The 144179-nt window shown below is 39.9% G+C and overlaps 2 protein-coding genes, 2 non-coding genes and 1 pseudogene across 5 annotated transcripts; 3 read left to right on the top strand and 2 right to left on the bottom strand.

The window, feature by feature from the left end:
* The first annotated feature begins 7140 nt into the window (after window positions 1-7140).
* Window positions 7141-10084, top strand: LOC126029832 (serine/threonine-protein phosphatase PP1-gamma catalytic subunit-like; annotated as a pseudogene).
* Window positions 10085-20244: 10160 nt separating this feature from the next.
* Window positions 20245-44796, bottom strand: FAM89A (family with sequence similarity 89 member A). Its single transcript, XM_049789679.1, has 2 exons — window positions 44509-44796; window positions 20245-20505 (listed from the first exon to the last, which is right to left on the bottom strand). The coding sequence occupies exons 1-2, from the start codon at window positions 44794-44796 to the stop codon at window positions 20245-20247; spliced, it is 549 nt and encodes a 182-aa protein (XP_049645636.1).
* LOC126031622 (U6 spliceosomal RNA) lies at window positions 38067-38173 on the top strand. The gene has a single exon (XR_007503455.1). It is a non-coding gene; the product is annotated as a U6 spliceosomal RNA (small nuclear RNA).
* A 17994-nt stretch (window positions 44797-62790) lies between the features above and the next one.
* LOC126031928 (small nucleolar RNA SNORA51) lies at window positions 62791-62922 on the bottom strand. The gene has a single exon (XR_007503734.1). It is a non-coding gene; the product is annotated as a small nucleolar RNA SNORA51 (small nucleolar RNA).
* Window positions 62923-89668: 26746 nt separating this feature from the next.
* On the top strand, window positions 89669-135081 carry TRIM67 (tripartite motif containing 67). Of its 2 annotated transcripts, none has more exons than XM_049789634.1 (10): window positions 89669-90919; window positions 118390-118485; window positions 120008-120130; window positions 121103-121213; window positions 122895-123048; window positions 125290-125435; window positions 127841-127979; window positions 130333-130636; window positions 133705-133867; window positions 134834-135081. In XM_049789634.1, the coding sequence occupies exons 1-10, from the start codon at window positions 89873-89875 to the stop codon at window positions 134897-134899; spliced, it is 2349 nt and encodes a 782-aa protein (XP_049645591.1). In that variant the 5' UTR covers window positions 89669-89872; the 3' UTR covers window positions 134900-135081. The 2 variants fall into 2 exon arrangements, with proteins under 2 accessions (XP_049645591.1, XP_049645590.1); XM_049789633.1 differs by having other exon boundaries at window positions 122895-123054.
* The last annotated feature ends 9098 nt before the right edge of the window (window positions 135082-144179 follow it).

Here is a 144179-nt window from a genome sequence, read left to right as displayed (position 1 = left end):
GGATTAACATCACTAAAATAGCAATACTTCCCAAGAATTGCACAAAACCAATGCAAAGATACCCATGACTTTTTTTGTTTTGTTTTGTTTTTCGGGCCACACCCATTTGATGGTCAGGGGTTACTCCTGGCTAAAGGCTCAGAAATTGCCCCTGGCTTGGGGGGACCATATGGGACGCCGGGGATCAAACCGTGGTCCTTCCTTGCAAGCCTTACCTCTAGCGCCACCTTCCCGGCCCCCCATGATATTTTTTTTCAAGAAATGGATCAAATACTACTGAAATTCATAAGGAACAATAAACTTCTCTGAGTAGCTAATGCAATCGTAGGGGGGAAAAAAGACTGGAGGCAGCAGTTTCTGCAACCTCAAACTATACAGAAGTAGTCATTAAAACAGCATATATTGTTAGAAAGACAGACCCTCAGATAAATGGAACAAACTTGGATAGTCTGACTCAGCAATTAAGTGATTAATCAGAGCAATTAATCTTTGATAAAGAGGCAAGAAATACAAAGTGGAGCAAAAAGCCTCTTCAATAAGTGGTGTTGGAAAAATTGGTAAACTACATGGAAAAAGGCAAATTCAAATCTCTTTTAAATGCAGTGCACAAAAGTCAAATCAGAATGGATTAAAGACCTTAATATCAGCCTATAACCATAAGATACATAGTGAAAAATGTAGGCAGAACATTCCATGACATTGGAGCTAAAAGTATCTCCAAGGATGAAACACTATTGAACAAGCAAATTGATGCAAAGATAAACAGGGCATTAAACTAAGTCTCTCCTGGGCCCGGAGAGATAGCACAGTGGCGTTTGCCTTGCAAGCAGCCGATCCAGGACCAAAGGTGGTTGGTTCAAATCCTGGTGTCCCATATGGTCCCCCGTGCCTGCCAGGAGCTATTTCTGAGCAGACAGCCAGGAGTAACCTCTGAGCATCACCGGGTGTGGCCCAAAAAACAAAAACAAAAACAAAAAAACAACTAAGACTCTTCTGCATCTCAAAGGAAATGGTGACTAGGACACAATATCTGTCCATGGAACGGGAGAAACTATTCACTCAATACACATCTGATAACAGGTTAAAATCTAAGATATATAAAGCACTGGTAAAGCTTAAGAATATATATATATTGGGGCCGGAGAGATAGCATGGAGGTAAGGCGTTTGCCTTTCATGCAGGAGGTCATCGGTTCGAATCCCGGCGCCCCATATGGTCCCCTGTGCCTGCCAGGAGCAATTTCTGAGCCTGGAGCCAGGAATAACCCCTGAGCACTGCCAGGTGTGACCCAAAAACCAAAAAAAAAAAAAAAAAGAATATATATATATATATATATATATATATATATATATATATATTCCTTAAAAATCCTCATTCAAAAAAGGGAAGAAGAGATGAACAGAACAGAAATTTTCTCAAAGAAATACAAATGACCAAAACTTTCTTGAAGAAATACAGAGGCCTAGAGGTCTATGAAATAATGCTCCACACCACTAATCATAAGGATGATGCAAATCAAAACAACTATGAGATATCACCTCATACCACAGAGACTGGCACACATCAAAAAGAACAAGAACAACAAAAAAAAAAGAACAGGGCAGCCATGGATGTGGAGAGAAAGGGACTCTCATTCACTGCTGGTGGGAATGTCAACTGGTCCTGCCTTTTTGGATATTCTGCAAAAAACTAGAAATTGAACTTTCATATGAGCAGCAATACCACTCCTAGGAATATACCTTAGAAACTCAAAACAATGCATAAAGGCACCCTGCACTCATATTGTTCACTGCAGCAAAATTTACAACAGCCAGAATCTGGAAACAATCCAAAGATCCTAGAAAAGGTATGTGGATAAAGAAACATTGATGTACTACACAATGCAATACCATGCAGTATTAGGAAAAATGCAATAATGAAATTTGTTTATATATGGATGGATGTGGAGAGTATAGTCCTGAGAGAAATAAGTCAAAGGGAGAGGGATAGCCATAGAATGACTGCACCATTTGTGAGATATAAAAATATATAGTATTGCATGTCTGGGGAACATTCTCTGAGTACTCAAGTCTATTCCACTGATCTGAGGGTCTGTCTTTATTCCAATACCATGCTGTTTTGATAACTATTGCTTTGTAATACAGTTTAAAGTTGGGGAAAGTAATGCCTCCCATACTCTTTTTTCCAATAATTTCTTTGGCTATTCGAGGGTGTTTATTATTCCAAATGAATTTTAAAAGTGCCTGATCCACTTCTTTGAAGAATGTCATGAGTATCTTTAGAGGGATCACATTAAATCTGTTCAATGCTTTGGGGAGTATTGCCATTTTGATGATGTTAATCCTTCCAATCCATGAGCAGGGTATGTGTTTCCATTTCCATGTGTCCTCTCTTATTTCTTGGAGCAGAGTTTTATAGTTTTCTTTGTATAGGTCCTTCACATCTTCAGTCAAGTTGACTCCAATATATTTGAGTTTGTGTGGCACAAATGTGAATGGGGTTGTTTTCTTAATGTCCATTTCTTCCCTATTATTATTCGTGTATAGAAAGGCCATTGATTATTGTGTGTTAATTTTGTAGCCTGCCACCTTGCTATATGAGTCTATTGTTTCTAGAAGCTTTTTGGTAGAGTCTTTAGGGATTTCTAAGTAGAGTGTCATGTCACCTGCAAACACCGAGAGCTTGACTTCTTCCTTTCCTACCTGGATTCCTTTGATATCTTTTTCTTGCCTTATCGCTATAGCAAGGACTTTCAGTGCTATGTTGAATAGGAGTGGTGAGAAAGGACAACCTTTTCTTGTGCCAGAATTAAGAGGGAAGGCTTTTAGTTTTTCTCCATTGAGGATAATATTTGCCACTGGCTTATGGTAGATGGCCTTAACTATATTAAGAAAGGTTCCTTTCATTCCCATCTTGCTGAGGGTTTTGATCAAGAATGAGTGTTGGACCTTATCAAATGCTTTCTCTGTGTCTATTGATATGATCATGTGATTTTTATTTTTCTTGTAAATGTTGTGTATTATGTTGATAGATTTATGGATGTTAAACAATCCTTGCATTCCTGGAATGAAACCTACTTGATCATAATGAATGATCTTCTTGATGAGGCATTGAATCCTATTTGCCAGGATTTTGTTGAGGATCTTTGCATCTGTGTTTATCAGGGATATTGATCTGTAATTTTCCTTTTTCATAGCATCTCTGTCTGGTTTAGGTATCAAGGTGATGTTAGCTTCATAAAAGCTATTTGGAAGTGTTCCCGTTTTTTCAATTTCATGAAAGAATCTTGCCAGGATTGGCAGTAGTTCCTCTTGAAAGGTTTGAAAGAATTCATTAGTGAATCTATAGACTTGGGTACTCAGAGAATGTTCCCCAATCATACAATCACCTAATCTTTGATAAAGGAGCAAGAAGTCCTAAATGGAGCAAAGAAAGCCTCTTCAACAAGTGGTGTTGGCACAACTGGCTAGCCACTTGCAAAAAAGCGAACTTAGACCCCCAGCTAACATCATGTACAAAGGTAAAATCCAAATGAATTAAAGACCTCAATATCAGACCTGAAACCATAAGGTATACAGAACAACATGTAGGTAAAACACTCCATGACATTGAGACTAAAGGCATCTTCAAGGAGGAAACTGCATTCTCTAAGCAAGTGAAAGCAGAGATTAACAGATGGGAATATATTAAGCTGAGAGGCTTCTGCACCTCAAAGGAAATAGTGCCCAGGATACAAGAGCCACTCACTGAGTGGGAGAAACTATTCACCCAATACCCATCAGATAAGGGGATAATATCCAAAATATACAGGGCACTGACAGAACTCTACAAGAAAAAAACATCTAATTCCATCAAAAAATGGGGAGAAGAAATGGACAGACACTTTGATAAAGAAGAAATACAAATGGCTGAAAGGCATATGAAAAAATGCTCTGCATCAATAATCATCAGGGAAATGCAAATGAAAACAACTATGAGGTACCACCTTTCACTACAGAGATTGGCACACATCACAAAGAATGAGAACAAGTAGTGTTGGCGGGGATGCGGAGAGAAAAGAACTCTTATCCACTGCTGGTGGAAATGCCGACTAGTTCAACCTTTCTGGAGAGCAATATAGAGATCCTCCAAAAACTGGAAATTGAGTTCCCATATGATCTAGTTATACCACTCCTAGGAGACCCTAGGAACACAAAAATACAATACAAAAACCCCTTCCTTACACTTATATTTATTGCAGCACTATTTACCATAGCAAGACACTGGAAACAACCAAGATGTCCTTCAACAGATGAATGGCTAAAGAAACTGTGGTACATATACACAATGGAATATTATGCAGCCATCAGGAGAGATAAACTCATGAAATTTTTCTATACATGGATGTACCTGGAATCTATTATGCTGAGTGAAATAAGGCAGAGAGAGAGAGAGAGAGAGAGAGAGAGAGAGAGAGAGAGAGAGAGAGAGAGAGAGAGAGAGAGAGAGAGAGAGAGAGAGATTCAGAATGGTCTCATCTATGGGTTGGTTTTTTTTTTTTTTTTTTTTTTTGGTTTTTGGGTCACACCCAGCATTGCTCAGGGGTTACTCCTGGCTGTCTGCTCAGAAATAGCTCCTGGCAGGCACGTGGGACCATATGGGACACCGGGATTCAAACCAACCACCTTAGGTCCTGGATCGGCTGCTTGCAAGGCAAACGCCACTGTGCTATCTCTCCGGGCCCTCATCTATGGGTTTTAAGAAAAATGAAAGACATTTCTCAACAATTTTCAGAGACAAAAGAGAGGAGGGCTGGAAGTTACAGCCCACCTCATGAACCTCACCAAAAAGAGTGATGACTTTAGTTAGAGAAATAACTACATTGCAAACTATCCTAACAATGAGAATGTATTAGGGAAATAGAAAGCCTGTCTAGAGTACAGGTGGGGGTGGGGAGGGGAGGAGGGATATTTGGGACATTGGGGATGGGAATGGTACATTGGTGATGGGGGGGGTGTCATCTTATATGACTGAAACCCAACCACAATCATGTTTGTAACCAAGGTGTTTAAGTAAAAAACATTAATATATATAGTATTGGGATAATTCCAGGGCTCGCTTGTTGGCTGGTTTTCCAGGAATGGACAGCTGCTGCCTGCAGCTTGCTTTCAGCCTCTTGCAGCTCATGGTATTTGCTGTGTTGTTATTCATGACAATCCTGGAATGGACAGGTCAGCAGCAAGGTGTGGGGCACAAGAAACCAGATGAACTCACAGGAGAAATTGTTTTCAGCCAGAGGGTGTATAAGAAACCTCTTGGATCTTACTGGTCCAGCCAATGTCTCACACTCAGCTGCTTTCCCTGCCATTTTTATTAGCCAGAATTTAACATAAATCACCTGAAGATCAGGGTTGATATAATTAAGGGTACATGTACTAATTAACTCAGAAAAAGTAAAAGGAAAAATAAAGTGACTTTACAGGTTCATAAAACAATTCCCAATTCTATTTGTTAAAAAGACTCATGGATGTGAAAAATATTGGATAGTTATGGGGAGAAATATCATAAAGTGGTCAACTGATAAAGTAATCTGTTGATGAAGATCAATTAGGAAGATGATCTCAGGCAACTGCTGATTGAAATCCACTGTCAAAGATCCACTCAAAGAAGCTGCTTAATGTGGTCAGCTTGGTTGCAAGCAGTGACTCTCTTATCTCTTGTAGAATCTGAAAAGATACAGGAGGGGAATGCTCTGAGATTAAAAAAAAAAAAAAAGGAAGGTGTTAGAGAGATAGAGAAAAGGTTTAGCTTACCACAGGACATCCACACATCCATACATCCAAAATTAATCAGTGTCTTCAAGAGGCTGAAGCTGATTGGGCCTCTCAAAAAGCATCTTTCACAGAAGGACACTGAACACTGGTCACAGACACTGGGCGATAGTGTCTGGGACACTATCCTGAGTCTTCAGCTGGCTCCCTTCACTGCCTGGTTCTGTCCCGCCTGAGGGAGCTTAGCTGGGCGAGGCCAAAGACCTGAGGGAGTTTAGCTGGGCGAGGCCAAAGATTAAATTGGCAGAACCTACGTCAATTGAGAGAAAAGCATCTTCCTGTCACTGGCATTCCCCATAATGTACATTTCTTGTAATATAACTGGCCTGTTTACATTAATAGCTACTGCATCCTTCTGTCCTTTCACAACATCAAACTCCACAATCTCCCCATCTCCAACACTGCGCAAACTTCCTAGGGTTGTTTCTCTTAATAGCTGTCTGGTGAACACAGATATCCTGTTTAGTGTCATTTCTGCTAATGAATCTATAACCATTTTGAACATTGAACCATTTAATGGTACGTAAGACTTTGATTGCCAGCACTGGCTTATCTCTCCAAATTGCTCATCCCGCTGGATCCTGTACTGAACCTGGAAAAGTCTTTTGAGTGAGAATTCTTTACTGTTGTATTCTGCATATATATATATATATATCAGACATCATTGATGCAATTTCTCTTATACCTCTGGGTCCAGAACCTGCCTTGGGATGTTTTGAGTAAGAACTTTTCACTAGGGGCTGGAGCAGTGGTGCAAGTGGTAAGACATCTGCCTTGCCTGCACTAGCCTAGGACTGACCACGGTTTGATCCCCAGCATCCCATATGATCCAGTAGGCCAGGAGTGATTTCTGAGCGCATAGCCAGGAGTAACCCCCTGAGCGTCACTGGGTGTGGCCCTAAACCCAAAAATAAATAAAATAAATAAATAAATAGAACTCTTCACTAGTGTAAAAGCACTCTTCTTGGGGAATGTTAAAAAAATGTTGGTAAAAAAAAAAAAATGTTGGTAAATTCCCCAAAGCTGCATGAGGCAACTCAGAAGGGATATTCTGTAAGCTAACACTCCAGTAGAGGGTCTAGCTGTCATTCAGTGCAGCAAGAGGGGGCTGACAAAGTGTTATCAGTTTCATTATTCAGTAATTCAAGACATTTATTACCTCATTCACTGTTCTGATTTTCAAATCCCTGTTTGGGTACCAAATGGTGTTCTAATTCTGGGGCTCACTGGTTGGCTGTTTTTCCGGGAGTTGAATGCTGGCTCCTGCAGCTTGCTTACAGTTTGCAGTTCAACGTTTTTTAGTGTTCATGTTTGTACCAACCCTGGAAGGATGGGTCAACAGCAAGTAATGGTGCACAAGAAACTAGATGGAGTCTTGTGGTTCCTTCTGGGAGAGAAGGAGGAAGCGGGTGCAGGGCAGTTTGGGGTGGGAGGGTGTCTCGCAGCAGCTGCTGCCACCGCTGCCACCAACACCAACCACTTCAGTGCTCAGTGGTGTGGGAAGGAGGCGTTGAGTCCTGGGCACGAGCCAACGGTGGTGGTGCCAATGCTGGAGAGTCGTTGGCTAGAAGGTAATGGGGATATCAATAAACTCAGCATCGACAGCATCATCCAAGAGCTGCTGGAAGTGAGAGGGGCCAAGCCTGGTAAGAAAGTCGAGCTTCAGGAGAGTGAAATCAGAGGACTGAGCTTGAAGTCCTGAGAGATCTTCCTCAACCGGCCCATCCTGCTAGAGCTTGAAGCGCCACTCAAGATTTGTGGTGATATCCATGGGCAATAAATACCATGATTTGCTTCGACTTTTTGAGTATGGTGGTTTCCCTCCAGAGAGCAACTACTTGTTTCTTGGGGACTACGTGGACTGGAGGAAGCTGTCTCTGGAGACCATCTGCCTCTTACTGGCTTACAAAACCAAGTACGCCAAGAATTTCTTCCTTCTCCGAGGAAACCATGAATGTGCCAGAATCAATAGGATTTATGGATATTATGATGAAAGTAAAAGAAGATTCAACGTTAAACTCTGAAAAACTTTCACAGACTGCTTTAACTTTACTGATAGCAGCTATCATGAACGAGAAAATATTTGCTGTCATGGAGGTTTATCGCCTCATCAATATCAGATCTTCAATATATGGAGCAGATAAGGCAAATCAGGCGACCAACTGATGTACCAGATGAAGAACTTCTTTGTGATGTTTTGTGGTCTGATCCTGATAAAGATGTCTTGGGCTGGGGTGAACATGACAGAGCAGTGTCCTTCACATTTGAGACAGAAGTGCTCCCAAAATTTCTCCATAAGCATGATTTGGATCTTATATCTAGAGCCCATCAGGTGATTGAAGATGGATATGAATTTTTTTTCAAAAAGGCATTCTGTTTTCTGCGCCCAATTATTGTGGAGAGTTTGACAATGCTGGCGCCATGATGAGTGTAGATGAGACACTCGTGCTCATTTCAGATATTAAAGCCTTCAGAGAAGAAGCCGCCAAATGCTACAAGACCAGTAACACCTCTAAGGGGTATGATCACAAAGCAAGCCAAAAAATAGATGCTATTTGAGACTGCCTAGTTGGGACTTGTTACAAAGAGTGTATGACCCCCGGGGCCGGGTAGGTGGCGCTGGAGGTAGGGTGTCTGCCTTGCAAGCGCTAGCCAAGGAAGGATCGCGGTTCGATCCCCCGGCGCCCCATATGGTCACCCCAAGCCAGGGGCGATTTCTGAGCACATAGCCAGGAGTAAACCCTGAGCGTCAAATGGGTGTGGCCCAAAAACCAAAAAAAAAAAAGAGTGTATGACCTTTATTTTTAAGACTGTAATGTGTATTGGTCAGTTTTCTCAAATAGTGTTCCTGGACCGTGGCTCCCTCCCACCTCCCCCGCTTCCCATTTTTGTCTTTTGCCATTTGCTGGTTGTAACAGCAAATGAAAGATTACAATCCTACAAAGTGTTTTGTTCTGGGTTTTTGTTTTCTGTTTAATTTTCTATTTCTTTTGCAAACAATTTTAATCATGTTCTTAAATTGTATGACCCTGGACAGTTTATCCTTCCTAAGGGTAGTTGTACAGTTGATCTTTTTTAATTCAGGAAAAGAAAATAATGTAAATGCTTGTTTCTTTCTTAGGGTGCTTCGTCTGTACACATCATTGTCATATAATGCATATCTGTTGATAGAAACCACTGTGGACAGTTTTTTAAATTTTGTTTCAAAGGGATTGCTTTATTCCTCTCATTGACTTGTTATGCAAAAACTAGATTTTATAGCTACCAATATTAGGAGTAACTTTTTTTTTTTTTTTTTTTTTTGGTTTTTGGTTTTTGGGCCACACCCGGCGGTGCTCAGGGGTTACTCCTGGCTGTCTGCTCAGAAATAGCTCCTGGCAGGCACAGGGGACCATAGGGGACGCCGGGATTTGAACCAACCACCTTTGGTCCTGTACTGGTTGCTTGCAAGGCAAACACCGCTGTGCTATCTCTCCAGGCCCAGGAGTAACTTTTCTTTTTTAAAAGCAGTTTATTAGGGACCAGTGCGGTGGCGCTAGGCTAGAGGGAAGGTGTCTGCCTTGCCAGCACTAGTGTAGGACGGACTGCGGTTTGATCCCCTGGCGTCCCATATGGTCCCCCAAGCCAGGAGCGATTCCTGAGCGCATAGCCAGGAGTAACCCCTGAGCTAAAAAAAAAAACAAAACAAAAAAAAATTAAAAGCAGTTTATTAATTTATTGATTGATTGGTTTTTGGGCCACACCTGGCGATGCTCAGGGGTTACTTCTGGCTCTGTGCTCAGAAATTACTCCTGGCAAGCTTGGGGAACCATATAGAATGCCAGGAATTGAACCGGGTCCATCCTGAGTCAGCTGCATGCAAGGCAATCTTACCGCTGTGCTCTCTCCAGCCTCAAGAGTAACTTTTCAACTTTGCCAGCATCACTGATATGTATTTTAATTTTAATTTAATTTAATTTTAATTTCCCCTACAATATACTTAAAAATGACAAAGCCATTATTTTAAGTGTTTGTGACTCTTTCCTAAAGCCAAAGTTTCTGTTGGAAAATATTGAAAACAGCCTGAAGTAGCAGGTGGCCTGTTATACACAGCTGTCACCTTGGGAATTCAGAAACAGCAATTAGTAAAGTAGTGCTAGTTAAGCAATTAAAGATCACAGTTAATAACATTTTGTAAAATTACCATATAGTTTATTCACTAAGTAATCGTTTTTACAGTTACATCAGGCCTGAAAGCTTCACATTATAGAAACAATTCTGTGCTATATGAGTGACCAATTATACTTTCTTTGGCCTATAGTCTTTATGAAGTTAAGGCTTATATCTCAAAACAAAGAAACTTACCATCTACCTGTTTATTCAGAACTCATAGTATCTCTAACTTTTTTTTAAACTAAGATCTGTTAAAAAGAAATCTTTTTCAACAGATGATCATGTACAAAACCATGTGATGGAAATGAATATCAGACTTATTAAATGATGAACTTGGTAACGCTCTCGTGTCTGTTTATCAGCTCAATACACACAGGAAATTGTTAGTGGCATATTGTATAGATTTTAATGAATAAATTGCTCTGAAAACAAACATACAAGAAAAGAAACCAGATGTAGTCACAGGAGAAAGTGTATTTCAGACAGGGGATGTTGAGCAGCTTCTTGGACCTTACTGAGCCAGCCAAATGTCTCACTCTCTGCTGCTATCCCTGCCACTTTTATTAGCCAGATTTTAACATAAATCACCTGAGGGCCAGGGTTGACTTAATTAAGAGTACTTGGACTAATTATACCAGAAACAGTGAAAGGAAAAGGTAAAATGATTTTATAGGTGTATGACAACAGATAGTATTGTATTAATTATCAGCGAAATAGAGACAAGAGCTAGAAGGACCAGTCCCTGGTAGAAAGCTTGCCGTAAATAGCAGGAGAGTTCAGTTAGGGTAGAGAAAGAACCACTACACTACAGCAATGATTGTTGGACATGATTATTCTGGACAAGAACTTTATATCCTTATAGAAGTTGTAACATGCATGATATTTTTTCTCCTATTTTCTTCTTCCTCCTCTTCCTCCTCCTCCTCCTCCTTCTTCTTTTTGGTTTTTGAGTCACACCCGGCAGTGCTCAGGGGTCACTCCTGGCTCAATGCTCAGAAATTGCTCCTGGAAGGCTCGGGGGACCATATGGGGTGCCGGGATTCGAACCGCTGACCTTCTGCTTGCAAGAAGGTCGCCTTACCTCCGTGCTATCTCTCCGGCCCCTGCATTTATATTTCTTTAGTAAAAATATTGCACGCCACAGTGTCTAAAATAGAAAATAAAAAGGAAGACAGAAAGAAGAAAACTGCCACAGAGGCAGGCAGGAGAATTGGGGGGGGGGGGGAGCAGAGCTATTGGAAAATTGGGAATTGGTGGCAGTAACTGTGCCACCATGGGGCCGGAAAGATAGCATGGAGGTAAGCATTTGCCTTACAAGCAGAAGGACGGTGGTTTGAATCCCAGCATCTCATATGGTCCCCTGAACCTGCAAGGAACAATTTCTGAGCGTAGAGCCAGGAGTAGCCCCCTGAGTGCTGCCAAGTGTGACCCAAAAACCAAAAAAAAAAAAAGTGCCACCACATTGTTGGACATTGTATGACAGAACAACTTTATAAATGTGTGTCTCATGGTGAGTCAATGAGGAATGCATTAATAATATCAAAATGTTTAAGATACTTTTAAATTCTATATTTTTTTTTTTTTTTTTTTTTTTTTTTTGGTTTTTGGGCCACACCCGGTGACGCTCAGGGGTTACTCCTGGCTATGCGCTCAGAAGTCGCTCCTGGCTTGGGGGACCATATGGGACGCCGGGGGATCGAACCGCGGTCCGTCTCCTAGGCTAGCGAAGGTAAGGCAGGCACCTTACCTCGAGCGCCACCGCCCGGCCCCAAATTCTATATTTTTATTGTAAGAATTTATTCGAGACAAAATTAATTAACATATTGAGGTGAACTGTCATAAAAATATAGTAACATAACATGTAACATAATATAATATAATAATACATGTAAGTCAAATAACATTTCTGATTAAAACACAATTTTTTGATCATAGTGGCTTACATATCTTTCACAGTAGTATTTTTGGTGCATATTAACATTGAATCAGGGGAATACCCATCACCAAATATGTCCTCCCCCCATCTTAGTTCCCTTTCTGCAACCCATATCCCCCACCATCACCCCCCCCCCCGGGCTGCTAGAGTAGATGGTCCCCTCTTTGTCTAGCTTACTATTAGTGATCATATATCTGTTTGGTCCTGTTACCCTCCTTGTTTTCTCCTTTATTTAAGATGTGAAGCTAGATAAATCGAGTTATGTGGTTTTGTTTGAAGGAAAGAAAAGTAATAGATTAGGGTACAAAATAAGAAAAGAAAAAAAAAGAAGTCAAATACGCTGAAAATGGGTGAGATCCTTCTAGAGGCTTTCAACCTCTGTTTGAGAGAGGATGTGAAAAAGGTAATTGAAACACCACAACAATACAGAAAGAAATATCAAATTAAATATCCAGTGAGCACTACAGCAATAAAGACAAGCACCACTAAAATAGTTCTGAAATCAAATCATGCTGGAGTGCAAAAAGAAATAGAAAGATAAAATAAAATAAAATAATATTGGAGACATCAACTTCAATCTCTACACCAAAATAAAGACGTCAAAAAAATCGATCAATCGATAAATATGTGGAAAAATTATTATTTTGTGCTTTTTTTTCCCCTTTTCTTTTCCCCCCTGCATAGGCATATACTTTCATCATAAATATAGACCTATATAACACAACCTCTTATCCTGTTTCTCACCAAATGTAATCTCCGGTATCACTTTCTCCCTTTTTCTTTGTTTTCTTTTCTTTTTTATTCTTGTTAGTATCTTTTGTTTGTTTTGTATTGTTTTGTTGTACTTTTTGTTATTTGATTTGATTTGTTTTTGCTTCTTTTGGGTCACTCCTGGCAGCACTCAGAGGGTGCTCCTGGCTCTATGCTTGGAGAATGCCCCGGGTGGACACGGGGGATCATGGGGGATGCCGGGATCTGAGCCACTGTCCTTTTACGGGAAGGACAGACACCTTGTCTGCATGCTATCTTTCCCGGCCCCACTTTATTCCTTTAATTACATCTTTTTTTTTTTATAATTACATCTTTTACTTAATCTTTTTTTAAAGAAACTTTTATTTCTTTAGATATGTGTGAGCATATATATTCTTAGTTTTTGTCAGGTGTCTGTTTTCTTTTATCTCCACCCCCAAATCTACCAGCAATATAATGTAGCACCACTTTCTCCTGCAAAGACATATTAAACAAAGGGGAAATTGTACGTGTAAAATAAGCTCTTATCTACTTGGGATAAGAACTCATACTTGTTTACAACACAGGGACATCTCCCACCCTGAACATATGTCATGTGGAAACAACTTAGGCTCCAGGGAACTAGACACCGACCGTCCAGCTTTGACTCCTGGATTCCAGACATAGAAACGACAGAGTTCTCCACAATAGCTCCAGGAGCCAAACCCCCTCCAGGGCATTCACAATGCTGCTCTGATGCCACCATGTGCCAGTTCTAAATTGATAACCTAACAATGAGGAAATGGGAACAAATTGATCTAAGAGCAGGTTGTCCTTCCTCATCAGCTAACGATAAGACAAAATCAGAAAACATGTCACCCTTTGATCTGTGCAAAAGCCAAGATCACTATATACAGATGACTAGTTATTACAACCAGGACTGGATAGTACGCATCCAGGGACCAACAACAGCAACAAAAAGCTCTAGCCTAGCTTTTGGTCTACAATTTGTTCAACAAACAAGATCTCCAATTCCAGAGGTCTGACTGAGACAACCGCAACTAAACGGGTCTTCTGGAAACATAACGAAAGACCTTATCTGAAAGACCTTATCTGAGGTTCCATCCTAGGAGCAACATAATGACCAAGACCACCAACTACAGAAGATGGATTAAAACGACACTGAAGAAGCACAACTGCTAGAACCACAAAGAAAGACTTCATCATAAGCTCCATTACTTGAGCTGCACAATCACCAAGATCTCTAGATACAGAGGTCTGATGTTTCCATCCAAGATGAAGCAGAAGGCTTCCATATACCACAAAAGCACCGAGGGGAGAGTAAATGATCATGCAAGGAGTCTAGAGTTAATCCCATGACAATATACTTCAGAGGTGGAGAAACCCTGTATCTCCTAGGCCAAGGGAATTCCCTCTACAATATCCCCAATAGTTAAATTCTATATTTTCTATTTCATAAATTTTAAAATGCTTCAGCATAGAATTATTCATAATATTTTTAACTTTGTATACCACAGAATTGTATTTTTGAAAATACATTACTGTATGTTATCAACTTACTAAATATTAAAATAATAACCTCCTTTAGGTTACCTATAAATGTCAGCAAGGAGTAAAATTGGAATTCCATTAAAGACTTAAGAGGAACCATATAAGTTAGGAATTCTGGGTTCACTGTACTTATTTAGAAAACTAAAAGTGCTTTACTTCATTATATGTGTTGTCTTAATTTTTCATTTTTATTAGCAAAAGTTGGTCTTTATTAGCTAAAGTGTGCCCACTAGGCACTCTGCCACTGAATAGGTAAATATTTTCATTCCAATATTAAATGTAATAATTTATGCTAGGAAGCATTATAGGATACCAGTTTATTTTTAATAATCCGTGGGGAAGCAGAGAGATAGCATGGAGGTAGGGCATTTGCCTTGCATGCAGGACAGTGGTTTGAATCCTGGCATTCCATGTGGTCCCCGAGCCTGCCAGGAGCGATTTCTGAGCATAGAGCCAGGAGTAACCCCTGAGCGCTGCCAGGTGTGAACTAAAAACAAAATAAATAAAAATAAAAATACGTGGGGAATTATTGTTGTTTGTTTGAGTTTTGTGTCACATCGATGGTATTCAGGTATTACTCCTAAATCTGCAGTCAGTAGTTACTCCTGGCAGTGCTCAGGGACTATATGATGCTCAGGATCAAACTTGGATTGGTAACATGCAAATCAAGTGCTCACATGTGATTTCTTTAAGGATTCTTAAATAATATATATTATGGTAAATCTTAATATTCATTGCCAACCTGTACTTATAGCAAGTCACTGTGGGTCAAATTTGGATTAACATGGGGCCGGAGAGATAGCATGGAGGTAAGGCATTTGCCTTTCATGCAGGAGGTCATCGGTTCGAATCCCGGCGCCCCATATGGTCCCCTGTGCCTGCCAGGAGCAATTTCTGAGCCTGGAGCCAGAAATAACCCCTGAGCACTGCCGGGTGTGACCCAAAAAAAAAATTTGGATTAACATAAATATTTCAACTGAAGTAAAAAAAAAAAAACCCTCAACCTAGTGGTTATACAATTCTGCCACTTTATAGGAGTAAGGAATGTGTTGGTTCTTTCCAGTGTGAGAGATCCTTTGCTTACCTTGACCCTTGACTCATTTTACTTTTACCTTTAATGGACTACCCTGTAATAAGAACATGGGAACCCCCATATTCCATTATCACTTTTTCAGCAATCAGAAGCAGCATGATTCTGAACTAGACAATTCTCTGAGCCTGAGCCAATCTTACAAAGTTTCATTCCCTCCCATTCTGAAAAGGTCTCCACCCACTGTCTGGGAACTGGTATAAATTAAAGTCTCTAATGCTGCAAGGAAATTGCACAGTCAAGGCAAAGCATTGAGTTTTGGTGCTGAGCCAAGAGAAAGTAGTTTTCTGTGAAAGAATTACTGGGGGCATTCTGTTCAGATGCAGGGCCTGACTCAGGAGATTCAGGTAATGTATACAATTTCACATCTCTGTTTCTTTCTGGTGTTGCCTGCTCCATGAACCATGCTTTTTTTTTTTTTTTTTTTTTTTTTTGTTTTTGTTTTTGGTTTTTGGGCCACACCCAGCGGTGCTCAGGGGTTACTCCTGGATGTCTGCTCAGAAATAGCTCCTGGCAGGCACAAGAGACCATATGGGACACCAGGATTCGAACCAACCACCTTAGGTCCTGGATCGGCTGCTTGTAAGGCAAACACCGCTGTGCTATCTCTCCGGGCCTGAACCATGCATTTTTGTTACTGTTTTTATTTTATTCACCGTGGCTGAAAAATACTGTTAGTGATAGGGTTTGATGCATATAAATTTCCTCCACTAGAAGCTTCTTCCCTCCATCTATGACTTAGTATCTCAAAGCCCAATCCCTATTCCATTCCTTAGCTGGGACAGAGCTCTATCCTGTAGAACAGTTCTCAGATTTCATTGCATTTATTCATTTGCTGTTCTTTTACAATGCTTTTTCACATCTCACATGAGATCATTATATTTTTGTCCCTGTCCTTCTGACTTCACTCAGCAGGATATGCTACATCTGCCCATGTAGTAGCAAATTACATAAGTTCATCATTTTATAGCTATCTTATGTAAATATATCTCAGTTTATTTGATGTTAGTGGACACTTGGTTTGTGATCAGATTTTGTCTATTATCAATAGTGCTGCAGTAATTAAAGCAGCACAAATGTTTCTTTTAAATAGCATTTTTGCACCTTATGTAATATTGCTGGGTCAGGTGGAAGCTTAATTCTTTGTTTTTAGAGGTGTCCATATTGTTTTCCAAAATACTTGAATCAGGCAACACTTCATCAGAAGCAGATGGGGTTGTCTTTTTTAAAAAAAAATTTTGTTGTTGTTGTGCTGCCAGCCCTAATGGTGCTCAGACTTCCTTTTGGCAGGACTGGGAGGGTGAACAAAGAACATGAAGATTAAACCTGAGTTTGCCACCTGCAAATATTTTACCCACTGTACTATTTCTCAACCTTGTTTATTTCTTCTAATGTATGCTAGTCTTAACTGTTTAAGACAAGTTATTGGTTTGATTTTTGAGTTGGACAAAGCCATACTCAGGGCTTACTCCTGACTCTGTCCTCAGGGATCACTCTTGGCAATGCTTAGGGGCTATATGAAGAGCCCGAGATTGAACCCAGATCTCCATCCACTGTACTATTGATGACTCCTCTTTATTGCTTGGATATAATTTTGTTGATTTAAGTTATGTGCATGATGTGACATAAGGGTCTGAGTTTTATTTTAATGTGTAGCTGACAAGTTTTCAAAGCACCATTTATGAAGAGGCTTTCCTTGCTCCACTTCATGGCAAACATTAGCTGACCATATCCCTAAGTATTTCTTAACTTTTAATTCTATTGCATTGGTCTGAGTCTGTCCTTATTTCTAACACCACACCATATTTCTAATTGTATAATTTAAGTGTACAATCTTTCCCTCTAGGGTTACTTGGGTAATTGGGGGGGGTCCTATTACTCCATATAAATTTCAGGAACATTGATCTGTCTTTAGAAAACTATTGGGGCCAGAGAGGTGGTGCTAGAGATAAGGTGTCTGCCTTGCAAGCGCTAGCCAAGGAAGGACCGCGGTTCAATCCCTCAGCGTCCCATATGGTTCCCCCAAGCCAGGGGCAATTTCTGAGCACTTAGCCAGGAGTAACCCCTGAGCATCAAACGGGTATGGCCCCCCCAAAAAGAAAGAAAGAAAGAAAGAAAGAAGGAAGGAAGGAAGGAAGGAAGGAAGGAAGGAAGGAAGGAAGGAAGGAAGGAAGGAAGGAAGGAAGGAAGGAAGGAAGGAAGGAAGGAAATTATATGAGGCCAATGAGATAGTACAGTGGGAAAGGCACTTGTATTTAATATGGCCAATTTGGGCTCAATCTGCAAATTGAACCCTGAGCACCACAAGGAATGATTCTCAAGCACAGAGCCAGGAGTAAGTTCTAAGAATTATAGGTATGGGCCTTCCCCTAACACTGACATTTTTCTGGGAATTGCATTGGATATGTATAGTGCTTTGGGCAGGACTGTTGTTTTTGATAATATTAGTCCTTCCAATTCATAAACAGGGAATATGTTTAGATTCTGTGTTTTATTTTTAGCAGTGATTTATAGTTTTCTTCATATGTCTTTCACCTCTTTTGTTAACACAATATTTGAGGTATAATGGAAAATTTACAATTTCAAACTGTATACTGTACAACTTGTAAATTGTATAATTTCAAAAATTTCTTAATTTCCTTTTTTTTTTTGGATTTTGGGCCACACCCATTGATGTTCAGAGGTTATTCCTGGTTCTGTGGTTAGATCCCCGAGTGTCCCATGTGATCCCCCAGGCCAGGAGCAATTTCTGAGTGCCTAGCCAGGAGTAACCCCTAAGTGACATCGGGTATAGCCCAAAAATAATAATAATAAAACAAACAAACAAAAACCAACCAGGCTCAGGAGACCATATGAGATGCCGGGAATCAAACCTGGATCTATCCTGGGTTAGCTGTGTGCAAGGCAAACACCCTACCACTGTGTTATCACACTCTGGCCGTCCGATTTACAATTTTTTTTTTTTTTTGGTTTTTGGGCACACCCGTTTGACGCTCAGGGGTTACAACTCCTGGCTATGTGCTCAGAAATCGCCCCTGACTTGGGGGGACCATATGGAACGCGCTTGGGGGGACCATATGGAACGCTGGGGGATCAAACCGCGGTCCATCCTACTCTAGCGCTTGCAAGGCAGATACCTTACCTCTAGCACCACCTTCCCGGCCCCCCGATTTACAATTTTTTAATTAAAAATTTTAAATCAAAATCTTTTCTTTAGTTACATATATAAATGCAGGGTTTTCTGCATATTTATTTATAGACTGTCAGGTTATAAATTTATTGTTTATAGGTGACTTTTTTTCTTGATAAGTCTTAGGATTTTAAGTATAGTATCATTTTATCTGCAAATAATGAGTTTGATATCTTTTTTTCAATATGGGTGCTCTTAATATTTTTCTTGCCTAATTGCTATGGCAATTAGATTTTTAGTATTCTACTGAATAGCAGTGGTGAGAATAGGCAACCTTGTCTTGTGCCTGAACCAAGGGCAGACTTTCAGTTTTTCATTATTGAGTATGTCAGCTGTGGGCTAATGTTAAATGGTCTTAACTATATTGAGAGATCCTTCTATACCTGCTTTATTTAAAGTTGTTGGCTTTAAAATCACAAACAGATGTAATGTTGCTAAATATTATTTTGAGTACATCATAAACTTGAGGCAAACACTGGAAAGTCGAGGGTGCAAATCATTTACAATCAGGCAGAGGTAATTAGTTAACTCAGCCAGCACAAAATTCCCTCAATATTCTTCAGAGATCTTCTTTTTATTTTAAATATAATTTTTATTTTGATTGTAGTGGTTTACATATTGTTGACAATAATATTATAGGTACATATTTACATAAAATCAGGGGGGTTCCCATCACCGATTTGTCCTCCCTACACCTCCGTGTTCGTCCTATCTCCCATATCCTCCTCCCTCACCCCCAGGGCTGCGAGAATATGTGGTCCCCTCTGTACCTAGCTTACTACTTAGTAGTCTTGGTCTTGGTGCCTCCCTTATTTCCCCCTCTAACTGAGAGGAAGGACTATATAGTTCAAGTTATGTGGTTTTATTTGAAGAAGATAAAAGTAATAAACTGGGGTAAAAGTCTAATATGCCGAAAATGGGCGGAATCCTTCTAGAGGCTCTCATCGTCGGTTTGAGAGATGAAGGAGAAAAAGAAGGTGAAACACCCCAACAGTACAAAAAGAAGTGTCAAATATCCAGTGAGCACTCCAGTGATAACGATAGGCACCACAAAAAAAAAGCCATGGTGTTGAGGTAAAAAACATGGCAGAGCACCTAAAGAAAGAAAAGAAGAAAAAATAATATAAATATAAATGGGGACAACAACTTCAATATCCACACCAAAACAAAGAAATCGACAAAAAGTAGATAGGTAAATAAAAATAAAAATAATAATAAATGAAGAAAAAATATATAAAAGATAAAAAATGTTTTGTGCTTTTTGCCTTTTTTTTTCCCTCCTGCACTGGCACAGTAAATATTGGGGTCATTCGAAAAGGAATTCACTTGGCCTAAGCGCTATGGGGTTTCTCCACCCTTGGGGTATATTGTCATGGGATTAACTATAGACTCCTTTCAGGTGCTTTCGTGGTATTTGGAAAACTTCTGCTCCGTCCTAGGTGATGAAATAAGACCTTAGTATCTAGAGACAGAGATCTTTTTTATACTTTCTGCTGAATCTTTAGTATGAGTGCCAAGTACAAGACTGTCATTGCTGAAGAATGTCAAGGTCATTGCTATGAACCTCTGGGTCACGTAAGTAGAAACCCAAGCCATCAGAGATTACTACCATATGTCAGCCGAGCACTCCCTTTTACAAGTTCAACCAGCTAAACTGGGGACACATGCCTAAGGATGCCCCACATAATAAGGAAACACTACTCTTGTAAGAGGAGAAGCAAACAAATGCCAACAGTATGTGAAATTGTTTGAGTCCTAAGACTCTCTATATAGACTCTAGTATCCAGTCACTGTTGGAAAGTGAAGTAACAGGCAGTGGCATGTCCCTCGAAGAGCCTCGCTCCCTCTCATCATGGAGTCCCTTTTGCTCTTGGAAATATTCTTCCTCCTCACTGAAGCTATTCTCCAGAGCATATGAACAGTCTGGGCTGGATGTTGCATGGCACACCCCTTTATATTCCTGAATGGATTCATAGAGGCTATATAGCTGGCAGAGCAAGGACATGTCCAGCTGTCGAAGGCCAACCTGAAGGGAGAGGTAAAAACAAAAAGTCAGCACTTGAATTTTTAGTTTAACATTCAGCCAGAAATCTGCTTGTGCTAGCACATTCTTTCCATACTGAGAACAAGACAGAATCACTTGGAAGCTTAGGACTTACTTTACAGTTTAGAGAAGACCTTCATTGCGTAATTACACCTGAGATGTTGCTCAGCTTGTTAGGAACCTGCAGAGCAGAGAGCCCCAACTGTGGAATTTAGTCTGGTATGCCGGCACACCCTGGGAGGTCACAGCATTGCACATTCTGTAGCTCTGACTGGCTTCATTTTGGATGCAAAATGCAACTCTGGAATTACCTACTGCTTCAGAATCAAATGCGAAGAAAATCCACATGTGCCTTTACTGCCACTACAATCATTCTCAACTACTCGAGTCCAAAGAGGCCTTTGTTAGTGAGAGCAGTTCACCTCTAGGTACCATATACTTAGTCTTGGTTTATCCATCCTCTGATTAGCATCATGTTCTCAAAATAAGTGGTGATCAATGCCATAGAGTCATAAAATTCTTGAGAGACACAATTAGCAGTAAAAACTTCATGCCTTCAAAATTTCATCTATACTCTTCTCACCCTGTACAATTCTGTCATTATGGCTTGCTATTGTGTTCTTTAGTTCCTTCATATCCATTTGTATTGGTTTATGTTGCCATTAATGTTGATTTTAGGTCCTCATTAACCATCCTCAAGCATTTTGATAGGCTTTTGGACTTGACTAGGACTTGATCTCTGTGACGGCAGCTGAGTTCCTTAGTTTCCTCTTTGTTTATTGAATAGAAAGTTGAAAAAGAAGAGACAAGAGGGTAGTAGAATATGTAAGGTACATAATAAACTAAGACAAGAGGAATAACATCTGAATTATAATAATAGCAGAAGCTGAGGAAAAAAAAAGAAAAAAGAAAAGAATGATGGGAGAAATAATAGCCGAGAAACTCCCGACTGTCTGGAAGGAGACTGCTGTGCAAATTCAAAATACAAAAGAGTATCCCCCCAAAAAATAGACTAAAAAAGTCTATTTTGATCCTGGCACCATCCATTCCCCACCCCTCAATTTATGAGGCAGAACAAGATGATTCAAATTATGTGGTTCTGTTTGAAAAAATAAAAAAGAAAATGAAAAGAATAAACAAAACAAAACAAACAAAAGTCTATTTTAATTGTAAGTCACATAGTAATAAAATCTAAAAGATTTATTGTTTAATTAAATTACTGTGATATACAGAGTTAAAAAGTTGTTGATACTCGGTCATACAATGTTCCAAAGTCCTCTCACCAGTATTCATTTCCAACAACCAATTTTCCCAGTTACTTACGGTCATCCCACACCCACATCCACCTCCAGCCTGCCTCTATAGCAGACACTTTTAGAGACTGTGATTTAGGATAGTGTTACTGAAGGGTAGTCATGTATATCACTTTACTTTCTTTCAATTCCCAGTTTTTACTCAGAGTGATCATGCCTGCTATTAATGTCATTTTCTTAATTGCATTTTCCACCTATCATTTCTATTATATTTGGGTAGTATTCTCATATTATGTATTTTTCTTTTTTTTAATACCACAGATGACCGATCACTATATCAGTGTCTCTTCCTGACTCATTTCACTCTGTAGGATATTCTCCATGTTTACCCATGTATACACAAATATCATTATTTCATTGTACCTTTAATAGCTGCATAGTATTCCACGTGTAGATGTACAAACACTATGTTACTTTATCCACTCATTTCTTCCTGATTCTGGCTATTATGAATGGTGTTAAAATAAAGATCAGAGTGCATATGCCTTTTTTGAATTATTTTTGGGCCCCAAGGAAGCAATTATTTTTGAGTCCCAGAAGCAGTATTGCTGGATCATATGAAAGCTCAACCTCTAGTATTTTGAGGAATGTCCATATTGTTTATGAAAATCGCTAGACCAGCCTACGTTCCCACCATTAGTGAATGAGAGTCCCTTTCTCCCCACATTTATGCTAGCACTGGTTGTTCTTGTTCTTCTTGCTGTGTTCCAGTCTCTGTGGTTTGAGATGATATCTCATTGTTTTGATTTGCATGTCCCTGATGATTAAAGATGTGGAACATCTTTTCATGTGCTTTTTTGGCCACCTGTATTTCTTTTTGAGAAAATGTCCATTTCTTCTCCTCATTTCTTGATAGGGCTGGATTTTTTAAAGCTCTATTACTGCCCTATATAAAATTTAACATTTAAAATAATATTTTATATTTAACTGTTAATTATTAAAATATTAATTTAATGTTTGAATGTAATATTTAATGTTTTAAATATTAACCTCTTCCCATTTTTATGGGAAGGCGGTTTTCTTTGATGTGCAGAAGCATCTTAATTAAATGTAGTTCCATTTGTTTATATTTTTGTTTGTTTTTTGTTTTGGGGGTCACATCCAGCAGCGCTCAGAGGTTCCTCCTAGCTCGATGCTCAGAAATCACTCCTGGCAGGCTCAGGGGACCATATGGGATGCTAGGATTCAAACCATCGACCTTCTGCATGAAAGGCAAACGCCTTACCTCCATGCTATCTCTCCTGCTCCCGCTTGTTTATATTTGCTTCCACTTGCTGGTCAGTGTTATTTCATCCTTAAAGATACCTGTAGCTTCATGTCATGGAGAATTTTTGCTACAATTTCCTCTATGTACCTCATGGTTTCAGATCTGATATAAAGGTCTTGTTTAAATTTTATATGACCTTTGCACATGGTATTAGAAATCTTTCATTTCATTTTCTTCCATGTAGCTGACCAAATTTTCCAGCACCATTTACTGAATAGGTTTTTCCTTGCTCCACTTCATATTTGCTTTTTTGTCAAAGTAATTTATATTATGCCTTGTACGTGGCTAACCTAGGATGGACCTTGGTTCGATCACCCAGCATCCCATGTGGTCTCCCAAGCCAGGAGCAATTTCTGAGCACACAGCCAGTAGTAACCCCTAAGCATCACTTGGTGTGGCAAAAAAAAAAAAAAAAAAAAAAAAAAAAAAAAAAAACAGAGGCAGTTCTGACTTTTGCAAGGCAGAAACCACAAAGGAAAAGCCATGGCCGCCAAGATCATCCTTTCCTGAGTGGCTTGATTTAGTAATCCTTCACTGCTATCCTGCTTCTTTAGATCTATCTGTCTCGGGATAGAAATATGGTGTGTGGGGATTTCACAGTGTGTGAATTTTATTTTACAACTGGCACTTGAACAGCAACTCCAGACCTAGGGACCCGAGAGTGGTGAGTGCCTTGACTCTCTGGTAGATAATCACCACCAAGGCCTCCTTCAGCTGGACAGAGTGTGCAGTACCCTTCTCTGGAATACCAGTGCACATGGCCCCTGTTCTGAACGTGGCAGAGATACTTTCAGGCAGGACAGAAGCAGTACAAAAGGGAGAGCTGAAGACTCTAAGCAGCATCCCAGAGGCTGAGGCCCATCACATTTCTTCTACCAAAGATGTTTTGTGCAAGGACCTGAACCCCCAATCTGCAGCAGCTACTGAGGTCACTGATGGGGTAGAACCCAAAAAGAAAGCTCCATTTAAGGGGAAACAACATCAGGGAGATGAGCATCTGATTTTGGCTCAGGAACTGAAGGCCTTCCCATCGCAGATGACCTCAAAACCCTACTACAGAAAATGAAGATGGGGAGAAGATGGAGGAACCAAGCCCAGTCGAAGACCAACTGAGGAGAAGCTGCTTTCAGAACCTCCCATAACTTTCTTCTAGGTTAATTTATAGAACCTATTTGCATTGGTAATTATATTGCTGATTTAACTATGTATTCTCCTATATAGACTTCATAGCTATTGTATTGATCTACGCCCCCACTGCAAACAGAAAACTGTATCCAACCTTAGTGGTTTAATATTAGTTTACAAAGTTTCAGGGAAATATATAATAATAGTACTCAGCTATCCTAGTTTATGCTTCTCAATTGCTGCAATGCTTAATTGTGATTATGTAGCAACTTATTCTCAGTTCCATCTGCAAAACTGTTCTAATGTCTTTATCCACAGAAATCAATGGAAAATGAACTTGAACTTGGATATATATATTTGGTTTTAGGGTCACACCTGGCAGTGCTCAGGGGTTACTCCTGGCTGTCTGCTCAGAAATAGCTCCTGGCAGGCACGGGGGGACCATATGGGACACTGGGATTCGAACCAACCACCTTTGGTCCTGGATCGGCTGCTTGCAAGGCAAACGCTGCTGTGCTCTCTCTCCAGGCCCTGGATACTACATTCTTATTAAAGTGCTCATTATAAGAATATTTAGCAAACTTATTTTAAAACTGTATATATCTAGAGAAATGCTCTGTGATTTTGTTTAGAGAAGTTTATGAAAAGAAACTTGGATGTTCCAGACTTGTAATACAGTGGTTGGTTTAAGAATGTCTAAGAATTTTTAAGTTGTGTATGTACAGTTTGGTTCTAATGTTTACATTTACAGAAATCTATGAAAAATTTGTTATATATATAAAACAAAGATTGGGAAAAGCTGATTGTTTTAAGAATGTGTATGCATAGGCTGACCTTTGATGCTTTTACAATCAACTTTTACTGTACCTATTTAAAATACCAACCACTTTTATAAGTTCTGATCTGGGGTTCCTACCTCTGGTAGAGAAAAGTACAAAAAATTTTTTATAGCTTTTCTCATTTTTTTTGGTTTTGTTTTAAACAGAAAGGGTGGAATCTAAGATGGCGCCCAGCTATTAACCCAAAACAAAAGTGTTCCTCCATCATCCTCTTTCCTATAAACCTTCAGAGCAAATATTTCCTTACTGAGCTTCAGTTTAAGTGATCTATATTGAGGTTTATTAATATTGTCTGCTATCAATGTCTAAGTCTACTAGCAGTTGTTTTAATTATTTCGCTGGTAACTTCATTAGGGCATATATGTTTAGAAGTGTGAGTTCTTTGTGCTGTACATGTCCCCTGATCACTAAAAAGTGACCATTACTATCTCATAATCTTTTGGGGCCTGAAGTCTATGTTGTCTAATAGTAGTATGGCCACCTTGACCTCTCTAAAGAAACTATTTGCTTGAATAACTGTCTTCCAACCTTTGACATTGAGTTTGTATTTGCTCTGACTGTTCAAATGTGTTTCTTGTAGGCAATGGTATTTTGGATTCAGTTTTCTTTTTTTTTTTTTTTGTTTGTTTTTGTTTTTTTTTTGTTTTTGGGCCACACCCTTTGACGCTCAGGGGTTACTCCTGGCTATGCACTCAGAAGTTGCTCCTGGCTTCTTGGGGGACCATATGGGACACCGGGGGTTCGAACCGCGGTCCGTCCTAGGCTAGCGCAGGCAAGGCAGGCACCTTACCTCCAGCGCCACCGCCCGGCCCCAGGATTCAGTTTTCTAATCTATTCTGTCACTTTGTGTCTCTTAATTGGTGTATTTATTCTGTCACTGAGAGAGATTATACCCATAGAACTTTGTACCATTTTTTCTATAAAAGTTTGGTATGACTGTGGGGCTTTCTTTGTCTTAAAGTAGCCCCTTCAGTTTTAGTTCTTGTAAAGGTAGTTTTGAGTCTAAAAAGTTCCTGAGCTGTTTTTTATCTGTTAAATTGTGTATCATTCCTTCAAATCTGTATGAGAGTCTAGCAGGGTAAGTATTCTTGATGAGATTTTCCACTTCATTGAGTTTTATCACTATATCTTACCACTGTCCTTCAGGCCTGGACAACTTCCTTTGGTAATTCTGCTAAAAATCTGAAGGATGCTGTTTTGTAGGCAATTTATCTTGCTGATTTCAGTATTCTATCTTTACCTATGTTTTTTGTCAATGTTTTTAGGATGTGCCTAGGAGTGGTTTTATTTGGGTATCTTTTAGTTGGTAATCTTTGGGCATCCAGTATGTGGATAAATGTATTCACCAGCACTGGGAACTTCCCACAATAATTGTTTTCTGTTGCTTCTTCCTGGCAAGATCTCTGGAACTGGAACTTTAATAATTCTTTGTTGTTTTTCTTGAATCCAAAATCATCTTTCCATTCACTTATTTTTCGGTTCTTTTCCATTTTGTTGTTGTCTAAAGGTTTTCTGCACTTCATCTTTGAGCACATTGATTTGGTCCTCAGAAACTATTCCTCTGTTGGTGAGGTTTTCCAATGAGTTTTTCATTTCACCTACCATGTATTTCAGCTTTGACAATTCTATTTTTATTTTTCTCATTACTGCTCTTATATCCTTCTGGTTTCATTGGCAGTATGTTCCATTGTTTCTTTGAGCTCACTGAACATGGCCAAAGGCCAGCCTCTCTCTGGCTCAGCCAAGCATCAAATTTAGGTTCCCTGCATGCAAAGCATTCACTTCAGCCCCCTAAGCAATTTCTCTGTCCCCTGGGTATGAATATTATTAAAGTAACTGGGGGCACCCATAAACCATGTATTAAATGTGTTCTGGCAAATCTCAGCACTGACCATTCTCCTGGTTCTTCTAGACTCTCTATTTCAAATACACAATGATAAAAGGAAGAGTGAAAGTGAAGAAGTCCAAGTGAAAGAGTTCTCTCACTTTATAAATGCTGGAAATGATGAAACTGAATGAAAATAGCATATTAAAAGCTGAGACAGGTTGGACGTGTGGTCTCTTGACCCAGCTAGTCAATATGTGAATGCAAATGTGAATGTGGGGGGTTGGGATTTGAGGCACATTCTGGAATTACTCCTGATAGGACACAGGAGACAATATGGGATGCCAGGGATCAAGCCCAGGTCGGCCACATGCCAGGCAAGCACCCAGTCTGCTGTGTTGTTGCTCTAGCCCAACAAAAGAAAAGGTTGCATTTTTTGTTTGTTTGTTTGTTTGTTTGTTTTTGGACCACACTCGGTGATGCTCAGGGGTTACTCCTGGCGATCATAAATTGCTCCTGGCTTGGGGTACCATATTAAATGCCGGGGGATCGAACTGTGGTCTGTCCTAGGCTAGTGCGGGCAAGGCAGATGCCTTATGGCTTGTGCCACTGCTCTGGCCCCAGAAGAAAAGTTCTTGATAAAAATTAGAAATGCAGGGGCCATGGGGCCGGGAAGGTGGTGCTAGAGGTAAGGTGTCTGCCTTGCAAGCGCTAGCATAGGATGGACAGCGGTTCGATCCCCCAGCGTCCCATATGGTCCCCCCAAGCCAGGGGCGATTTCTGAGCGCATAGCCAGGAGTAACCCCTGAGCATCAAACGGGTGTGGCCCAAAAACCAAAAAAAAAAAAAAAAAAAAAGAAATGCAGGGGCCAGAGAGATAGCATGGAGGTAGTCTGTTTGCCTTGCATGTGGAGGGACGGTGGTTCGAATCCTGGCATCCCATATGGTCCCCTGAGCCTGCCAGGAGCGATTTCTGTGTGTAGAGCCAGGAGTAACCCTGAGCACTACAGGATGTGACCCAAAAATCAAAAAAAAAAACAAACAAACAAACAAAAAAAAAAACTAGAAATGCTATTGCAGTCAGCTGTTAGGCAATGAGCTAGAAAGTGCAATTCTCAGTAAACACATGAACAAATGTTAAGAAAGCAAAACATTCTCTATGTGTTTTAGGGATATACTTTTATTCCTCTTTAAAAAATATGTCACCATATCACAAGCAGCACCAACGTACAATTACTCCATCACCTTAGTCCACTGGTGTTCCTCTATCAATCTCTCTTTTGTTACCTTAGGGAAGCTAAAGCTTTTCAACCTAAATTAACAGATTTTCATCATACACAAAAGATCTACTGAAAGAAGAAGCCATCATGGCTAGAAAGAAGTTAATGTTATCTCAAAGGACAAGCCGACTGTTTTTATAAAGACTGATCCAATATGTAACTTAAAGTAAAAATCCAAAGAAAGCTGAATTTCTTTTTAATGGTTAATTCAATCTGTGATTTAAAGTAAATGTTTATTCCAAAAATCCTAAGGCTATTAAGCCTTATGCACTAAACCTGGCTTGCTCTTCAAGCTCATGTTCTTTCTCATACATATATCTCACTTGCTTATTTGTATTTCTTGCTTGTTTATTTATTTTTGGGGCCACACCCGGCAGTGCTCAGGGGTTACTCCTGGCTATCTTCTCAGAAATAGCTCCTGGCGACACGGGGGACCATATTGGATGCCGGGATTCGAACCAACCACCTTGGGTCCTGGATCGGCTGCTTGCAAGGCAAATGCCACTGTGCTATCTTCCATGTTCTCTCATGAGCACGTTAGTCCTCCTCTTTCCCTCCTGATTTTTTTGTTTTGTTTTGTTTTTGGGTCACATCCGGTGGTACTCAGGGGGTTACTCCTGGCTCTGTGCTCAGAAGTCGCTCCTGGCTGGCATGGGGGACCATATGGGATGATGCTGGGATTCTAACTACCATCGTCCTGGATCGGCTGCATGCAGGGAAAATGCCTTATGGCTGTGCTATCTCTCCAATCCTCTTCCCCTCTTTTTACCTCTTTCTATGCAAGCTTCATTCAATAAAAATTACCTTGCTCCACTTAAAAAAAATCATGCTAAATCTGATCATAATCCTGATAACTGTTTATTCTTAGTGGATCTTCTACCTGAGATTCTGAGTCTGCATTCATTTATGGCACCACTACAAAATGGTGTGCCTCAGCAACAATATTAAAAAGAGGATGGGAAAGAGAGAAAAATAAGCTGTTAATCTGCTCTACCTATGTATTATAAGAAAAACAACAGAGTGGCATGTCAGAGCTTCTGTTTACAACATAGTTTAATGAACATATAAAGCCTACTATTGCGACCTACTATCCAGAAAAAGATTCTTTTCAAAATATCGTTGCTCATAGAGACAAATAAATGCACCTAGTCACCCTAGAGTGCTGAGACACACAAGGAGATTAATGGTGTTTTTATGCCCAGTAAGAAAATACCTATTCTGCAAACCATGAATAAAAGACATACATTTTTTGTTTGTTTGTTTTGGGGTCACATCCGGCAGTATTTAGGAGTTACTCTTGGCTCTGCACTCAGAAATTGCTCCTTGCAGGCTCAGGGGACCATATGGGATGCCGGGAATAAAACCACCATCCGTCTGGGTTGGCAGAGTGCAAGGAAAATGCCCTACTGCTGTGCTATCACTCCAGCTCCAAAAGATGTAATTTTTTACTTTCAAATCTTAAATACATTTTTGAACTGTGAAGATATTTCAAAGGGCTGGAGTACATGCTTGCATATGGGAATTCTGCTATCAATCAATCCCACCACCAGGCAGTCTCCAAGCACCACAGGAAAACACCCCAGAGTACCAGATCAATGAGACTAGCCCTGAATGCCTCTAGGTGAGACCTGAGAACAAACAAAAAGTATAGAATACATTTCTAGTGTATTACAGTACTTTCAGTAGTGATTCAGTTGATATAATTACAGTTATGTCAGAAATGCAAGAGAACTGGAATTAGAAGTAAAATCTAAGGAGTTGCTAATAACGGATGATCAAAGCAAGTAGTTTCTTGCCATAGAATCTATTCCTGGTGAAAACACTATTGAAATGACAAAGAATTTAGAATTTCCCAGGATTTAAGAGATTTTTTTTTAAGGATTTAAGAGATTTTCCAAACTTGAAAGGTCTACAATGAACAAAATGTAAGTTTAAAAAAAAAGTCACAAGCTATAATAAAGTCTCTGATAAAAGGAAGGACCCATAGAGAGGAAATATATTATTTTAAGAAACTGTCATCATACCTTCAGCAACCATCACTGAGGCCAAGACCCTCAATCAATAAAATGTTGATTAACTGTATGTTCAAATAATTGTTAGCATGTTTTAGCAATAAAATATCTTTAAGTGAATATATATGTACATGTTTAGACAACACTATTTGGCAATATTTGTATATGCACTGGGGAAGTTTATAAATCAAGTAAGGGCTTTATTAAAATACCACTTTGTTCTACTTGTCTGAACAAAATCTGAATTATCTCTGAAGTGTGCCATACTGGGAAGTACAAAAGTTCATATTACAAAATAGCCTATTTAGTAGCATCTCGCTTTGTACATAGATGTACCCACATGCAAGTTCTTGACTACAAGAGGAAATGTCTGTCTGCAGAATTTATTTCTAGAAAGTAGAAATGGTTACTTTTAACTTTTTGTACCATTTAATTTTTCTCAGCGGGAAACATGTAATTTAGGATGACACTGACAGTAGTTCTGCAGGCTTGTTACATATTTTGAAGAACTAAAGAATCAAAAGTCTCCAAATACTGCATAATTCAAATGGCTAACGAGTTTATTTCTACAAATTAATTACAGAGAAGGTCATGTCTTCTTCATGTCTTCTCTGTTTACAAATAGAAAATTTCATTACATCTTTTTCTGAGATGTAGGTATTGATTCTGTGAAAAGGGAAAACTCAGCATTGATAGATAAAGGACCTTGACTAAGGAGTTAGTGGCACAACATGGAGTTGCAACCAGCTTAGGAGGACTCCAGTGTCAGTATTCTGACCATAAACCTGGTCACTGCACAGACAACACCAGAAGGAAGATACCACAAAATGTTGGCTTTGCTCCAGCAAGCCTGATTTTTGTTTTTAGCTTACTAGAACTTTCTAGATTTTTCTGCCATATTAACTTACAAACTAACATATTTTTAAAAGGAATTCTTTAAAAGACTAATGAATGAGTATTCATATACAAATGGATTTTAAATTTTGTTTCAGACAAGACTTGATCAATGCCCCAAATCTAATCAGGGTGTCTAGCATGCTTCCACAGAACTGAAAGGTAATTTAAAGCCAACTGTGACCTAATGAATCTTAACCTGATTTCAGAATAAAGAATCTGTTGATAGAAGAACACTGACCGCATACTGTTTAAAAAGGAAAAACAAAGAAAAGGACTTCATCAATGTTAATCAAGAGGGAAATGTATCAACTCTGTTATCCAAGCTTAACAGAAATGCTCCTGAAGGACCCTTCCAAGTTCCTCTGTAGGCTGAAATTCTACACTCACAAAGCAGGCTTCTGAGCCATCACATGGTCTCCCAGGAAACAGTCTCTTCTCCTGGGCAGACAGGTATTTGGTCAGCTTAATCTCCCTCCTATAACACTGTCTCACTAAACTGAGGCCTGCACTCTGAAGAGCCACAGTGATAAAGTCATAAAGAATTAAGCCCTAGATTAACCCAAGAATCAAAGATTCCTTCATGTCTATGTATTAACTCTCTCATGAATTCATATCAGAAAGAAGCCACCCTGATACAGCCCATTCAGCAACTTAACATTCTTAAATATTCTTGTTAATTGCTGACCTCCCCTAGTACTAGTTAAGCCCATTTCCTCCAGTTTTGTCCCTGGCATAGTTAAGAAAAGCAATTGATAACTGTCTTTAAGAAATGTTTTGCTGAGGGCAGGAGGACTGGCTCATGGTAGGAAGTTTGCCACACAAAGAGGGAGAATGCAGTGAGGGCAGAGAAGGGACCATTATGACAATGAAAGGAGAGGAGAGAGAAGAATGCCATAGGGCAAGCTGGGATGTTGGGGGGGCATATGGGGACATTGGTCAAGGTAAATGTGCACTAGTTAAAAGATAGGTGTTGGATAAATAACTGGAACTTAATCATGAACACAATGTATCTGTATCTCACAGTGATTCAATTAAAAAGTTTATTAAAGAAAATAAATGTCTTTCGCAGATAGCACAGAAAGGAGATAATATAGCTAGGTATGCACCATAGCATCACATGATTTACCAGAATCTCTAAGGGTGGCCCTGAGCATCACTAAGGTGCTTTGGGTAATCCTCAGTACCAGAGGGCTGAGAAGAACTACATCCTCCATTCTTTGCATCAAACTACTGGCTAGTTAATTGGTTAAGACCTGCCAATGGGGCCACTCACGTATCCTAAACACCTCTTGGAAAAACCCCAAGATAAACGTTTTTGTACATTTATTTCCACCTTTTTCTTGATTATAAAACAAATTCTAATACATTCAACAGTTTATAATTATATGAATTAATCTTCTCTAATTCCAAGTTCTAAAATGACAATCTTCAAATATTCTAGTCTTTAGGACCTCTTCATGCACCTAAAAATTACTAAAGTTCCTAGAGAGTTCATGTGTATTTTATACACATTAATACTAAAAATTGAATTAAAATTTTAATATTAATAAATTAAAAATAGGGGCCGAAGAGATAGTATGGAGGTAGAGCGTCTGCAGAAGGATGGTGGTTCGAATCCCGGCATCCCAAATGGTCCCCTAAGCCTGCCAGTTATGATTTCTGAGCATAGAGCTAGGAAGAACCCCTGAGTGCTGCCCAGTGTGCCAAATTAAATATATACTTAACTTTTGACTTGGGCCTTCCTGATTCCTGCCTACTGGTCCAATCTCAGGCTTCAAACAGATCAAGGAACATGATTGAGATTCTGCACTAGGTCGTCAAGTTCAAATTTCCTGGTTGCCCAAAGGTCCACATCTCCAAGAAGAGGGCTTTCCCAATTTTAATGTGGATAAGTTTGAAAACATAGTGGCTGAGAAGCAATTGGTACCAGATGGCTGGGACATTCAAATATATCCTGAATCATGGACATTTGGACAAACTGTGAGCATTTCACTCCTTAGAGCACTGGAGCTGCCCTGAAGTCCCTGCTTCCCACCTAGGACTCACAATCTTATCTGACCCAGAATAAATCATGTGTCTTAACCATTTATTATATACACTTAATACTTTGGGGTTCATTTTTGTGTCTTCCTTTGTGATAAATGAAAATTATGGTAACACAGTAATTAAAAATATGGCAGTACAGTAATTAAAAAAAAAAGGCATCTTCAACTGAATTGAGGTAAGCCCAGGCAAGAAGTGGCCAGGGGAATAAAATGTTGATGACGGGAGCAATTGTGGGATGTGGGTAGTGTCTGGACTGAAAAGCTCCATTTTGAACTGAGGTTGAATGGGCCCAAAATTTTGAGTGCTGTTGGGTGTGGCCCACACACACAAAAAGAAAATTAAGAAAATAAAAATACTAGGATGGCTATATTAATATCACATTTAAAGAGGAAACCTCAGTCTCCCTTTGCAGTTCCAAATGTACCCACTGATGCAATACATTTAATACCCAAATATTAATCGAATACATATGTCATCCCTAAGGGCCTGGCGCATATGCTTTCCAGTCCATGCAATTGTGCCCCACAAAGTAGGATAAGATAATGGGTAATGCCTAAGGCAAATGGCCAAACTAAAAATCTCAGACTAGTCAGACGGCTCTGTAGGATCCTTACATTCTTTGTAAAGGAAGAAAGAGCCTTTTTTTTTTCTTTTTGGGTCACACCCAGTGGCACTCAGGGGTTACTCTGGCTCGGTGCTCAGAAATTGCTCCTGGCTCGGAGGACCATATGGGAAACTAGGGATCAAATCAAGGTCGGTACTGGATCAGCTATGTGCAAGGCAAACGCCCTAACACTGTGCTTTTGCTCTGGCCCCAAGAAAGAGCCTTTTAAAGCCTTTACATATCTGATTATTCCTCTCTTCCAGGAGCTCACACCTTGGGCCAGGGTGAGCTGGAGGGCCTGGGGATGGGCCTGGGAACTCAGTATTGCTAAGACCTTGAGTCCTCTCGGCAGCTGCCTCCTGCCCGACAAAGGCCTAGAAGCAGCCAGGAACCTCTAGCCCTCCAGCCACCTCTTTGGCCAATGGTGGCAGCCTCTTCCAACTCAGACCCGCTAGCCCTAACAGTCGGGCTGTAACGTTACATTCGATCCTGGCCCTGCCCTGGCTAGAGGTGAAGCCCTGCCAAGGCCCATTGAGGCCCACCATGGCCCTCGAAAGCCAGGCGACATGGACGCCTGCCCCTTCTCCTCTTTGAGCTATGAAGCCGAGCAGAACCTGGACTTTGGCTAGCTGGCTGTCTCATCCAGACGAGACCTGACAATGACCAACCTACCAAGGCTAGAAGGACCCACCTGATGAGCCGAACCGGATCTTCACAGATAGAATCATTTCTGAGCCATCAGGCGATTGGCCTTTGTCCTATAAATAAATAAATCCTTGCTGGAAAGAGAAATATGGTTTCTTGACCTAAATGTCCACTATTATTTGGATTTCTTGGCTAGAACATGAAGGTCTATGTACATAATATGATAAAGCTATTCAAATTAACTCCCAACCTTTTAAAAATAAATGTGTGCTACATCTAGATCTAGGTATAAAGAGGTTGCGACTATGATAAAGTAGAAGTGATACATGTTGTAAATGCCTGTTTGCTTACAGATATAACAATGTCTTCTGGAAGTGACTTTGAAAAGGGATTCTTTTTTTTTTTTTTTTTTTTTGTTACACCTGGCGGTGCTCAGGGGTTACTCCTGGCTGTCTGCTCAGAAATAGCTCCTGGCAGGCAAGGGGGACCATATGGGACACCGGGATTAGAACCAACCACCTTTGGTCCTGAATCGGCTGCTTGCAAGGCAAACGCCGCTGTGCTATCTCTCCGGGCCCTGAAAAGGGATTCTTACCACCACTGGAAGTGAGACACAGGAGCGACTCCCGGCCATGGTTATCCACTGGCTAGAGGACATGGAGCAGAAGACCTCGAGAGAATAAGGGTCTGTTATCCTCCCCTAACTTCCTGCCTATCTCACCTGGAAAGGGAGACCCTCCACAGCTGGGAGGGGTCTGTGGTTGATGTTAAGAGTGGCCTCAGCGTAGTGGTAGGCACCCTTTTTTTCAAATGAGCCAAATCTCGCCAAAACCACGATTGAAATTTATTTTGAGAGCCACACAGGGCACGCACTGACAGAGGCTAGGAGCAGAGTTCTGACTCCTGGAGGGGCCCCCGGCACAGAAGAGCCAAATTAAAAGTGTAAAGAGCCACATGTGGCTCGTGAGCCGCAGGTTGCAGACCACTGGCAAGTAGAGAGGAGACACAGGATGGAGGCAGAGGATGCAGAGAGGCTGCTTACTTTAAAGGCCATGTGAGGAATATGCACATGGCAGTTAGGGCCTTGTAATAAAGCTAAACGTCTCCTGAAACTTCATCTGACTGCCTGTGGATCACTTCTTCACTGTCACCCTGATACCTATAGACCTGCCAGGCCATAGGGGCTGCAGGTGCTGGGCCAGGCCAAGAAAGGCCTCACCATCCATATATGCCTTTTCAACAAGTGGTGTTGGCACAACTGGTCAGTCACTTGCAAAAAAAGTGAACTTAGACCTCCATCTAACACCATGCACAGAGGTCATATTTAAATGGATTAAATACCTTGATATCAGGCAAGAAACCATAAGGTATATAGAATAACATGTAGGTAAAACACTCCATGACATTGAGACTAAAGGCATCTTCAAGGAGGAAACATCTCTCCAAACAAGTGGCAGTGGAGATAAACAGATGGGACTATATTAAGCTGAGAAGCTTCTGCACTTCAAAGGAAATAGTGACTAAGATACAAAGGCCACCCACAGAATGGTAGAAGCTATTCCCCCAATACCCATCAAATAAGGGGCTAATATACAATATATACAAGGTACTGACAGAACTTAACAGAAAAAAATCTAACCCCATCAAAAAATGGGGAGAAGAAATGAACAGATAATTTCTCAAAGAAGAACTACAAATGGCCAAAAGACACATGAAGAAATGCTCTATATCACTAAACATAAGGGAGATGCAAATAAAAACAACAATGAGGTATAGCATCTCACGCCACAGAGACTGGCACACATTACAAAGTATAAGGACAATAAGAGCTGGTGGGGATGTGGGGAGAAAGGAACTCTTATTCACTGCAGGTGGGAATACCGTCTAGGCCAGCCTTTATGAAAAGCAATATGGAGATTCCTCAAAAAACTGGACATTGACCTCCCATATTATCCAGCTATACCACTCCTACAGATATACCCTAGGGCAGTGGTCCTCAAACTATGGCCCGCGGGCCACATATTGTATTTGTATCTGTTTTGTTTCTTCATTGCAAAATAAGATATATGCAGTGTGCATAAGAATTCGTTCGTAAGTTTTGTTTTTACTATAGTCAGACCCTCCAATGATCTGAGGGACAGTGAACTGGCCCCCTGTTTAAAAGTTTGAGGACCCCTGCCCTAGGGATATAAAAACACAATACAAAAACACCTTCTGCACACCTCTATTCATTGCAGCACTATTTACAATAGCCAGAATCTGAAAACAAGCCAATGGTCTCTAAGGTTCCATATTTATATAAAGAATATACAGGAACCCTCTATATTCACAGATCACCAATTTAAGGATCCCTACTTTTAGCAGGTTAGCATGATATCATATATATCCAATTTTATTTTAGCTAATTGACTACACTTAACAAACAATTCGTACCAGTTAGTAACTTTTTTCATACCATAAACATTCATATCTATCACTATTAGCTATTATTACATTAATAGATACTACATATTATCAATGACTTATATAGTTGTATACCTTTATACTAAATATTCACATATAAATACTGTGCGACTATTTCAATAAGCTAAGAGTATATGAAATTGTAGGGACAAAATCACCTTCCTTCCAATACTTCCCTACACCCAATTCCTGAGGTGACAAAAAAGACGACATCAAGGATTTTTATCCTACACCTCAAAGTTAGTTACCCAAGATCATAAATGGTGCCATGAATGCAAAGGAAGTTGACAACTGGAACTCACTATACAACTGAAAGTTAGCTAGCTAAGTGGTTTGTTTTTTTTGAAGTCATTCTTTGTAATAATGGAGATAGAAGACCGAAACTTGAAGCTAAAATCAGAAAACTCAGAACAATTCCTATCATCTATTATCTATCTTTTTATCTCTCCATCCTTATCACCATCCAGTATTTTTCAAACTGACACAGAAAACAAATGAAAGTAGTGTCTCCTGTGTTGTTATGCTTATTTCCCTATTCTTTTATCATTATCACTTTTAAATCTTCTATGGTCTTTTGGGTAAAATATCATCTCATTTTATTTTTTTATTTTTTATTTTTTTTGGTTTTTGGGTCACACCTGGCAGCACTCAGGGGTCACTCCTGCCTCCACGCTCAGAAATTGCTCCTGGCAGGCATGGGGGAACCATATGGGATGCCGGGATTTGAACTACCTTCCTTCAGCATCTAAGGCAAACGCCCTACCGCTTCACTATCTCTCCAGCCCCATCATCTCATTTTAATCTGCTTATCTGTACATAATGTTAAGGCAACTTTTTTCTTTAACTGCATTGAACTTCAATTCTAAGAACTGTGAACAATCCAAGAATGCACCAAACAACCCCTTCTTTCAATGTTCTCTAGTCTCCAAGTATATTTTAGGAATCTTCCTCAGCTGACCTTTCAGACATCGCAGAGTTTATCCATCCCTCTGAGAAGTCAGAGGTCCTCCATTATCCAACTCCTCCAGTCTAGGAACACTTACCTCCCAAATTCCTGAATATAGGATGAACCTATAAAGCTATGCCAACCTGCAGCTTTTATGAACAATCAAATAAGTTAACAAAGTGCACATACAAGCTGAAAAGTCAAGCCAGGCAGTAAAGTTCTACATGTCTGAGGATTCCATTTTCAGCAATAAAAAATAAAAAGAAAAGAAAAGGAAGGAAGTGCTCGCTTTGGCAGCACATACACTAAAATTGGAATGATACAGAGAAGATTAGCATGGCCCCTGCGCAAGGATGGCACGCAAATTTGTGAAGCATTCCATATTTAAAAAAAAAAGAAAAGAAAAGGAAGGAAGGAAGGACAGAAGGAAGGAAGGAAGGAAGGAAGGAAGGAAGGAAGGAAGGAAGGAAGGAAGGAAGGAAGGAAGGAAGGAAGGAAGGAAGGAAGGAAGGAAGGAAGGAAGGGAGGGAGGGAATGAGGGAAGGCAAAGGGGAAGGAGGGAGGATGGCTATAAAATTGATAAGGCTCAGGGCTTTCAGTCTCCAAATTTCCTGAACACTTTTGTCCATAAAGAAAGAAGGAAAAACCTTTCTGAGCTCTACTTATCATTTGGAAACATCTTTGCACATGGGAAAAGGAGGTGAACAATCTGATCCTCAGGAGAAGGATGTTAAGCAAAAGAAATATCTGACCCAATGAGTCACAGAGTTGGCTCTCATTTATGAAATCTATAATCTATTCTGTAAGGAGTTCTGCTATAGGATGGTGAAAAACTTAGCTTTTTAAACTACAGTATTAAGTCTCTGAGGAATTTATTAAGCATTCCAGGAGAAGCAGCATTCCAACTCCTGTTTGTTGAGATTGGTATGACTGAGGGCCCTCTTCTCAGATTTCCTCATGGTACACCTTGCCCATCTGGCCTTTAATATCTATATAACACCCAGGCACAGGCCCTGGCAGGGGGTACTGGGGTAAAGGGGAGAGGAACAAGGAGGTGTGCAAAAGGCGGAAATGCATAGATACATGCTCATTTGAGATTCTCTGCATATAAAGAGGTAGCCAAAAATGCCAATAACAAGACATTTACAAACAACATTTACATTTTAGGAGTTAACACACTAGTCAAAAGGAGAAGAGGGTGGTACTGCTTCTAAGAAAAAATATAAATGTGTAGAGTTCTAAAGGCAAGTACAGAAATTGATAAAACTGTACAGTGCTGTGATAAAATCTTTCAGTCCTTTACTTCTTCAAATCTTGGAACTGAAGTATAAGTTTAACGAAAAATAACCTCAAAAGATTCACAGATGGGGCTGGAGAGATAGCACAGAGGTAGGGCATTTGCCTTGCATGCAGCTGACCCAGGACAGATGGTGGTGGTTCGAATCCTGACATCCCATCCCATATGGTCCCCTGTGTGAGCCAGGGATGATGTCTAAGCGCAGAGCCAGGAGTAACCACTTAGTGCCACTGAGTGTGACCCAAAACTAAAAGCCAAAAAAAAAAAAAAAAAAAAAAGAAAAGAAAAAGAAAAATTCACAGATCACAGTCTACCTTACCACCTATGCCAACCATCAGAAAGTTTTTTTTAATTGAGTGGATATTGGGATGGGAACACACAATACATGGCAATTATGATCTAAAATCTTTAACAGAAAGCCTGTATTTTGATAAATTCCAAGTATAGCAAACTTACACCATTCTTAATTTCTGCTTCCAATTCTTTGCACTAAGTGGCCTAAACAACTAGTGTCTTTGGTGAAACTACAATAGTTAAATCCTGAGCTAATCATTTCATGAAGCAGCAAATTTCCTCAATAGGCGTAGTTACAGGTCCAAAAAAGGCATGAGAGACATAATAAAAAAGGGTCCATCGTGGCATTCTATTCTCATTTTTCCATTCTATTCTCATTATACATTATTTCATTTTCATTATAGATTTAGAAATCTATATCTAAAATAGTGATGAAGTCTGCCTAAATTATGCCACATGATGAATAACAAAAGTTTAGCTATCAATGATCACACCTGTCAGCGCTCAGGGGTTCCTCCTGGCCCTATGCTCAGAAATCAATCCTGACAGGTTCGGGGGACCACATGGGATGCCAGGATTCGAATCACCATCTTTCTGCATGCAAGGCAAATGCTCTACCTCCATGCTATCTCTCTGGCCCCAAGTTTCCCAGTTTTTTTTTTGTTTTTTTTTTTTTTTTTTTTTTTTTTTTTTGTTTTTGGGTCACACACGGCACTGCTCAGGGGTTATTCCTGGCTCCATGCTCAGAAATTGCTCCTGGCAGGCACGGGGGACCATATGGGACGCCGGGATTCGAACTGATGACCTCCTGCATGAAAGGCAAACACCTTACTTCCATGCTATCTCTCCGGCCCCAAGTTTCCCAGTTTTAAAGAGCTTCATAGTTTAGATTCTATCCTAAAATCTACTAGAAAGAGTACCTGCAAGCAATCTGGAGTAGTGTGGGGTTAGTGGTCCATCCTCTAGGCAAAATCACAATAAATCTCACTGGTGAGAAAATAATAAAAACAAAGAAACAGTTGGGGGAAATTAATTAATTAATAATAATTAAAATTAAATTAAATAATTAAAAAAGAAACAGTGGGGCCGGATAGAGAATGCAAAGGTTAAGGTGTGTGCCTTGCACACAGTGGACCTTGGTTTAATCCCCAATATCAAGTGGTTCACTGATCACTTTTGGAGTGACTCAGGAATGACCCCTAAGCAACAGGGGTGTCCAGAAATCAAAGCAAACAAACAAAAGTTAAACATTATAAAAAAACACAGGCCATCTCCTCTCATCAATATCAATTAAGACAACTGCACTGGGAGATAAATACCAGGCATTTCATAGGTCTAATTCAAAACTGGACCTTTCCCATAAATCCTTTTAAAGACTAGAACCTTTAAGGCATTGGTTTTATGTATAATGAGGATTGAACTCCACTGGGATATCAGTTAATGCATGTCTCCAGGAAAAAAATACAGTCCAGTTCATTAGGCAAGTGGTAGTTGTTTCTGGTAAAATTTGAGAAATGTTATTGGTCTTAGACATTGAATTTATTTTCTCAGATTAAGATCTTTTTTTCACAGTGCCAAGAATCAAAGGGGCCAGAGCAACAGCACAGTGGTAGGGTGTTTGCCTTGCATGTGGCTGACCCAGGACGAACCTGGGTTCGATCCCTGGTGTCCCATATTGTCCCAAAGAAAGGAGCAATTTCTGAGCATACAGCAAGAAGTAATCCCTCAGCATCATTGGGTGTGGCCCAAAAAAAAAAAAATCAAACCCAGAGCATCACATATGCAATGTTCTACTAAGCAACATCTCCAAGCTTCTCAGATGCAAACCACTGCAGTACAGGAACAAAAGTTACATTCATACTCAGATAGGTGGGCAAAATAATAGATGGTTTGCAAAAATAAGTAAAAACATGGCAAAGAGATTCCAAAAGCTACCAGCTTACTGCTATGAATTTGAGACATATTATCCCAAAAATCTCCAGGGTCATTGCTCTTGAAAGGACTCCTACCCCAACATATGAAATTCTTTTTTCTCTAACAAACTGCCATGTGACTCATTTTGGGCTACTAAATTTTAGAAGGTACTGGACAAGGTAAACTTTTTTGGTAGAAAATTGTGGCTCACTGATGCCCTGCCCTAGAGTATTAACATAGGGGACTAAGGAGCATCGTTGAAACCATGAGTGTGGAAACTATTAGTTTCCAGGTTCAAAAATATAGGGAAAAAATGAATCAGTTTAAGCCTGGGTTCTAGACTGTCTCAGAATGCATTGATGTCTTGAGCTTTTAAATAAGATTATCCTTTTCAAGATCTAGCCCAACTTAGTTTGGCCATGTAAAATGAGAAGTGGTCTAACCTGTGGTCGGCAACCTGCGGCTCGCGAGCCACATGTGGCTCTTTACACTTTTAATTTGGCTCTTCTGTGTGCTGGGCGGCCACTCCAGGAGTCAGGACTCTGCTCCTAGCCTCTGTCAGTGCACGCCCTGTGTGGCTCAAAATAAATTTCAATCGTGGTTTTGGCGAGATTTGGCTCAGTTGAAAAAAAAGGTTGCCAACCACTTGGTAAACCATTGGTTTTCAACCTGCTTACATACTTGCAGATGTCCAGCAATCATGTTAACAAATGTGTCCAACAGTACAAGTGCCTTTACACCCTATTCATCCTTGTATTGTCTTTTATTATTTTAGGTCACACTCAGCTGTACATTCCTGGAAACTTGGGGGACCATATGAGGTGCAGGAGATTAAACCCGGATCAGCCATGTATTTACATCTCTTCACACAGATTTGACCTCAGGTTTTCTGATACAAACGATTTGAAAAATAAATTTGGAATCCCACTTCTTATCTTAAAAGCCTCCCTCTCACCCCAGCTGGGCGACAACTCAGACCTTACTTCCCTAAATTAGCAATTTTCTTAAAAGGGCATGAACACAAAGTATTTTTAAAATTGTCTCATATTTATTGAAGGGAGGAAAGCAACATCTTTAAAAGCACAAGTATTTTAAAAGCACAAGCTGAGATAAAGATAGCCTATCTTAGAAAGGCTATACCTTTACCCAGGGGTGGTGAACAAGTTCGACGCAAAGAGCCAAAATTTTAAACTGTGAGAGTCAGAGAGCCACCCAAGCAAGCAGTGACCTGCCAAAACAGACAAACTCACACAAAGGCATCTAATTTTAACAATAACATTAAACACATATTGCATTTTGCCATTTTGAGTGAGGGTAAAAATCCTGCAGTGATGGTGAGGGTGTGCTGCGTCCTCCACACTAAGAACTCACGGCAAGAAGTGACACAACATGTGACACACGGTCCCCCGCTCCCTGGCCCGTGCTGGCCCGTGCAGTTGTTTCTGAGGGATGGGAGACGGGATGCCGCAGGGGCTGCGCACTCGGAGATCTCTCCTCAGAGGTCCCTCCTCAGAAGCAGCAGAACAAAATCCAAACTTGGCAAAGAGTCACAGTATACATTCATTTTGGCCGGGAGCCGCATGCGGCTCGTGTGTTCGCCACCCCTACCTTTATCCATATCTATCCTAGCTTAGAGAGAGCTCTGGACAAGGCATAATAATAATTCCCAAGAACCTGAAAAAATACTTGCAAAAATGGCACTTTGACTCTCCTGTAAAAAGACTGCCACTATAGAAAGATTTCAAAGAAGGTTTATGAATCAAGAGCTTTGCAACTACCACAGCCAGAAGCTTTCCTGTCTGTTGTTCCAAGTGTACAACATAGTTTGGGATAAAATTATAATTTAAGTCCTATATTTATGCTGTGTCAAAATTCAGACTGTAAACATACTAGGCATAGATTCGTCTAATTAAAATGCAACTCACCAGGATTGCTGGTGGCAATTAAAGTTTTATAATAAATAAAACATAGCCTTGGAATTTAAGAGGCCTAGATAATCTACTCAGAAATCTCTATTCAGAGAAATGGAAATCACAATTTCAATGACAGCTAATGACTGGAACAACAATAGTTATTTGATTTTTAAATGTTATGGTTGCTTTCCTAGATTTACTTTAATTGAATCTTACTTTTGGGGAACATAAAATATTGGAAAAAAGGAGGCATAGTCAAAATATTTTATAAATAACAATTTAAAGAATCCTACGTTTTTGGACAAATTTTTCCATTGATAATGAATTTCCTTAAGTATTTGTAGTACTAGGAGGAAAGAGAGATTACTGGATGAAAGGAAAAACATATTAAGGGCCCGGAGAGATAGCACAGCGGTTTTTGCCTTGCAAGCAGCCGATCCAGGACCTAAGGTGGTTGGTTCGAATCCCGGTGTCCCATATGGTCCCCCGTGCCTGCCAGGAGCTATTTCTGAGCAGATAGCCAGGAGTAACCCCTGAGCACAGCCAGGTGTGGCCCAAAAACCAAAAACAAAACAAAACAAAACAAAAAAAAACACACATATTAAAAGGAGGAGGCCAGCGGCACGTTTTAGAAGGTTTAGAAAGTTAGTTCTTTTGTACTTTTTCTGACTTGGCCTAAACCTGAATTAAGCATATGCCAGAGAAAAATTACTGCCTTAATTCCCATTCTTGCTCAACTTCTGGCGTCCCTTTAACTGTGAGTCTAGGCTCACAAACACCCAGTATAGGACGGCCTAAGGTCTGAAAAAAACTAAGACCTTTGGAGCCTAGACAAAATCCATACCATTCCAGTGGGCAGGAGACAGGGGATGACGCCATAGAGAGGTTTAGCCTTAAGAGTTCTCCAGTCATCAAGGTGTCTATGGATTCAGAAGGAGATCCTTGGGGTCCACCAACTCAGCTCTCCACTCTTGGGGAGCAGAGAAAGCCTTGCCCAGAGATGAAGCCGCAAGGTCACCACCGCCCGACTTTCCGAGCCTGCTGGCTCCAGCAAAGAGTGCTTGTTCTTCGAAGCTGACTTTTAAAGAAAGGGGAGCCCTCCTGGGACGGAGTCAATCGCACAGAGAGATCAAGTACAAAAAGGAGTTGGTGCTGAACCCCCCACCCCCCCCAAAAAAGGCAAAAAGGAAAGGGTGGGTGCGGGAACTTGCAGAGCAAATCGCGCACGTAGAACTTCTCCGGGACCGGACGGGCCGGGCCAGGAATCACCCACGCTCCCATTCCCAAGATCCTAGCCCTCCTTACCATCTCCTTGCGGAGCAAGGCCACCGCGGCATCCAGGTTGGGAGGTTTGGGGGAGAGCCCCGAAGTCCGGCCGCCCCTGCCCCCTGCGCACCAACGGCTTAGCTGGTCGTGGATGCGCGACTTCTGCGCGTACAGCCGTTCCAGATGCCGCCAGCCCCCATATGTGCCGCCGCCCCCGGACGCAGAGTGCAGTAGCCCACTCAGGCTCTTGGGAAGCGGGGGCAGCCCGTCGACCCGCAGCCCCTGGACCGCACCCGCTGCGCCTGGAGCTGCCCCGGCCGCGCTCATGCTGCTGCACTTTGCAGCGCCCTACGCGGACCAACCGCTCGGTCCGGCTCCGCGCCCACGGACCCGCCTCCTGCCCGGAGGTGCAGCCCACGACCCACCCCCGAGTCTCTACGACTCCGCCCCCCACGACTCGGTCCCGCCCCTAAACCGCCCACGGCTCTCCCAGTGCTCTTGGCTACCTCACTTTGTTTTGTTTTGTTTTGTTTTGGGGCCACACCCGGTGCCGCTCAGGGGTTACTCCTGGCTGTGCGCTCAGAAAGCGCTCCTGGCTTGCGGGACCCTATAGGACGCCGGGGGTTCGAACCCAGGTCCGTCCTAGGCTAGCGCGGGCAAGGCAGATGCCTTACCTCTTGCGCCACCGCTCCAGCCCCTTGGCTGCCTCACTTTTCCCACAGCCTTTCTCTACCTCCCGCTTTGCTCCTCGCTCTCTGGCGATCAGAACCCACTTCCACCTGTATCCAGGTAGAAGACACCCATCCCAGTGATACAGTTGGAGGCCAGGACCTAACCATAGGGTTCTGGGATAATTGCTGCGGGAAACTGGGCTCTGGTCCCTGCAGTTCCCTTGGCTACTTCTTTCCCCCACCCCCAGATCCTGGGGGTTGTAACCAGTGCAGTAAATTTTCCTATTTCCTGAGGTGGTGGGGAGGAGTCCCTACTAAGAGAAAAGATTGGCTCCTTCATGGGGGTGGGAGGTGAAGAATATCAAGATTCCACTCCCAACCTAGATGACAAGGGAATCACATTTGGAGACCATCAGGTTCTGAGCTAATTGCTGCGGGGAAACTGAATTCTGGTCCCTGCAACTCCCGTGGCTATTCTTCTTCCCCCAGATCCTAGGTGGGGGCTGTGTGTAACCTAGGTCCTCACACAATGCAGGTAAAGGCTATTCTGCTGAGCTGGAATGAGGGTCTCTCCTCAACACTCCTGACCTGCGGAATCTAGACTGACTGACTGGCTGATTAGGTAAGATACCTTGGGGAGTGATAGAACAGCCAGACTAGATATGTCTCTCTTTACTATCAGGCCTGTTAACCTGCTCAGTCAGTGACTATGTCAGTCTTAACTAGGACCCGAGAAGAATGTCTAGTCTAATTTTGGAATTTCAAATCACCAATAATCTGATTGCCCATGTATAGCACAAGAGTAAAGAGTATTATGGAACTATATTGAAAGCAGAATAAAGAATTACATATCTGGGCCGGAGAGATTGCATGGAGGTAAGGTGTTTGCCTTGCATGGGGAAGGACGGTGGTTTGAATCCAGGCATCCCATATGGTCCCCCAGCGAGCCTACCAGGAGCGATTTCTGAGCATAGAGCCAGGAGTAACCCCTGAGAGCTGCGCGGTGTGACTCAAAAACAAACAAAAAGAATTACATATCTGAAATTGGCCTCACTAAGTAAACATGTCAACCCTGAGGGAGAAAAAAAGAAAGAAAGATTCTCTCTTAAAGAAAGAGGTTAGTGATATGCTGTTATGAGGACTCTGGAAACTGAGTGGTAGAAATGCACTATAGTTTGAGGGTTTCAGCCACGACCCAGAATTTCCTAGTCAATAGTGCAACTCACTTTCCACTAATTGTTTTGTCATATTTCTGGATTTCAAGCACTGATTCATTTGCCTACATAAGCAGAGAATGTTTTGGGGTGAGGTAAATATTACTTATATGAGAGTAAGGGAGAATAGGGAATGAGAAGTATCTTCTCACCCTGGCATGAATTCTTTTGATTTTTGTAGGTACATTGTTGTCTGTCCTACAGTCCTTAGTAGAAAGCTCAGAAGTTAGGGGGTTTGGTTTTACAATAGTGCAACAAAAGAATTTTATAGCATCAGACCACTAATGTCATTTTAAAGTACCTACTGCAGAGCATTAAGGTAGACAGAAAGAAAAAGTGGTTAGCAGGAAGTCCCTGGAGTCAAGATATGAAGAAGAATTTACAAACTAATTTAGGTGATATTTTTAAAAATATAGTTTGGGTAGTTATTATCATGTTGAAGTTTATGGTATCACTATACATATTTCTTTAACTATCACGACCACCACCCCCCAAATTGTCCATCTGACTGTAGCCCCTATGTCACTCTAGATTGGGTCTTCTTTTCTGCAACTCCACTACTTGAGATTTCAATTCTTTTGGGTTTTGTTTTCTCTCAATTAGATAAAAAAAAAATGAGATCATTCAGTGTTTGGTCTTCTTTCTCTGATGTGTTGACAGGATTATTGGGTTTTTTTATTATTGAACTTTGTGAGTGCTTTATAGATCTTGGACATTAGCCATTTACATTATGTAATGTGTGCAAAATACTTTCTCCCACTCAGCAGGGTTCTCTTTATTTTAGCTTGGATTTAATTAAGTAATTATGAGCTACAAAATTGTTCACAATAGAGTTCCAGGAATGCAAATGTTCCATCACAAATCCAACCAGCAAAGTGAACTTCCCTCCACCATGTCTCCAGGATTTCTTCTATTCTCCAGCCTGCTTTCACTACAGGCACATTTTTAAGTTAGATTATTCTAATTTTGGCATTACAGTTTGTTATTTGGCTCTGTGATTTAGATACATAAATAGATTTACCTCCACACAACATTGTGACCTCTTCTTCCCCCCTCAAATTCTTTCTCATTTTAATGAAATTAATTTTTAATTCAATCACCACGAGATACATAGTTAAAAAGTCCTTTTGAGGCCGGAGTGATAGTGCAGTAGTAGGGCATTTTGTCCTTTTATTTATTTATTTATTTATTTATTTATTTATTTATTTATTTTTTGATTCAAACCAGGGTCCATCCTGTGTTAGCTGCATGCAAGGCAAATGCTTTACCATTGTGCTATTGCTCCAGCTCCTAAAAAAGTTGTTCTTAATTAAGGTTCAGTCATACAATGTCCATCACACATTGCCCTTCACCGTTCACATTTCCCACTACCAATGTCCCCATTTCTATCCCACCTATTCCTTGCTTCTTTGTCTGTCTGCCCTTATGGCAGACATTTTTCTTAGCTTTCTCTCTCTCACATTTTTTTCTTTTTAGAATACCAAAATACCAAAAAACAAATACCAATAAAATATTAGTCTTTTACGTTGACCTGGATCACAGGCCTAGAAATGACACAGTTCTTCACAACAGCTACAGGAACCAAATCCCATCTGGGACATCCTTATTACTGCTCAAACACCAACATGGCCCAGCTCTAATAGAATATCCTGACAACGAGGAAATTGGGAACAACTTGACCTAAGAGCAGGTTACCCTACCTCACCAGCTAACGATAAGACAAAATCAGAAGATTTGTCACCCTTTGGTCTGTGCAAAAGCCAAGATTGCGATCTACAGATGACTAGCTGATAGAACCATGACTGGGCAGTATGTGTCCTGGGACCAAGAAAAAAACCCTAGTCTAGGGTTTGATCTATGACCTGCACAACAACCATGATCTCTAATTCCAGAGGTATGACTGAGACAGTAGCAACTGAATGGATCTTCAGGTAACATAATGAAAGACACTATTCCAGGCTCCATCCTAGGATCAGCGCAAGGATCAAGAACACCAACCACAGAAGACTGATTAAAATGACACTAAGAGAACAGAACTTCTAGAACCACAAAGAAAGACTTCACCATAAGTTCCATCCTTGACCTGTGCAGAGACTGAGATCTCTAGGTACAGAGACCTGATTTTACCACCTAGGATGGAGCAGAAGTCTCCCATACACCACAAAAGCACCAATAGGAGAGTAAATGAACTAGAAAGGAGTCTATAGTTAATTCCATGACAATATACTCCAAGGGTGGAGAAACCCTATGTCTCTTAGGCCAAGGGAATTCTTTTTCAAATGATCCCAGTGTTTACTGTGCCTATGCAGGAGGGGAAAAAAAAGAGACAAAAAAGCACAAAATAATTTTTTTAAATCTATCTAGAGTTTGTCGATTTCTTTGATTTGGTGTGGATATTGAACTGGTTGTCTCCATTTTATTTATTTATTATTTCTTTCTTCTTTTCTCCCGTTTTGTGCTCTGTCATGTTTTTTATCGCAAGACCATGGCAAGTATGTGGTGCCTATCTTTATTGGTGCAGTGCTCACTGGATATTTTATTCGATACTTCTTTTTATACTGATGTGGTATTCCACCTTTTTTTTCCCCTTTGTCTCTCAAACCGAGGATGAGAACCTCTAGAAGGACTCCACCCATTTTTGGCATATTTGGTTTTTACCCCATTTTATTACTTTTCTCTTCTTCAAACAAAACCACATAACTTTAACTATCTAGTCCCACCTCCCAGTTAGAGGGGAATATAATGGAGTTACAATGACCAAACAGTTGAAAGATCACTAGGTAGTAAGCTAGACACAGAGGGGACCACCCATTCTAGCAGCCCTGGGGGTGAGGGTGGAGGCTATGGGAGACAGGACGGGAGAGGAGGTGGAGGGAGGACAATTTGGTGGTGGGAATTCCCTGATTCAATGTTAATATGTACCTAAAATATTGCTGTGAATATGTAAGCCACTATTATTAAAATAAAAATTATAGTAAAAAAAAGAAATCATGCTTTGTAATCATGTTAATGAGGGAGTATCATAAATATCACTTTACCTCCTTTCCCCAGTTCTCCGTAATGATCATTTCAAACTATCATTTCCATGGTTGTCCCTCCTCTCCCCTATGCATTCCCCTATAATTTATGGCAAACTTCCTACCATGGCCTAGTCCTCCTCCCCCACTGCTCTATTGCCTTGTGAATTATTACCATACTGTGAAATCACCCCTCCCCCAGTGCCATAAATTAATATCACCTGATGGTCAGATCCACCCACACCTGGGAGGGGTCTGAAATTTGGAATAAAGGTGTTGCCTGGGGATGTTGTATAAATATAAAAGAGTCCTAGTGTTGGGGTGTAAGGTGCCTTTAACCCCTTGGCCAGCGGGTCTGACGGTTGCAGGATAAGAGATTTATATACAGTCAAATGAAGTTTCAGGAGATAGCCAGATTACACAGTCCTAACCACCATGTGCATTTCTCCACATAGCTTCTTAGCTAAGATTTTCATGCAGCCTCTTTCAGCTGCCCTCCCTGATTGCTCCTTTGTCTTCTTTCATTTCCCCCAGGTTTTATTCCAAACCTCAGCCTCTCCAAAGTGTGGGTGGAATAAACATGAAGTTGGAGAAGGGGGACACCCACATGGAGGAGAAGGGGAGAGAGATAAAAAAGGAGCAAGGAATCATGAAGAGGAATAGAGAAGAAACTGCTTGGAAAAAACTTATCTTAGAAGCCATGTGAGGAAATGCACATGGGCTGTGAAATAAAAGCAAAGCTGGCTGACTCCTGAAACTTTAACTGACTTCCTGTGAATTTCTACAGTTGTACTGTGCCTTCAGACTTGCTGGTAGAAGTGGTAAAAGCACCATGCAGAGAAAGGCCTCACCCCAACCTAGGACACTATAATTTATATTTATACAACAGCATACTATATTATTTTATATCCCACAAATGAGTGCTATCATGGAGTCTATCCTACATCTGAATCATTTCACTTAGTACAATACTCTCCATATACATCCAATAACATATGTAAGGAAATTTTATTACTTCACTTTTCTGTAGTGTAATATTCCATTGTGTAGATGTATCATGGTTTCTTTATCTACTCTCTGTTCCTAGGCACTTTGGTTGTTTTGGATTCTGTGAAAAGTACTGCAAAGAACAGAGGAGTGCAGGAGGGTTTTGTACAAAGTATTTTTGATCGCTAGGGTAAATTATCATGAGTGGTATTATGACATATATCAGTTATTTCTAGATGGACTAGATGTTTCAAATAAAGACTTAAATTGTCCACTATATACACAGCAATCTTGAATTAACTGCACACATTTAATACAATCTATCTTGAAAATATGAACATTCAGCATCCTCCCCTCTCCAACTCCAGCCCGTCCCAGTACACAGTGTACATGGCTCAGAGGCGCTTTGTACAAAACAGTGAGGAATAAAATGTAGGCTTAAAATAGTGGTTATAACATAAAAAATGTCCTCTAAATTTGACCAATCCTGCATGGACCCTTGTTGCATTAATTATGAATGATAAAGTCCTAAAGTGCATGGATGGATGGTGAGGCCTTTCTTGGCCTGGTCCGGCACCTGCAGCCCCTATGGACTGGCAGGCTCAGGGGACCATATGGGATGTTGGGATTCTAACCACCGACCTTCTGCATGACAGGCAAACGCTTTACCTCCATGCTATCTCTCTGGCCCCCCATTAGGGCACTCTTAATTACCAACTACAGACCCCTCCAGCTGTGGGAGGGTTTCCCTTTCCAGGTGAGATAGGCAGGAAGTTGAGGGAGGGTAAAAGATCCTTGTTCTCTCCAGGTCTTCTGCTCCATGTCCTCTAGACAGTGGGAAACCGTGGTGGCCGGGAGTGCTCTTGAGTCTCACTCCCAGTGGTGATGTTGAGACCGGCTGGCTAATGATGTCCTCAAGAAAGACTCCAACCCACTCTCTTTCATGCAAACGCAAAGGGTTTATTATCCAGCATGCTGGGGCTCAACACAAACTGAGGCAAAGAGTCCCAGACCAAGATATGAGGGCCCTTTATAAGCTTTGTTAACCATCCGCAAAAGGAGTTAGTTATTAACCGTCAACAGAAGGAGTTATTAACCATCAGAGCATCGATTGGCTTCCATTAACCGTCAAACAGAAACAGAAGGGGGGGGCAAAGGAAGGGATTGGAACAAAGTGTCTCTAGGATTTAAGGGGGGCAAAGGGAGGGAATTTTGGCTTTCTTTTCAGTGGTAACAATCCCCTTTCAAAGTCATTTTCCAGAAGACATTTTTATGTCTGTAAGCAAACAGGCAAAATTTACAACATGTATCGCTTCCACATTATCTCATACGTCGGCAACCTCTTTATACCTAGATCTAGTTGTAGCACACATTTACTTTTAAAAGGTTGGGGGTTAAGTTGAAAGCAGCTTTATCATGTTATGAACACAGACCTTCACGTTGCGGCCAAGAAATCTCCCCAAATAATGGTGTACATTTAGGTAGAGAAACCATTTTTCTCTCTCCAGGGTGCATTTATTTGTAGGACAAAGATCAACCGCCCGATGGCCCAGTAACCTTTCTATCTGCATCAGTTCGGTTCATCTCACCACTGGACTCTTCAGCCTTGGTCTGCCGTTGTCAGGACAAGATGCGATGCGTTCTGCGTTTCAGACAGGATGTGACAGGAAAATCAGCCCAGGTCCCGTTCTTGGCTCAGAGAGAGAGAGGGGGCTGGCGTCCACGATGCCTGGCTTTGGAGGGCCTTGATGGACCTTGGAGGCATTTCACCTCGGACTGGGGCAGGATTGAACGTGACTCCCCAGACCGTTAGGGCCGGCGGGTCTGAGTTGCAAGAGGCTGCCGCCATTGGCCAAAGAGGCGGTGGGACGGCTAGAGGTTCACGGCTACTTCTAGGCCTGGAGACGACCAGAGGGCAGCCGCGGAGAGGACTCAAGGTCTTCACAATACCGAGTCCCCCGACCCATCCCACAACCAAGGAGGAAGCACCTGGAAGACCAGAGAAATAATCAGACATGTAAAGGCTTTAAAAGGCTTTTTCTTCCTTTACAAAGAATGTAAGGATCTAGTCTGAGTTTTTTAGTTTAGCCATTTGCCTTAGGCATTACCCATTATCTTATCCTACTTTGTGGGGCAAAATTCCATGATCTGGGAAGATTATGCACCAGGCCCTTAGGGATGACATATGTATTCAATTAATATTTGGGTATTAAATGCATTGGTTCAATGGGTACATTTGGAATTGCAAGGGGAGACTGAGGCTTCCTCTTAAAATATATTAATATAGTCATCCTAGTATTTTTATTTTCTTTTTGTGTGTGTGGGTCACACCCAACAGCACTCAGGTTTTGAACTCAGTAGTCACTACTTAGTGGGGTTCAGGTGACCATATTGATTGCCAAAGACTGAACCCTGGTTGGCCACATGTGTGCAAGGCAAATAAATAGTCTACATGCTGTGCTATTGCTTTGGTCCTGAAAGATTATTGTCAAGAAATTTTGTGCCATCTTTTTGTAGAATTATGTTTGGTGTGTCTTGCCTTAAATTAACCCTCCAGTAATTCTTTTATGGTTGGTTTTTGAGTCTGTAAAGCTCCTGAACTGTTGTTTATCCATGAAGCTGTGTTCATTTCTTTTAAAATTGAATGGATGAAGTATTTTGGTGAGGCATTTATCTTACTGAGTTTTGTTTTTCACTACATCCCACAACTGCCTGGAGGATTGCTTGCGAGAAATCTACTGTAATTTTTTTTTTTTTTTTTTTTTTGGTTTTTGGGTCACACCCGGCAGCACTCAGGGGTTACTATTGGCTCTACGCTCAGAAATAACTCCTGGCAGGCTCGGGGACCATATAGGATGCCAGGATTCGAACCACTATCCTTCTGCAAGCAAGGCAAACGCCTTACCTCCATGCTATCTCTCCGGCCCCTACTGTAAATCTTAAAGATTCTTCTTTGTATATCAGTTCCTTTTTTTATTTTTCTCCTTTCAGTATTCTATATCTATAATGATCATCATTTTGGGTAGAATGTGCATTGGAATATATGTATTTTGGTTTATTTTGTCTGCTACTCTTCAGTGTTTAAGATGTGAGTACAAGCGCTCTTGAGCTCTGACAACTTCTCATCAGTAATGTCTGTTGTTTTTTCATGGGAGTTTTCTTCCTGGGTCTCTGGGGTCCTAATTATTATTATGTTGTTTTTGTTGAATTTATCTCAAAGTTCTTGTGTCCTCTGTTTATTTAATTTTAGGATTTTTACTAACTTCTATTTATTTTAAGAATGTCTCCCGGGGCCGGGCGGTGGCGCTAAAGGTAAGGTGCCTGCCTTGCCTGCGCTAGCCTTGGACGGACCGCGGTTCGATCCCCCGGTGTCCCATATGGTCCCCCAAGCCAGGAGCAACTTCTGAGCACATAGCCAGGAGTAACCCCTGAGCGTTACCGGGTGTGGCCCAAAAAAAACAAAAACAAAAAAAAAAAAAACAAAAAAAAAAAAAAAAAAAAAAAAGAATGTCTCCCATCATGTGCTGTTATCTGGGCATTTTATGCAGCTCATTTTTGAGCTCACTGATTCTGTCTCCAGGAACTGTTACTTATTTTTTTGGGGGGGGGCACACCCATTTGATGCTCAGGGGTTACTCCTGGCTAAGCACTCAGAAATTGCCCCTGGCTTGGGGGAGGGGGATCATATGGGATGCCGGGGGATCGTAACCGTGGTCCTTCCTTGGCTAGTGTTTGCAAGGCAGACACCTTACCTCTAACGCCACCTCGCCGGCCGCAGGAACTGTTACTTTTATAGTGAGGCCTTTTCAGTTTTTCATTTTGCCTACCTAGTTTTTTGATTCTGTCATTTCTATTTTAAGTTTTCTTATTTCTTCTCTTGTATCCTTTTGAGTCCTGTTGGTTGTCTGTTTCATTGTTTCTTTGCATTCTTTGACACCCTCAACGTTTTTCCTCTAAAGTCATTCTCAGTCTATACTAATGTTTGATACTAGTTGGTAGTCTTCAAACTACCATTTTTATTTGCTAACTTTTGTAGGGTTCTGCATTCTTTTCCACTGTGACAGTGTGGTGGTGTTTTTTGTGTGGTGTAGTATGTCTCATTGACTGGTAGAAATGCACAGACACTGAGAAAAGCAGAGTGGCCACAATCTCCTGGGTGTGAAAATGTGTCCAAATCAGAGGAAGCCACACTCATCTGAAAATGTGTTTTCTGAACCACAAAGAGAACTCCACTGCCAGTTTGTCTAACTGCTTCAGTTTTGGGGGGGGCCCTTTTCTCATTTCTATAATTAGGTCCCAAGATAATTTATGCATCCCCCTATGATACCTTGCATTCCCTTATCCTTTTGATATATTTTCCAAAGTTATGTGAAATCATTGTGTATGTGTCCTACTTAATTCACTTAACATATAGTCCAATTCTATCCAAGTTGCATCAGATCGCATGATTTCATAATTACTTGCTGCTACCCACTATTCCTCTGTGTCTATATACCATATCTTCATTATTCAAACACCTGTTGTTGGACACCTAGGTTGAATTTATATCCTAGCTATCATGCATAGTGCTGCAGTGAAGAAAGGTGCAGATTTGTCTTTTTTGAATTAATATTTTATGTTTTCATAGTAGACATCAAGGAGTGGGATTTCTGGGTCCCATAGTAGTTCTATTCTTTTTATTTTGGGAAGGGCACATCCTACCCCCCATGGTTTAGGCATAACTCTGATTCTGGTTCACAGATCACTCCTGGTGAGGCTCAGGAGACCATATCAGAAGCCAAAGATCGAACCCAGGTCAGCATTATTCCAGGCAAGCACCATACAACCACAGTATTACCACTATGGTTCTGTTCTTTTCTGAGAAATTTTCATATTGTTTTCTAGAGTTGAACCAAACATCTTTCCACAACAGTGGATGACTGTTTCCTTTCCACTACATTCTCACCAACATAGATAGTTTCCATCTATTGTTTTTTTAAATATGTGCTATACCAGTGATATACCTGATTGCTATCTTGCTTAGATTGCCCTGATAAGAGATGATGAACACTTTTTCTTGTGTCTATTGAACATCCTCTGTCTTCTTTATAGAGAAAAGGTTTTATTCATTTCCTTTACCCATTTTTGATAGGAATTTGGGGTTGTTGCTGATTTTTGTGAGTGCTTTCTTGGATATTAAATATGATGTATAGAGTGTAAATAGTTTTTAAAATGCAGTTGACTGTCTTTCAGTTATAGTCTTTATTTATTTTACTCTGCAGGAACTCCTTAATTTGATGTAGTTTATTTTTGTTGATGTTGCCTTTGCTAGTAATATAATATCATTGAAAATATCAAAAAAATTGTGACCAAATCTTGGAGTTTTCTGTGTTTAATTTATTCAGTGTATTTTATGAATAGTGGTCTGATTGCAGAGTTTCTTATCCACTTTGAATTGACTTTTGTGTAAGGTATGAGATATGGGTCCAGTTTCATGATTTTACACGTGATTATATAGTTTTACCAACACTATTTGTTAAAAAGCTTTCTTTACTAAATTCATGTACCTACCTCATTCTCAAGAATTAGTTGACCTTTGGGTACTCATTGGTCAAACAATATAACCTTATTTCAGTACCATGCTGTTTTGACTACTATAACTTTTAGTATAGGGTCAAATTAGGTAATAAGCTACCTCTTGTTTTCTTATTTCTCAGTGTATCTTCTATTTTTTGTGGTGTTTTATGATTCCATGAAAACTTTATTATTAATGATTCTGCATTCTTGTCAATGGGATTTATATGGGAAAAAGATATAATTATTTAGGTACGATGGTCATTTTGATAAATATTGATACTTATTATATATGAACATAAGATATTTTTCCATTTCCTGAGATCTTGTATATCTTTTACAAACAACTTGGCTTTATAGTATCACACCTTTTATTAAGTTGATCTCTAGGTAATTGATGATTTTGAACACTATTTTGAATAACATAGACTCTTTGATCTTGCTCTTCTAGTTCACTATTTAAGTATAAGAATATAACAGATTTTTATGTGTTTATTTTATAGCTAGAGATCAACTGGAGTGGGGCCGGAGATATAGCACAGTGGTGTTTGCCCTGCAAGCAGCCGATGCAGGACATAAAGTGGTTGGTTCGAATCCTGGTGTCCCATATGGTCCCCCGTGCCTGCCAGGAGCTATTTCTGAGCAGATAGCTAGGAGCAACCCCTGACCACAGCCGGGCATGGCCCAAAAACCAAAAAAAAAAAAAAAAAAAAAAAAAGCTGGAGTGGCCATATTAATATCAGATGACACAAACTTTGTTTTGTTTTTTTTTTTTTTGTTTTTGGGCCACACCCAGTAACGCTCAGGGGTTACTCCTGGCTATGTGCTCAGAAGTTGCTCCTGGCTTGGGGGACCATATGGGACACCGGGGGATCGAACCGTGGTCCGTCCAAGGCTAGCGCAGGCAAGGCAGGCACCTTACCTTTAGCGCCACCGCCCGGCCCCAGATGACACAAACTTTAAACTTAGAAAACTTATAAGGGACAAAGATGGACATCTTATACTAATCAAAGGATATGTACAACAGGAATAAATCACACTCATATATATATATATATATATATATATATATATATATATATATATATATATATATATATATATATATATATATATATATATGCAACCAATGAGGGACCACCAAAATATTTAATACAATTGTTGAAAAATCTAAAAAATGTCAATAGCAACACAATAATAGTGGGAGATCTCAACACTGTCCTGTCACACCTTGATAGGTCAACCAGGCTGAAACCCAAGAAGAATATACGATCTCTGAAAAGAGAAAAAGTGGACTAATAGATATATATGGCACTTCATTCCCAGAAAACTGAATACAAATTCTTCTCCAATGCACATGGGTCATTATCTAGGATAGACCACATGCTATCCCATGAAACATACCTCCATAAAATCAAGAGGATAGAAATTTTAGAGACTAACTTCTCAGATAAAAAGACACTAAAATTAGAAGTGAAGTACAAAGGGTCACAAAATTTTATCACCTAGAAATTAAACAGCTCACTACTTAACAACCAGAGGGTCAGAGGTGAAATCAAAGAGGATATCAAAACATTCCTGGAAACAAATGACACAAATTAACATAATTTATAAGATAGAGCAAAAGCAGTGCTAAGAGGAACATTTATTGCTTTGCAAGCACACATTAGAAAGGAGAAGGGCCTATATAAATTGTTTAATGATACAGCTTATAAAATTAGAAAATGATCAACAAAAGGAACCAAATAGGTAGGCAGAATGAAATAACAAAGCTTAGAGAAGAAATCAATGAAGTGGAAATTAATAATACAATCCAAAAGATCAACAAAAGAAAAAGTTGGTTCTTTTAAAAAAAATAAACAAGATTGATAGACCACTAACAAAACTCTCAATGAAACAGAGAGAAACTTAATAAACTGGATTAGAAATGAAAAGGGGAGATCAATACAGATACTGCAGAGATCCAAAGGGTAATCAGAGGCTACTTTGAGAAATTCTATGCCAGGAAACACGAGAACTTGGAAGAAATGGATCGATTCTTGGACACTTATAATCTTCTATGGTTAAAGCAGGATGATTTAGAATATTGAAATAGACCCATCACTACTGAGGTAATTAAAATGGCAATTAAAAGTGTTCCCAAAAACAAAAACCAAGGCCCAGATGGATGCACTAATGAATTCTTTTAAACCTTTCAAGAGGGGCCCGAAGAGATAGCATAGCGGTGTTTGCCTTGCAAGCAGCCAATCCAGGACCTAAGGTGGTTGGTTCGAATCCCTTGCATATGGTCCCCCGTGCCTGCCAGGAGCTATTTTTGACAGACAGCCAGGAGTAACCCCTGAGCATTGCCGGGTGTGGCCCAAAAACAAACAAAAAAAACCTTTTTCAGCCTCTTTCATAAAATAGAAAAATCAGGAATACTCCCAAATTGTTTTTATGAAGCTAACACCACCTTGATACCAAAACCAGACAGAGATGTTGCAATAAAAGAAAACTACAGTCCAATATCCCTTATGAACACAGATGCAAAGATCCTCAAAATTATAGAATCCAATACTTCATCAAGAAGGTCATGGTCATGGTCACACCATGACCAAGAAGGTTTCATTCCAGGAATGCAAAAACAGTTTAACATATGAAAATCAAACAACATAATACACCATATCAACAAAAAGAAAAATAAAAACCATATGATCATATCAATAGATGTATAGAAAGCATTTAATAAGGTCCAATACCATACCTGAAAAAAGAAAACTCTCATCAAGATGGGAATGGAAGGAACTTTTCTCAATATAGTCAAAGCCATCCACCAGAAACCAATGGCAAATATTCTCAATGGATATAAAAAGTCTTTTCTCTAAAATGTGGTACAAGACAAGGCTGCCCTCTTTTACTACTTCTATTCAACATAGTGCTGGAAATTCTTGCCATAGTGATTAGGCAAGAAAATGATATCAGGAGGTCAGAGTGGTGGTGCTAAAGGTAAGGCATCTGCCTTACAAGCACTAGCGTAGGATGGACTGTGGTTGGATCCCCCAGAATCCCATATGGTCCCCCCAAGCCAGGAGTGATTTCTGAGTGCATAGCCAGGAGTAACCCCTGAGCATCAATGGGTGTGGCCCCAAAACCAAAAGAAAGAAAAAAAAGAAAAAGAAAATTATATCAAGGGCATCCAGATAGCAAAGGAAGAAATCAAGCTCTCACATGTAATATATTTAGAAAGCCCTAAAGATTCTACCAAAAAGCTTCTAGAAACAATAGATTCATATAGTAAAAGTGGCAGGCTACAAAATTAACATGCAAAAACCAATGGCCTTCTGGTACACCAATAATAATAGAAAAGAAATGGAAATTTAAGAAAACAATCCCAGGGGCTGGAGAGATAGCATGGAGGTAGGATGTTTGCCTTGCATGCAAAAGGAATGTGGTTCAAATCCTGGCAACCCATATGGTCCCCCGAGTCTTCTGGGAGCAATTTCTGATCGTAGAGCCAGGAGTAACCTCTGAGCGCTGCTGGGTGTGACCCAAAAACAAAACAAAAAAAAATCATATTCACATTAGTGTCACATAAACTGAAATATCTTGGAATCCACTTAACTAAAGAGTTGAAGGACCTATATAAAGAAAACTACAAAACCCTGCTTCAAGAAATAAAAGAGGACACACAAAAATGGGGACACATACCCTGATTATGGATTAACAGGATTAACATAATTAGAATGGCAATACACCCCAAAGTATTGTATAGACTTAATGCAATCTCTCTAAAGATACCTATGACATTCTTCAAAGAATTGGATCAGACACTCCTGAATAGCTAGAGCATTCCTTGGAAAAAGGAATATGGAAGGCATCATTTTCCCCAATTTTAAATTGTATTACAAAGCTATAGTAATTAAAATAGCATGGTACTGGAATAAAGACAGACCCTCAGATCAATGGAATAGACTTGAGTTTTCAGAGAATGTGCTCCAGATATACAATCAAGTTTTGATAAAGAAGAAAGAAATGCAAAATGAAGCAAGAAAAGCCTCTTTAACAAGTGGTGTTGGCACAACTGGTCAGCCACTTGCAAAAAAGTGAATTCAGATCTCCATCTAACACTATGCACAAAGATCATATTTAAATGGATTAAAGACCTTGAGATCAGACCCAAATCCATAAGGTATATAGAAAAGCACATAGTAAAACACTACATGACATTGAGACTAAAGGCATCTTCAAGGAGGAAACAGCACTCTCCAAAGATTTGGAAGAAAAGACAAACAGATGGGACTATTTTAAGCTGAGAATCTTCTGCACCTCAAAGGAAATCGTGCCTAGGATACAAAACCCACCCACAGAATGGGAGAAACTATTCATCAAATACCCATCAGATAAGGGGATAATATCAAAGTATACAAGAAACTTGGGGCCAGTGAGGTGGCGCTAGAGGTGAGGTGTTTGCCTTGCAAGTGCTAACCAAGGAAGGACCGCAGTTCGATTCCCCAGTGTTCCATATGGTCCCCCCAAGCCAGGGGCAATTTCTGAGCAGTTAGCCAGGAGTAACCCCTGAGCATCAAATGGGTGTGGCCTCAAAAACCAAAAAAAAAAAAAAATAAAAAAAGAAGGAACTGACAGGACTAAACAAGAAAAACATCTAACCCCATCCAAAAAATGGGGAGAAAAAACACTTTGTCAAAGAAGAAATACAAATGGTCAAAAGGCATATAAAAAAAAGTTCCACATCACTAATCATTAGGGAGATGCATATCAAACCAACTATGAGGCACTATCTCACGCCACAGATACTGGCAAACATCACAAAGAACAAGAACAATTAGTGCTGGTGGGGGTGTGAAGAGAAAGGAACTCTCATTCACTGCTGGTGGGAATGTCAATTAATCCAGCATTTATAGAAAACAGTATGAAGATTCCTCAAAACACTGAAAATTGGGCTCCCATATGAACCAGCTAAACCACTCCTAGGGATATACCCTAGAACAGGGGTCTCAAACTCAATTTACCTGGGGGCGCAGGAGGCAAAGTCGGGGTGAGGCAGGGCCGCATAAGGGATTTTGCTTACCGAATATTCGCAATTAACAATTGCATTAGTAGGAAAAAAATCGCAAAAAATCGCATTAAACATTTGCATACCCCCAACGGAACTGCTCGGGGCATGCGAATGTTTAATGCAGTTTTTTTTTTTTTTTTTACTAATGCGATTTTTATTGTGATTATTCGGTAAGCGAATAATCGCGAATAATGCGATATTTGAAAGCCGGCCATGGGCCACAAAATGTACGGACAGCGGCCGCATGAGTTTGAGACCTCTGCCCTAGAACCTCGATGGCGAACCTATGGCATGTGTGCCAGCAGTGGCACGCGAAGGCCTTGCAGCTGGCATGCGGGAAGGTCCTCAATTAAAATATGTGGCGCAGCAGGAGGCGAGTGTGCTGGTGTCTGCTTTGCAGCTTACCTGGCAACAGGGCTAAATTGTCCGGGCATTGTGCTGCAGTTTGGGCACTTGGGCTCAAAAAGGTTAGCCATCACTGCCCTAGAAACACAAAAATACAAATCAAAAATCCCTTCCTAATGCCTACATTCATTGCAGTGCTATTTACAATAGCCAGACAGACTCTGGAAGCAACCAAGATGCCCTTCAACAGATGAATGGCTAAAGAAACTGTGGTACATATACTCAATGGAATATTATGCAGCTGTCAGGAAAGATGAAGTCATGGAATTTTCCTACACATGTACATCGACAATATTATACTCAGTGAAATAAGTCAGAGGGAGAGAGGTAGACAGAATAGTCTCCTTCATCTATGCATTTTAAGAAAATAAAATAAATTATTACAATAATACCCAGAGACAATAAAGATGAGGGCTGGAAGGCTCATGATATGAAGATCACCACAAAGAGCTGTGAGTGCAGTTAGAGAAATAACTACACTGACAACTCTGGTGACAGTATTAATGAGAGAAGTAGAATGCCTGTCTCTAATACAAGTAGTGTAGGGGGAAGAAGGGAGACTGGGACATTGGTAATGGGAATGTTGCACTGGTGAAGGGAGTGTTCTTTATATGACTGAAACCAACTACAGTCTGTAATCAAGGTGTTTAAATAAAGATATTATTTTCCTTTTTTTTCTTCTTTTTCTTAAAGATATTATTTTTAAAAAAGATAAAAAACATTTTTAAAAGGTGACCACTACTCAGAACTGATGAATTATGGTATTTTGATGTAATGGCATATTTCAAATATGTTGCCACATACCAAAATATCTAGAAGATAAATAGATTGGTCATTAACTTTCATTCTCCTTGCTTATATTTTTATTATTTTCTCCTACTTAATAAATACTTTTTATTTTTATTTAAATTTTATTTTATTGAAATCGCTGTAATTTACAAAGTCCTTCATATTGTTGTATTTTAGATATACAAATATATATCAGGGCTATACCACCGCCATCAATGTTACCTCCATTAATGTTACCAAAGTACCATCACCATGTGCCTGCCTTCCTGCTAGTATAACAGGTCCATTTTAAGTTTAGATTGTTATAATTTGGGTCTCTTGTTTCTATTGTTGTTAGCTTTGGCTTGCATATTTAGTTCCTCTCCTTTTTTATCTCCACCAATGCACCTGAGACCACTTGGCCCCTGGCCTCCATCCTTACTCCTTCCTTCTTAGTTTTACAGAAAAATGCAGAAATATGAGGTAAAACAAAGTAATTTGTGTCCCAAGGTTCTATGAAAACCTTGGAGTTCTAAAAGATAAAAGGGTGGCAGATTTTTGGCTCAGGCACAGAAAAAGTTAGGGAAAATGGAAAGTAAGACCTCTGGCCTAAAAACAAGATGTCCCTACCCATGAAATATCTTTTTTTTTTATGTAGCCCCATTCATAATATAGACCAGGCAAAGAGCCTAGGCTGAGGTGTATATGGGGTGCATTTACTATACCTCCTTTTTTATACAGTCAGTGTAAAGAACACAGCCTGTTGTAAGCTTTGGGAGGCCTTTTATTTTTCTTTTGATTTTATATATATAAATATATAAATACATATATATATAAATATATATACATATATATGTATATATACATATATATAAATATAAATATATACACACACACACATTCCCATCACCAATATCCCAAGCGTCCCTCCTCCCCACCCCACACTGGCCTGAACTCTAGACAGACTTTCTACTTCCCTCATTCAGTCACATTTTGTTATGATAGTCCTCAATGTAATTATTTCTGTGACTGCACCAAACAATCTCTAAGGTTAGCTTCATGCTGGGAGCTGGACCCTCCAGTCCTCCTCTATTTTGTCTCTGAGAATCATTACACAAATGTTTTACATTTATCTCAAAACCCATGAGTGAGATCATTCTGTGTTTATCTCTCTCCCTCTGACTTATTTCACGCAGCATAATAGATTCCATATACATCCATGTATAGGAAAATTTCATGACTTCATCTCTTTTTTTTTTTTTTTTTTGGTTTTTGGGCCACACCCGGTAACGCTCAGGGGTTAACTTCATCTCTTCTGATGGCTGCATAATATTCCATTTTATATATGTACCATAGTTTCTTTAGCCATTCATCTAGGGGGGCACATAGACTGTTTCCAGAGTCTGGCTATTGTAAACAGCACTGCAATGAATATAGGTGTGAGGAAGGGATTTTTGTATTATATTTTTGTGTTCCTAGGATATATTCGTAGGAGTGGGATAGCTGGATCGTATGGGAGCTAAACTTCCAACTTTTGGAGAAATCTCCATATCACTTTCCACAAAGGTTGGACTAGAAGGCATTCCCACCAGCAGTGAATAAAAGTTCCTTTCTCTCCACATCCCCGCCAGCACTGCTTGTTCTCATTCTTTGTGATGTGTGCCAATCTCTGTGGCGTAAGATGGTACCTCATAGTTGTTTTGATTTGCATCTCCCTGATGATTAGTGGTGTGGAGCATTTTTTCATGTGCCTTTTAGCCATATATATGAAATATCTTGTCATAAGACCATCTATAGGCTCTGGGCATATTATGTTGTCTAACCCCAAAGTCTTTTTTCATGGTCCCAGGAAAAGTTCTCAATCTTAGTTGTTGCAGTCAGGCTTCTGTAATTAAAGCACTTGGTTTTTGCATATTTTTCCCATTTTGAAGTCAGGGTGTCATGGAGTGTCTTCTGGTTTCATCTCACTTTCTGGAGACTGCAAAACGATTCTCTGCAGTCCATATAAGGAAATGTCTTTAAGCAGGAAATTCCCTTTCTAATCTCCCCAATATTTACTGTGCCTATGCAAGGAAAAAAAAAGAGAAGCACAAATTAATTTTTTTAGTTTTGTTATTGTTGTTATTTGTTGTTGTTTTGTGCTTTGTTTTGTTTTTATTTCAGGACTGTGGTTATTGAGTGGTTGTTGTCTATAGTGCTGTGGTGCTTTTCAAGTTTTTTGATTTTTTTATCCTTTATTTTTTTGTATTGTTGTTATGTTTTTCTTCCTTTTTCCCTTTCTTCCCTTAAATTGATAGTTATAGCCTCTAGAAGGACTCTTTCCATTTTTTGCTTGCTTGATTTTGCCCCATTTTATTTTGTTACTTTTTTTTCTTTCCTTCAAACAGAAACACATAACTTGAACCATCTTGCTCCGCTTCACAAATGGGAAAATAATGGAGGGTACCAAGACCAAACAGTCGTATGAACATTAAGTAGAAATAAAGAAATGATCAGACTCAAATCCAAAGCCAATGACAATAGACAATAGATACCTAATTGACAACATGCTAGACACAGAGGGACCACTTATACTAGCAGTCCAGGGGTTAAAAGAGGGGATATGGGATGTATGTTGGGAACAGGGGTGGACAACATTGGTGGTGGGAATGCCCCTGATTCAGTGTCACTATGTATCTAAAATATTACTGTGAAAGATTTGTAATCCACTTTGGTAAAAATAAAAATTAAAAAATAAGAAGCTGTAATAGGTTGTCCCTACAGAACTGGATGTACAGAGAGTGTGGGGCAGAATGAGAGTGATAGGGGACCTTGAGACACTGGTGAAGAGATATTAACGTTCAGGTGGTAGATGTGATGTTGGGGCATTGTGTTTTCAAAACTTCGGCATTAAAAATGTTGTAAATTGGGATGCCTTACTTTTAATTATATACGAAATACTATTCTACTATTTAAAAACTTGGAATTATGCATTTGGAGACAAAATAGATGGAATTTGAAATGATTATGATAAGTTAAATTTTAGCATAGTCATGTAATCAAAATAAAAAAACTGAAAGACGACTACCAAGTGATTTTACTCATATTTAGGATATAAATAACTAAAGTGAGTGAACTGACAAAAACCAAAATTGGACTGGAGAGATAATTCAAGTGTTAAAGCATTTAGACTTTATATTATATATATATGCAAAGAATTGGGGCCAGTGAGGTGGCGCTAGAGGTAAGGTGTCTGCCTTGCAAGCGCTAGCCGAGGAAGGACCTCGGTTTGATCCCCCGGCGTCCCATATAGTCCCCACAAGCCAGGGGCAATTTCTGAGCACTTAGCCAGGAGTAACCCCTGAGCATCAAATGGGTGTGCCCCCCCCAAAAAAACTCAAAAGAATAAATTTGATCTCTGGAACTGCATACCCACCCCAAGCACTGCTGGACATGATCCCTATACAAATTATATTAAAACAATTAAAAATCAAAACTATTATCTTATAAAAAGCAACTAAATTAGGAAAATGGGTTATTACCAGAAGAAAAGGCTGGTGGTAGAGGCAGAACAAAATTTAGAGATATTATTTCTTTTAAATCCATAAAGAAAATAAAAGACTAATAAACTTATTTACAGAGAAAACCAATTTTACATGTCTACCAGTAAGGGTTAGTTAATGAGGTACCTCTCTGTTCTTTATTTCACTGTAGACCTTAGGCAATTCAGTATGTTTTATGATTCTATACTATTTACATCTTTGAATAATGTGATTGGAATTAGGATGGGGGTTTAGTGATCTATATAATTATTTAGATAGACTAAGCCTATAGTACAATGGGTTTTTGTCTTGCATAACACTAACCTGTGCTCAATCCCTAACACCTTATATGTCCCCCAAGCCAAGAATAATAATCCCTGAGCACAAAGCCAGGAGTAATTCCTGAACACCCTACATGTGGTTTAAGAGCAAAAACAATTTAGAAAGGATTATTATTTGTATAATATTGATTCCTCAAATCTATAAGCATAAATATTTTTTTATTCAATGAGGTCTTTGTCTATTTCCAAAGTGACTATTTAGAATGTTATGGGTCTTTCACATTTTTGTTAATCCTATGATCTTGATGTTTTTGGATAATGCTATGAATTGAGTTTTGATAGAAAATTGGGCCCAGAGAGATAGCACAGCGGCGTTTGCCTTGCAAGCAGCCGATCCAGGACCAAAGGTGGTTGGTTCGAATCCCAGTGTCCCATATGGTCCCCCGTGCCTGCCAGGAGCTATTTCTGAGCAGACAGCCAGGAGTAACCCCTGAGCACTGCCGGGTGTGGCCCAAAACCAAAAAGAAAAAAAAAAAAGAAAAAAGAAAATTGGTGAATCTATTCAATTCCAAGGCAATATGAAAATGAGTAATTCATGGAATGAATCTAAATACCCACTAGAAGACAAATGGATAACAAAGAAATTATGCTTTATATACTCAATGAAAACTACTTGTATTAAATACTACAAGGAATAAAAAAGCAAACCTTGCGGGGCTGGAGAGATAGCATAGAGATAGGGCATTTGCCTTGCATGCAGAAGGATGGTGGTTTGAATCCTGACATCCCATATGGTCCCCTGAGCCTGCCAGGAGCGATTTCTGAGTGTAGAGTCAGGAGTAACCCCTGAGCGCTGCTGGGTGTGACTCAAAAACCAACCAAACAAATAAACCAAAACCCAAGAAAACAAAAACAAAAAACCCTTGGACTTTGAGGAAAATATGGTAATTAATATAAGAAAAGGAAGTGAGGGGTGAGGGAATAGGCAGAGAACATCATTTTTTATATTTTCATAATTTTTTGTGTGAACAAAGTGAATTACAAATTTTTTACAGTAACAATTTAGGTACATAGTGACATTGAATCAGAGGGATTCCCACCACCAGTGGTGTCCTCCCTCCACCCTTGTTCCCAGCATGTATCCCATATCCCCCTTCTTTGCCCCCGGGCTACTATAATATACTACACAGTGGTTCCCTCTGTGTATAGCTAGTTGTAGAATGGGTATTGATTGTGTTGTCGTTGACTTTGGATTTGGTGTTTAAGTCTGATCATTTTTTTTTAATTTCTACTCAATGTTCATATGCCTGTTTGGTCTTGGTACCATCCATTCTTTTTTCTCCTCAATTTATGAGGCAGAAAAAAATGGTTCAAGTTATTTGGTTCTGTTTGAAGAAAAAAAATCAGGAGGAGTCTTTCTAGAGGTTATGGATATCAATTTAAAAGAAGAAAGAGATAAAAGAAGAAAAACATAACAAAAACAAAAATACAAAAAAACAGAAACAAACAAAACAAAAACGACAAAAAAGAAAAATCAAACAAAGAAAAAATGAAACCAGCAACTACAAAAAAGCATCATAGCAATAAATACAACAACCAAACAATAACCACAAGCATGAAAGCATGAAATAAAAAGAAAAAAAGAGAGAGAACAAAACAAAAATTGTGCTTTATTTTTTCATAGGCACAGTAAATATTGGGGAGATTATAAAGGAAATTTCCCTGGCCTAAGAGATACAGGTATTCTCCACCCTTGAAGCACACTGTCATGGGAATAACTACAGGCTCCATACATGCTCTTTTTCACACCCCCAGGTCTTTTCATGGTGCCAGGAAATTTTTCTCTCAGTTGTGGATGATAAAATCAGGCCTTTGTAACTAGAGATCTTTTTTTTTTTTTTTTTTTTTTTGGTTTTGGGTCACACTTGGCAGTGCTCAGGGGTACTCCTGGCTCTAAGCTCAGAAATCGCTCCTGGAAGACTCAGGGGACCATGAGAGATACCAGGATTCAAACCACCATCCTTCTGCATGCAAGGCAAATGCCTACCTCCATGCTATCTCTCTGGCCCCTGTAACTAGAGAGCTTTATATTTGCACCAGTCATAGGATGAAGCCAGGGATAGAGTCTTTCTTTACGGTTCTAGAAGTTCTCTTCCATCACTGTTGTTTTAATCAGTCTTCTGTAATTGATGGTCTTGGTTTTTGCACCAATCCTAGGACAAAGCCTAGGATAGAGTCATTTATTATGTTTCCAGAAGAGAACATCATTTTGATAGTGCAGTGAGTCTAGAAGCTTCGTGGTAGGTGCAATGAAATGCTTGCATTTAGATGTAAGGCTACACTCTGCAAATTGATAGTACTATAATGAGTGATAGTATTGTGATGAGTCAATAAAATTTGATTTAGACATATATAAACAGTTTATCTAAATGTGTAATAATTTATTTGTTAAAAAAGAATATTTTGGCTAGCAAACTATAATAACATGGTTTTGAGTTGCCTTTGAACACTTTGAGTAGATGAAATCTCCTTGTAAGGGGAATAAACCTTGTAACATTATTCCATGTATATGACATTTTCCAAACCTTGGGGATTTTCCCTTTTTAAAAATTAATAGGTACTATCAAGCCCATTATAATATGACATTGATTTTTTGTCTAAAAAATTGAGCAGAGAGTATAAAGACATCATGGAGCCATGACTTCTGCTGTGGTCAGTGAGAAAGAAGCAAGGAGCCCAACAAAGTAAGTTAATAAATAACCCATTACATTTAGTGGTTATGGTAGAAGTGAATATTGAGACAGATATTTTTCTAAAAATCCTGAGAAGACAACTTCCAAGAAAGTGAGTAATAAGAGTAACCGTCCAAACTAATTTTTGATAGTAACTGATTAAGAGAAGATAAATTCAAACTCCCAGAAGTGACAAACTATCCACCTAAATGAGAACATTATCTTAATCATTTCAGGTTGATGAACAATCTCATCTTAGCTTTATAAATTCTTTATGAAATTTTCACTTTTCTAAAAGGAAAATAGTAGTATCATGATATACGGTTAAAGAGATACTTTATAAAATAAGAGTAAGGTAAAACTGGACCCAGGAACATGCAAGATTATGAGAACCTCAAAAACATTCTTTCTCATCTTTGTCTCTGATTTTCTGTGTTTTTATTTATTTATTTATTTATTTATTTATTTATTTATTTATTTATGTATGTTCTTGGGTCACAACCCAGCTACACTCAGGTTACTCCTGGCTCTACATTCAGAAATCACTGGCAGGCAAAGGGGCCACATGGGATGCCAGGATTCGAGCCACTGTTCATCCTGGAGTGGCTGCATGCAAGGTAAATGCCCTACCACTGTGCTATTTCTCTGGCCACTGTGTGTTTATTTTAATCTCAGCTTTTTTTGCTTTTCTTAATACAACAGCTCCACAGCAGTATTGCAGACTCATCTAATTTTTTTGGTCTGGATTATAATGACATGAAGAAAATATTCTGATTAACCCATCCCAGTCATGTGCCCACTTTTGGACTTAACAATTGTCCAATGTACCAATTGTACCTATCAAATGGACTAAACTACATGTTTTTATATGCATATCTTAGGAAAGTTTCTATTGCTATAAGAATTATATTAGATAATATAATTATATGTAGAACATTATCATAAAAATGTAAAGTAATTATACTGCTCAATGCTGAAATTTGTAGCCATAGATTACTTGAAGTGTAAATTACTTTCATGATAATTATATTACTATACAAATATTTGAAATATTTTTCTTCCCTCCGTTTTCTTCTATATATTAATTATATACAACTACATAAAATAGAAATACATAGAAAGAGTCCCATAAAATGGAATCAACTTGCTTCATCTTAGATTTGATTTATATCCTTATGCTGAAAAGGATAGAGTAAAAGAAGGGTAGGACTTTCAAGACCAGGTCTCCTAATAGGTAAAGAAGAGTATCAGAAATAGGTCTAAGAGGAAGGCTGTTAGTTAAACAAAATTCTTCCTGATTTAATATTAAAAATATAAAAACAATATAGATGAGCAATAAACAAGATTTTGAATTAGATAATGGCTGTATTTTAAGATTTTTCTATGGCAATCCTTCTGTGAGGGTGGCGCAAGAGCAAATTGTACACCACCCTGAAGAAGATGTTTTGCATTGTTTGTGATCATTATTTTCATTGTCACAAAAAAGCTTTGGTGAGCTGTGCATGTAGGAAGATATGGGCACTGTATTCTAATAAAAGGAAAATTGCTTTAGAACATATGGTTTCTGAACTATACTTTTATAAAATTTTCTGAATATTCTTCTACTATAATAACATACATCAGGAAAATATATAATACTTTTATGTAAATGCTGTTCCAGAGATTTGTTTTGTTGCCACATTTAGTGATCCTCAGAGACTATTTCTGGCTTTTTATTTAGTGGCCACTCCTATCAGGGAGTAAACTCAGACGACCCATAAGTAAAGTATGCATTCAGCTCATTGAGTTATGTCTCTAGTTCCTGTTTCTTATACTTGAAGTTACAGCATTTAATTAGTGACGAAATTTAAATTCCATTCTACTTTATACTTAAAATTCAAATGACAAAGAAGATGGTCTTACTTGTAACTTTCTGTTTTAATTTTTTTTTTTTTTGGGCCACACACGGAGGTGCTCAGGGGTGACTCCTGGCTGTCTGCTCAGAAATAGTTCCTGGCAGGCACGGGGGACCATATGGGACACCGGGATTCAAACTGCTTGCAAGACAAACACCGCTGTGCTATCTCTCCGGGCCCTTTCTGTTTTAATTTAACTAAATAAATTATTGGTGCTTTTTTGAAAGTGAGATATCATTGATGTTTCTGAAACACTAAGCTTAAAAACCATCCTAGATAGTTCAATTTTGACACAACTATAAAATCATGATATCCAAACTTTTAACAACCAAACTTAAAAAGGTGTTTCTTATAGCAGTCTAGTGGTGGATAGTAGTGATATGAGTTGGACTCTAGGAACATTGGTAGATGGAGGTTGACACTGATGGTGGGATTGGTGGTGAAATATATATATATATATATATATATATATATATATATATATATATACACATATATATTTTAAATTTAAAATTTTTTAAAAGATAGGTCAAAGGAAAATATCTTAGACCACAATAGCCAGAGCAAACATAGACTCAAAATCAAAAGTTTGAAGACAATTATCGAAGAAAACAACTCCCTTAAAATAATTGGAGTGGCCATATTAATATCAGAACACAAACTTAGACTTAGATTTAGAAAAGTTATAAGGCACAAAAATGGACATGTCATAATAATCAAGGGATATGTACAACTGGAAGAATTAATACTCCTAAACATATAAGCACCCAATGAGGGACCAGCAAAATATTTAAAACGATTGTTGACAAACATGAAAGAAGACATAAAGATTAATAGTGGGAGACTTACCTGTCACCCATCCCTTGATAGGTCAACCAACAAGAATATACTAGCTATGAAAAGAGAAATATAAGAAAGTTGCCTAGTGTGTATATGTTTATATATATAGCACTTCATTCCCAGAAAACTGGATACACATGTTTCTCCAATGCACATGGGTCATTCTCCAAGACAGACCACATGCTCACATGCTGGCCCATAAAACATACCTCCATAAAATCAAGAGGATAGAAATTGTATAGATAGATCACAATGCACTGAAATTAGAAGTGAACTACAAAGGGACACAGAAGAAAAACGTTAACATCTGGAAACTAAAAAGCTCACTACTGAACAACCAGTGGGTTAGAGATGAAATCAAAGAGGAAATCAAAACATTCCTGGAAACAAATATGAATGAAGACACAAATTATCAGTACTAAGAGGAAAATTCATAGCTTTTCAAGAACACATCAGGAAGGAAAATGGGGCCTACATAAATAAATGGCCCAATTTATTAAATTAGAAAATGATAAAAAAAAATAGATAGGCAGAATGAAATAAAGCTTAAAGCAGAAATCAATGAAGTGAAAATTTATAAAAAGGATCCAAAAGATCAACTAAAGCAAAAGTTTGTTCTTTGAAAAAAAAATAAACAAGATTGATAAACCACTAACAAAACTCACAAAGAAAAAGAGAGAGAAACTTAATAAGATTAGAAATGAAAAGAAAATCACTACAGATATTACAGAAATTCAAAGGGTAATCATAGACTACTTTGAAAAACTCTAAGCCATGAAACATAAGAACCTGGAAGAAACGGATAAATTCTTGGATGGACTCTTATAATCTTCCATCCTGGTTAAACCAGGAGGATTTAGCAAATCTAAATAGACCCATCACTATTGAGGAAATTAAAATGGTAATCAAAAGTCTTTCCAAAAACAAAAGTCCAGGCCCAGATGGATTCCCTAACAAATTCTTTCAAACCTTTCAAGAGAAAATGGGATCCAATGTCATACACCATGAACAAGTAGGTTTCATTTTATGAATGCAAGGACAGTATAACATATGTAAATCAATTAAGATAATACATCATATCAAGAAAAGGAAAATGAAAACCAAATGATCATATCAATAGATGCAATGAGGTGGGAAGCAGTGAGTGGGGCTGAGGTAGGGCTGGAAACTGAAGGGCTGCTGAGAGCTTTAGGGCTCTGAGCCATGAGAGCACTGAGGAAGTACAAGGTTATCTGGAATGTGTGACTGTGTCCTGGATGGAGTTCCAGCCTTTAAAGCCTTACTAAACTCAAGTCACTGGAGAGCTCTCTGAAGGAGCAGGGTGACTGCCTGGATCAGGCATTAACAAAAATCCTCATTTCCTATTGACCTCATTTCCTTCTGACCATGCCTGGTTTCAACTTGGTTCTTAATAGATGCAGTGAAAGCATTCGATAAAATCCAATACTCATTCTTGATAAAAAAAAAAAACTCTCAAAAAGATGGGAATAGAAGGAACTTTTCTCAATATAGTCAAAGCCATATACACAAGCCAATGGGAAATATTCTCAATGGAGATAAACTAAAAGCATTTCCTCTAAAATCTGATACAAGACAATGCTCTTCTCTCTCACCGCTCCTATTTAACATAATGCTGGAAGTCTTTCCCATAGCAATTAAGAAAAAAAAAAGATATCAAGATATCAAGATAGGAAAGGGAGAAGTAAAGCTCTCACTATTTGCAGATGACATGGTACTGTTACCCCTCCCCAGGCCAAATGCTATTCTTACCTGATGGCCAGGCCCACCCACTACTGGGAGGGGTCTGTGGAGATTAATTGGAGGGGCCTGAGGAAGGGGTAAAAGAAGCCTCAGGAGGAAGAGGCAGGAGGGAGAGAAGAGAGACAGGAATAGATGCAGGGCAGCTGAAGGAGGCTGCTTAAAAGGTTAGCTTAGAAGCCATGTAAGATATGCACATATCAATTAGGGCTTTATTAATGAAACCTCATGTTTCCTGAAATATGACTGCTGTGAATCATTTCTTTGCCATTACCCTGAACCCTCAGACCTGCTTGCCTAAAGGGGCATCAGGTGCTGGGTAGGCCGTGAAAGGCCTCACCGTCCACTCCATTCACTATCAAGGACTTGCATAATTTAATTAATACTTCAGATACTATATTTAGAAAACCCTAAAAACTCTACCAAAAAGCTTCTAGAGAAGCTGGAGTGATAGTGCAGTGGTAGGGCGTTTGCCTTGCAGGCTGATCCAGGATGAAGCTGGTTCGATCCCCTGGCATCCCATATGGTCCCCCAAGCCAGGAATGATTTCTGAGCACATAGCCAGGAGCAACCACTGAGTGTCACCAGCTGTGGCCCCAACAACAGACAAAAAACAAAAAAGCTTCTTACATATATATAGTAAATTGACAGGCTACAAAATTAACATGCTAAAATCAATGGCCTTTTTATACACTAATAATGATAGAGAAGAAATGGACATGAAATAAACAATTCTGGGGCCGGAGAGATAGCATGGATGTAGGGTGTTTGCTTTCCATGCAGAAGACGGTGGTTTGAATCCCGGCATCCTGGCACCTGGAGCCTGCCAGGAGCGATTTCTGAGCATTGAGCCAGGAGTAACCCCTGAGCGCCACCAAGTGTGACCCAAAAACTGAAAAAAGAAAGAAAGAAAGAAAGAAAGAAAGAAAGAAAGAAAGAAAGAAAGAAAGAAAGAAAGAGAGAGAGAGAGATAGAGAGAGAGAGAAAGAAAGAAAGAAAGAAAGAAAGAAAGAAAGAAAGAAAGAAAGAAAGAAAGAAAGAAAGAAAGAAAGAAAGAAAGAAAGAAAGAAAGAAAGAAAGAAAGAGGGGCCGGCGAGGTGGCGCTAGAGGTAAGGTGTCTGCCTTGCAAGCGCTAGCCAAGGAAAGGACCACGGTTTGATCCCCCGGTGTCCCATATGGTCCCCCCAAGCCTGGGGCAATTTCTGAGCATGTAGCCAGGAGTAACCCCTGAGCATCTAACAGGTGTGGCCCGAAAAACCAAAAAAAAAAAAAAGAAAGAAAGAAAGAAAGAAAAAGAAAGGAAAGAAGGAAGGAAGGAAGGAAAAAAGGAAGGAGGAAGAAAGGAAGGAAGGAAGGAAAGGAAGAAAGGAAAGGAAAAAGGAAAGGAAAGGAAGGGAAAGGAAAGAGGAAAGGAAAGGAAAAAGGAAAGAAAAGGAGGGAAGGGAGGGAGGGAAGGAAGGGAAGGAAAGGAAGGAAGGGAGGAAGGAAAGGAAGGAAGGAAGGAAGGAAGGAAGGAAGGAAGGAAGGAAGGAAAGGAAGGAAGGAAAGGAAGGAAGGAAGGAAGGAAGGGAAGGAAGTAAGGAAGGGAGGGAGGGAAGGAAGGAAGGAAGGAAGGAAGAAAGAAGGAAAGAAAGAAAGAAAGAAAAAGAAAGAAGAAAGAAAGAAAGAAAGAAGAAAGAAAAGAAAGAAAGAAAGAAAAACAATGCCATTGACATTAGTGCCACAAAAACTCAAATACCTTGGAGTCAACTTAACTAAAGATGTGAAGGACCTATACAAAGAAAATTACAAAACACTGCTTCAAGAAATAAAAAAGGAGACCAGAACAATTGCACAGCATTAGACCATTTGTCTTGTACAAATGACCTGGGACAGATCGGGTTCAACCCCTGGCATCCCATATGTTCCTGAGCCTGCCAGGAGTGATTTCTGAGTGCAGAGCCAGGAGTAATCCCTGAGCGCTGCCAGGTGTGGCCCAGAAACCAGTAAATAGAAAAGAAAAAGAAAGAAAGAAAGAAAGAAAGAGAAAGAAAGAAAGAAAGAGAAAGAAAGAAAGAAAGAAAGAAAGAAAGAAAGAAAGAAAGAAAGAAAGAAAGAAAGAAAGAAAGAAAGAAAGAAAGGAAAGGAAAGGAAAGGAAAGGAAAGGAAAGAAGGAAGGAAGGAAGGAAGGAAGGAAGAAAGAAAGAAAGAAAGAAAGAAAGAAAGAAAGAAAGAAAGAAAGAAAGAAAGAAAGAAAGAAAGAAAGAAAGAAAGAAAGAAAGAAAGGAAGGAAGGAAGGAAGGAAAGGAAAGGAAAGGAAAGAAGGAAGGAAGGAAGGAAGAAAGAAAGAAAGAAAGAAAGAAAGAAAGAAAGAAAGAAAGAAAGAAAGAAAGAAAGAAAGAAAGAAAGAAAGAGAAAGAAAGAAAGAAAGAAAGGAAGGAAGGAGGACACAAGGAAATGAAGACACATGCTCTATTATTGGACTGGGATGATTAACATTTTTAAAATGGCAATACTTCCCCTCAAGCATTGTATAGATTTAATCTAATTCTTTTAAGGATACCCATGACATTCTTCAAAGAAGTGCATCTAACACTTCCGAAATTGGAACAATAAACACCCACGACTAGCTAGAGCAACTCTTAGGAAAAGAAATATGGGAGGCATAACTTTCTCCAACTTTAAATTGTATTATAAAAGTCATTAAAACAGCATGGTGAGGCCCGGAGAGATAGCACAGCGGTGTTTGCCTTGCAAGCAGCCAATCCAGAGCCTAAGGTGGTTGGTTCCAATCCCGTTGTCCCATGTAGTCCCCCGTGCCTGCCAGGAGCTATTTCTGAGCAGACAGCCAGGAGTAAACCCTGAGCACTGTTGGGTGTGACCCAAAAACCAAAAACCAAAACAAAACAAAAAAACAAAACAAAAAAAACAAACCAGAATGGTAACAATATGTCCAATAAGGACAGAGCCTAAGATCAATGAAATAGACTTGAGTATTCAGAGAATGTTTCCCAGACATCAAATCAATTAGATTTTGAAAAAGAGGCAATAAATGCCAAATGGAGCAAGGAAAGAGTCTTCAACAAATGGTGTTGGCACAACTGGTCAGCCACATGCATAAAAGCAAACTCAGACTTCCATCAAACACCATGCACAAACGTCAAATCAAAATGAATTAAAGACCTTAATATCGGACCCAAAACAACAAGATATTAGAACAAAATGTAGGTAAAACTCAGTGATGACATTGAGACTAAAGGATCTTCAAGCAGGAAACAAACAAATGGAAGCAGAAATAAATATATGGGACTATAATAAGGTGAAAAAATTCTGTACCTAAAAGGAAATAGTAACTAGGATATAAAGGCCACCAACAGAATGGGGGGAAATTTTCACTCAATATCTATCAGATAATGGGCTAATGTCTAAGATAGACAAGGTACTGATAGAATTTAAGAAGAAGAAAAAAATCTAACCCCATAAAAGAATGGGGAGAAGAAATGAACAGACATTTCCTCAAAGAAAAAATTCAAATGACCAAAAGGCACATGAAAAAGTCTTCCACATCACTAATCATCAGAGAGATCAAATCAAAACTACAATGAGGTACCATCTCACACCACAGAGACTGGCACATATCACAAAGAACAAGAATAATCAGTGCTGGCGGGGATGTGGAGAGAAAAGAACTCTTTTTTTTTTTTGGTTTTTGGTTTTTGGGCCACACCCGGCGGTGCTCAGGGGTTACTCCTGGCTATCTGCTCAGAAATAGCTCCTGGCAGGCACGGGGGACCATATGGGACATCGGGATTCGAACCAACCACCTTTGGTCCTGGATCGGCTGCTTGCAAGGCAAACACCGCTGTGCTATCTCTCCGGGCCCGAGAAAGGAACTCTTATTCACTGCTGGTGGGAATGCCATCTAGTCCAGCCTGTATGGAAAAAAATATGGAGATTCCTCAAAAAAAAAAAAAAAAAAAACAAAAACAAAACTGGAAATTGAGCTCCTATATAATCCAGTTATACCACTCCTAGGGACACAGAAACTCAATACAGATACAAGTTTCAACCACTTGGTCATTAAGCGAATTGGCTGTTATGTGAAGAACTACATGTACTGTATACAGTAGTACAGTATATGCATAGTACTTGACAATACAGTATTCTGAATAAGTAAAATAATGAGAAAGATCAAACTGAAAACTTCCACTTGTTTTAATTTGCATAGGTTGTGTAATTTACACACAGTACTGGAATGTATTACATAACATAAAGTTAGTAAAGTAGATACATTAAAGTAATAAAAACCATAGTACTGTACTGTAGAGTGTATAAGATGGAAAAAAAGCTATTTAACATAAAATAAAATAACGATGAAGAGATGGTCATAAGTGTGAGCAGTCGCTAAACAGGTAGGTCATTAAGTGAGGAGTATCTGTACAAAGATCCCTTCCTCACACACATATTCATTGCAGCACTATTTACAATAATCAAAATAATCAAGATATCCAACAACAGATGATGGCTAAAGAAACTGTGGTACATATACACAATGGAATATTATGCAGCCATTAGGAGAGATAAAGTCATGAAATTTTCCTATACATGGATGTATATAGAATCTGTTATGCTGAGTGAAATAAATCAGAGGGAGAGATAGATACAGAATAGTTTCACTCATCTATGGGAATTAAGAAAAATAAAAGACATTAGGGGCTGAAGAGATAGCATGGAGGTAAGGCATTTGCCTTGCATGCAGAAGGACGGTGATTCGAATCCTGGCATCCCATATGGTCCCCCAAGCCTGCCAGGAGTGATTTCTGAGCATAGAGCCAGGAGAAACCCATGAGCGCTGCCGGGTGTGACCTCCCCCCAAAATAAGAAAAATAAAAGACATTGTAATAATATCCAGAGATAATAGAGATGAGGGCTGGAAGGACTGGCCCACAATATGAAGCTTACCACAAAGAGTAGTTAGTGCAATTAGAGAAATATCTACACTAACAACTATCATGACAATTGTAGAAAGTGAAATGGAAAGCCTGTCTCAAATATAGTCAGGGAGTGGGGGAGGACAGAGTTATGGGGCATTGACGGTGGAAATGTTGCACTGGTGAGGGGTGTTCTTTTTATGACTGAAACCCAACTATAAAATGTTTGTAAACATGGTGTTACGTATTTTCTGGCGTATAAGACAACCTTTGAAACAAAAAACAGTCAACCGAAAATCATCTTATATGCCGAGTATATATGGAAAAACGTTTCGATATGCAGCTAAATGAAAATCTTCTGGATATTGCCACAAAACGAATTTTCCAACTCGATCCTGCACCAGTCACTGCAAGGCTGCTCAGACTGCCTCTCTAACTCAGCCAAGCAGGCTTTTTATGCATGCAAATTAGACAATGTTCTGGACCCGAATCAACACTGTAAAAAGCCTGCTTAGATTGGCCAGAGTCAGAGAGGATCAGTGGTACATACAGTTGCAGCACAGGAACGTTCTGTGTAGCCAAAGCTGCTGTATCAGGACACATGCATAGTAACTGAATGGACTGTATTAGAGCACCTCCAGCAAGCTAAAAGGTATTGTAAAAGAACTGGTATTACCTCGGAAGTGGGGGGTAGTCTTATACAGCGAATATAGGCATAAACCTATGTTTTAATTGTAAAATTAGGGGTCGTCTTATATGCCCGGTCATCTTATATGCCAGAAAATATGGTATTATTTTTTGAACCACACGTGGCTGTGCTCAGGAATTACTCCTGGCTCTGCTCTCAGAAATCACTCCTGACAGCCTCAGGTATCATATGGAAACTTGGGATCAAACCTGAGTTCATCCAGGGTTGGCTGCATGCAAGGAAAATGCCCTACCTCTCTTCTATCTCTCAGGTCCCAAAATAAAGATATTATTTTTAATATATTATTTTTTAAATGTCATAAGACAAAATGTTTAAATAAATTAAAAAAATTTTTTTAAATTAATAAAATAAGAATTCTGAGCATGCTCCCATTTGAAGTTCCTCATATTCCAGCTGAGTATGTAATTTCTCTTCTTTATGGGACTGGTTTTTTTTGTCTGCTATATTTTCTGAATTAAAGAATTTTATTTTACTAAAATAAAAAAAATCTGCAAAGGATAGGAAAATATGTGCCAATTATATTCTACACCATGATTTCAACAATATTAAAATGTATATCATAAAATTGAGGAAATGCTATAATGCATTCTTACCAAGTTTATTAGTGAAAATTAAATATTATGTATGAAAATATGATTTCTCGGTGTTCTAAGCACTGCATGTGTCTCACCATGACCCCATATTCATATATTGAAATCCTAACCCTTTAGGAGGTAGTTAGGTAATGAAGGTAAAATCTCTTAGAAGAGGATTGTTTCGTAAAAACAAAGACATGAGTTGTGGGCTGAAGCAATAGATAGCACAGAAGGTAGGGCATTTGCATTGCATATGGCCAAGCCAGATTTGATTCATGGCGTCCCATATGGTTTCCAAGTTCTTCAAGAAGAATTTCCGAAATTGAACAGGACCTAAGGAAATGGAAAAACATCCCATGCTCATGGGTAGGTAGAATCAACATAGTCAAAATGACTATCTTACCTAAATTTCTATATAGATGCAATTCAATCCCTATCCAAATTTAAACATCATTTTTTAAGAATTAAGAGCAATCAATTATAAAATTCATCTGGAACCACAGAAGACCCAGGTTAGCCAAATACATACTGAAAAACCAGAAGCTAGGTAGCATCTCTTTACCTAACCTGAAGCTTTACTATAAAACCATAGTGATCAAAACAGCATGGTACTGGAACAAAGACAGAGTCTCAGATCAGTGGGTTAGAATAAAATATCCAGAGATAAACCCCCAAATATACAGCTAACTAATATTTGACAAAAGAGCCAAGAACCTGAAATAGAACAAAGACAGTCTCTTCAACAAATGGTGTTGGAACAACGGGATAACCACCTGTAAGAAATTAAAAATTGATCCATACTTCACACCAGAAACAAAAGTCAACTCAAAATGGATTAACAACCTTGAAATCAGACCCAAATTCATAGTTTATTAAGGAAAAAAAATAGAACACTAGAAAACCTATATATCAAAAAAGCCTTTGAGGATAGAATGCCGATGGCAAGAACTTTAACATCAAATCTAAATAAATGGGACTACATCAAAGTAAAAAGTTTCTGCGTAGTCAAAAAACCCTACTTAATACTAGAAGGCAATTAATGGAATGGGAAAAAATTTTTGCACTCAACATGTCAGATAAAGAACTGATATCTAGCATATACAAAGCACTCAGAAAGGGGAGCTCCAAAAAATCTAATAAAGCCATAGAAAAATGGAGCGAAGAAATGAATAGACAGACACTTCTCTGAGGAAGAATGAAAGATGGCCAACAGACACACGAAAACATGCTCACCTTCACTTATAATTAGGGAAATCCAAATCAAGACAACAATAAGTTCCCACCTTACACCAGTGAGGATGGCGCACATCAAAAATAACGGAAACAATCTCTGTTGGCAGGGATGTGGTAAGAAAGGAACTCTCATCCACCACTGGTGGAAATGCCGCCTGGTCCAACCCCTATGGAAAACAGTGTGGCAAGTGCTCAGTAAACTCAGAATTGAGCTCCCATATGACCCAACAATTGCTCTTCTGGGTATCTATCCCAAAGTCAGAAGGACATTCATCCCAAAGTATGTGTGCACAATATTATTTATAGCAGCACTCAGCACAATAGCCAAGATTTGGAACCAGCCTCGATTTCCAACAACAAATGAGTGGATCATGAAGATGTGGTTTTTATACACAATGGAATACTACATAATAGTTAGAAATAATACAATCATAGACTTTGTAGGAACGTGGATGGATCTACAAGATATTATGTTAAATAAAGTAAGCCAGAAGATGAAGTATAAACACAGTATGATAGCACTTTTCCGAGGTACTTAGAATATACACCATATATACATTTAATATTCCAGGAACAAATACAACAGTCTAATAGGGTAGAAACTCCAAGCGAGTGAACAAGTATGTAATCAGCCTTTTACTGCAAAGGCCTATAATAATATCTTAGGGATCTTATACAGGGTTACAGGTGAAGAATATGACTGAAAGCCAGAGACTCCAGCAGAAGCTTTTCGTAACAATGTGTTTTATGGTCTTAATATTATTAGATTTAAAATAACCTCTCAGCTTCTCCACATGGATTTTTGGATACAAAGGGTGGATACCCTAATTTAACATTTAGGTGCTCAGTCACACAAGATGACATATTCAGTTTGCATTATGAATATGTCTAAAGAAAACACACCAATATACCCTTTTTCTCTGGTTGATAGCCTCTATTAGACCTAAAGCACTGAAACAATCAACTGCAAACCACAGACTTATATTACAGAACCTACTACTCATCTAACACGTTTGGACAAATTAACATTTCCTTTCTCCTTTCTTCTCTCTTCTCACTACATGTACATCCATGTATAGAAAAATTTCATCGTAGTGGATGATCTTCTTAATGAGGTATTGAATCCTATTTGCCAGGATTTTGTTGAGGATCTTTGCATCTGCATTCATCAGCGATATTGGTCTGTAATTTTCTTTTTTCGTAGCATCTCTGTCTGGTTTAGGTATCAAGGTGATGTTGGCTTCATAAAAGCTATTTGGGAGTGTTTCCACTTGTTCAATTTCATGAAAGAGTCTTGCCAGGATTGGTAGTAGTTCCTCTTGGAAAGTTTGATAGAATTCATTATTGAATCCATCTGGGCCTGAGCTTTTGTTTTTGGGCAGACTTTTGATTACCATTTTTATTTCATCAATGGTGATGGGGGTGTTTAGATATGCTACATCCTCTTCTTTCAACCGTGGAAGATTATAAGAGTCCAAGAATTTATCCATTTCTTCCAGGTTCTCATTTTTAGTGGCATAGAGTTTTTCAAAGTAGTTTCTGATTACCCTTTGAATCTCTGTCATATCAGTAGTGATCTCTCCTTTTTCATTCCTAATACGAGTTATCAAGTTTCTCTCTCTTTCTTTGTTAGGTTTGCCAGTGGTCTATCAATCTTGTTTATTTTTTCGAAGAACCAACTTCTGCTTTCGTTGATCTTTCGGATTGTTTTTTGGGTTTCCACTTCGTTGATTTCTGCTTCCTTACACCTATATTCATTGCAGCACTATTTACCATAGCAAGACTCTGGAAACAACCAAGATGCCCTTCAACAGACGAATGACTAAAGAAACTGTGGTACATATACACAATGGAATATTATGCAGCTGTCAGGAGGGATGAAGTCATGAAATTTTCCTATACATGGATGTACACAGAATCTATTATGCTGAGTGAAATAAGTCAGAGAGAGAGAGAAAAACGCAGAATGGTCTCACTCATCTATGGGTTTTAAGAAAAATGAAAGACATTCTTGCAATAATAAATTTCAGACACAAAAGAGAAAAGAGCTGGAAGTTCCAGCTCACCTCAGGAAGCTTACCACAAAGAGTGATGAGTTTAGTTAGAGAAATAACTACATTTTGAACTGTCCTAATATTGAGAATGTATGAGGGAAATGTAGAGCCTGTTTAGGGTACAGGCGGGGGTTGGGTGGGGAGGAGGGAGATTTGGGACTTGGGTGATGGGAATGTTGCACTGGTGATGGGTGGTGTTCCTTTTATGACTGAAACCCAAACACAATCATGTATGTAATCAAGGTGTTTAAATAAAAAAAAAAGAAAAATTTCATGACTTCATCTCTCCTGATGGCTGCATAATATTCCATGTGTATATGCACCACATTTTCTTTAGCCATTCATCTATTGAGAGATATCTTGGTTGTTTCCAGAGTCTGGCTATTGTAAATAGAGCTGCAATGAATATAGGTGTGCAGAAGGCATATTTGTATTGTATTTTTGTATTCCTAGTGTATATCCCTAGGAGTGGATCATATGGGATCATATGGGAGCTGGATCATATGGGAGCTCAATTTCCAGATTTTTGAGGAATCTCCATATTGTTTTCCATAAAGGCTGGACTAGATGGCATTCCCACCAGCAGTGAATGAGAGTTTCTTTCTCTCCACATCCCTGCCAACACTGATTGTTCTTGGACTTTGTGATGTGTGCCAGTCTCTCTGATATGAGATGGTACCTCATTGTTGTTTTGATTAGCATCTACTTGATGAGTAGTGATGTGAAGCACTTTTTCAGGTGTCTTTTTAGCCATTTTGTATTTCTAGATACAAAAGCCAGAATGAGCTTTTTATATAAATTTTTGCACTTTGATTTACAGGACTGTTACTGATATGTTTTATACATACCACTCTACCACCATAAAGCAAAAGTAAATGTAAAGTTTAATTAATTCCATTTAAACATTTTTTTAATTATTTGTTTTTATTATTTTAATTATGACAACAAAGATGCAAAGAAAGAGGACAGGGTAAAGTTACAGTGGAAGCCCAATCACCCATAAACAGGATTCTCAGTAGTCCCTTCGATGATATCCCAGCCTTGAACTTTCAGCCAAAGAGCATTAAGAAAAACAAAACTGAACCCATGTACAATACAATTACTTTGTCCCTCAAATCCCCAGTTGTAGTACATATTGTTTCTTAGCAGCACACCATATAATCTAAAGATATTAGACTTATGTAACTCTTTAAACATTGAGGGCAAAGTACATTTATCTAGTTCCATGCACATGCTTACTAGTTTAAGTTAACCTCAAAAGTTTTAATGGGTTGTTTTTCTTAAGGATTGGAGTCAAGGGAACATAGTAAAAAACGATATTAAAGTGGCATTTGTTTGCATAGGCCCACCAAAACATAAGGGACATGGAAAGACAAATTATGGTCTAAATACATGGAGACCCTACCCCTGAAGTTTTCTGGCACAGGACTGAATCTAGGCTCCAGGCAAACTAGTTTGTCCAATTCAAGTCATCGTCTGTAGTGGCAATACACCTCCATTCCTCACATAGTCTCTGTTGTTGGTATCATGCTTCTGTATGAAAGATCCTGGAGTCTGCATATCCCATATTGCAGTCAGGATGGTGCAGAGCATCCTCTCATTTCACCTCACACTTAAGGGGCAATAGAGAGAACCATGTCCTGTAGAGCAGGTCATTGTTGTTGTCATGTCTTCTCACAATTCCATTTTAAAATTTTACAATAGAAAAGAATCATACAAATATATTAACTTTCTATAAAATGTTTTATATCACAGTTGGGACAGAAATAAGACTTTTTAAGGTAATGCTAGCAATTATTACTGATTGTGTTTACTTGTGGTGAAGTATTTACAATACTGTAAACCACAGTGCAAAAATTTATTTAAAATATTTCTTTCAGGGGCTGGAGAGATAGCATGGAGGTAGGGTGTTTGTCTTGCATAATGAAGGATGATGCTTAGAATCCCAGCATTCCATTTGGTCCCCAGAGTCTGCCAGGAGTGATTGATTTCTGATTGTAGAGCCAAGACTAACTCCTTAGTGCTGCTGGGTGTGACCCAACCCTCTCCCCCAAATAAAAGCTTCTTTCAGGGGTTGGAGAGATAGCATGGAGGTAGGGTGTTTGCCTTGCATACAGAAGGATAGTGGTTCGAATCCCAGCATCCCATATGGTCCCTCGTGCCTGCCAGCATGGATTTCTGAGCACAGAGCCAAGAGTATCCCCTAGTGCTGCCGAGTGTGACCCAAAAACAAAAACAAAAGAAACCCTTTTTCATTAGAAGAAGACTGGTAGGGAGGAGACAACTTGGGGGGTTGTATTAGAATTACAATATCCCAAATCAGAAAAGCCTAAGTCACGGTACAGTTCAGGACTAAACTGATTTAAATATTAGGTTGGCATAGTGGTAAATGGGGCTATGGAGGAAAGTGTATGACTTTCTCAGTAATAGATATGCTCCTCCCATGGGAAAAAAAAGACATGCTCTGTCTTTGGGACAGTTGCAGAAAAAGTTAAGAGTATGTAGATATAGAGAAAATACATTTGTAGGTCTGGTAAGGCGTTTTCCTTGCCTGCAGGACGGTGGTTCGAATCCTGGCATCCCATATGGTCCCCTGAGCCTGCCAGGAGTGATTTCTGAACGTAGAGCCAGGAGTAACCCCTGAGCACTGCCGGGTGTAACCCAAAAACAAACAAACAAAAATACATTTGCCTTTCTGTACTCACCAGGCCATTTTTCTTATCTAAAAATTACAAAACAAAGAGAGTCTTAGGCACATGACTGCTAGTCAGGGATGATCTTGTTCACAATCAAACATAGTAGGACCATAGAATTGTAAGTAGACTATTGCGTTCCTTGAAGTCATTTGGAGTCTGAATTCAGCCAGGAAAGGTGATGACAGCATTGGAATCACTAAAAAATAACTTCATTTTATTACATTATTTGAACATCGCTTACAAAATTACTCATAATACAGTTGTTTCTGGCATTCAATGTTCCAACATCAATCCCAAAGATTTCCTTTGCTATTGTCCCCAGTTTTCCATCCACCCCTGAAGACTGGATCCTTGTTAGGTGCAAATTTATTTACTTTATATTGCTTGTTACAACTAAATGGCAATAAAATTATTTTTTTTAATTTCAATAAAATAAAATTTGTGAAAATAGTTATATCTTGCAGTGGGATCATTAAGTCACTGCCTGAAGGTTTATGTTGCTAGTTGAATATTAATAATTTAGTTTGTTGAGCTTAGGTGGCTCTGTGCATCTTTCACATCTAATTTAATGTGTTCTTACTCGGATATCAGTATTGAAAAATTAGGAGATGTTCAATGGTGCAACCAGATCCAAGAATTCCAGGATATATCGAGCTGGGAAGATGAACTGAGTTGACGGTAGGTGTGTGTATTGGGTGTTGCTATGTGGACTTTCGGAAATATAAAAAGGAGTAGTGGCTTTGAAACATCCTGCCCCCACACAAAAAAGACACAGAAAAATAAAACCTTTTTGTTTTGTAAAAACAAAACAAAACAAACAAACAAAAAAAAAACAGTCATCAATCAACAGAATCAGTCAGCAGGGAAAAGTCATTTTCACCAAATGTCAGTGAGCCTTGAGAAGAATGTGGCCACTCTGCTCACTCAGCAAATGCACATTTCTTCTAGGCAAAGAGCCCTACCAAAACACAAAATATATAACGACACTGCAAAAATCACAGTAGGAAAGCAATGCAAAACCCCACATTAGTGAATGAAGATGAGAGATCTGAAGATGCAGTTATAACCAGCCACTTGTAGTCTCTCTGATGAAGACTTAAGAAAGAAACTGTTGAGGATGTTCAAGTAACTAATAAAAGCCCATGGGACTGATAGCCAATAAGATTCGAGAGGATCTGAGAGTAGAAATGAGAAATGAGAAACTTCAAACAAAATAACAGAACTGAATAACTTGGTAAGTAAAATGAAAAAAACTCACAAAAGGCCTCATCATTAGAATAACAACTGATGAGGATAGAATCAATGAGCTCTAAGATAAGCTTAATTTCCAGACAACAGAAGAAGATGGAAAGTTGTCTTAAAAATGAATGAAATATGGGAAAATCATCAAAATAAACAAACAGATGACAAAACAAATTAGGAATAAATTCAACAGAAACAATGGAAAAATCATTAGGGTTCCAGAAAGCCAGGAAGAAAATCCCCATAAAGAAGCAACAATCATAGATGTCATTGCTGAGAAGTTCTTAGAGCTAAAGCATGCTTATATCTACATCATGGACACCTGAAGAGTACCAGCTACAAAAAGACTCCCCCCACAAAAAAGGACCCTAAGATAATCCTAGTCACAATTATATAAACCATAAAGATATAATACTGAGAGGAACAAGATAAATGCAGAAAATATATACAAAGGAGAATCCTTAAGATTGACAGTAGATTTATCACAAGGGACCCTTCATGCCTACTGCTCAACCTGAAAATAAACTACTGGGACCTGAGTGATAACGCAGTGATAGGGCTTGCACGTGGCTGACCAGGGCTTGCACGTGGCTGACCCAGGATGGATCTGGGTTCAATGACGGGCGTTCCATATGGTCCCCAAGCCAGGAACGATTTCTGAGAATGTAGCCAGGAGTAACCCCTGAGCGTCATTAGATGTGACCCCAAACCCAAACAACAACAACAAAACAAACTACTAAGTAAACTATTGAGTGATTATGTAGTGGTGAACTAAAAACACATAGCATTTGAAATCCGGTTTCAAATATGCACTCTGGGACCAAAGAGCTAGTACAAGCAGGCAGGGCACTTGTCTTGCACCAGGCTCTATCTAGTTTAGTCCTTAGTCCTTCGTATGTTCTTCCAAAGTCCCCCCAAGAATTATCCTTGAGCAAAGAGCCAAGAGTAGGTCCTGGGCAATCCAGATGTTGCCTTAAACACTTCCTCCTACAAATATATAAATTTTGGGTAAATATATATGTAGTTATATATACATATGTATCTATATATCTATATCTATATATATAGAAATAGATATATATATATAACACCACATCTCTACCTACATTGCTTTACTCTAGCTCATAAATATTATTGTCCTGGTTATTTGATGGATGAGACTAGAAAAACAAAGTAATTACTGAGGGCAGTACTACTGATGAGTGTTAACAGCTGAGACCACCATTAGGAAGGCTCGTCCCACTCCTCCCCCTGCCCTCCATGCCCTCCCTTGCACTTTTCCTACCTGTCACCTCCTTGATGGCCCTCTCTCCTCTCAGTCCCAGTCCCAGTCTCCACTGCCAGCTCCAATCTCCACTGCCTAGTGACTGACTGCATTGACTGACTGCCATGGAGGCTGGAGCCTTGCGCTGCAGCGCATGGTCGAGTCTTTGTTTGGAACACTGCTGCTAAACGAGAGCAAGGGAAGGGGAAGCCTTCTAGATCCGTATGGTTTTACAAACAAACCATTTCCTCATTTGTATCTGTTTCAGGCTAGCGTGAAACTTCCGTAGGCAGAAGCGGAGCCCTTCTGTTTTCCCCACCCACCGTGTCCCGGGCTTCGCCCCACCATGCTTCCCTCGAAGCCGAGACTCGAGTGGGAGGCTGTTCTCGCAGCTCCTGGCTAGCGTTGCAGAATGTGGAGCTTTTCCCATTCAGAAAATTAGCGTCGCTGCTCGCTGACTCCCGCCCGCTCCACGGGGCCCAAAGGCATAGTACGGGTAGAGGGCTGGGATCCAGGAAGGAGCTCGGTTCCGAAGACCCAAAGCGCTTGTGTTAGGAAGGAGAAACCTAGACGCTTCTCCAGGGAGTCATCACACCGCCCTACACACACACACACACACACACACACACACACACACACACACACACACACACACACACACACACACACACACACACACCCTGACAATGAGCGCGAAGGGCCCTCCTGTTCAAAATAAAGAGACAAAATGGCCTGGGCTCCGATCTATAAATAAAACCTCAACCTTTTGACCCAGACTGCCCGACATTTTGTGACTTGCATTTTGGTTGTTCTATCAAAGAATTTGGAAGAAGCTGTCAAATGCACTTATGCATTTGTAAGTAAGCGGTGTGTTAGATCGCCGGGTTTTGTCTTTTTACAGTGTGGAGGGAGGGAATGAGGGCACTGCAGAGAAACGCTGGCAAGGAGGGCGGGGCAGGGATTGTACTCATTCAAGATGCCATCGCCTTCCAAACAATCGATTGTTATTAACAAGGATCCACTGCAAACTCCAAAAATTGCCCCTTGACTCCATAATAGCAGCAAGCGGCGAGCCCTTATTCGCTGAGCGGACGCCTCCTCCTTCCCCGCCCGCCCCACTACTCCCTGCGCTGGAAATTACAACTCCAGCTGGGCGGCAGCCGCGCCGGCGGCGGCGGCGGCGGGAGGGAGGCACAGGGGGGATTCCCGAGCCAGGTCGGCTCTTGCCCTCCGCCTGCCGGCGGCAGCATCAGGGCCGCCAAGGTCAGAGCAGAAGCTGCCCAAAGGAAATGGGTCAACCCTGACCTCCGGAAGAAAGCCCCAGGGTGCCGTCAGACAGCAGCTGGGGCGAAGGCGAGCGACGACATCAGGCAAGTGCAGCCGGGCCCAAGAAGTCGCGTGCAGCTGGACCAGGCAGGAGGTTGGGCTTCACCTTCCAGCAGGGCCCCCTGCTTCGCTCCCTTGGAGATTGGCATCACCTTCTGCCCTCGGGCGCTGTCCACCTCATCGCGGTGCTGATCGCAGCCCCACTGCCAAGCGGCCTTCAAATCCGCCTCTCACCTCCCATCAGGGGTGGGGCTGGGCCTATAAATGACAGTCGCTCTGTCTAGCGGTGGGACTGAAACCAGAGAACTGAACAACGGTCTGGCTGCAGGTTCGGCCTTGAAGAGAAGGCGCTGCAGCCGGCGGCCACGCTAGTGCTGATTCATCACCTAAAGCGCCTTGCAGGCCATCGGGAGGACAGCTGTCCAGCTTGGGACCGTGGCCGCCAGCTGAAGCTGCTGATGCAGGAGGCTTGCGGGTGGAAGGTGAGAACTCCGTCTTTTTTTTTTTTTTTCTTGCACCATTTCTGAGGGCTGTTGCTTCAGGGGCGTGCCCCCTTGGGTTGCGAAGAGTCCTGCCCATGGAATGACTTCACCTTCCATCCCTCTTCTGGTGCTGATCCACCTTGTTCTTCGCTCGTCTCCGGAGCTGGTGTCATCCCGACCTTCGGCCTGAGCAGCCCGGACTGCCGGCTTCGAGATGGAAGAGGAACTCAAGTGCCCTGTGTGTGGCTCGCTGTTTCGCGAGCCCATCATCTTGCCCTGTTCCCACAACGTCTGCCTGCCTTGCGCTCACACCATCGCCGTGCAGACCCCGGACAGCGAGCAGCACCTGCCCCAGCCGCTCCTGCATTCCCGGGTCTCGGGGTTGCAAACGGGGGTTGCCTCCACCCCACCTCTAGACCACGACGCGGCTTCTGGCCCGGCCTGCAGCGGCGGGATCACCAGCTCCGCTGGCGGCTTGGGCGGTACCGCCGGCGGTGGTGGGGACCACGCCGACAAGCTGAGTCTCTACAGCGAGACAGACAGCGGTTATGGCTCCTACACGCCGAGTCTCAAGTCCCCTAACGGAGTCCGCGTGTTGCCGATGGTGCCCGCGCCACCAGGCTCCTCGGCCGCCGCGGCTCGGGGTGCCGCCTGCTCCTCTCTGTTGGCGTCCTCCTCCAGCTCCATCACGTGCCCGCAGTGTCACCGCAGCGCCTCGCTGGACCACCGCGGCCTGCGAGGTTTCCAGCGCAACCGGCTGCTGGAGGCCATAGTTCAACGGTACCAGCAGAGCCGCGGGGTGGTCCCGGGGTCGTCGGCGGCTGTAGCCGTGGCCATCTGCCAGCTGTGCGACCGCACCCCGCCCGAACCGGCGGCCACGCTCTGCGAGCAGTGCGATGTGCTTTACTGTGCCTCTTGCCAGCTAAAATGCCATCCATCCCGGGGGCCCTTCGCTAAGCACCGCCTGGTGTCTCCCCCGCCGCCGCCTGCTCCCACCGAGGCCGTCGCTCCATCCCACGGTGCTGCCCAGGGCGCCACCAGCGGAAGCGGCGACTGCAAAAGTCCTGGGGGCACCGGGGCCAGCGCTGCAACCGGGGCCAGTTCAGCCCGCAAGTTCCCTACGTGCCCTGAACACGAAATGGAAAACTACAGCATGTACTGTGTGAGCTGCAGAACCCCAGTGTGCTACGTGTGTCTGGAGGAAGGTCGGCACGGAAAGCATGAGGTGAAGCCGCTGGGGGCCATGTGGAAACAGCACAAGGTGAGCGCTCACTGGACAGGTCTGCACCAGTAAGGGTGCAAAGAGAATGCGAGGAGGAGGGTCTCACCCTCTACCCTGAGAGTTGCTAGAAATTCCAGTAGAATTTCTTCCATAACTTCTACTTCTTTTTTTTCTACCTTCTTCCCTCTATCACTTGGCAAATAAAGAAACATCCGTTACTCTTGGGTATTGGAGTAAGAAAAACATGGAAAGATGACATACTAGTCTCCATCGGCATAAGATTTTAGGACAGCGCTCTTTCACTCTCAGAGTTAATGGTCCTACAGGATTTATGTTAGCCTCACTCCCTCCCTCTAAAATACATTTTCTTTCCTGCACTTTGTCAGTTATTCCAGCACTCAGTGAGGGAATACAGTTTTCCCCAGAACAAAACACCCATCAGCTTTCAGAGTAGAAATTTTCACACATTTTCAACTAGTACTCAAAACTTTCCAGCTCCAATGCTTTTCAGCCTACAGGGAAATATGAATCCTCAAGAGCCTAATTTGAATTTAGATATATGCCCTTTTAAGAAGGAGCATCATTTCCCCAGTAAGCCTTCTCTTACTGGAACTTACCACTTGTATATGATATCGTATCACATTTTGTTTCATAGTAACGGGAAATGTTTTCTATTTCACCTTTTGTAGAGAGATTGTGATCATTTTTCAAGCCAAGAAGTACAGGTTCACATTATTATTTTACAAATTGTTAAATTTTCAGAGCCTAATTTTCACAGTCTAGGACGCTAGAGCTAATTCTAGGTGTTGTCCCCCTAAGTATTTAGAGTTAGTGAAGAGGAATTCCACCAAATTGAGTAAAATTGAGATTTGCAATTTTAAAATAGATGAAACCTATTACAAGAGAAAGTGAGCTACACAATAAATTATGGTTTAAAGAAGCAAGATTATGCAAGAAAATCATTGTTCATTCTTGAATTGGTGTCAACAGCATATTTACAGAATTTCTCGCCTCAACCAACAAGTTATGAGGAAATATGAAAAGCACTTTTGATTGTAGTTCAGTAGAGTGGGACAGTTATCTGTGAGAAACATGACTATACAGAATCCAGTGTCTCAATTTTACATATAAAATCACTACTTGAGAGAACAAAGACATTTCCTTTACTCTAAAAGCCAACTCCAAAGATAGTTTTGTAAAAACCTATCTCCAAGAATGAAGAGAAATTCTGTATCTCTTTCAACTAGTGCTGTTTTCCCACAAAAGGGGAAAATACTGAGCGATTATTAAAGGTGATCTCAACTAGGGACTAGAGAGCAAAAGAAAAGATCAGTGAGGATGCCCTTATAGAAGACTTGTTCTGTGGGCAAACTGTGAGCTGGAGTGAAAGATAAAGAAAAACATTCTCAAACATTCTGGGTTTGGCTGTTTAAACTCCCTAGTAAAACTTAAAATCTCTGAGTATTTTTTATGTTTAATTAATTTTAAAAAATCTCAGAAACTATGACAAAGATTTAGGACAGTACCCGAAATAGAATTGGGGCATCAAAATTTTCTGCAGTCCTGTGTTTAGAGAAGCTTTCATCTATACTTAAAATACTACTTAAATTACTTAAAATGTACTTAAAATATTAAGTTATCATTGGTATAACTAGAGTTTGTTATTTATTAATGATTCTTAGGTAAAAAGACATGTCAATGACACTAAAATATACTTTTAAGTGGGATATTATATATATATATATATTGGGGCCACACCCGGCGGTGCTCAGGGGTTACTCCTGGCTATATGCTCAGAAATAGCTCCTGGCAAGCACGGGGGACCATGTGGGATGCCGGAATTCAAACCAACCACCTTAGGACCTGGGTTGGCTGCTTGCAAGCCAAACGCTGCTGTGCTATCTCTCTGGCCCCAAAATGGGATATAATATTACCTTTTAGAAACAGTGTAGCAACTTTAGACTGTAGATCTGTAAACTTTATATTTTAGTCACTTTTAAATCATTCTTTTAGGCGAGAACTTCTTTACAAACAACATCTAATGTGAAGAAATTGTATGCTGTGAAAGATAGAACAGGAATGGGAGCTTTTCACAATTTCAGAACTTTCTCATAAATTTTGAACAATCTGAAATTTAATGTTTCTAAAGTTGGAGAAAATATGGGTAGGGTGACCATATTTCATTCCTATTGTAGTAAGCCACATACTACAAATGTCTAATCCCTGTTGGTTGCAAATAGTTAGCTGTGCTAGTCAATGGACAGAAGTTGATTCCTGAATATAGAATACTGGATAAGCCCTTGATTTACTCAATAGTCTTTGGAGAACTATGTAAAATATATACATATTAAAACAAAATCTCATTGATATTCCAGAATAACTGTTCTAAATAAAATAGCACAGGGGCAAAGATGGTAGTGATACTCGAAATCTCAGGAAAGATGGAAATTTAAATTACTTCCAGACCTTGAGACCTTGATAAAAGTCACCTGGCTTCTTATCATTCTAGTCTCCCCTATTTGAAGAAGAAAGAAAAGGTCTTTAAAGTCTCAGAGAGGGGGCCAGAGAAGTGGCGCTAGAGGTAAGGTGTCTGCCTTGCAAGCACTAGCCAAGAAAGGTGTAGGGGGTGTAGGGGAAAAAAAGGTGAAAGAAGTGCCTAGAAAAAATTAAGGTTGGGGGGAGAGATATGTCTGAAGTCTACAACTCCTGGGCTGGTACTAGCTGCTGATTCTAAGCCAATTATTACTGAACAGAAATCTGTTAGGATCTCACAACATATGGTATGGAAACATGCACAATCTGAGTGAAAGGCTGAATCTTTTACCATTTCTGAAGTTTGGAAGATAAAGTGTATAGGCTGGCTATGTTCCTTCTACCCCATACTGGCTAAGAACCAACACCAAATCAGCTTTGATTCTCTAGGGATGTAAGCCAACTCCTTTAACTAGAAGCTACTTTTGCTTCTCAAACCATCCTTTCCAGCATCACTGTCTTCAAAGCAATTTGGGCTCTTCTAATTCCAAAAAGTCAGTAAAAACAATTACAAAGAGCCCTTATGTCACAATTTTTTAAATATATTCTTTTCTCATCACACTACATATCTAGAAAACAAAAAGTGTGTTTAATCAAAAAAGACCATAACGTAAATTTAAATAGAATTTATCTTCATTTTGAAGACTATAGAGATAAGGGGCTTCAGACTTGAGAAAGATCTTAATTAAAGTTTATGAAAAGGTAGTTTTCCTGTTGCTATTGTTAAATGCATTTTGTATTGCGTGCTGTAATGCTCACTCTCTGGCTAAGATACTATTATATGTTTAGACTATAGAGGGAAGTCCTTAACCTTGGTAGACATTTATGATAAAGAGATCATCCCCATTCTATTAATTCCATGTCAACAATGCAATATTCTTAGAGAGGGAGTAATCACTTAATATTTGAGAAAAAATGAAAAGAATCTAAAACTATGTCTCACACCCTGTTTTTGTAAATAAAGTTAGTATTGGAACACAGCCAAGATCATTTATGAGCATGTATTTACTTTTGGCAAAGATGCTTTAAAATATCTAAATAATTGGGCCAGAAACAGAGACTAAGGCACTTGCATTGCTTGCAACTGATCTGGGCTCAATTCCTGGAACCACATATGGTCTCATGAGCACTACCAGGAGTGATCCATGAGTGAAGAGTAATGAATACACCCTGAATACTTCCATGTGTGTTCCCCAAAAAAGGATTTGAGTAGTTGTAACAAGGGTCTATGGCCTATAAAGCGTAAAATATTTATTACCTTTTCTTTATGGAGAAAAAAATGTTCTGACTCTACTCTAGGATCTTGCAATTCATAGTGTGGTCTGTAGAGTAGCAGCATCCAAGAACTCAATGGAAATGCAGAATCTTAAAACCTGTCCCTCAAAATTAAATTTGAATGATGTCAGATTTAAATTATAGCAGCATCTTCATTTAATTGTATTTACTAAAGTATCTGATAAATTAACATGAAAAAAAAATGTTTTTGTACTTAGTTGGGGGTGGTGCTCCAGAGAGCCTTGTAAATAACTTGAGAAGTGATGTGTGGCTCAGGCCTGAAGATAATTCTTTTTTTTTTTTTTTTGTATGTTTGTTTTGGGGACACACCCAGCGGTGCTCAGGGGTTATTCCTGGCTCTGCTCTCAGAAATCACTCCTAGCAGCCTAGGTGACCATATGGGATGCTGGGGAACAAACCCAGGTCTATCCAGGGTTAACAGTGTGCAAGGCAAACACCTTACTGCTGTGCTATCATTCCGGCCCCTTGAAGATAATTCAAAATAAGTCATTTTAGGATGGTTTGAAAGGTTTGAACCAGTCTTAATTATTCAAGGCACATATAGAATCTTTACTTTCAAGAACTATTGGGAGGAGATGGAGTGAGTAGTAGTACAGCAAGTAGAACATTTGCCTTGCACTTGGACTACTCAGGTTTTCTTCCCAGACTCTCATATGGTCCCTGGGCACCACTAAGAGTGATTCCTGAATGCAGAGCCAGAAGTAGCCCCTGGGCATCAACAGGTATGACCCAGAATACAAATAAAAAAGATAAAAAAGAAATACTAAAAAATAAGATTGTGATTTACAGGCCACTTTTGCCAGAAAAATGCTAGATTCTCTGAGTGGGTAGAGTTTGTACAAAATTGTCTGCTTCCTCCTAAGCAAGGGTCTCAGAGGATAATTCCAGAAGAGATTAAGACAAATAATATTTATTGCTTTCCCAGGAATGAGCAGAAATGTATTTACTGTTTATTTCTTAATTTCCTTTTGGTTTGCATCTTAGTTTTTCAATAAAAAAGAAAAGACGGTGTTTTATCCACTTTAGGCAGTTTTGAAGGGGCTACTTGAAAAGAGTAAAGATTATCCCTATCAAAATTGTAAGATTGGAGGGAACAGGAGATGACCCAGACAGACCTTGGGAGAGGGAGCTTATTAATTCACCCTTCCAAGCTTGGAATTTCCTCTTGTAAAGCAAAAGCTTTGCTGAAAAGGGGGCTAGTTATTTTCATTCCTTAGAGTAGGCTGTTTCCTAACATAACCATAAACTTCAGCCTCCTCATTTTTGCAGATGAGAAACTGTAGATGAAAAGGATTTGACAGTTACACAGCAAATTGTGAAATGATTCTGTAAAAGGATCTTATAAATGTTCTTATTGCACATTTTGCTTTACTACAAAGTTTGGACAGAATATTATTCTGCATATTAACAAAAACATATATAGTCACTAAATATAATTATGAATGAAAATAAGGTTGGCTGGTACCTATTCTAACAAGTGGGGATCAGGGTCAGAGAGGTAGTAGAGCAGGTATAGGCATTTTTTTTTTTTTGCATGTGGCTGACCCTGCTTTAATCCTAGGACAGTATATTTTCCCTCAGGCATCATCTAGAGTGCTTCCTGAGCACAGAGTCATAAATACTGAGCACTACTGAGAATGGGTTAAACACTTTCTCCCCCAAATGTGAAGATGAGATGGCAGGGCACAACCTCTCTTTCAGCAGAAAAGAAAAAGAAAATGATTAAGAGAAAAAGTAACCTGCTTAAAAAATTTTTAAAGGGGCCGGAGAGATAGCATGGAGGTAAGGCGTTTGCCTTTCATGCAGAAGGTCATCGGTTCAAATCCCGGCGTCCCATATGGTCCCCCGTGCCTGCCAGGAGCAATTTCTGAGCATGGAGCCAGGAGTAACCCCTGAGCACTACTGGGTGTGACCCAAAAACCACAAAAAAAAATTTTTTTTAAAGTTTCAGGACTAGTGGAAATTCAACAGATTTAATATTCCACTTTAAGTGTGTCTACAAAAGAGAGAAGTGGTGGGGCCGGAGAGATAGCATGGAGATAGGACATTTGCCTTGCATGCAGAAGAACAGTGGTTTGAATCCTGGCATCCCATATGGTCCCCCGAGCCTGCCAGGAGCAATTTCTGAGCATAGATAGAGTCTGGAGTAACCCCTGAGTGCTGCTGGGTGTGACCTCCCACCAAAAGAGAGAAAGAGAAAGAGAAAGAGAGGGGGGGGTTTAAGAAAAGGGAGTCAGGGAAGGTTCATAAGGGACACGTAAATGGGGCTATTGAGCACAAACGTGTGAAGGAGGTCAGATATAACAGATAGGCAGTATTCACTCCAGTAAAAGGCTGGATCTTGGCTAAATATCACCTAAATATCTGTCCAGCCAGAAAAGGAAAGAAATGAAGGAAGGAAGAAGATGAGGAAGGAAAGTAAGGGTGGAATAGGGGTCAAGGCATCAGTTATATTGATGATATGGGAGAGTGGTATAGCTATAAATCCAAAGCACAGACTTAACAACACTGAAATGAGATTTAATCTGCACCACCAAACCAAACTTCGTTATGTACCTGTAAAGATGAGTAGGGGAAAAGAGATGTTGAAGTATGGGAACACTGATGAGGAATGTAACACTGGGGAAGATATTGGTGTTGAAGTGTTATATGCCTAAAACTCAACTACTAATAACTTTGTAAGTCATACTTATTTAACTAAATTTTAAAAATTTTAAGTAAATAGAAAGATATGTCCAACAAGTGTATAATTTTAAAAGTGGGAGGATGGGGAAAAGAGATTAAGGCATTTTCCTAGAATGTAGCTGAGACTAGAAGCCTGGTTTGAATCTTGGGACTTCATATGTTTACATAAGTACTGCTAGGCATGGTCCCTGAGCACTGCCTGGGATGTTATCTTCCCAGATATTTTGTATTGAGAAGTTTAAGAAAATGTTTATATTTACCTAATCTCCCAAATCTTGTGGATACTTTAATGCTGGGTTATATCTATAGAACAAAACAATAAACTATGAATAATCATAAACTTAAAATGGGGGCATTCTCTCTCAATAAAGTAAAAGTTGCCTATTGTTGATTTTACTTATCAACTAAAATATGTACCCACTTAAGGAAAATTAATCTTTAGCACCTATGAACACCTTGAAAGCTGATGTACCTTTTTTTAAGGGGAATTTTGAATTTTTATTAATTTTGGTAGAACAGGTTTTTACTAATTTGCACTGGCTATTAATTGAACTTTTTATGATCCCAGGTTTAAACTTACATCATTTGTACTTTTTTTTTAATTTTTATTTTGATCATATTGGCTTACATATCTTTCATAGTAGTATTTTAGGTACATATTAACATTGAATCAGGGGAATACCCATAACCAAATTTGTCCTCCCCCCATCTCTGTTCCCTTCCTGCAACCCATATCCCCCACCATAACCCCCTGGGCTGCTAGAGTAGGTGGGCTGCTAGAGTAGGTGGGCTGCTAGAATAGGTTGTCCCCTCTTTGTCTAGCTTACTATTAGTGATCATGTATCTGTTTGGTCCTGGTACCCTCTCTTGTTTCCCCCTCTATTTGAGAGGTGGAGCTCAATAATTCGAGGTATGTGGTTTTGTTTGAAGGAAAGAAAAGCAATAGAATGGAGTAAAAAATAATAATGGAGTAAAAAAATTAAAAATAGTAAAAAAATCAAATAAGCTGAAAATGGTGGAGTCCTTCTAGAGGCTTTCAACCTCAATTTGAGTGAGGACATGAAAAAGGTAATTGAAACACCACATCAATACAGAAAGAAATATCAAATTAAATATCCAGTGAGCACTACAGCAATAAAGACAAGCGCCAGACAATAGTCTAAGTTCTGAAATCAAACCATGCCAGAGTACAAAAAGAAAGAGAAAGATAAAATAAAATAAAATAAAATTGGAGACATCAACTTCAATATCTACACCAAAATAAAGACGTCAATAAAAGTCTATCAATCAATAAATTTATATGTGAAAAAATGATTATTTTGTGTTTTTTTTTCTTTTTTCTCCCTGCATAGGCACAGTAACTATTGGGGATATTATAGAGAGAATTCTCTTGGCCTAGGAGATACAGGGTTTCTCTACCCCTGAAGTATACTGTCATGAAATTAACTATAGACTCCTTGCATGATCATTTACTCTCCCCTCGGTGCTTTTTTGGTGTATAGACTTCTGTTTTGTCATGGATGTTAAAATCGGACCTCTGTATCTAGAGATCTTGGTGTCTGTACAGCTCAAGGAATGGAGCTTATGATGAAGTCTTTGTGGTTCTAGCAGTTCTGCTTCTTGGGTATCGTTTTAACCCATCTTCTGTAGTTGGTGGTCTTGGTCATTACATTGCTCCTATGATGGAGCCAGGGATAGAGTGAAAGTTGATGTACCTTTTGACCATTAGATTCTTTCTTATCCTCCAGCTACATGATGTCTTCACTTCACTGAAGTTACAAGGAATAAGGAAAGAATTATCAGCTTGCTACTAGTAATTTAAAGCTCTAGTTCTGGAGGGAAGAAGGGTTTCAGTGATATGGAGAGTTTTACTTTCCTATAGAAACTGTGAGGACCTCTATAAAAACAAATTCTGGAATAAAAATTATTTTTAATTTACATTTTTAATTATAATATCATAATTTAATGAAACATCATGAACTGTTTCAGGCATTAAATGTTAGAACACGAATTCCATTACCACCGTGACCTTCCTTCCACTAGAGTCCCTCAGTTTCCCACTCACCACTCCAGCCTGACACAAATTTACTTCTTATTGTTCGTTACAACACAAAGGCAAATGGAATTATCAAAACTTAGGTTAATAAGATAAATTAGAAATAATTGTTATATCTCTCAATATTGTTACTAAAGTCATTATCTGAGGATATATGTGATGTGATTGGCCTAGTTGACCCTTCTTTATTACTGTTTAGGCTCATTGAGCTTGATGGTCTTCTCTATAACTTCCCATCAGATTTACTGTAATCTTATTAAATGACATTATGAAATTTTGAGGTGTGGTATTTCCAGTGGCCGTGGTCTTTTCAGTGGGGGTCTTGTTTACCCCCATTTTTTGAAAAGTCCATAGTCTGGTCCCACCAGAGAAGATTCAGATGATTATTTTATTAGAGTTCAGTTCATGATCAAAATTATCTACAGAATGGGAACTGAAGGAACTTTTGTCAATAGAGTCAAAGTTACTTACCACAAGCCCAAGAAAACATTACACTCAATGGAAAAATTTAAAAACCTTTCCTCTAAGATCAAGCACATTATAAGGTTGTTTATTCATGCCATATCTATTCAATATAGCACTGGAAGTACTTGCCATAGCACTTATGCCAGAAAAACATATCAAGGGCATACAGAAGTCAAATTATCAATATTGGCAGATAACATGATTAGAAAATCCTAAAGGCTCTAAGAAAGCTTTTAGAAATGGAAGATTTGTATAATAAAGTGGGAGGTTGCAAAATTTATGGCTTTTCTGCATGCAAATAATGAAAAAGATAGTTTTTTAATACCATTTATAATTATTGTTCAGAAAATCAAGTACCTCAGGATCAACCTAACTAAAAAGGTGAGAGAATTATAAAAACAAAACAAAACAAAAAAGAACCCCAAAACTATGAAACACTACTTCAAGGAAAAAGAAGAGGGCATGAATAAATGGAACCACATGTCCTGCTAATTGACTGGGAGAATTAACATCATTAAAATGGCAATACCTTGTAAAATAGTATATAGATTCTATGCAATCTCTATAGAGATCTGCATGCCATTTAAAAAAAAACTGTTTAAAGAATTGTGATTTAGTTTTTGGAGGAATCTCCATATTGCTTTCTATAAAGGTTGAACTAGACGGCATTCCCACCAGCAGTGGATAAGAGTTCTTTTCTCTCCACATCCCCGCCAACACTGTTTATTCTCATTCTTTGTGATGTGTGCCATTCTCTGTGTCCTGGAGTGTTTTGCCTATGTGTTGTTCTATATATCTTATGGTTTTGGGTCTAATATCGAGGTCTTTAATCCATTTGGATTTTACCTTCGTACATGATGTTAGCTGGGGGTCTAAGTTCAATTTTTTGCAAGTGGCTAGCCAGTTGTGCCAACACCACTTGTTGAAAAGGCTTTCCTTGCTCCATTTAGGATTTCCTGCTCCTTTATCAAAAATTAGGTGATTGTATGTCTGGGAAACATTTTCTGAGTATTCAATCCTATTCCACTGATCTGAGGGCCTGTCCTTATTCCAATACCATGCTGTTTTGATAACTATTTGATAACTTTGTAGTAAAGTTTAAAGTTGGGGAAAGTAATTCCTCCCATATTCTTTTTACCAATGATTGCTTTAGTTATTCTAGGGTGTTTATTGTTCCAAACAAATTTCAAAAGTGCCTGATCCACTTCTTTGAAGAATGTCATGGGTATCTTTTAGAGGGATAGCATTAAATCTGTATAATGCCTTGGGGAGTATTGCCATTTTGAAAATAATTTTTATTGTGACCAAAGTGAATTACAAATCTTTCACAGTAATATTTAAGGCACATAGTGACAATGAATCAGGGCATTCCCACCACCAGTGCTGTCCTCCCTCCACCCCTGTTCCCAGCATGCATCCCATATCTCCCTCATTTGACCCCAGACAGCTAGTATAACTGCTCCCCTTTGTGTATAGCTTGTTGTAAACTGGGTATCAATTCTGTTGTCATATACTTTGGGTTTGGTATTTAAGTATGATCATTTTTTATTTCTACTCAATGTTCAGATGACTGTTTGGTCCTGTACCCTCAATCCCAGTCCCCCTCAATTTATGATGCAGAACAAGATGATTCAAGTTATGTGGTTCTGTTGGGAAAAAAAAACTGGGAGGATTTCATCTAGAGGTTATGCCAATTTAAAAGAAAAAAGAAGAAAAATGAAAACAAACAAAAAAGCACCCAGCTACTAAAAACAACCACCCTCATATAATAAGCACAAGAACGAAAGAAAATAAAAATAATTAAAAATAAGAAAAAAGAAAAAGAAAAAAGGAGAAAAATAAATAAATCAAAAAAAGAAAAAGAAAATAGAAAAAAACTAAGGAAGAAGGGCTGGTGTGGCAAGGTTTTGTGGTTTGTTGTTGTTGTTGTTTTTGCATAGGTACAGTAAGTATTGGGGAAATTAGAAAGAGCATTCCCTTGGCCTAGGAGATTCAGAGTCTCTCCACCCATACTGCCATGGGAACAACTACAGGCTCCATACATGCTCATTTTCACACCCCAAGGTCTTTTTATACTTTTTTATACAGGGATTGGACCAGACAATATTCTCACAAGCAATGAATGATAGTGTCTTTTTTCAGCACATTCCCACCAACACAGATTGCGCCCAGTATTTTTAATATTGCCTATTGATCAGCATCTGTTGGTCTTTCTCGGAGAGGTATCTATTTATTTACTTTCCCAACTATTGATGAAGGTTTTTGGTTTTCTGAAATTAATTTTTGTGAGTATCTTGTATATCCTGTATTTCAACATTTTATTTGATATGTTGTGTGAAATATTTTTTTTACAGTCAGCTTGGTTTAGATCAGATTCTGTAGCTCTTGCCATTGGCATCATATCATTGAAGATTCTTTAAGGTATAGCTCTTAGAGTGTTTGTCTCTTTCCTCAATGTATTTTTTTTTGTTTTAGTTTAATTTTGTTTTGGGGCCACACCCGGTGATGCTCAGGAATTACTTATGTCTATGCACTCAGAAATCATTCCTGACTTGAGGGACCATATGAGACACCAGAGGATGGAACCGCGGTTTGTCCTAGGCTAGCTCGGGCAAGACATGCCCCTTGCCACTTGCACCACCGCTCTGGCCCCTCCTCAATGTATTTTGGAGATTAAAGTTGATGGCAAGGTCTTATTACACTTTGAATTAAAATTTTGTAAGGTGTGAGATATGGATTCAGCTTTAATTTCTTATATATGGTTAGCTAGTTGTTGCAACACCATTCGTTGAAGAGGTCATCTTTATTCTTTTTCAATGTTCTTAGATACTTGTTAAAAAATTTGTTGACCATATACCGGGAGTTTTGTTTGGATATTCTATTCTGACACATTGGTTTGAAAGTCTGTTTTTGTTCCAATTCCATGCTGTTTTGATCACATGGCTTTGAAGTGCAACTTTAAGGTAGGTAATGAGATGCCTCCCATTTTTTTTTTTGTCTTCATTACAGTTTGGCTTCCCAGAGTTTTATGATGTCATCCAAATTTTATTTTTTATTTTTATTTTTTATTTAATCACTGTGTTAACAAAATTTTTTCTACTGAGGTTTTAGTCATAGAATGTAAACACCCTTCACCATTGAACTTTCTTGCCACCAATGTCCTGCATTTCCCTATTACCCCACCCCCAACCTGTCTTCAAAATAGGCATTCTATTTTGCTCTTTCACTGTTACTGCCATAGTAGTTGTTAGTGGAGTTATTTCTCTATGAACCCACTGCTATTTGTGGTAATCTTCATATTATGGGATGGACCTCCCAGACCTCATATGGATATTATTACCATATTGGTTTTTTTAATTTTTTATATCTCACAGATGAGTGAGACTATACTCTGTCTATCTCTCTCCCTCTGACTTACTTCACTCAACATAAGTCCCCATGTCCATTCACATATAGGCAAATTTTATTACTTTAGTTTTCTGAACAGCTGCATAGTATTCCACTGTGTATATGTACCATGGTTTCTTTTTTTAATAATAATATTTATTGTGACCAAAGAGTGAAAAACAAATATTTCATAGTAGTAGTTAAGGTACATAGTGACAATGAATCAGAACCTTTCCCACTACCAGGGTTGTCCTCCCTCCACCCCTTTTCCCACCAAGTGTCCCATATTTCCCCTTTGTCCTCTGAAGTGCTAGTGAAACTGTTCCCCTCTGTGTATAGCTTGTTGTAGATAGATTATCAATTCTGTTGTTGACTTTAGGTTTGATGTTTAAGTTGGATCATTTTTAATTCCACTCAATGTTCTTATGGCTGTTTGGTCCTGGTACCTTTCATTTTATTTCCCCCTCAATTCATGAGGCAGAACAAGATGATTCACACAAGTTGTGTGGTTCTGATGTAAGAAGACAAAGAACAAAAAGAAAAAAGAAGAAAAACATAAAAAAAGAAAACCCAACATTTTTTACAAAAAAAAAAAGATAACAACTACCAAAAATTTAAAAAGCACCGAGCAGCAAAAAAAATCACCAAATAATAATCACAAGAGTAAAAAAGAAAGAAAAGAAAAAAAAAGAAGAAAAAATAGGAAAAGTGTAAAAAAGAAAAAGAAGAGAAAAGAAAAAAGAAGTATTGGTGGGCAAGGTTTTGTGCTCCACCCCTCTTTTTTTGCATAAGCACAGTAAGTATTGGGGAAGTAAGAAAGAGAATTCCCTTGGCCTAAGAGATTCAGAGTTTCTCCACCCTTGAAGCATACTGTCATGGGAACAACTACTGGCTCCATACATGCTCATTACCATACCCAAGGTCATTTTTGTGGTGCCAGGAAACTTTCCTCTCAGTTGTGGATGATAAAATCAGGCCACTGTAGCTAGAGATCTTGTATTTGCACAGGTCAAAGGACAAGGTCTAGGATAGAGTCTTTAAGGTTCTAGAAGTTCTGTTCCATTATTGTTGTTGTAATCAGTCTTCTGTAATAAGTGGTCTTAGTTTTTGTTCAGATTCTAGGTTGAAGCCTTGGATGGAGTCTTCATTATGGTTCCAAAAGTTCTGCTCAGTCTCTGTTGTCAAAGTTGAACATCTGTATTTAGAGATCTTGATTTTGGTACAAGTCCTAGGCTACAGCCTAGGGTAGGGTTTTTCTTGTTTGTCCCAGTATAAGTTCTTCCCAGTCATGATTTTCCAAGTCAGTCTTCTGTAGTTAGCAGTCTTGGTTTTTGCACAGATCAAAGGACTACATGTCTTCTGATTTCCTCTTACCGTTAGATGATGTTATAGGACAACCTGCTCTTAGATCAAGTTGTCGTTTCCTCATTGTAGGGATGTCATATCAGAACTGGCACAAGTTGATGCCAGAGCAATGTTAAAAATTTCCCATCAGAGTTTGGTTCCTGGTGTTGTTTCAGAGAACTATTATCAGTTCTATGTCTTGGATCTGGGGTTCAGGGTTGGACGAACACTGTCCAATCTCATGAAGACTAAGTTGTGTCCCCATGACACATGTTCAGGGGTGGAGGTGCCCCGATGTTATAAAAATATGAGTTATTATCCATAGGAAATAAAATATTGTTTCTGTGTATATGGTTTTACCTTTTTTACTGTACCTATACAAAAGCATATTGTGTCAGATTGTATTGCTGGTGCTATTGTGGGTAAGAATGACAGCCTACACAGTCTTTGTGCTCCGGTTTTGACCTGAGCTTTTATCTTAGGCAAGACTTTTTCTTCTCGGTTTTCATACCAAGCAGAACCAAAAAACGGTGAGGATAAAGAAAATATGTATATGTATATGTAAATATATATTAGAACAAATAAGTAAAACTGAATTAAAAAAGTAATTGAAGGGGGAGGGGAGAGTAAAAAAGAGTAATTGAAGAAAAAGTATAATGGAGGAGGCTACCCTTATATTTGGGAATAACACCCTAAGATGCATTATTATAAAGATATTAAACATTCAAAGGCAATATAGTCTTCCCAATTAAGTCTTTTGAGATATTTTGTGGGGGTGAAATACAAGGCACTTTTTTATCACACACTTTGATCTTGAGTTTGAGATATGATTTGCAACATTACTGGATCAGGTAGTGTCCTTGAGCTGGGGCTCTTTCTGAAGCTGAATCTGGTATCATGCAATAGTCCATGTTTCGAGGGGGGTGAGAAGGGCCACATAGTATGAGTAAGCAGGTGTGTTAGTTGTAGTTTTTCGCCAGGGCACAAGATGTGGAACTGAGAGAGTGTCTTTTTGTTTAGGAGCTGGGTGGTGGTTTGTTGGGCAGGAGATTGTTTCGATGACTAATAAGTTAAGAACTGAAGGTAAAGAGGGTTAAATAAAGAGAGATAATGGATCAAGATTAAGGGATGAGAGGATAGAAGGGATTCTGAAGTGTAGGGAAGGGTAATATATAAGAGGGGTTATACACTATAGACATGGATTGTTTACAGTTTAGTTTGGCAATCAGAGAGAAGACCACTGTATAAAAACTCATGCCCACATATAGACAGACTTTAGAGATCTATTTGAGTATTATCTAAAATTATGAGCACTGTGGAATGAAGGGTAAAAAGTATAGTTGTCACATGGGCGCATGAGCACCCACGTGCTTTTGAAAATGAGGACTAGTGAAAAGGACCCCTCCCCTGCAAGGGAGTCCACCGCATAGCCCGTTTATGGCCATGGAAAAGTCTGGTTTCCCTTCCCCCAGAGACCCAGCTGCCCAGCCTTGCCCTGAAGGACTGGTCTGACTTGGGGGTCTCATTCCCCCTCCATTAGTGTTCAGTACAGGGTCTGTCAGCTAGCTCTCCAGATCCGTGACCCCCCCCACACACACACACATACTAGTTGGAAGAGGAAAGGTGAAATCTTCTGTATTATGGTTTCTTTAGTCACTCATCTGTTGTTGGGCATCTGGGCTGTTTCCAGATTACAATTCTTTTTTTGGGGGGGGGTTTCACACCCGGCAGTGCTCAGGGGTTACTCCTGGCTCTATGCTCAGAAATTGCTCCTGGCAGGCTCGGGGGACCATATGGGATGCCGGGATTTGAACCACCGTCTTTCTGCATGCAAGGCAAACACCTTACCTCCACGCTATCTCTCCTGCCCCAGATTATGATTCTTGATCAGTTTTGCCACTCTTTGTCTATTAATTGGTGTGTTTAATCCATTGACATTGAGAGACACAATTATCATGGGATTTAGTGTCATCTTTTTGAAGGAGATTGGTGTGTCTGTTGGTCTATTTTGTTTTATAGTAGACTTTTCAGTTTGTCTGTTAAGGCTGGTTTTGAGTCTGTAAAGTTTCGGAGCTGGTGTTTTTCTTTGAAGTTGTGTATTCCTTTAAACATGAAAGAAAGTCTGACTGGGTGAAGTACTACTCATGGAAAGGCATTGATTTCATTGAATTTTTTTTGTTGCTTTCTTTTGGGATCACACCCAGTGGCACTCAGGAGTTACTTCTGGCTCTGTGCTCAGGAATCACACCTGGAAGGCTCAGGGGACCAAATGGGATGCTGGGGATCAAACTGGGATCCATCCAGGGTTGGAAACATGCAAGGCAAATGCCCTACGGCTGTTCTATAACTCCCGCCCCTTCATTGAGTTTTGTCACAATATCTCACCTTTTCTTTTGGGTCTTGAAGGTTGCTTGTGACAAATCTGCTGTAACTCTTAATGATGCTCCTTTGAATGTGATTTATGTCCGTGGTTTTGATTGCAATTTTGAATTGACAGAGGAGCTGCTCACAATGATTCCAATGCATGGCCAGACCACCGCTAATGAGATATTTCGGCATCTGTGTGATGCCATTGAGAATGCAGGTTTGCCATGGAAGAGGTATGTTGGAATAATAACCGGTGGAGTACCATTGATGACAGGGAGGAAAAATGGACTGGTGGAACTTGTTCAAAAAAAAACTTGAAGAGGAGGGTGTAGAGAAGGCCATTGCTCTTCACTGCATTATCCATCAGCAGGCCCTTTGCAGTAAATGCCTGCCATGTGACAATGTGATGTCTGTTGTGAAATGCATCAACCTAATCAGATCCAGGGGCTTAAAGCACAGGTGGTTCTGTGCTTTTTTTTTTTTTAGAGGAAATGGAGTCAGACTATGGAGATGTGCTTTATTTCACCGAGGTATGTTGGCTCAGCAGGGGAAATGTCCTGAAAAGTTTTTTGAGTTGAGAGAAGAAGTGAAAGTCTTCATGGAGGGCCGGGAAGGTGGCGCTAGAGGTAAGGTGTCTACCTTGCAAGCGCTAGCTTAGGACGGACCGCGGTTCGATCATTGCTTCTAGGTTCTCTTGTTTTGAGGCATAAAGTATCTCAAAATAATCTCTGATAATCTTTTGAGTTTCTGAGGTATCTGTTGTGATACCCCTTTCATTAATTTTTTAAATAAAATACTTCATTTAAGACTATGTGTAACACAGTTCCAAGACCGATCCCACCATCCATGTCAAATTCTTCCAACCATTGTCCATATTTATACCCATTCCCAAGCCTAGCCCCTTGTCATGCACAAAATAATGTATTTCATATAGATTTTTATATATAAGTGGTAATGAAATTATTTTAATGTACAGCAATAAGAAAATTTGTGAAAATTAATGTATCTCGGGCTGGAGAGATATCATGGAGGTAAGGCGTTTGCCTTTCATGAAGAAGGATAGTGGTTCAAATCCCGGCATCCCATATGGTCCCTTGTGCCAGCCAGGGCCGATTTCTGAGCATAGAGCCAGGAGTAACCCTTGAGCTCTGCTGGGTGTGACCCAAACACCAAAAAAAAAAAAATTAATGTATCACATATGAAGTCTTTAAGTCATTGTCAGAATGCTAAGCAATATGTTGCTAGTTGATTTTCTGATTGTTTTGTGTCTGAGCATTAGGTGGCTCTTAATCCACATTGACATTTAATGACAGTATTGATAAAAATTGGAGTTGTTGAGTGGTTGTATATGCTGCTTATGTAATCATGTGCCCCAGAAATTCTAAGCTATGTGTCACATAGTATGGCCTTTTCAGGGTATGGTCTTGGCTGCAAGGGCTCCTGGAATTATGAGGAGTTGGAGAGAGGGACATTCCACACTCACTGCAAAAAAGTCCTGGTGTTGTTGTCCAAATAGTAGCATACCTGAATTTATGGTCAGTTTAGTGTTTTTGCAAAGATTATTGGTTAAGTGATGAAGCTAGCCCATCTGTGAAGCAGTGGTTGTGGGTGGTGGGTGCAGCTGGTGTGGCTTCAGCAGGGTAGGGAGTTGGCCACCCTCTTCTCCCAAGATATCCATTTTCAGCTAGTGTACTATTGATGTACTAGTGTTTATGGCTTTTTTTTTTTTGAGAATCTCCCCTTCTTTTGTTTCTGATTTGGTTTATTAGAGTTCTTTCTCTATTTCTTTGAGAAATAGTCTACTGATCTTGTTTATTTATTTATTTATTTATTTAAAAACCCAAATCTTGGTCTCATTGATCTTTTGAAAATTTTTGGAATCCCAGTTCATTAATTTTTACTTTAATCTTTTTTTTGTTTTTGTTTTTTGTTTTTTTTGGGCCACACCCATTTGATGCTCAGGGGTTACTCCTGGCTATGAGCTCAGAAATCTCTCCTGGCTTGAAGGGGGCCATATGGGATGCCGAGGGATCGAACTGCGGTCGGTCCTACGCTAGCGCTTGTAAGGCAGACACCTTACCTCTAGCGCCACCTTCCTGGCCCCTACTTTAATCTTTATTATTTTTTCATCCAATTATGAGGGGCTTTTTTGTTGATAATTTTAAATTTTCTCAAGTTGTGCAGGTATTTACATAGCCCTTTATTCCAGATGAATGCTAGCATAGCAATGAACTTTCCTCTTAACACCTCTTTTCTGTTTCACTAGTTTTTGGTAGATTATGTTCTTATTTTCACTTGTTTACATGAATATTTAAATTTTCTCTTTGATTTCTTCTCTGATCCACTGGTTAGTAGTGATTTGTTTAAATTTCCAGGTATTTCAATTGTATCTCTATTACTCTTTGTGATTAAATTCAGTGTATCATGGTCTGAGAAGGTAATATGATTTCTATCCTCCAGACTTAATGGAAGTATTTTTTGTGTCCCAGTATGTTTATTCTGGAGAATGTCCCATGTATACTAAAGAAGAATGTGTCTTCAGCCATTAGAGAATGAAAAGACACACACACACATACATATATACACACACACACACACACATATGTAGACATATATATCCACTGAACCTCTCTCTTCCTTTAACCTTCAAAGCAAGCATTCCCTTTCTGAGCTTAATCTAGTTGTTCTATGAAGAGGTGCAAAGCGGTTTTGAAATCTATAACTATTGCTATCCATGTCTTTCTTCAAGTCTATTGCAGTTACTTTTGGTATTTTGCTGGTACCTCATTAGGTGCACACATGTTTTTGAGTGTGAGTTGTTCCTTATATACATGTCCCTTGATTATTAAAAAAAAATTGACTCTAAATAGATTCCAGCCTAAAATGTAAGCTTATATTAGAATGACCATCTAGGCCTTTTTGAGTGACTTGCTTGCTTGAATATTTGTCTTAAACCTTTGATTTTGAGTTTGTTTGCTGACAATTCAAATGTGTTTCTGTAGGCAGCAGAATATTGGGTTCAGTTATCTGATCCATACTACCACTCCATGCCTCTTACTTTAGCCCCTTGACACAGATTTTTATTATGGAGTTCTGTGATATCTTTCTGCAGAAGTTGACATATTTGCAAGATTCATCTTTTCTAAAATGAGCTCATTTTGTTTTTCTTGTAAAGATTGTTTTTAGTTAATGAAGTTGCTGTGTTGATTTTTGTTTTAATATTATTATTATTTTATTATTATTATTATTATTATTATTATTTCGGGATTTTGGCCACACCCAGTGGCGCTCAGGGGTTACACTGGCTCTGTGCTCAGAAATTTCTCCTGGTAGGCTCAAGGGACAATATGGGATGCCGGAATTTAAATCCTGGTCTGTCCCGGGTTCATCCTGGGTCGGCAGCATGCAAAGCAAATGCCCTACCACTGTACTATCATTCTGGCCCTGGTGAGTTTTTGTTTATTCATTATGTTGTTGTTTCTTCAAATATGAATGAGAGTCTGACTGATACAGAATTCTTTCTGAGGAGTTCATTTCATTGAGATTTTTTTTTTACTATGTCTTCTCTGATTTTGCTGCTTTTAAGATTCTGTTTCTTTCTATTGTTTTCTTCATTCTGATTAGGATATATATTGAAGCTTTTTTTTTTTTTTTGGATCTCTTTTAGCTGGTACTGGTAAGGTCTCCTGTATCTAGGTGCATATAGTCTCCAGCTCTGGAAACTTCTCATCAATAATATCCTTGTTCCTTTTTCATAAGAGTTGCCTTCTTCTACTTTCTTGAGGTTTTATGCTTCTCATCTTTGAGCAGCTATTTAGCAGCTACTTCTCTACAGGCAAGTCTTTCTTTTTTTTTTTTTTTTTTTTGGTTTTTGGGCCACACCCGGCGGTGCTCAGGGGTTACTCCTGGCTGTCTGCTCAGAAATAGCTCCTGGCAGGCACAGGGGACCATATGGGACACCAGGATTCGAACCAACCACCTTTGGTCCTGGATCGGCTGCTTGCAAGGCAAACACTGCTGTGCTATCTCCCCGGGCCCCAGGCAAGTCTTTCTAGTGATTTTTTTTTTCATTTGTTTTTCAGTTCTGTCACTGCTGTTTGTATTGTCATCATTTTTGCTCTCATATCCTCTTTTTTTGGGGGGGGTGTTCTTTTTTATTTTTATTTTATATATATATATTTTAAGTAACATGATTATAATTGGATTACAGCAGGGGTCTCAAACTCAATTTACCTGGGGGCCACAGGAGGTAAAGTCGGGGTGATCCTTGAGTACAAAGTCAGTAGTAAGCCTTGAACATTGAGGGGTGTGACCCAAACAACTAAAACAAAACAAAACAAAACAAAACAAAAAAAAGATTCCTCTAGGGCAGAGCCACAAAATGTTGTACGGAGGGCCGCAAACAGCCTGTGGGCTGCGAGTTTGAGACCCCTGAGTTACAATCACAAACAGAACACCCCCCTTCACCAGTGTAACATTCCTCCCTCCCATCCCCTCCTCTTGTGTTTTATTGACACTTGGCTTCATTGTTTCTTTGATCTCCTTAAACATCCTCAACATTTTCTCTTTAAAGTCCTATCACAGAGGTTATAGAGCTAGCTGTTATTGGTTGATTCTTCCAGACTACCATCTTCACTCACTAAACACTGCATTCCTATTATGACTTTTCTTGATGTTTCTTGTGTGTGATTGTGTAGCTAGGCAATTAGAGTTAGGATGTCTTGTATGCTCATGGTGAGATATGAAGAAATAAATAGGCAGCTGCATAGCAGCTATGTATTTTAAGGGTAATTCTGTTGGTTGTGGTGGGTATTGCCAAAATGGTAATCCTAAATAACTAATAGGGCCCCAGTACTTCAGTGCCTCAGTTTTGTGTAAGGAGGTTGGGTGAAGCCAAGCCACAGTGACTGGCAGCTTTCCCCTTTCTCTTCTGTTTCAGGAAGGGAGTGCTGACCCAGGGTGAGAAAGTGTGATTTGAAGTAACAAACAGGCCCTGACACTATGATGCCATGATTTCTTGGTACTGGACTAGCATATAGAGTCTTTCTTGCTATGTCCTCTCATGGCTTTTTATAATTGTAAGTGTAAGAGAAAATTTTGAAATACCTCTCTAATATTTTTCTTAGGATATCATCAATGCCTTTGAGTTTCATGCCCATCCCCTAATCCCCTCCCAAAGGACACATCTCCAAACTGAAATATTGGGCTTATGGCTTCAACAATTAAATTGAGGGAGACACAAAAATCCCATTCATAAAAAATTTTATATAGCAAACCTATAATTCTAATCATATGTGATAGACACCAATTGAATGATTAAAGAGGATTAGGACTATTTGTATAATATTAGAATTCTGAAGAGAGATTATGACGGTCATTCCCATGTGACAGAACAAATCTCACATACCATATCTTACACTGGAGAATAAACAAATAAAGCAAGTTAATAAGCAACAAAATCAGAACACAAACTCTACTAGTCTGGAGCACTAATGCTAATTGTATTATAGTGCAAGATTTATAAGACCATCCAGATTGGGACTGAAATCTGCCCTAGGGTTCCTAGAGGCTGATGTTAGTTCATGAAAGAAGTTGTCTTGACCCATAATTTAAAAACATCAAACTCAGAACCTCTACAAGAAAATTATTCTATCTTATTGGAGTAGAAAGATATAAAATGCAATGGGTTTTCATCAGTGATTAAAGATTTTATATTTAAACTATTATTCTTTACAAAGTTATTTATATTTGGGTTTTAGTTACACAAAGTTTCAGGAATAATCCAACTACCAGTGTCAATTTTCCTTCACCAATGTTCCAGAGTGCATCCCCTGCCACCAGCTCCTGCCCCAGCCTGCCAACATAATTGGCCCATTTTTAATTTTGGTTGTTAAATATCATGATTTCATTAGCTTGCCTTGGATATTTAGTTCTGTTCTTTCTTAATACCACCAATTCAGGGTCAGAAAGATAACACAGCAGCAGGGCATTTGCCTTGCATACAGACGGAGTTCAATTCCTGGCATTATATATGGTTCCCTGAGCCTGCCAGGAGCAATTTCTCAGCACAGAACCAGGAGTAACCCCTAAGTGCAGCCGGGTTGGCCCAAAAACCAAAACAAAACACCATCAATTCACCTAAGACTTGTTGACAATTATAAAGAAAGACTTTATTTAAAATAGTAGGATTTTATACATAAATTATATAAGCACCACACCCTCCACCAGAGTCTACACTTCCTTCCACATTTTTCCCAGTTTCTCTTCCCTCCCTCCTCCACCGTGGGAAACTTACTACTAAAGATCAGTTATCAGTTTCTGCTACTTTGGGGCATTAGTTATTTTCTAACTATATTTCTTTACATCCTACATGCAAGATGATTCTGTAGCTGTCCTATTCTTCTGATTAAGTTAATTTAATATGATACTCTCTAGATCCATCTTTGTAGCAGAAAGTTGCATGTTTCTGTCTTTCTTATAACAAAGTACCATAATTTCTTTACCAATTATCTGTTTTCAAAAATCTAAGTTGTTTCCAGTGAACATAGTGTAAAAAGAAATATCTTTTCTGAATAGTTTTGGGGCCTGGGGTAGATGCCAAGAAGTGGAATTGCTAGGTCATGCAGCTCAATTTCTCATTTTTCTTGAAAAGTGTTCACATTGTTTTTCAAGAGTAGACCTATTGGTTTTCCTTTCAACAGTAGATAAGGGTTTCTTTCCCCTAACATCCATGCCAACACTGTTTTTACTCTTTGTGATATGTGCCAGTTTTACTGATATGATTATTGTTTTGATTTGCATTTACTTGATAAGTGAACATGTATGTCTTCTTTGAAAAAGTTTATCTCTTCCTCCCATTTTTGACAGGGTTGCTTTGATTCTTATTAAGTAATGAACAGTAATTTTATATACCTTGGATATAAATGGTTTCCAGATAAGTGAACAAACATAAAAGTGGGCAACTTTTGCTTTATGTAAAAATTTATTCAACAATTTTTATTTATTTTGGTTTTGGGGCCACACCCAGTGACGCTCAGGGGTTACTCCTGGCTATGTCCTCAGAAACTGCTCCTGGCTTGGGAGGCCATATGGGACATGGGGGATTGAACCTCGGGCAGTCCTAAGTGAGCATGTGCAAGGCAAATGTCCTACCGCTTGCATGGCCCAAGTGGTATTCAAAATAATTTTTTTAAATATTTTTTAAAATTCTACCTTTCCAAGAGGTCGGTGCTAATAACAGTCACAGAAACAAAATGATCTGTTCTTATTTCTCAGATAAAATTAGAAAAGAATAATTTCAGTGTTCTTGCTTTGCACTCTAGAAAATAAATGCCTGTCTCAATAAACATAAGCTATGCAACAATCTGGAAATTTCTACTAATATATTTGCTGATAAAGTGATTTACCACTAAAATTATTTATGCTTTTACCCCTATTGCATTTTTATTACTAATTAATTACTTTATTTAAACACCATGGTTACAATGCTGTTCATAATAAAGTTGAGTTTTTCTTTTTTTTATAATTACAAAATTGTTCATGATTGGATTTCAGTCATACAATGTACAACACCCTTCACAAGTGCACATTTCCCTCCACAAGTGTAATCTAGTTTCATTCCCATCCTCTCTCCTGCCTACCTCTGGGACAGACATCTCTCTCTCTCTCCTTTTTTTTAGATGCTGTGGTTTGCAATCTTGTTGCTAAAGGTATATCATTCTTGTCCAGAGTGACAATCTCCAACTATCATTGTTATATTGGACCCTTTTATGCCTTAACTGCACTCCTCCATTATTTGTAGCAAATTTCTCCCATGGACTAGTCCTCCTGGCCCTTGTCACTATTGTCTCTGGATATTAATACCATACCATCTTTTTTTTTTAATGGAATAAACAGGGCCAGGCTCCTTAAAGCTATTCCATAGGCAATGCATAGTGGCTTGTGACCATTTCACACATGCAGGAACAAAGATCAAGAAAACTATTAGTGTGCCATCTTAGTTATGACCACATGGTCCCAGATATTCCATTGACAAAGTGACCTCACTGTTATGCATATTGCAGAACTATGGGACACAGGGCTACACTAAGGTGGGAGCTCTTCAGGTGCCTTGAGAAGAAGAAAATATCAGCTGCAAAATCTTGTGGGCTTGGCGGCCAAGATTTTAAAAACAATTTCCCTTTCAGTGGTCATTTCCATAAGGTTACTGTGTCTTCAACCTCTGTTTTTGAGCTCCCTGTCAAACTCCTACTCCACTTGCCATGTAGGAAGCAAATCCTGGTGCAAAGTACTGTGTAGAGCTGACTGGTACTGAGTTATGCTGGCTCCCAATATGTGTAAAGATGGAAGACCCTTGCTAAAGATACTTCCAGGACTTTCTACTGCTATCTGTCCTGTATTCCCAGGCACCTCTGGTCACACAATCATTCTGATTTTCAGTAAGCCAATAAGCATTTTTGCTGCCCCTTTTTGTTCCACAGCTGCTGTATAGGAATGCAAAGACAAAATACTACCATTGAAGATGTATAGGTCTGTGGGAGGTTTGAGTGCATGCTTTAAAAGTAGGAGGCCCAGGTTCAATCCCTGGCACCACATGGTACATGAAGCACTGCTGAAAGAGATTCCCACCCAAGCCAGAAGTAACCCATGAGCACTGTTGGATGTGCTCTCTGCCCTTCCTTTTTTGTCCTCCAGTGTTGTGTATGTAAATATTTTAGGGGATTACTATGTTACTGACCCTACCCTGATCGGTGATTGTGCCCTACCCTAGGGTGTGACCTGGCATTCTGCCCCCACCCTAGGGTGGTACCTGATTCTGCTTCCACCATTGGGTGGTATCTGATCCCACCATTGGGTGGTACCTGATTCTGGGGGATAAAAACAAGGGTCTGTGGAAGGCGAGGGGCTTTTGGCTGGAACTTAATGCTGAGTCTTTGGACTTCAGTCTTGTCACCCAATAAAGCTAATATTTCCACAAGCCTGACTGTGAGCTGTTTACCTGCCGTTTCACCTCAGAACCGTCGGCTGGACAGGGTGGCAGATGCATGCTCCGAGCTGGAGGGGAAAGACCTCATCCTCCATCCCTCCATCAGTCAACCTCTTCAGGGGCTGACTTGCAACACTCCAGATAGCAAGAAGACTTACTCCTTCAAATATGTGCTCTTCCTTGAACAATTATTGTTCTCTTTCTTTGCTTGCTCACAAAGTTTGTCTTCTCTCATAAATACATATTTCTTTTCTTCTCCCTTAATCATATCTTACTAAGTAAGTGTTATTCAATAACAACTGCTTTTGCTTCATTAACAAAAGAAAAAAGGGGAGGGAGGGAAGGAAGGAAGGAAGGAAGGAAGGAAGGAAGGAAGGAAGGAAGGAAGGAAGGAAGGAAGGAAGGAAGGAAGGAAGGAAGGAAGGAAGGAGGGAGGGAGGGAGGGAGGGAGAGAGGAAGGAAGGAAGGGAGGAAGGAAGGGAGGAAGGAAGGAAGGGAGGAAGGAAGGACGGAAGGAGAGAGGGAGGGAGGGAGGGAAGGAGGAAGGGAGGGAGGGAAGAGGGAAGGAAGGAGGGAGGGAGGGAGTTCCTCCCAGGAGCCTTATCCCATTTGAGCCACAAACTGAGGCTCTTGACCAGAGCTAAAAATAAATCCAAGTGAGATCTTGATTGATTGAAAGCACTCCAAGATAAGAAATCCTTCTTTCTTTTTCTACAGAGCTTCATGTGTCTTCTATATTCTATGACTTCATTTACCAGATTCTTCACAGATTTATATTGTTCTTGTTTTTGTGTTGGTACATTACAGAAAATCTCAAACAATATAAAAATCCCTGGGAGAGTTTGTCAAAAGGCACATTTCTGGGGCCAGAGAAATTATACAGTGGACAGAGATCCTCTAAGTGCAGATCCAGGCGTAAGCCCTGAGGACCACTAGGTGTGACTCAAACACCAAAAATATATATAAAACAATAAAAATAGAAATTCTTGAACTTCCCTGATCACAAACTATACATTTCTTACAAATTCTCATTTGATACTGATGGTGTTTGATATGGGGACCACAACTTTAAATACTATTAGTTTAGAATCAAAGTCAGTGATTTACTCTCTCAACAGAGAGAATTTGTTTAGCTATTTGTTTAGTACTACAAAAATAGCAGGTGAAAAATGATCACCAGGTACTCTTCCTAGATATGAATAAACTTGGCAAGGTCTCTTCTCTAGGGACTTTTCATTACAAGAGGGAATACAGACTGAGAACATACCTGCATCGGTAGTCATGAAGATTATAAAGAATAAGCAAGGGGGTTTGGTTTTTGGGTTTTGAATAAACATAGAGTTTTGAAGGTTTTGGATTTTAGAAAACACACAGTTATTCCTGACAATGAATTCAATTCAGTAAATTTAATGAATTATTCCTGGTAGTGCTTGGAGGACCGTATGGGATGCTGGAGATTGAACCCAGAACAGCTGCATGCAATACAGATGCCCCTACCTTCTGTATTATCTCTTTAGCCAGATATTTAATTTAATAGGGTCACAAGAAAGGTCATACTGAGAAGCTAATATTAGAAGAGCAGAGTCCTAAAGTGTCTAAAGTAAGTGTGTGCTGGGATGGGGGCAGTATACAACCCTAGTCTTGCTGTTCCCAGTTTGTATGCCCTCGGCATTTTAACTTAAAACATGAGAAAGGATTCATGATGAAAATCAAGATCAGTCAGATTTCAAAGAAAAATTCATTCATGTGTATATGTATTTGTATGTATCATATGTATTTTGGCCCTAAGGCCATAGATTTCAGCTTGTAATTACACCTTTGGATCTTCCCTACTGAAGGTCCTTTAGGTTTTACTCTCTAAACCCCTATCTGTAGAGTGAAGAATCCAAGAATTAAGGGAACTATCATCAGGAACCTATATCCTCCTTAAGAAATATGGCTTAGAATTCTCAGTCTTATAGTCCATTAGCCCATTTTCAGGGTCCAAAAGCGACAGGTGACTGTGAAAAGGTTAGCAGAGCTTGACTTTAGATCTGCGAGGCACACACAGAAGTATCCAAGGGTCCTACTGAGAAGAGATAGAACACTCAGAAAATGAAATGAGTTTCAGATCCAGACAAGAATTACTTATTTTGTTCTGGATTTTGCAAACATGAGGAATATCCTGTCTTTTGGTGAACCTGCCTTACTTCTACTTAGTTTTTATCTCCAGATAAAAGGATGTAGGTTGAACAACAACTAAGCATTGTTTTATTATTGATAATTGTAGGGACCATAATAGAAGTCTCTATAGATGAGATCACTCTTAGAAACATAACCCCTTAAAGCAAAAGTGCAAACTGTACTTCTTTAACACCTAATTTTTCTTTCCAAACTTTTCTATCTTTTTAGGCCCAACTGTCTCAGGCCTTAAATGGAGTTTCTGATAAGGCAAAAGAAGCAAAGGAGTTTCTGGTTCAGCTGAAGAACATTTTGCAGCAGATCCAAGTAAGTCTAGTAGTTAGGGTAGGAAGTATACAAGAGAAATTTCAAAGAAAGGAATGATCAATAATAGAATACATAGCTTTTGATATTGGAAAAGGAACATACAAAACTCATGTACACTAGATGACTCCTAATAGAGGAAAAGATAAGCTCAGAGAGAATTATGGAAAGATAACTGGAGAAAAGTAATGTAGCACTATTCACGACACTATCATTCGATGAGGTATTGATATATGGTGCTTTTGCACCTTGTCATCAATACAGCACTGTAGAAGTGCATTATTTATTTAAAATAATGTTTTCACCATGCAGCAATGTTCATACTGAGATCAATAAGAAAGATCAATAAGGTACACACTAATCTTAAGGAGCTGTATGTATATTTGCTCTTTATGAATATGCATATTTAGAGAAACTTAATTGGATGAACAAATTATGAATCTTAATAGATTCCAGAGTCTGGATGGAGAAAATTCAGAGGATTCTGAATTCTTGATAAGTCTAGTAAAAATGTCCTTCCCAGAAAGATCAAGTGCAGAAATCAGCCACAGGCATTTTTAAGTTGTATTTCTGTTGTCTCAGACACCGGAGCAGCTTATAACAAAGTACCCTGGGTATTTTGTTTTTACTTCTGTAAACTACAGAAATTAATTTTCTCATGAGTTCTAGAGGTTGCAAGTCCAAGATCAAGGGTTTGGCTGTGTTATTTCTTCTGAGATTTCTCTCCTTGGCTTGCTGATGGCATCTTCAACATATATCCTTCATATATATCCTTCAACATATATCTTCTCATTATATATTATATATCTTCTCATTATGTGTCAGTGTCTTAATCTTTAAAGATGTCAGTCAGATTGGATTGAAACCTATCTTAATCACCATATTTAACTTGACTTACCTCTTAAAAGATCCTCTTTCCAAATACAGTCACATGATGGGGTGCTAGGAGTTAACATATGACCAGCATATGAATTTAGACACAGTTCAGCCAATGGTAGAAATATGAATCCATGTTGATCCATAGTCTGTGTCCATGACTTGAAAAAATCTTTCATAAAACTGAAGAAGACATACCCTACCACAAGAAGACTGTTATTTGTTTTACTGTTTTCTAATTACAACAAAAAATGATGTGTTACAGAAATTCTAGTAAGTAAAGAATAACGGACAATACTAAGAAAAGATTTGCTTGTATATCTCTATTTTCTCAAGAAAATCAACTCAACATCTTGACACATTTTGCATTACACCTGCGCTTGTGCATGCAATCTGAATTTTGATGTATACAACTTACAACTGGCTTCTTTTCTTCTTAAAAGCCTCACCTGTAGGCTGTTATAAGTAGAACTTTTAAAAATATTAACTGAACAAGGTTTGAATGGCTGCAAGATTCATGGGGTTTCCAGCTTAATAACCGTATAAGCTTAATAACCTTAATATCTTTAGGCTGAGCTTCACTTAAAAATGTTTTTTTTTTCCTCAAACACCAGCATGTATTCTCCCTAACACTCTCTGCTTTCCTCAGGAAAATGGACTGGATTATGAAGCCTGCTTGGTGGCTCAGTGTGATGCACTGGTTGATGCTTTAACTCGGCAGAAAGCCAAGCTGCTTACCAAGATTACTAAAGAGAGAGAGCACAAGCTAAAGGTAGTTTCCTTGGTGATTGATGAGTTCAGTGCCCATCTGTCTTGTACTTAGTGTAGGGAGAAGCATCCAGTAGTCATGGGATAAATATTAGACAAATGAAACTAAGAAGGGATGAGCAAGCTGTCCGGAATCTATATTCATGTGACCCCTTCTGAAGCCCATAAATATCCATTCTCTAGCTTTCCAAAGCAGATGTAAGACACCCTAAATCCTAATGTATTCAAATAAAAGTTCCCCCCATTCCCCATCTTAATTTCCTGTTTTCCATCTAAGGCATGTCTTCTCACTTTGAAGACCTGGAGTCACCAAAGTCAGTGGTAAAGCTTGGCTCTGCCCAGTTTTCCAGTTCTTTTCCTTCTTTAGGCTCTCTTTCTTATATATCATGAGCCAAGTATAATTTCTAAATAATAATAAAATTACCAATATTCTCAGACAAGAAGTATTTTCCCTCACATGACATTAGGTGCAGCCAGGGCCTCCATGAACACACCACACTGACAAAGAGCCGATTCATTTTCGAGTGGCTTAATCATTTTCACAGACATTCTTTACTGAATCAGAAGATACTACTTTCAAGAATAGAAGGAATAAATGCTGAGAATGGTCCCTCATTCACAAAGTAAAGCATCTGAGCTTATCAAGTTATATATCACCTGACAACAAGTGAGGAGGGAGACAAGAAATTGGTGTTCCAGACATGGAGTTTCTGGTTATCCACCTTCTCTGTTTACTCTCCAGAGAAAGTGAAGTTTGCTCTGTCAGTATAGTGATCATGCCTATTGGCAAATAGATCCCTTTGATCCAAATGTTGAGGGAATATGGAGCTTAGGAATAGGACATCCAGAGAAGAGGTACAAGACAGTCAAGACCAGATTTGCCTCTTTCAGAACTTTCTTCATGTTATTTTACTGACTGTGCAGCTTTGCTGCTCTTCTCTAATGAGTTGATTACTACAAACTCTTTTTATCATAGATGGTTTGGGACCAGATCAATCACTGCACATTGAAGCTACGCCAGTCAACAGGACTGATGGAATACTGTTTGGAGGTGATCAAGGAAAATGATCCTTCTGGATTCCTACAGGTGAGCTGTTCCTTAAGATGTGATGCAAATTTGGCTCCCTTTCTCTAGCTCTACTGTCGCTTCCCAAATTTGTCAATGTCTTAGGAAGATCTTTTCCAGTCACTTGAAGTTGAGTATATTCTCTTTTGCTCAGTTATTTCCAAAGACAGAAGATTTCATCGCAACACTGCCTCTCATGAGCCGTAACCCTACTCAGTGTCATTAAACAAGAAAGTCAAATGACATAATCTCATCTAAAACAAAGGCCCAAATTCTATGTTTTTATATTTTAATTTCCAGAGACCCAAATCCAACCATTCCACCACCAATGGGAAAATACAGCTGGAAAAGGGAAGAAGAGAGTCAGCCAAGCATATGTAACACATTACCCAGTGTACAGAGTGCTGTAGGTCTGGTCAGTTGAATTCTGCTTGCAGAGTCAGTAGATATCCCCCAAGACCTTCAGCTTACTGAGGGTCACAAACATACTTAAGGAACAAATGAGTACCCAGTCCTTCATTTGTGAGGAAAACAATTAATTCTCCTGATCTTCAAGAAAGGTACCTAGAATCATCACTTTGGAGCAGGTGCAAATGTATGAATGAGGACTTCCAAACAGGAAACAGAGTTATGGGTCATGCAATAAGATTTTGGATCAGGATCTGCAGAACAAATTGAGGAAACTTACCTGTGGGCATGAGTTCTGGGATACAGAAAATGCTTTCTTCAAACCTGGAGACAAACTGCTAATGTGTCTCAATTTGCAAAGTGCCAAATTAAATCAAAAGAGGTATAAAGGGGGCTGGCGAGGTGGAGCTAGAGGTAAGGTGTCTGCTTTGCAAGCACTAGCCAAGGAAGGACCACGGTTTGATCCCCCGGCATCCCATATGGTCCCCCCAAGTCAGGGGCAATTTCTGAGTGCTTAGCCAGGAGTAACCCCTGAGCATCAAATGGGTGTGGCCCGAAAACCAAAAAAAAAAAAAGAGGTATAATGGAGATTGCTGTTGTATAATTTTAAAGTATCATTTATTTCACAAAAGAGTGTTACCTAGTTTTTTGTTTGTTTGTTTTTGGGCCACACCCGGTGACGCTCAGGGGTTACGCTCAGAAGTCGCTCCTGGCTTGGGGGAACCTTATGGGAAGCCGAGGGATCAAACCGAGGTCCGTCCTAGGCTAGCGCTGGCAAGGCAGACACCTTACCTCTAGCGCCACCATGCCAGCCCCGGTTACCTAGTTTTTTTAAATATCAAGTGCTCTTCACTTTTACTTTTTAAAAAATTGCTGTAAACAATAGGCTACATTCTTTTGTTTTGTTTTTTTGTTTTGGTTTGGTTTTTTGTTTTTTGGGGGGGGGGCCACACCCGGCGATGCTCAGGGGTTACTCCTGGCTGTCTGCTCAGAAATAGCTCCTGGCAGGCACGGGGGACCATATGGGACACTGGGATTTGAACCAACCACCTTTGATCCTGGATCGGCTGCTTGCAAGTCAAACGCCGCTGTGCTATCTCCGGGCCCCAATAGGCTACATTTTTAATGGAGTACTCTTACACTAGCCAGGATCATTTCACAAGACTTGAGAACTAGTGTTTAGCACTGCTTTTTCCATCCTAGACCCCACGCGTTGCTTTACTCATCCTCTGGATTTGATGTGGATTGTTTTTCTTAGTAAATTGAACCCCTAAATTCTGTGTTTCCTTTTAAGATTTCAGATGCTCTGATCAAGCGTGTCCAGGTGTCTCAGGAGCAGTGGGTCAAAGGTGCCCTGGAGCCCAAAGTATCTGCAGAGTTTGACCTGACCTTGGACAGCGAGCCTCTACTTCAGGCCATCCATCAGCTGGACTTTATTCAGATGAAATGTAGGGGTGAGCCGTGGTTGGCCCAACTAAGTCCTGCTTCTTTCTGAAAAGGCACTCTAAGAAGGCAGTTTAGCGCCATTGAAAAGGGGATAGGAGAGAGATACTGCCATTACAGACATGGCTTTTAGTCCCGCTCACACAGCTACCTATTAGCTGGAGAGGGTAGCATACCAGCTTGGGCCATTTGTAAAAGAGAATCCAATAAGATCCTCTCTGGGTCCAGAACCCTAAGTGTCAGTCACAGATTAGACACTAAGTGCTCAAAACACAGTGAAATACAAATTACAAGCTCCTTCACCAGGAGTTTGATTTGAATGATTTCATTTCAAGAAAATAGACAACACAAATTTACAATATTGTGTTTGATAGAGGCAGAGGACAGAGGTAGCTGTAGATTTTTAGTGGATATTTTGTAGTGTGAAGGAGAGAGATATAACCAGGGGAAACAACCTTTTATTGTGCAAATAAAAAGCCCTGAGACAGGATTAAGTCTTCTGAATTCCAATGGTATAAAGGTCAGAGGTGAGACTAGGACTAAAATGGTGACTTCAGAGAACCTTGGAGATGAACGGGAAATTTTGCATGATTTGCCCCAGGTTACTAAATGAGCAAGTTAGAATCCCTGTTCTAAAGGCTCCTCTCAGGAGTAAAAATAAAATTAGGTGTTGGCTTGCTGCTTTTTAAATCAAGCATCAAATGATTGAGTACTACATCTACAGAACCTATAAACTCAAGAAAATACTATAAAATTTGTGATTATTTTTAGATTATACAGTCTAAAAACAATCTTTCACATTTCCAGGCCCACTCTCACACTCAGGTTGAACCATAGTGAGGTTGACAGAGCCAACCTAAGTGTGAGTGACTCATAGTGTGGACAAGCAAGAGGGGAGGTCAGCATGGAGATCTGCTGTGGAAGACAGAGGCAGCTTTAGAAAAGAAATGTGTTGAGTGAGAAGGCAGGAGCTATTCCATATGCTCCCTAAACAGGATGAGTAGTAAAATTTATAATAAAAAAAATGTAGGAGAGCAAAGAGCAGTCAATAGAGGAGACATCTACACCCTTCTAGAGAGGTGGTCCATCCTGATCAAAATTGGAGCTGCATCCAGTGACTGCCAGCCAAATTGAAACCTACAATTCTAATTGTCGTTCTACTAGACTGGAGTTGCAATTTTCCCTTTAAAAATTATAAGGGTATGGGTTGTGAGAGATGGTCCAGAGGTTAAGTCACTTGCCTTCTATGCAGTTGATCCCAGTGCACTGAATACCACCAAATATGATCCCTCAAATACCACCAGGAATGAGCTCTGAGCAGAGCCAGAAGTAGCTCCTGAGTGTAACTGAGCACTCCCACCAATGTCAATAGGTCCCAGAAGATAGCACAGTGCTTGGGGAGGGGGGCATAAAATCTCACTTGGATCCCCAGCACCACACACTCCATCCCTCACTACCAGATGTAGCCCTGAAGACCCCCTAAGCCTAACAAAGTATCACCAGGAATGACCTCTCCCTCCCGACCCACCCCATCTCCCACAGCATGCTCGGGAGGACCTCCCCTCAAAAACTATGTTAGTTACTTCTATAATCTTCTTCTTGAGCCTAACTAAACACATCTAGAAAATGAAAACATTTCACTCCTCTCATTTTGTACAGTTTATAACACATTTTATAATATCCCTAATTCCATTGGTTGTCTTTCCTGGAGATCTGGTTCCCTGGTTCTTTAGATGCTTCCAATCATAGTTTTAAAAGTGTCTCTGCATTTTGCACACCTTGTCACCTACACTTTCCTAGCCCTAGGGATAGGCTGCATGCTGGGCCCAAATAACAGGTCTGTCTAGGTTTGTGCTGTGGCTAAGAAGTCTAAGGATGGAACACAGCTCTTAGAATTTCTCTGGAACTCTACCCAGATCTGAGAGTCTAAACCAGTGGGTTTCTATGTGTGTGTCGGGAAGAAGACAGCCCTTCTTCAGGGCTACAGACTTGAAAGTATAGGTATGTGCCAGTTCTTCCTCCAGGCACACCATTAGGTTAAACAATGCACAGTTCTTAGTACTTTCCCTTCCCATAGTCACCTTGACTCTGAGACTCCCAGACTGAGGCTACCTCAGGGTGGCCAATATGAAATGTAAGGCCCCTTTTCTTAAAGGGGTCAGGGGATCCTGGGATGGAATAAGTACTTATGCAGACATCCTGAGATCCTGGACAGGGTGCACTAAACCATTGGATCCCTGTCACAGTGCCATCTGGCCCCCTGCTGCAGTTGGAGAAGTGTTGCACACGCAATAACAGTGTCACGCTGGCCTGGAGGATGCCGCCTTTCACCCACAGCCCCGTGGATGGCTACATTCTGGAACTTGATGATGGCAATGGGGGGCAATTCCGGGTAAGACTGCAGCTTATTAAGGGGGTGATCCTAATGCAGTTTGTGGAGCTGCCTTTCACTTTGAGTTCAAGGACAGACTGCTGGGGGGTGGGGACGGGGGTCTGGGCTCATGGGAGATTTGTTGTTGTTTTTGCAGAAAGCAGGGGTTAGACATGCTGGGAAAGCAGGGGTGGTCCCACCAATGAAGTTCAGGATGGCATTCCTGGAAAGACTGGCAGATCTGAGGCAGATGCCATCGCTCTGAACCCCTCAAAATTTTCTCACACCTTCCCTTCCTGGTTTATTATTTTACCTAGTGACATGCATTGCATGTGGAAGACATTTGATAAATGACATGACCTTCACAGTCATAAATTATAAATTTTACCACATTTCTTTTATATATTTTATTAAGTCACCATCATTTACAAAGTTTTTCTTAGTCGTTTCATGTCCCTGCACTAGTCCTGCTACTGGTGTTAACTTCCCTCCACCATCATTCCCACATTCTCTCCCACCAATCCTCCTTACCCTGTCCTAGCCTGCTTCTTTGACAGGAACATTTAAAGTTTGGTTGTGACTTGGATCTCCTATTTTCATTGTTATTGACTCTGTGCTTTGGATACATAGTTATACCACGCATGTAACCTCAAGTCTTTAATTCCTGCCCCTCCTTTCTTTCCATCCATTTCTTCTGGTTAACACCTTTCCATTCTTTTCCTTCTCTGTCCTATCCTTCCTATACTCTGGGGTCAGGAATAATCTAGGCATTCATACCTTTGTCCAGTTAAGTGAAATCATACTGTTTATATCTACCTATATGTATATATATTATACTATATTATATTAATTATAATATAAAAGACATATATATTCTGACCCCCCCCACAATTTTCTTTTATTTTTGATGTGGTTGAGATGACCAGGTGTGGCACCCTGTCCAAATGTGGTATTCACACATTTTCAGCTGTGGTATTTACTGGATATCAGGCTGCAGAGCTCACACACCCAGCTGAAGTGCTTACCACTTTAGTAGTGAGGTTTTCAAAAATCTCACAGATTATTGTGTTTAGCCACATTCCAACTGTATTATTTGTCAGGAGTCATGCTACCTTGTCATGGTTGGTGCTTGCACATTTTTAATCATGGTGCTTGCTTGGGGGTTGCACCATCTGGTGTGTATAATGTGACCAGAGGACCCTGGGTCTGGGCTGTCATTCTAAGAAGTATGTGGATTTACAAAACAAGATGGAGTACTAGTGGGGAAAACAGTGGATTAAGGGTACCCTAGACAACTGCTCTACTCTCTAGGCAGAGGTGCGGGGTTTGGTAGGATTTAAATTATTTAAATTATTAATCTATATCTAGCCTGTCTCTCCTCCAATCAGTTTTGACTAATCCATAGTATATTGTTCCTGAATGTCACATGCAATTTTTGGACTTGGAGGTCTCTGGGAGTTGACAATACATATTATAAGTTAGTGTCTCTTCCTTCTCTTGGCCTCATGATTAGGCCAAAGCAATTTTTTCCATTGAGCAACTTGTTATGATACAATTTAGGCATGTGTCAGCTAGGTATATTGCTTGCTTGCTTCTCTATTCCATTTTACCTATATCACCCCACCCCCACCAACATTTGCACACACACCTGGCTGTGGAGTGGCAGAAAATTGCTTGTGATATCAGAGATCAGACGGAACAGCAGAGCTGTCAGGCTCAAACAGCAATTCCTAGGATCACGTTTGACACCAGGGATTTAAACTTGCAGACATACAATTGCAAGGCATTTCTAAGCCACTAAGCTATTCCTTCAGATTCCTCCTATAGATTTTTTTTCCTGAGGAGTTGCACTTACCAAATGCACCTTGCTGAAGGTCACTATTGTTTTTGTTTTCCTCAAAAGAACTTAAATGTGTAATTTCATTTTTTCATTTGAAAGATAACCTACAAGAATTAGAGAAAAAAATGTTTAGCATTTCCTTGATAATTATTGAGTTCTTTGTGAATATGGGCAGCTGGGAAAAGTGAGAGGATAAGTTAGTCCAAACCATGAATAGCATTCATTGTATTGGAGTCTTAGTCATTCTTGACTTGCAAATGAGCTAAGAATGACCAGAATTTAGAAAACAAGCCTAGGTTTTTGAAGTGAGCCATTTTAAAAGCATAGGAGTAGTAACAGAGCTCAAAGAAAGATGGCCTTTCCCACATGCTTTGGGTTCAAATCTCAGAATCAAACAAATTCTGTTGGGTGTGACACAAAACAGATTTTTTTAGAAAAGTTTTTCCCAATTTGCCTTTTCAATTATTCCCTTGGAATAGAGAATGCGGAATGTGGAATGTTTCAACAGGTTGTCTAGGAGCCAGCTGCTAATACTGTGTTTCTAAATAACAGACACAACAACTGAACAGTCTTGGCTCTTTTACAGGAAGTGTATGTTGGCAAAGAGACCCTCTGCACCATCGATGGGCTGCATTTCAACAGCACCTACAATGCCAGGGTCAAGGCTTTCAACACATCTGGAGTTGGACCCTATAGTAAAACTGTTGTCCTACAGACTTCTGATGGTGAGCCCTGGGGTTTCTTGGGGGGGGGGGGGGAAACATTCCCAGATGATGACTGAATTTTGGGAGGTGGAAAATGGGGTTCCAGAAGTTAATAGTAACCACCACCAACATATCAGTGCCCTCCACCACTGTTATTAAGTCCCTTCTCACCACTTCCCCTTTAGCAAATGTTTCTATAGGCTGATTTTTGGAGGTTTAGGATACTCTATATTTTTTTCTACTCCACTTATAAGAGACATCATTCAGCATTTGTCCTTCTCCTTCTGAATCATTCTCAGCATGACACTCTTCAGTCTAATCCATGTAGCAGATATCTATAAAATTTTATCTTATAGTTGATCAGAATTCCATCCACTCATTTATTCTTGGATACTGGGTTATTTGCAGTCATTTTCTATTATAAGAAGCACTTCAATAAATATGGAAGTGCAAATATATTTTTGTTTTTGTGCCACACCCAGTAATGCTCAGGGGTTATTCCTGACACTACACCTATGAATTAACACTGGGAGTGCTTTGGGGACCAAATGGAATGCCAGGAATTGAACCTGGGTCATCTGTATGCAAGGCAAACACTGTACCCACTGTCACTCTAGCTCATAAATATATTTTCAAAACAATATTTTGGGTTCATGGGCAAATGCCAAGAAGTGAAATTTCTAGGTATGTGGAAGCTCAATTTTTATTTTTAATTTTTGCTTGATACTGTTTTTCATAGAGCCTAAACCAGACTACATTCCCATCAATACTGAATGAGAGTTCTTCCTTTTTTACCATTCTTTTTTTTTTATTTGAACACCTTGATTACATACATGATTGTGTTTGGGTTTCAGTCATGTAAAGAACACCACCCATCACCAGTGCAACATTCCCATCACCCAATGTCCCAAGTCTCCCTCCTCCCCACCCGACCCCCGCCTGTACTCTAAACAGGCTCTCCATTTCCCTCATACATTCTCATTTTTAGGACAGTTCAAAATGTAGTTATTTCTCTTAATAAACTCATCACTCTTTGTGGTGAGCTTCCTGAGGTGAGCTGGAACTTCCAGCTCTTTTCTCTTTTGTGTCTGAAAATTATTATTGCAAGAATGTCTTTCATTTTTCTTAAAACCCATAGATGAGTGAGACCATTCTGCGTTTTTCTCTCTCTCTGACTTATTTCACTCAGCATAATAGATTCCGTGTACATCCATGTATAGAAAAATTTCATGACTTCATCTCTCCTGATGGCTGCATAATATTCCATTGTGTATATGTACCACAGTTTCTTTAGCTATTCGTCTGTTGAAGGGCATCTTGGTTGTTTCCAGAGTCTTGCTATGGTAAATAGTGCTGCAATGAATATAGGTGTAAGGAAGGGGTTTCTGTATTGTATTTTTGTGTTCCTAGGGTATATTCCTAGGAGTGGTATAGCTGGATCGTATGGGAGCTCGATTTCCAGTTTTTGGAGGAATCTCCATATCGCTTTCCATAAAGGTTGAACTAGACAGCATTCCCACCAGCAGTGGATAAGAGTTCCTTTCTCTCCACATCCCCGCCAACACTGTTTGTTCTCACACAGGCAGTCTCTGTAGTTCGATGCCTCTCAAACTGATAACTGAGCTGTTAACTCATTATCACTTTTGCATTTCCCTGATGACAAGTGAAAGGCACTTATTCATATAGCCACTCCAACGCTTGTTTACACAGCTCAACTATGTCTCTTTGTCACCATTTATCCCAATTTATCCTCTGGTTGACCTAAGAAAAATAGAACATATTGAATTAGCTCTCAGTCATTTTTATAAACTTAGTTTAAAGATTTATATAGCTCATTACCTAGATTTCTGCCCTGAAGGGTCTTCTGGCTTGGAATTCTTTACAAGTTCACTAACGAGTTACGATCTCTCTTCCCACAGCTTTCTTTAAAAAAAAAAAAGGCGTTGAAAGAACTTCAGAGAAAATAAAAATACAGCACCAATGGCTTGTCAAAATGGAAAATTGAGCTTTTTAATTTGGGTTACACTTTTCACTTCTCTGGGTCTCAAAACTCCCAGCGTGGTGATGTGGAGTGTGGATATGAACTTTCTCTTTTACTAACATTAGTGAATAAATACAGGAAGGCTGTTACAAATCAAGACTATACAAAAGGCATTTCAGTTCCAGGCTTTGAGTTCTGCATGTCTGTTTTCAATAGAAAATTTGAATCTGAGAATTGGATGAAAACAGCAGGGTGTATATATGTACAGATGTGCATGTACACACACATACACTTGGCCTCACTTTCTGATATATTTGAGTCTGTATCTTTAAGTCTACTAAGGCAACTAGTAAATTCCATTATCTGACCCTGCTCCTCTGGCCTCCTTTCCAGTGGCCTGGTTCACATTTGACCCAAACTCTGGGCACCGGGACATCATTTTATCCAATGACAACCAGACAGCAACCTGCAGCAGTTATGACGATCGGGTGGTGCTTGGCACAGCTGCATTCTCAAAGGGCGTGCACTACTGGGAGTTGCATGTAGACCGGTATGACAACCACCCAGACCCTGCCTTCGGGGTGGCCAGAGCCAGTGTGGTCAAAGACATGATGCTGGGCAAGGACGACAAGGCCTGGGCCATGTATGTGGACAACAACCGCAGCTGGTTCATGCACTGCAACTCCCACACCAACAGGTGCGTTGCAGGGCCCTTTCCAGCTGCCTCCAGTAATGGGGAATGGAGTTGGGGATGAGGATCTTGTGGGAACAGATTCCCTTCTGTTATTCCAAAATTTAGGAATGTGGGAGGGGAGGAAGTATTTTCAGACACAGGTATTCATTTTATTGGAGAGAGATATTATTTTTTAAAGACTTGGAGGTCACTCCCAGAAGAACTCAGGTACCACCAGAATGACACCTATATTTCTCAGGAGTCATAATGTGCTGGGGATAGACCAGAACCATGTGTATGCAAAGTATGTACCCTACTATTTGACTCACATCCTGGTCCTCAAACAAAGACATGGTGAAAGTTATTTTATCCCTTCAGCAAAAATGATAGCGTATAACAGAGGCTAGAGTAATCCATTTACTCATTACTAGAGAAAATAGGTTTCCAGGTTAATCAGCAAGCCACACTGAAATCCTCTGCCATGCTTCTCCTTCTGAGTTTTCTTTTCTTTGTCATATGCTGTCTAGAGCCTTTAGTCCCAAGCTTGGGCCATTTCACAGTGTCCTTTCAACTGTAACATGATATCTACAAAAGGAGCCCTTGTCTTAGCTAGAAAGACCTTTCCCTCTGTTCTAACTTCTTTGACCTCAGGCAGGTCTGGGAGCAACAGGAAATATGGGACTAGTCACTGCTAATAGCTCAAATGCTCGTCACAAGTTTTTATGTTGTTGCAATTTGGGGTCCAGCTCCAGATGAAATCAGATCCTAAGGAGGCTAGACTTCTGAGGTTGCACTAGAAAGATGTGCATCCTACTTAGATTCCTTGATATTTCCCTCAGCCACATAAAAGACTGTGTATTTCCCACACTCCTACTATAGTATTCTTTTGTCCTCTTTCTCACAAGGCTGCTGTGTTCATCTTGGCCTACATGAAGAGAAGGCCAAGAGAGTGTGTAAAGTTCTTGAGGCAGTACTAACCAAGGAACCTAGAAATGCAGAGTTGTGGATACAGAAAACAATTTCTGTCTGTGGGGTCTCCCACCAGGTCTACCAAGGGCTGTCTCTTAAGAAAGTGGCAAGAAGTTGGCCATAAAGGGCCCCAGCTCTAGGCAAATTTGACCCTGGAAGTTCTCAGTGCTCAGAGTTTTCCCCTATCTACTGAGCTATAATCCCATACTCCTGGTCTGAGGCTGGTACTTGCCTAAGTTCCCAAGAGAGCTGAAAATAGACTCCTCCCACTTGTCTTTCTACTGGCAGTGACCCCTTTCTTCAAAGATGAGTTTGGGAGCAGGACAGAGGGGAAAGTAGTTCTGTTATTTTGTACTCCCTGCCTAGGCCCTAAGTTCTGTCTAGATCATACACTCTGACTAGGATTTGCAGACTCACTGAGTCTTAGGTGTTAGCCAAGCCTGACATACTCACCAAGAGCTACAGACTGACGTGGCCCAGTTGGTTGGACAGATACCCTAGAGTGACAAAGTGCTAGACTAATTTCGTTCTGCATACTATACTATACTCAAAGACCACAAAGAAATTGAATCTATAGGTTAGAAAGATGATATAGCAGGTAAAGTGCATATCTTGCATGAAGCTGATATGGGTTGGTTCCTTGGTGCTCTATATCGTTCCCCCAAGCCTGCCAGGAATGATTGAGTACAGAACCAGGAATAATCCCTAAGTACAATGAATTATAACCCAAAACTACCAAAAGAAAAAAATAAACCTAGGCTCCTCAACTTCATTTCTCCTTCAGAAAACCAATACCCAGATCCACTACCAGCAAGAAAAATGTTTTGTTTATTTTGAGTAGGAAACATCTTATTTATATGTCATTTAGTCAGCGCAGAAGTATTTCTGTCACTGTCACTGAAACAAGGATGAAGAATGACTGTACCGTGGTCAAAGTCACAGAGCTAATTACTTGCACTGCTAATATGACCCCAATTCCAACCTCAACTTAAAACTGAATCACATTCCTGGCTAGTCTAAATAGTCACACTATTTCCACCTGGTGGCCACATTCCAAATAGCACCAATACTCTGGTTTACTTCCCATCTGTCTTGGGACCACCCCCCCCCCCCCCCCCAAATCTCACCATCAAGTTCTTTGACTTACCTTCCTCATGACATGCCTGTGTTCACTGTCCCACAATTAAATGGCAGCTGACTAGCTCTTTCCCAAAGTATAAAGATAGTTATCTTACCAGAACTGATCAGTAAATATCATGACCTGCTAAGATCTCAGTTCTTAACTAAGGGATAGAAAAGTATGAGGTACTGATCACTGGAGGCTGGGGTCTTTATTAATATTTACAATTTACTAAGATCTTCTCTTTACATTTACACTGAACAATTTACATGTTCAGTGCTTCACTGGTAGGCAGCCATGGGTTGTTAACTCAGAGTATTTGATTTCAGATTCAGTTTTCATCCCCCAGTCTGCACTGACTTTCAAAAGACCCTGAGAAAAGATGAATAGGGAAAAGCTTCCCTGAAGGAATTCTAAAGATATCAGCTTCTTTAACAATGTCACTTGGCTAAAAACCAAAGGACACCAGGTTAGTTCCTGTCCCTAGCAGATCAAGGAACCTTCCCCAATACACACTTCTCAGGTGGAAGATGCTCCTCCAAACCATGTTCCCTGAGCAGCCCAGTGGTAAGGGATGCATACCTTGTTTGCCCTGAAACTACATGTATCACCAGGGTTGCCCTGGAAGCCATCAACATTCCTGGATCCAAAAGTCTCTGCATTGCAAGACTTGAGCTTTGAACCACTTGGTCTGATTGACTCAAGATGGCTTCCAAAACAATCCCCTCTTAGGGAGTGTTCAAATCTCAGTTACTATCAGGAAAGAAGGTACTGAATAATCCAATTCCTCTACAATAGATTACCTTATTTACACAAAGGGTGAGAGGCCTCCCTCAGTGACCTTCAGTCTCACAGACCTCAAAGTCAGCTCCCTAGACTACCATAGAGTGGGATGAAGGTACCTTTAGGGGAAGGTGTTTCCCCCACTTTTAAAGTAAGTTTCTTCAGCTATCATATGCATCATGTGTCAGAGTGCTGAGGCTTCCTGGTGCTTTTCTTTCAGGACTGAAGGTGGTGTATGCAAAGGGGCAACTGTGGGTGTGCTACTGGATCTAAATAAACACACACTGACCTTCTTCATCAATGGGCAGCAGCAGGGCCCTACAGCCTTCAGCCATGTGGATGGGGTCTTTATGCCAGCTCTCAGCCTCAACCGAAATGTGCAGGTATCTCTGATCCTTATCAACCAGTCTGTCTGTCTGCTTCTTCCACTGCCCGCAGAGACTTCAAAGGGCACTTGATCAAAACATAAAGTAAATTGCAGAGCCCACAAAATCTGAAGAGTAATAGTCTGAATCTCCTACCGATTAGAGCTTCTAGTCGCTCACAAAAGAACTGTGAAGCAATTTAAAATATATATATTAGTTCAGAGTAAACAGAACTGATAAAGAAAAGGGCTTTCAATCAAAAGCAGAAACAAAGATATGATTTGAGCAACTCAGAAGTATAAGAACACTGATCCCCTTGCACAGGCAAAAACCTGAATATAACTCCTGATTGCCCCCAAATATAACTACCAATATAACAACTAGATATAACTACTAGTAGTAGTGTTGGCTGAAGCCTTGGGGATATTTATTTACATTTCTCTTGACTGTGAATGAATGGTACCATCAGAATCTGTGCACTAACTTTTGCAAAAAGTGAAGATGTGACGTGTCATCACTTTTTGTAATAGATTAGTGTTATGCATTGTGACACACTTAATTATTAAAAATAGTTGTAGACTACATGGTTTCTTAATAAGTGTTTTTTAAGTTGTCATTAATTCTAAATTTTCCCAACAAAGTCATTAGAGGGAAAATGTGTCTCTATATAAATGGGTCCATGCAATCTTGTTCCAGTTTCTGCTGAGAAGTTCAGCTTCTGCATAGCCTTGACTGGTTGCTCAGGCCAAGTGAAAGAAAGCAGCTATGCAGCTCTTATTAGAAGTTAAAGGGAGCAGCAACATTAGGGCCAAACTTGTGATGCATCCATTAGTGCTACTAAGAAATAAGATAAAGAGCAGACCACACAATGCAAGAATGCCTCCACCTTAGCAAACTGGGTATCATTTGTGGCCTTGGTGTTCTGAGCATTTGGGGTATATGTAGCAAATATACCACCTTCACTGATTCTGACTTCTTTTCTAGGTCACCCTGCACACAGGATTGGATGTACCAACAAACCTGGGGAGGCCAAAATTGTCTGGCAACTAGCTTCCTAGGTCCATCCCTGCCATCCAAATCACAAGCAAATAACCCATGAGGAAAGAAACCAGCTATGGGTGCAACTCAAGCAGCCATTGAGTATCTGAGACATGTTTATTTTGGGAGATGAAGACAGGGTCTGAACATTGGTTTTGTGGAGATAACTGTTCAGTGTGAACGTGGGTGTGTGGTTGTGTCCCCTTTGATCCACCTGGAAGCTAACACAGAAGGACTTTCCTTAAAGGAGTGAGAAAGCAGTCAGGATTTCTAATTGTTTCCTACCATCTGTCTACAAAGTCTTTTGGGGGAGGAGAAGAAGATATAGCCTGAGATTTGCATCCAGCAAACAGGAGGCAGAGTCTTCAGAATCCCATGTTCCCTCTGTCATCCCATTGCTGGGATACCGCTATTTGCAGGTTGCCAACTTTACCAGGAAGACAAAAGCCTTCAGTTGTGTTATGTGTTTTCTTGTTTGTTTGGTTAGGGGGCCACACCCAGCAGTGCTCAGAGATTACTCCTGGCAGGCTTGGGGAACCATATGGGATGTTGTGGATCGAACCTGGGCTGGCTGCGTGCAAGGCAAAAACCCTACCCACTGGGCTATTGCTCAGCCTCAGTTGTATTATGTTTTAGGTAGATCTAAGAAAAGATAGAAGGAAAGGAACATTAATCATGATACTTGATCTTTGTCTGTTTTGAACCCTTTAAAATGGTTTCATTAACATTCTCTTTCCTCTTAGACCACACACACACACACACACACACACACACACACACACACACACACACATTTGCTAAAATTCATTCATTCATTTCTTAGTTTTTAAATATGAAATGCTGTCATTTGGCCTTTTGTTTGTTGGCTACTTTAGAACTATTCCCAGTTCTATACTTGCGGTACCAAGAAGTGCCAGAAACTGAAACAGAGCCTCTTGCATGTAAACCATATACTTAGCCCATTGACCTCTCTTGGGCCCCAAAAGCTCTAGAAATTGAATGACTATTTATCAAGTTTTCACTTAGAGGAAGCAGTTTTCTGCAACTGGTTCCCAAAAGGTTAACTAAACTTGAGTCATTCTGCAGCTATATGCTTTCAGACCCCTATGCACATAAGATGGAGGTCCTGGGAAAGCCTCCTGGAGTCGGCCTGCTTTGCTTTGAGATACAGCCTATTGTCATGAAAATAAGAAATGCCCAACAGCAGCAGTGGTTCTGTCAGGGCATAATAGAAATGAACTTAGAGGAAGGCAGGAAACAGCAATACGGCATTTTACGTTTCCCAGTTTTCCAGTATGAGTCTGGCTGGGTACCTGGGTGACAAGGGACAGCAGTGGGGGGTGAACTCTCCTCTCCTTGCTGAGAACTCTATTTCTCAACCCTGTGTTGAGTCATTTTCATCTTTTTGCTGCCAGGTCTGACCCTGGAGCCTGTCCCTGTCCCTGAGTTTCTTGCCACTTTTCCCCCACTCTCTTCATCCTTTGCATCTGCCACCTTCATTTCCATCTGGTAAAGCTCATTCCTTTTTCAAATAATATATTTTATCAAGCAATTTATTTTTGAGGTTGGGGAGTTACTTGACTATTTGCTGGATTGGATTTTTATAAAAACCTAGTCTACAAAATTTACAAATCAGTACCAACTGTGTTTACTTGGTTCTACCTGCTTGTGTAGATGCTGCACTTGCTTTCTGACTCACCTGATAAAGGCTGTGTAGCCCTTCCCTCGTTCCGCAGAATATCCTACCTCAAAGCTCATGCTCTTGACCCACAAGGCTGCCTCGTCCAGCTGTGTACACAGATGTGACTAGCTAAACTAGCTGCTGACACTTCTCAAAGCCACTGGGTGCTTTTGTTTAAGCCACTGCAGAAATCTTGGAAGCCACCTGCTTAGATCACATAAGGGCTTGGCCTCTGTCCTTACCATGCCAAGTGGCTTCTTGTCCTTTTTCAGATGACTATATGTTCCATGTGGTCATTTGTAAGCAGCTGCCTCTTTTTTCTACTTTCACATGGTTTCAGCTTGCCTTCTTTGCCTTAGCTCTGGGTATGCTCAGTTTGGGAGGGTGGGGCAGATGCCTAAAGTTTACAGGCAAGGCAACCAAGTGGACTAGAGATCCACTTCATACTGTGGAGGCAGATGAAAGGTTGGGCAAATGAAAGCTCCCCAAATCCTAAAATCTAGGAGCCCACACTGTCCCAGCTCTGCTTCTTCAAAGAGGATTAGGCAAGTTTAGCCTGGACTGAAAAACATCCTTTGGAGAGCCAGTACCTTGTCAGGAGAAATGTGGGAAAGACCCCATAATGCGTCAGATTCTTTTTCTTTGGGGGGGGGGAGGGCACACCCAGCGATGCTCAGGGGTTACTCCTGGCTGTCTGCTCAGAAATAGCTCCTGGCAGGCATGGGGGACCATATGGGACACCGGGATGCGAACCAACCACCTTAGGTCCTGGATCGGCTGCTTGCAAGGCAAACACCGCTGTGCTATCTCTCCGGGCCACCCCCTTTTTTTTTGACGTCAGATTCTTAAGAAGAAAATTACCTAAAGTTCTGAGAGAAGTTGCCAGGCGATGGCATTAGAGGTAAGGTGCCTGCCTTGCCTGCGCTAACCTTGGACGGACCGCTGTTCGATCCCCGGGCATCCCATATGGCCCCCCAAGCCAGGAGCGACTTCTGAGCGCATAGCCAGGAGTAACCCCTGAGCGTCACCGGGTGTGGCCCAAAGACCAAAAAAAAAAAAAGTTCTGAGAGAAGTGACCAAGACCACCATCTTCACCTCAATTAGCCCTGTGAATATATATTGAGTATTGGGGGTGTGTGTGTCTGTGTTTTTAACTCCTCTACGAGTCCAGAAGACTGATACCAGGGACCTTGTAAGGCTGCCCTATTACTTCCTCTCCTTTCTTCAGCACAAAATACCTTCAGGGACAAGACTGAACCTATGAGAGAAAACAGATTTGAGCAAAACACATTTTTGAGGGATCAACAAAAAGGTAGATCTCAACTCTATAATCTTATGTGACCATCCCAGAAGTCTAGGAGGTTGACATGGAAGTAACTGGCTGCTAAATTCCCTGTTACTGAATACCATAGTAACATTATTTTGTACATAAAATATATTAAGTGATACTTTTGTTGGGGTGGCTGAGTGACAACAGAGCAGTTTTGGTAAGAGGAATCAAAGTAATTTGAAATGTTAAGTTCCATTGCATTGTAAATAACGCCTCTAAATGTAGTTCTATTTGTTCTTTGCTAGTAAACCAGTTTGGTCAAAATGTATGCCTTTCCTTTTAGAATTAATCTCTTGTAAAATTATCCAATAGAATCTCACTGCATAGCATTATAGTTTCCAATTCAAAGTAAGGCAAGGCATTACACATAGTCCTAATTTACCTCCTCTCTATCTTACTTGGGAAAATGATTCCAAATTCAATAGTCATTAGTCATATTGGCACACATAGTAACCTACCTGAAAGCTATACTTAGTTCTGGTCTCCATTGTCAGTCCTTCACCCTTTTAGACAGTGAAAGGCACTCCATGACCCATCAAGGTCAGGAAGGGCCATACTTTGCATAAAAACCTGGAAAAACTAAGGTTTACTCAGAGAAACAGACCATGCTTCTTGCTCTTGATGCCCAGATTTGTTCTTTATGGTGTCCTTGCCCCTCTGTCTACCAGTCCTCTCAGGAAAGAATAAGAATACAGGATCAATATGTATTTCTTCCACAGCTATTTGCATTTAAGCCTTAATTCTTTATTGTTCATGAAAGGCTTCATCCCCTGATAAGGCATCTATGAGCAGGCAGCTCATAGCTAAAGGTGCTGATAAAACAAGGGCTGCCTGTTGGTATTGAGGTGGTGCAGAGGGATAAGATCCTGGGGATCACTAGACTTATGGATGCTAAAATGTCTTATTACAAAAACATATTAATAATACCAAGGTTTCTTAGATTTAGCACTTTTGACATTTGGGTGTAATTCTCTGGTGATAAGGGAGCTGTCCTGTATACTATAGGGAGGTTCAGCAGTAACTCTGGTTTCCATCAACTAGATGACAGTGGCAATTTTCAAATTTTTGGTAACAAGGAAAAGACATTACCAAAGGTTCCCTAAGGGTCACTCCTGATGGAAACTACTAGATTATACTAGTGATTTGTCACATGTCATTAGACATAGAGATATGTGAGACACCCACTTCACATAGCAGTAGTCTTAATAGCCAAGACTAGAAATTTTCAAGTCTTTATTGTTCTGTCAGCTGGGGGAGGGAATGAAAAGGGTGTGCCACAAGCAGAAGCCACAGAGTTCTTGCAGCTCTATTCTACTCTCCAAGAAAGTTAAACTTTCATTTTTCTTGGTCACTTCTGCTTGCAAGTCACAGACACTTCTGAATAGATTGTGACTTTTAACAGGTTACCCAAAACTAGAACCAGATATTATGAGAAGATAGCTAAGTTCTATGCTGATCCTGAATTATATCTGAACTTCTCCTTTTCCACTAAGTGAAAAGCTATTTTTATTGATCACATTGCTCAGTAGTCCCCTAGCTACCCATCCCATCTCCCAACAAAGAAAAGGATTCTAGAAGCTTTCATTTCAAGTTGACTATAAAATAAGAAAAAATACATTTAGGCCAATACATAATGATCAGACCTAGTTCTGTCTCAGAAACTCCTCTGGCTTTAATGTTGGTTATAGTATATATATAGGTGGGGGCAAATCTCTTAAATCTTTTGTGCCTCATTCCCCACCAGGAAATGTTAACCCTTTTTTCTTCTTTTCCCAGCTGACAGAATATTAAAGGTTTGGAAAATTCTAGTCTTGGTTATTAAGACTATGGCTTATGTGAAGTATATGTCTCATATCTCTATATCTAATGGCATGACAAATCACTAGTATAATCTAGTGTCTCCCATCAGGAGTGATCCTTAGGCAACCTTTGGCAATATCTTTTGTGCTTCATTCCTCACTGTTTCTTTGGTGTACCGTGAGGATTATATAAATCACACTTTTTAAAGGAAAGGTATCTTTCATCCACTAAGTTTGGGCTAGTGGTTCACACTCAATGAATCAAAGCCTGAAATATCACTTTCGAGAGTCTCCTCTGACACAGTGTCTTTCATCTAAGCCTTTTATGAATAGCATGTGTTTTATTATACAGCTACCTGACCTGGAAGTGGTAAAATTCAGTTTAAAACATCCAACAATAGAATAATCCAAATATTCACATTCTCATCAAAGCCTATTTCAATTTGTAAAATGTGATCTAAACAGGCTACTTGTCAACATTCTCATTTTAGTTCCAAAGGCACTTGTAGAGGCCCCTTAACCAGAAAAAGAAACCAATCTACATTTTTTGTCTCCTTTGTTATTTTCAGTTCTAATATCTAAGGGGTCCTCCAAACCATAATGTGTCTCCTTTGTTTCTAAAATTTCAGCAGTTTGGAAAACAATGTCTAAGAATAAAATGAGAAACAATTAAATGGCAAGTTAGAAAGACCAAGAGGGTGGCTACAAGAGCAAAGGGACTGGTGGTCATCACAATAATAAGGTTTCTTTAAAAGGAAACTCCTGTTTTTTCTGTTGAATAACCCTGACTTAAGTTAGGAGTTAGTTGCATGTGGAAATGAACAACAAAGTCTCATTTGGAGACTATTCTTTCAAAGGACAGGTCTTTGAGGGGTACAAATGCTTAACCTCCTCTCTCTGGGTCTGCTTCTCACGAAGGATCCAGGGTTAGAAAAGTGACTGCTTGTAGTTGTGGAAGCAGAACACAAGGTTCTGACTTAGGGGATGTGTGTGTGTGGTGAGGGGGTAGTATTCCTGCCTGGCGAGAGCCTTTCCTTCTCCTCTGTACCTGCTGACCTCACCTGCTGAAAGCCCCAGACTTTCCCTGCCCCAAAAGGAAGAAGAGAGTGAGCAAAATATAAAATGTTAAATGCATGATGTAGAATTGCTGCTTTCGCACTAAATTGTTGTATTAAGCATGAAGTTTATTTAACGTTGGCAAAGGAATTTTAAAAGTAACAAAAAGCTTTGTGTGATTGTTTTGACTGTGACAGACCTTAATTTTTCTGCCTTTCTTTACCTGTTTTCTCCCTTCTCTACCTTCCCTCATCACAATCACATTCTGTCACTAGTTGTTGGTATTTGGTGGCAGCTCTTGGTCTTAATGGTGTTCATGTTCCACTGAAAATATGGAGGGGAGAAGAAAAGGAAGGAAGCAACTTTTTTCTAATTTTTGTATTGGTATCCACAAGCAATTGTATTTTTTGAATTGCAAACAATGTTTTTCCTGGTCTTTGGGGGTTGACTAAATTTTGCGTATTGCCTTGTGGAAAACCTGAGTTTTACCACAGTCTTAAGCAAATTTGAAATAAATTCTTTTGACACTGCCAACAACTGAAAGACTAAGTATGGTCTGTAATTTATGCTTCGCAGTGAGATCTGCTTTCCTCCAAGCTGGACCTGATCATCGGCTGGACAGGCAAAGGTAGGACAGGAGGATGGCCCATCTGTCATAGTGGCCCTCCCTCTGTGCATCAGTATGACTTTGCTACATGTTCCCCAGAATCTTGAGACATTATATATTATTCTAAATGGTAAACTACCACCTCAAAGAATAGTGAGTTCACTAAATTATTATATGTAGCATTTGGCTGAGGAAAACATCCTAAAACTTAGAAGAATTAAATGAACTAATCAATCCTTGTCACTATACAGGCTGAATCTGGAGCTTCTGACCTGAGAAGTCTGCTACATATTGGGTTCATCAAATTAAGTTCCTCAGAAAAGGTCACCCTCATATTCCTCTGATTATCCTGAGACTTTGCACTTCACTCTTCAGTTACACAATTAGGTCAGTTGCTAAATGGCTTAGCATCAGAGCAGTTAGATTCTGAAATTAGATGGAAAGAATCTTATCCCCTACAAAGTAGCACTTTGAGCAGCTTCACATAAATATTTTAATGTTATAGTCTTTGCTGATATACCTGAAACTTTTCAAAGTTTGTTTTACATTTTTTAAAAATGAAAAATATGGCAGGGAAATACTTTCAGCGGTCAAGAAAAAAGCACATGCCAAGACCTAAGTCTCTTTTGGGGGGTGGGAGGACTGGGAGCATTGGAGATGATGATGATCATATATGCCAGAAATTGAACAGAGGTTAGCTGCATGCAAGACACTTAAGCACCCTACCTGCTATATAGAGCCTAAGACCTGGGTTCTAACCAAAAACACTACTCCCCACCCCTAGCTAATTCCCCTGGCACCACTGGATAGAGCCCTAGAGCCCCACTCCAATCTCTACACTGCTAGGTGTGGACCTACTGCCTCTCCCAAGCACTGCCAGGCATCGCCCTGGAAGCACCCATTCCATCCCAATGGCCATGGTGGTCCTGGCAACTGCATCCTCAGGTCCTAGCACTGAGACATTTAGCTAATTGGCCAATATCACTGAGAGTGTACCCTGACTCCTGAGCATTTCCTGGGAAGCCCAAAGAACTCTTTAATGGTAATGGCCAACTCTGATCCTTTTTCATTTCCCCAAAATCCAGATTGAAATATGGATTTCATTTTAGTCAACAAAAGGATATGAAGTGGCCGCATTCTCAATGATACTCAGACCAGTAGTGGGAGGTGCCAGGAATCAAACTCAGGGCCTTGAACAAGACAAGCATGGCTAACATTTTTATGCAATGTTAAAGGCATTGCCAAATGAGGATTTAAAAAATTTTTTTTCTGAGTTTCAGCAAAATTAGTGTATTTAATTTACCAGGTGTATTCTGCTAGTCAGGATTCATTAGAATATTTGTCTTGACAGATTTTAGAAGTGATTTTAAAAATATTTAGAAATTACTATAAATGACAAAGTAGTAGGAAAATTTCATGTGGATAAAAGGGAAGAAGCTAGTCTAGGCAGAGGGAGCTGTAATATCAGCAAAGGTCATGAGCATGTCTACTATAGAGGTGTCTCCCAATGAGAATTGTTTCCATAAGAACCAGTGGTCATAAAACTCTATAAATTCCGGTGCTGAGTGAAAGCACAGAGGTAAGGCGTTTGCCTTGCACTCTGCTGACCCAGGACAGACCTGGGGCCTATCCCAGGGTTCCCATATGATCCCCCAAGCCAGATGCTATTTCTGATTTCTGAGTGCATAGCCAGGAATAACCCCTGATCATCACTGGGTGTGCCCCCCCAAAAAAACAAATAAAATAAATAAATAAATTCCATAAAACCAAGCAATCATACTTCTTGATATCTAACCCAAAGACATTCATTCAAAAAGACATATACTGAGAGGGTGCCTTCAGGAGCCTCAGGGATTTACTCACTACACACAGTTTACACAGCAACTGCAGGTGTAGATGGGATCCAGTTTCCCTAAACAACAAATTCATAGTGTAGGGTTCCAGAGTAGAAGGACAAGACCATACAACTGGAATAAATTAATCTGTCTGTCAACAAGATTACCCAGCCTGGCCAGCCAGGGCCATCCCCCGAAGGAGATGAGCCCTGCCCAAGTCATGATGAAGATTATATAGGAAAGGGATATAGGAAGGTTCCAGCTTTTTGATGATCCTTAAAATGATTGGCTCTTGTTTAGAGGTACCTTCCTACTACTCCCTTTTCCTTCCCAGATAGGCTACCTGGTTTGGCCAGGTAGACTGAGGAGGGGTCTATGGAAATAGGCTTGTGAAGCCCCAGCATGTGGCCTACACCATGTGGTCCTTACAAAATGGTGTCTCTTCCTGCTCAGAACCTAAGAAGCCTGCCACGTGGTTTTTACAAAATGGCGTCCCTCCTTGTTCAGAATTCAGGTCCCAACATATAGCCTCTTCCATAGGTCAGAGGTGAAGCCCAGAGGCATAGCTTCTCTAGCTGGTGACCATGAATTCTCTAACTCTGATGGAAGATAATTTCCCACCTTCCATAAAACTCCCCTCAGAGACCTCCTTGTGGTGGGGAAGACTGACAGTAATTTAGAAAAAACTCACCCCTCCAGACTACAAAAGGAGCCATAGTGAAGCAGTGAAGAACTTCACCACAAGCAGTGTAGATTGTAATCCTGAAGATCCAAAACACATGAACACTTTATATAATGATTCTGAAAAATGAGAGTGGGAATAAAATCCTAAAAACTGCAGAGTGGAAATGTTTAGAATGTCCAAAGAGCTTAAAGATACAATGGAATAGACTGCCAATTAAACATAAGAGCAACTAAAAGCAGAAATGAGGAAAAATACAAACAGAAATGACAAAGCTGAAAAACTTCTTAGGTGAAATAAAA

This window comes from Suncus etruscus, chromosome 15, assembly GCF_024139225.1.
Source record: "Suncus etruscus isolate mSunEtr1 chromosome 15, mSunEtr1.pri.cur, whole genome shotgun sequence".
NCBI lineage: Eukaryota > Metazoa > Chordata > Mammalia > Eulipotyphla > Soricidae > Suncus > Suncus etruscus.
This window is presented reverse-complemented; position numbering and strand designations above follow the sequence as displayed.

What these genes read in the sequence shown, in the direction of transcription:
- FAM89A (XM_049789679.1), bottom strand. Translation starts at nt 44,796, where the DNA reads ATGAGCGCGGCCGGGGCAGCTCCAGGCGCAGCGGGTGCGGTCCAGGGG. An exon ending in CCTTGCTCCGCAAGGAGATG is followed by an intron (nt 20,506 to 44,508) that starts GTAAGGAGGGCT and finishes CTCTCCCTTCAG; the next exon opens with GTTGGCCTTCGACAGCTGGA.
- TRIM67 (XM_049789633.1), top strand. Translation starts at nt 89,873, where the DNA reads ATGGAAGAGGAACTCAAGTGCCCTGTGTGTGGCTCGCTGTTTCGCGAG. An exon ending in TGTCCTACAGACTTCTGATG is followed by an intron (nt 127,980 to 130,332) that starts GTGAGCCCTGGG and finishes CCTCCTTTCCAG; the next exon opens with TGGCCTGGTTCACATTTGAC. An exon ending in GCCTCAACCGAAATGTGCAG is followed by an intron (nt 133,868 to 134,833) that starts GTATCTCTGATC and finishes CTTCTTTTCTAG; the next exon opens with GTCACCCTGCACACAGGATT.